Raw genomic sequence first — 144,179 nt, 5'->3', positions numbered from 1 at the left:
ATTAATGGGTGAAAATTATTAAAATATAATGATTGAATATTAGGAAAAATGTTCAAGAAGAACATACCTTCAACAGGGAAGATTTTTGCCTTGTGGTGGGTTTTTCTTTATGGAAGGTGTTTAAGCAGAAGTTTCAAAAAAGTTGCTGAAGACTCAAGATTAGTGAAGAGAGATTTAACAGCTATATAAAACTTCTATTCAGTTGCACATGGATACACTGGAATGTGAAGGTCATACAATGGATCATAAAGATTCTGCAAGGATAAGGAAGTAGTTGTGCTTCTTAACCCTCCTTGCCTCTCCACGCAAATCCAAAAATGACCCATACTTTGGATCTCATCGATTCTGGCAGGCCATGCATGTTTTCTGGATTGCAATGTTTCTTCCCCTAAATAGTGTAGTGTCTGAGGTTTTCTTTCAGCCATACAAGATTTCCCTCAGCTAATGGAATTTTAAACTACAGCACTAGAATTATGAGTTACACGGGACTAGCATATTGAGAATTCTAAAGTATCTTGATTTAATGTTTAGCAACTGCCCATATGATGTAATGAAAATTCCAGTTGTATCTTTGATTTCTGAAAAATAGAATTGCAAAAATTTGAGAGCCGCAGCAAATTCAGAAATCTGGTAATTAAAATATATGCATTAGAATTTACTATCCATTTGACTGGCCAAACTGTTAAAATTAAATGTTACATATAGAAATGTAAAACTGGGAAAGAAAAATAAAGTTAGAAATAAGGAAGCAAGGAGTGCAGTAAACAAGAAATGAAGAATAAAGTTAACTGCTTTTCCAAAACTTTCTAATATTGTGCCTGCCGGAATGAAGACAGAGTGCCATTAATGATTTCTGCTTATAAGTAGTGATGGTGTTGTAGCTTTAGTCTTTTTCTCTGCCTGACACTGGCTATGGTAAATAACTTTTTCACATCCTAGAAGAGTCTTTCATTAAGGTAGTTGGCTTCTCTTTTTGTGTGAGTCAGCTGCTTCCAGGCATCAGTGATTACAAAAACATAGTAATCTAACAGGCCAATGTTAACATCCTTTTGGAGTTGCCCAGATGTAGAGTTTGGCATTAAATTCAAAAGCTTTCAACTTTCAGTCATTTTGAAGACAGATACATGAATACAAATAGCAAGCTGTTTAATTTCAGAGTACATATGGCCAAAAATAATTTGAACATTAAGCCAATCTTGTTTTGAGCTCAACCATACCACCCTCTATTTGTTTGCTAGCCATTGTCAGCCATTGCTGATTGATTGTTAGTATTCTGCATCCATTGATCTCACTATAAATGGTTTGCAAACCACTTTCCCAAGGCAGGAGGTATGGTGGGTGTCAGCATCTTCAATAAGAGCCGAGGAAATAAGGAATGCAGAGCTGAACAGGACACTGGAAAAGCAGACAGAGCACTTGGTCACCAGTGACAAGTGCTGGTAGATTACGGGCAACTATAAAAGTAATAGGGTTGCCTTCAGGAACAGGCACAGATATTTTCAGGGTGTGCTTTAAATAAGTATTATAACTATTTTTCTTTATTATTTTTATTATTATCCAAAATAGTGTGCTATTTACCCTTGATTATTCCAAATAGTTATGCCACTGTAATATATATTATATGATCAAAATAATCATATGATGATTATGGGTGAATTGTGTAATTATAAATATAATACTTTATAACAGGGGTCCTCAACCCCCCAGGCTGCAGCCTATTACCAGGCTGCAGCCCACTTGGAACCAGGCTGGGGAACATGCACACAGGTACATGGCTTCACTTATGTGCACACCTACCATGCGCAGTGTTGAGCCCCGTGGGCCCGACATTCAGCAAGGGGGGGAGGAAGAGCCTCGCATCAGCTCCTTTCCCTGCTTCCGGATTGACCGGGGTTCTGGATGTGTTGGAGGGTGTTGCTGGGCCGCTAACCATGTTGCCACCTCCCTGCCCAGCACCACCAATGCCACCAAACTCCCCGCAGGCCCCACCGACCGTCAGTTTTCTTTGGAGACGTTGGTGGGTTTTGCCGCTGCCACCACTGGCCACCACAAGCTTCCTGCTGGTTCCACTGCCTGCCAGCTGGCCCAGGAAATGCTGGTGGGTGCCGCTGAGTGGTCGGCAGTGCTGCTGCCTCATTGCACGCCACCGCTGATGCAGCTGGTTGCCTCGGACTCTCTGCCAGCCCCACCGCTTTCCAGCTGGCAGCACGACGCTCAGGAGGGCCGACGTCACCATGGCAAGCTTCCAGGACCTGGATTGCCTTGGCAGAGGCCTGGAGATGGAAGTAGCAGTGGAACCGAATACAGTGGGGTATAGATATCCTCATCTACACCATCAACATGGAAGAACACATCACCTTGGTGAGACAACTGCTGAGAAAGTTGTTGCAGGCCAGGTTATATGTGAAACTACCTAAATGTGAGTTCCATAGGACTCGGTTGGACCACTTGGGGTACAGAATATCCCAGGCAGGGGTGGAGATGGACCCCAACAAGGTCAAGGCCATCCTGGAATGGCAGGCAACTACAAAGTTTTTGGGGGTTTGCTAACTTTTACTGGCAGTTTATCCCATCCTTTGTCACAATAGCCTTGCCCCTTACAGACCTCCTGCGCACGTGACAAGCAGCAATGAAGCCTTGTCCTGGGCAGCCACTGGCATGGTCTACAGCATCCCAATGGTCCTTTGAGGCTTTGAAGGCCTTATTTGCCAGAGAACTCATTCTGCTTCACCCAGATGCTGAACTACCATTTGTGGTGCAGGTGGATGCCAGCGACATTGCAGTAGGAGCCGTCCTTCTCCAATGAAACAGTCACAGCTCCCTGCAACCCTGTGCCTATACATCAAGGAAACTAACGAACACCGAACGTGCATGGACAATCTGGGAAAAGGAGGCTTTTACTGTACACTGGGTGCTCGAGACGTAGCGACATCTCCTGGAGGGGGCTAGAAAACCGTTTGAGGTGTGGACAAACCATAAAAACCTGGAGGTGCTACAAACGCCAAGACGTCTGTCCCCAAAACACATCAGATGAGCTCAATACTTTCGACGATTCCATTTTACTCTGAAATATGTGCCAGGGGGAAAGAACTTCCTGGCCAATGCCCTCTCATGACTGCCACAATACCAAAGTAAGAAGGAGGAGGTGGTGCAAGTGATTATGCCCCCTTACCAACAAGATGTGACAGGAGCAGTATCCCGCATTGTTATGGGGGATTTGACACATGAGTTACAGAAAGCACTCCAGGATGATACCTGGTTGAAAGACCATCCAAATGTTCTGATGAGACAGAATGATCTGGCCTGGCATGGGGATAAAATCTACGTCCCACAAACAATGAGGCAAGGTGTACTTCATCAGTGTCATGACACCAAACAGGCGAGCCACTTTGGGTTATTAAAAACTTTACACCTGGCACGATGGCAGTTTTGGTGGCTGCAAATGAAAGCAGAGATCGAGGACTACGTCCAAGAGTGTCACACTTGTGCCACCGCAAAACCCCATACAGGGAAGCCATTGGGATTACTACAATCTTTAGCAGACCCCACCAGGCCCTGGCAGGACATTGCAATGGATTTCATTGTCAAATTACCAGAGAGTAGAGGCTACAATGTGATCTGGACAGTAATTGATCTCTTCTCTAAACAGGCACACTTTGTGCCCTGTAATGGACTGCCATCTGCCAGGTGGTTAGCCTGGATGTTTATAACCCACATTTATTGCCTACATAGAGAACCCCAAAGAATCATCTCGGACCGGGGGGTACAGTTCACAGCTCACTTCTGGTGTGACTTTGTTCAATTTATCGGATCATCCCAGTTTGGCATACCATCCGAGCACCAACGGGGCAGCAGAGTGAGTGAATGCCATGGTAGAGCAGTATCTGAGATGTTATGTGTCATATCAACAATCCAACTGGGTGGACCTGTTGGCGTTCGCAAAGGTGGCACATAACGCAGTGCACAGTAGCACTGGGTTTTCCCCATTCAGGGTGGTATTTGGTCGTGAGTTCATTCCCATCCCTGAGTATGTTCAGGGGGATCCCTTACCTTACCAACCTAGGGAGTGGATGACACAGGTGGGGGATGTGTTGGATACAGTGAAAAAAGTCCTAGCAAAGGCTGCAGAAACAACCAAACAGCAGGCGGATAAAAAGAGGAGACCCCTTAAGTGGGGGACTTCTTACCATGTAAGAAGCTAGGGCCGAAGTTCCTAGGACACTTTAAAGTGATACAAGTCATCAACCCTGTAACCGTACAGCTCCGGTTGCCAAGGTATCTGGGGAAAATACATCCTGTCTTTCATAGCAGCCTGCTGAAGCCGGTTGGGGAATCGTCCTGTGAATCCATAGAGGGGGGCCCATGGCCCGTAAGGGGCAATCACTTTGAGGTCCAGGAAATCCTTGACTCTTAGGTGTGGAGGGGGAGGTTGCAGTACCTCATTTTGTGGAAGGGGTATCTCATTATGGAGGCATCATGGGTGAAGGAGGTGGACGTCCATGCACCTTGTTTGGTTCAGGCATTTCATTGCCAGCATCCAGGGAAGCTGGATGGGGGAATGGCCGAACCATCCAGTTGGATGGACATGTGTTCAGCCATACCCTCTTGTCTTCCAGGTGGAGCCCTGGTAGGGGGAGCCGCATGTCAAGCCCCATGGGCCCAACATTCAGTGAGGGGGGAGGAAGAGCCTTGCGTCGGCTCCTTTCCCTGCCTCCGGATTGATCAGGGTTCTGGATGCATTGGCGGGCATCGCTGGGCCACTAACCATGTTGCCACCTACCTGCCCAGCACTGCCAATGCCACCGCGCTCCCCATAGGCCCCACCGACCATCAGCTGTCTTTGGAGATGTCGGTGGGTTTCACCGCTGCTGCTGCTGGCCACCACAAGCTTCCTGCTGGTTCCACCACCTGCCAGCTGGCCCAGGAAATGCTGGTGGGTGCCGCTGAGCTGCTGGAATTCCCTGCTGGGTCTACTGCCTGCCAGCTGGCCCAGGAAATGCTGGTGGGTGCTGCTGAGCCGTCGGTAGTGCTGCCGCCTCCTTGCACGCCACCGCTGATGCAGCTGGTTGCCTCGGACTCTCTGCCAGCCCCACCGTTTTCCAACTGGCAGCACGATGCTCAGGAGGGCCACCGTCGCCGTGGTGAGCTTCCAGGACCTGGATTGCCTCGGCAGAGGCCTGGGGGCAGATGTAGCAGCGGAGCCGAATATGGTGGGGTCAATCATCTGGGCTTCTGGGTGGATTTGCATGGACTGCTTACCTGAATTCCAGCAGACTGTTGGATGTAGGGGGAGGGACTGGTGGACACACGGAGGATGGTGAGTAAATAGAGCAGCAAAGGGGACTGCAAGGGGAAGGAGGGATTATAATGGGTTGTGGGCGGATGCTAGTTTGTGACCTGTGGGCGGGGCCCTGTTTCTTCTGGCTATGTAAGCATTGGGAGCAATTACCTCCCAACGCTGACTTTGCTTTTGTGCTTTTGAGCTGAATAAAGCCTCTTTTGTTTGTCACATGTTCCTGTTTGGAGACTACTGCTTGCATCCTACAAAGGACGTGTTATAACACACATAAGAATTCTCTCTCACCCCCTTCGCTGTGCCACCAAGCCAGAAAATTGAGGACTGCTGCTTCATAATGTACAGTTTCATCATTGCCTAAAGAATGAGAGAATACAGAATAAACTCTTCTAGAAAATCTTGAAAATGTTCATAGATTATCTTTCTACTACTTACTCAGACAATACAGATATAAAACTCTCTGACTGATTGATTCTCTCATTCACACACATTTTTAAATAATACTCTATAATATAATTCATTATTATATCAGATCATAATTCATATCACAATTGATCAAATATCTGCTCCATATCCTGAATAAAGCATAGAACCTGTTTCTGTGAATCTCACTGGTAAGACTTTTCCAAAATTTAAAAATCACTCGATTTGGCACAGCTTTCTTTTCTTCAAGGTTTGTACTTGGCTTAAGGCTCTCTTAGATATGAAACAGCACAACTAGGTAGGAATTTGCATTGCATACTAGGTAGATTAAAATTGTTGGTTCTGTCAACATGAAAGTGCAACTGGTTCTTTAAGCCCATTGTTGTTTAATTCTGGTAGCTTTTCTCCCTTTCTTCCCATGATTTAATGAACTTTCTTGCTCTGTGGTTCTTTGACTACTGTAGAAGCTTGTTTGTTGATATAACTGGTGTGTTTATCCTAAGAAGCAAGAGCTTTCAGCTTACCTCCCAGAGTTTTAACCTACTGTGCTTGACTCATGAATTGGGGATCTCCTGGGTTTAGCCACTGTGATCCATTGCAAAGGATTCACTATGTCCACCACAAGTGTAATCATTATGTGTGCTTCTGTCCAGTTTTGGGGCTTTGCTAAATGGGAATACAATAAATAAATACAATAAATCTCCACAGAATCCTAACCCCCATGAGGGACTCAGTTTATTGAAATTAAATAAACTCATGTTGTAAACCGCAAACCATATTATAGATAATCTTTCTTGTTACTTTACATAAATAACACAGCCCTACAGTAGTCATCACCGCATTAGTTTTACAACTGAACTGGAATTAACAGTTCAGGGTTGAATTTTTAAAGCCTACACATCAGTTTGAGTAAGTTAAGTATTATGGTGAGAAACTGCTTAATTTCTCTGTAAAAGAGGAAAGTGTGGAAGAAGGTGTATCTTGTCATGTGGTCTACATATTTGACTGACTAATTTGGACAGGAACTTGAATGGTCCCAGCTCACCCACTAAGTACTTGTCCTCCTACATTATCCAGGCCTCTCCTGAGCTTTCAGCCAATTCCTTTAAGTTGGCCACTTATTTTCCTTTGTCATAGGCTATCATTCCTTTCTTACTTCCTCTTGCCTTCCCCTCATGTTCCATCCTCTCATTTGTCTTCTGATAAGTTTTTGTTTCTTTTCCTTTAGTATTATTCCAACTCTTTCTCCTCTTCTCTTTCTCTCTTGCCTCTTGTCTTTCTGATAGTCTCTTTCTTTCACTTCTCAAAGCTCACAATAAATAAATATATTTTTAAATAGTGCCTTCCTGTCTGCTTCTATCAATTGATAAATTGCCTTCAAACATTTATTGAATCTTAGCAACAATTTCCTTCAGGACAATCTAATTTTGTCTTTCAGACTTTCAATAAACACCCATTGCCATTTGTAAACAGTTTACCCTTCTGCTGGTCTTCCTCTTCTTCACTATCCTTCCACCATTCTCAATATTAGCGCATTCTCAAGAGACCTGAGTATTTGCATAATATGTCTTAAGTAGGATAATTCAGCCTAATCATTTGTGCCTTCAGTGAGAATTCTGTTTGTAAACCCAGTTTAAATACTAATGTTCACTTTTAAGCCTCAGAAATCTTGAAGGATAGCTGCCTCTAGAAAAACTGATTAACTACAATATAGGTCAGACATGTCAAACACAAGGCCCGGGGGCCGGATCCGGCCTGCAAAGTGGTTTCATGTGGCCCGCGAAGCCATCCTGGAAACAGTGAGGGAACGGCCCCCACTGCCTTGGCCCTGGCCCAGAGACCCTTCTTCTGCCAGAGACCCTCAGATCTGTCCCACTCCTGCCCAGGCCCCCATAGGCATCCTTGATGCGAACGATGTAGAGCTGGCCATGCCCACCCAGTAGGCCATACGCACTCTAGCCACACCCACCCAGTAGGCCACACCCACCCTGGCCATACCCACCCAGCCCCCTGAGGGCAACTGCAATGCTGATGCGGCCCTCAATGAAATTGAGTTTGACACCCCAAATTGAGTTTGATATAGGTGAAGGAATCAGTGACCACTCATTAGTCCCAGCTAGCATGGCCAAAGATCACAGAGATTTGGAACTATAGTCTAAAATATTTGGGGGAGCTAAAGGTTTCCCTGCTCTTTTGTTACTGTACTCTTCAGAGGCTTAATGCAAGAGCTCCCACTATCTCAGGAATGACTGAGAATCAGTTTACCAAAAACTGTACATAGAACACATTGATTTTCATCAGTTTTAATGTTCTGGCACAGACGTTTCATTTTCTCTTTGCATAGTTATCTCATTTGTTTTATGGCTGCTTTTATATTACTGAATTGTTTTGTCATCCTGCAGTGTTTTATTGTATTTTTATGACTACATGTTTTATTTAAGATCACCTTAAAATTTGTTATATTGAAAAGAAGGAAAAAAAATTATCAAATTAAATTGCTTAAATAATAGTAAGGATATTTTACTTCTAGGGACAAAGATGGGAGACAAAGTGGTGCTTTGTGCAGTATGATGCAGAGGACTTTATGCATTATGATACAAGGAGCGATAACTCCCTCTCTTCCTGCAAGGGTAGCTAGCTTCAGCTGGCTTGTCCTCCTCACCTGTGCTGTCTCACCTAGGGCAATAAATAAATAAATAAAGGCAATAAATGCTAGTTTGTCTTTCCCCTAAACAGGGAAAGCACAGTACAGGAGCCATTCCATGGAAAGTAAAGTGGTAGGGGGCAACGGACTGCTAATTCATCCTGTATAAAGGCTTTCTCCTTCTAAGAGGAACAAGACTAACACCTTCCCATGTTCTGAATGAATACATGGATGATACAGGGTAGGCCTTTGCTGAGAAGTCTATGCTTTTAGTCAATTAAACCCCACTGCTGACCTAATCTGGACTGAGATGATGGGACATAAATCTGAGCCCAAGGGCTTGCTCCACTTTTCCATCTAGAATAGCATCGAATTAGGACATACAGTTTGTCTATTTTGCTCCAGGGGATTTATTGATGCTTCTACTTAAATCTGAAACTCAGTAGTCTATGACCATAATAAGAATGTGATTTAATTTGATTTGATGATTAGTACTATAAAGAGCAACATTTCCAAAGGCTGTACTGTCGAATTTAATGTAAATTTCAAATTAATATGCTATTTCAGAACAACAATGTGATAAGCTATGTTGTTAAACGCACTTAATAAACTGCATTGAGTTCCACTTATATAACACCTAATCACATATTTAATATAACATATAAAACAAATGATGTTACTTTAGAAGCTTTTGTTTTAAAGCCAACAGCACCTCATGGTGTACCATGGAATTATGAAATATTGGAAGAAGGGAACATAGTGGCATTTCACCAATATCTGATTATTCAAGCACCACATTGTTGTATATTCTTAATATAAAATTAAAATACACAGTCAGTGGCATGGACTTTTCTGATTTACAGATATACTGAAGTCAAATCATATCTAGTTTCAATTCATATTCAGAAATGAATAACATCACAACATTATGAACTCAATACATTTTATATTCTCAAAAGTGCCAAATTCAGCAACATTTCAGTGGCTTATCCAAAAGCAGTTAAAACTTTGCACACATTTCAAACTGTTAGGGTGGTTTTTTCCCCTCTTTCGAGCCAAGGAAGTGTCAGAATATTTGATTATAAGAACCCATTATATAGTTATGTTTTTGTTCATATATGATATGAATCAAATTAGTTAGGACTGGAACAAAGTGAGAAATATCCTGACAGTTAGAACAATTAACCAGTGGAACCACCTGCCTCCAGATGTTGTGAATGCTTCAGGTTTTTAAGAAGACAATACAGTTTCCTGTCTGAGCAGGGGGTTGGACTAGAGGTCCCTTTGAACTTTATTATTGTTGTTGTTGTTATTTTCAGAGCTAAGAACTTCAGAAATAGCCTGAATCTGACAATATCTAGATCCACAGTGAAAATTAGAAAAAAAGGGATTTTATTCTCCCATAACCAAACATGGTAAAATGACACTTCATGTTTATGTTTGTTTTTCAGCAGAATGTGATAAAATTTGTAGATAACCTAAACATGTAGGCAGAAACATGACAATTTTTACTGTAAGCAATGTGGTAATTTATAAGCAATGTATCAATGCTGCTAACATTGGGTGTTATTGCTTTGACAACCGTGGAAATGCATTCATTTTTCTCTTTCACTTTTACAGCTGATAGATGCTGGGAGGGGGGATGTTGATGAGAGTCCAGTTAGTCATAACAACAATTTCAAGTTGTGGGAATTCAAGGTTCCTGAGCCCAGAGCTGATAATGATTTTGTGGGCTGGAGAGCTGTGGAGAGAGCCTGCGTTTCAAGCTAATTGGGGAATGTGATTTATGACAGTTGGAGGAGGGAATTGTGCTTTGCTACTTTGTGCCAAGGGGAGAGGAATTCAGTTTTTGGCTTCAACTATGTAAGTCCCGATATTATGCTTCTCAAATAAAAGTTTCTTTAAGGTAAACAATGCCTCAAACTTTTTTTGAAGAGTTTCATCTGTCAGAACCATGACACAATGTTTCTTTAAACTGTTATGTATTGAAATACCACTAACTTTGTCCTTCAGATTATGCTGAAATTTGCAATGATGAGGATGCCATTTTGGAAGCAGCAATACCATCCAATTCCAAAGTGGTGCCTTCTTCTGTGATGCCATGAGGCATCTTCTATATAGGGAAGATTATGTGGCACATTGGCTGATTTTCTTTCATAAAGGCAATTAGCGAAGATCACTTTTCTAAAAGAGCACCCACCCAATGCTATGCATAGCTTTTTACAAACGCCACCTCATGCCATTCTGGAAGCAACCTCCATTCTCACTGTCCAAAGGGGGTAATTTTCCAAATATATGATTTTGAAAATCACACCCTTCTGAGAGATTGTATGAAAGGTACCCACCTCAAGAATGGCCTAAGGCAGCCTCTGTAAAATAGCATCAGCCAAGTGCTGTTTTGTTGAGCAAGACATAATGAGGCAGGGAGGAAGCCCAAGGGGTATCAGTAGGATGGGAAGCAATGCAAAAGTTGCCTCAGGAGGTAGGAAAGGCCCTAAGAGGCTCAGCACAGAACACATATGAATTGAGGAGGTGCTACAGTATGGGTCTTGGCCTGCACCAGGCCTCCCAGGCCCTCCCCCAACTCCCTGAAACACCCAATGATCTGCTTAATGACTTCGGTAGTCATTTAATGACTATAACAGGAAGAGCCAGGACTGTGGTCATTAAGCAAGACAATTACGTGGACAACTTGGGTAAACGCTGTAACAATTTAGGACTATATTTTTGGGCTCAATTGTGTATTCCAAAATTAGGCTAGATGTTTAATAATATTTATTATGTGCACATTTTAATTCAGCCAAGATAAAAATAGTTCAAGGGGCTCAAGGGCAAGACAGTAAAAAACAATGCTTGCATTAGATCATAACTAATCACAAGGCTTGAGGAAAAGAATATCCCTCTCAACTTTGAAAATACACAGCCCATCAAGTCAGATTCCTTCCTGCACAAAGGAAGTCACACACAGGTACCCTGGCCTGGCAGAATGGAAACATATGGCAGGTCTCTCATGAACAAAGCCAAAGTGTAATTCTGGCTTTTGCAACTGGTTAGAGTGAGTTCAGCTAAATTAGATATTAATACCTTGGAGACTGGAATTAAAATGAAGCAAGTTTAGAAACCATCTGTCCACCCTGAGAAATGAATTCCATTCCAAATTTCCCCACTTTACCTAAAAATTCAAGATATTGCCAAATCCAATGCCTGTAAGATTCAATTAAAACACAGCAGTTGAAAAACATAGCTCACATGTTAAGAAAGTAAAACTTCAAAATACTTCTAAATATCTAACACGTTCAGGAACACCCTGTGCAGCTTATGCTAAGTAAAATAGTGATATTTTGTCAACAGTGTTGAACAAGTTGTCAGTGCTATTATATGAAACTAAAACAAAATTCCAGTGTTGGTAATAAACCAAATATACTTCAAATTTATAAGTGTATATAGTACTATAATAAGATGAAACACCTAGAAAAATACCTAAATATACAAATGCAATAAAACCTATTTATATCTTCAGGTTAGAAAACATTGTATTAATTTAGAATTAGAGAGGCAATAAATTGTACAATGCCACTACCTCGACAATGCAAATGGCAGACATTTTAACTTTTTCCCTCCTGAATTGTTAATTATGGGGAGTATTGAAGCAAAATGGCTGCCTTACAGTCTTGTGGATGTGTGCATTCATTTCTCCCTTTAACATTTGATATCTTCAGCATGTTGCAAAAAAACGATGTTATGATTGTCAAGCAAACAGAAGTTATTATATATTCAATATTTGAATCAAGGCCACACACAGAGAGACAGACAAAAAAAAAATATAAGTTTCACATAAAAATATTAGAAACATTGTTTTCCCCTCTATAAAGTGCAAAGATGTTTCCTTTAACAAATAATCTAATTATCTGCCATATTGTGTAGGAGGAATTAAAAGATATGTTTTTTGGGGCGGAAGTGTTTACATCTCATTTGCCTAATATGCTATGACCAATAAATGCTCTTTCTTTTGCTTTGATGATATTTTTGTCAGTGCTGCTAACATCGAATGTTATTGCTTGGCAAGAGATGAAGAAGTAGCTATTTCATATGTTAAACTTGTGTATTGCTTTAAGACTTGTGTATTGTTTTAGTTTAAAATTGGGGGGAGGGAAGAGTAGGAATGCACTTTCAAGGCCATTTGTCTCTCTAAAGAAGATAAGATTTTGGCGGTTCTTCTAATGGAAGGGAAACTGATTCTTTAAATTAATTGGAGAATATGATTAATGACAAAATTAGAAAGGTGAAGAATTGTGTTTTAATATATTGTGCAAGGGGCAGATATTTCAGATTCCAGCTTCCTTCGAGCAAGCATTTGCTGGTGTATTAGGCTAATAAAGGACTTTTAAGGTAAACAATGCCTCAGAGTCACTTGAAAAGCCCATATGTCGAAAACTTGACATCAAGCTGGAGTCCACCCTACTTTTTAAACTAATTAGGGAGTCCAGACCTCCTGTCACTGTCTCCAAGCTTCGGAGGCAGTCAGGCAAAGAGTTGGGGGAAGATCCCATAATGGAGGGAATAAAATTGCCTGAAGCCAGCTCCCCGGCACCTGCAGCCACCCCAGTGGGGGAAGGGCCAGCGAAGAAGCCAGCAAGGAAAGAGTTTCAGCAATCCTCCCAGCTGGGAGCTAGACCCAAACAACCAGAAGAGTGGATTAAGCCCAGCAGAGACTCCAGGAGCCTCGGAGCAGCCAGGCCAGCTGAGATTGAATACTCGGGTGAGTGGAAAATCCTGTCTGCAGATTAGACTGCTTGCCAGACCCAGGAGTCCCCTGCCAAGCTCTCCAGACCCATAGAGACAGAGGACCCCAGCCTGGGACCTCTGCAGCAATGGGAGTTTGGGGAGCCCCCACAAGTGAAAGGCCAACAACCTCTGAGCTTGCCCCAGCTAATAGAAGCCTTGCAACAGCTGGGGGTGGTGCAGAAGCCTGGAGATCAGGAGCTGGTGAGAGGACAACAGCAAGGGTGGCAGCAGCAGGACCCAGATGTGCAACCCCTGAACATACAGCAGGGCCAGAGAGGCCAGCAGCAGGGGGGCTGGCAGCCATTAAATCAGCAACCAGAGTGGGGCCAGCAGCCACTGGACACACAACAACAGCAGTGGGGGCCCTGGCAGCCGGTGAATCAACAACCAGGAGGGGGCCAGCAGCAGTGGGGGCCCTAGCAACAGTTGATCCAACAACCAAGGGGGGGACAGCACCAATGGGGGCCCCAGCAAGCAATGATGAACCCACCCTTCAGAACAACCTTTGATGGGGATCCAGAGAAACTGATTTTTTTCCTCAACCAAGTACGTTCTCACTTGAATTGCTGGGGTCACTCTTACCCGGACCCAGGTGTGATGGTCAATGTGATTGCATCCAACCTAGAGCAAGAAGCATCTGAATGGTGGAACAATACCTTAGATGCTACGTCTCTTACCAACAAACAAACTGGACCGACCTCCTCCCTTTTGCAGAAGTGTCTTACAATAATTCAGTACATAGCAGCACCAGCTACACTCCTTTCCGTGTAGCCACCAGGAAAGAATTAAACCCCATACTGGAATACCCTCAGTTACCCTCTGCTTCCCAGACTCTTGATCATTGAATGAGGGGTTGGGAAGAAGTTTGGAAAAATACAAAGGTGGCCTTAAAAAAGACTTTTGAGACCTACAAAAAGCAAGCTGACAAAAAGAGAGCTCCCCAAAGAACATTCCAAATTGGGGAAAAGGTTTATTTGTCGACTAAATACTTACGCCTTAAACTACCCAATAAGAAATTGGGACCGAAATTCTTGGAGCCTTTCCCCATTGTGAAAATCATCAACCCGGTCACAGTAAAATTGAAACTACCCAGACTTTTGGGGAAAATTCACCCGGTGTTCCATTGTAGCTTGCTGAAACCTTTTCGAACCTCCACTTTAAGACCTCCCACTAAGAAAGCACCTGGACCCCTCGTGGTAGCAGGTCAAACCCATTATGAAGTGAAATGTATTCTTGACTCTAGAATCTTTAAGGGAAAATTGCAATACCTAGTACAGTGGAAGGGATACCCATTGTCTGAAGCCACTTGGGTGAAATCTACTTATGTGAAAGCTGACAGACTTATCAAAAGGTTTTATGAGAAACACCCCCAACAAACCAAAAGCCAATTCCTAACTTGTGTGTTGTTTACATTACAGGATCTGTCCTTTTTCTAAGGGAGCCCGGATGTCAACGCTGCTAACATCAAATATTATTGCTTGACAAGAGATAAAGAAGTAGCTATTTCATATGTTAAACTTGTGTATTACTTTAAGACTTGTGTATTGTTTTAGTTTAAAATTGGGGGGAAGGAAGAGTAGGAATGCACTTTCAAGGCCATTTGTCTCTCTAAAGAAGATAAGATTTTGGTGGTTTTTCTAACAGAAGGGAAACTGATTCTTCAAACTTGGCCCTTTCATGACTTGTGGACTTCAACTCCCATGCCTGGCTGAGGAATTCTTGGAGTTGAAGTCCACAAGTCATAAAAGGGCCAAGTTTGAAGACCCCCTGAATTAAGGCATGCAACGAAAATGTTGGTATTGCCCTAAAAATAAATTTTTTTAAAAAACACCTCAGAGGGTGTTTGTGTGTATCAGTAGAAATCTCAAAAGCTTTTGTTAAAATAGTATTGACACCTGTTGACTTCTAATAACAAATGTTTTGTGCTTTGGGCATAAATAATTCTCATAACCATGCTTTTGGATTGTCTCATTAGGGAAAAAAGCAACACATTCTGAATCAATCTGTTTACAGTTTATAGTTTAGATGCAGCATAGCTTATTATTGTTTAATGTGACATAAGGACATAATATAAAAAAGTGGGGTGGGGGAAGATCCCATTATGTCTTGGTTTGCTTCATCAAGATTTATAGTATGAATGTTCCACTAGATTTTCAGTTCTCATTACTTTTAATATTGAGGTTTTCTTTAATATCTTCTTATAATTGCCCTGGATTTTGTACATGTATTCAGTATTACTGAAATATACACATACACATATACATAATAAAAATTAAATAAATACAAATGTATTAAAATATAATTTATATTGGTGATTACTTATTTGTATCATATTTGTTTTCATATCTGTTTAAGGTACGGGCAATAGTTCACATTTTAAATTATCTTCACTATGTGAAATTATGCTCACGTGTCCCCCCAAAAACAACATCATGTTATCTCCCATGAGATTATCTCCCATAAAGCTCCCGTGTTATCTCTCCTTCTTTCACCAGTAAACAAGTTCTATCATAGTCTTATCCAGTGCTTTTTTTGTCATAGAATGCTCAGAATGGAGTTCCGGCACCTTTTTTGGATGGAACCTTGTAGGGTAGGCAAGGCGGGTTGTATAACATGTGTGAGTTCCAGCACCTTTTTCTTTTACAAAAAAAGCACTGGTCTTATCCAATCTGCTACCTTATAAAACATTGTATTTCAATCTGTAATAACCAATATCAAAATAGCATTCTAACATATGTAGAAGCAGGGACATTTGAAGGACATGTCAAAAATATCAAGGTGTAACCATGCTTGTACAATCAAAATACTGCCTTGTTTACACATGTTGCAGTTAAGGCATGTGTGAAAGAGAGGCAATGTTCAATCATCCAGTTGAGAATGCCATCTGGTTTTTTTTTACATCACTTACAGATACCTCTGTCTGGCAAACACCAAACTGGAGTAGAAGATTGTTTTATATATATTTCCCTCTTAAAATATAAACCCTTAAATAATTTAAGACAAAAATAATATATTTAAGGTGATGACAGCAAGATAGGAGACATAAGGCTTTTGTATCTAAAGTCCAAGCTTTAAATTGCTCTAATTCTGCCATTCTTTGTAAGAATCATCTGAATTTTGTCCACCTTGTTCCTCATTGGGTAAATATATTGTGCTAAATTTTAGGATAAGAAAAACAAGTTGGTGTTATCATTCCTGGGGATTTCAGACTTCCTTAGAGAAGATATATTCCCTTTCGAAAATTCAAGAAGTTAACTGTGAAAGATTTATATGCTCTGAAGAGAAACCAATGGATTCTAAAATCTTATGCCAAATTAAACTGCTATGCCAACAGTTGTCTATGTTAACAGTTAAAGAAATAGAAACCAAACTAAATTATGTGAAATGAAAAGGTTTTGAATTTGCAAATAAACCAAGAAGATGGCTGGCATATAAATTAAGAAAGGAAAGAAAAAAGAAAATGATAGAGAAAAATCAAGAAGGCAACATGGTAATAAATGACAATGACCTCATTAAAAAAATCTTTTTATGATTTCTACTTCAATCTTTCCAAGAAATAGACATGCAAAAATGGACAATTATTTACAAAGACAACATTTACCTAAACTTTCACAAGCTCAACAACTTTTGAACAAAAAATAAGTTCTGAACTTTGGAAATACATCCCTTTCTTGTTCTGCATTAGGGTTTATGTCTGATCTTGTACTGAAACCTATGTGCCATTTTCCAGGCCAGTTGGCTCAGAATTTGCTATCCTAGATGTCTTTGTGGTAGGATCTGCTTGGAGGACAAATTTTTAAAGGCGGTTAAGCACTCAGAGGAAAGCAAGCTGCACAGCTACATTATCAGATAATTGCATCACAGGAGAGCTAAGAGTTCAGCTGAGCCATTTGTACAATAGCATAATTGCTCTAAGGCTTAATCCAACCTGACCATTTCCCCAAGAAAGATTTAGCAGCAGTTTTATTTCAGAGAAATAAGGAAAAAGAGTTCTTTAAGCATTTCTACTAATACTATTAGGTAATTCAGGAATCATCATAAGAAGATTAACTTCCTGATGTTATGGATTGGCTTAAACTCTGACCAAATAAATAGGAATCTGCATCTACAGTTTGGAGCATAGATATCACTGCATTGTATTTAGTAGCTTCTACAATTGAACTACACACTAGACTCTAACTTTGTACAACTGTGTCCCTTCAGTTTCATGTCATTCATCATTTTATTTAAGTCTGAAGGCAAGATCTGTCTCAGATGTTATTCATTCTGAATGCACTTAAAGATAAAAGGTTGTAGTGTTCCTGTTCAGTTTACAATATAACAGTCTTCAGAATGATGTATCTATGTTGCCCCATGCCAGCAACAATAAAATCAACTGGATTGTTCACCCAGAATTGGGTTCAGATGGTGGTTAAGCCCATTAATGTTTGTTTTGTGTGTGGGTTTGTGTGTGTGTGTGTTAAGGGATCAGTCTTCTGGTTATCTGTATTCTTTTTTCTTTCATATATTTTGTTTTAAAAATTTTTTTTACTGTAAACTGCCCAGAGTCAGTCTGGAGTCAGATGTCTTTAAAATTGAAATGTTAAATTAAATTGAATTAAAATATCTAACTAATGCATAATTCACCTTTGTATTCCATTTTGGGGGACATGTGAAAGAACTTTGGAGTGTGAATCAGGAAGCGGCATAATGGGGCAATGTAATATTTCTACTCACTTTGATATCTGTTAACACGCAGTTCTCCTGCAGTATTGACAATAGTATGGAAATGGTTTGTCACTGCTTTCTTCTAAGATGTTTTTCAACTTTTCAGCCATGAAGTCCCCAATGGTGTCTTATTCAAATAGTAACCAAATCTAATCCTGTTGAGATCAATGAGATGCTACTGCCTGCAGATATACTACCATTGTTATTATTATTTCTTCATTTTTATCACAGATGGGCATCCATCAGATTTCAGAGGAAGTGAAAGGATGTGACAGGTGAGGCAAGTGGTCAAAGACATATTATGTACCGTATTTTTCGGACCATAAGACGCACCTGACCATAAGACGCACCCAGTTTTTAGAGCAGGAAAACAAGAAAAAATATATTCTGAACCAAATAGTACCGGTATACTAGGAAGGAAAGAGGGGAGAGAGAGAAGGAAGGAAGGAAGGAGGGAGGGAGGAAGGAAGAAAGAGAGAGAGAGAGAGAGAAAGAAAGAAAGAAAGAAAGAAAGAAAGAAAGAAAGAAAGAAAGAAAGAAAGAAAGAAAGAAAGGAGAGAAAGAAGGAAGGAAGGAAGGAAGAAGGAAGGAAGGAAGAAAGAAAGGAGGGACGATGGAGGGAGCAAGGAAGAGAGAGAGAGAGAAATAAAGAAGGAAGGAAGGAAGGAAGGGAGAAGGAAAGAAGAAAGAGAGAAGGAAGGAAGGAAGAGAAGGAAGCAAGAAAGAAAGAAAGAAAGAAAGAAAGAAAGAAAGAAAGAAAGAAAGAAAGAAAGAAAGAAAGAAAGAAAGAAAGAAAAAGAAAGAAAGAAAGAAAGAAAGAAAGAAAGAAAGAAAGAAAGAAAGAAAGAAAGAAAGAGTTAGAAAGAAAGAAAAAAACGAAGGAAGGTAGGTAGGTACCGGTAGTTTCTTTACCCTGGATAGGTTTTCTAAGATGCCAAAGCAATTTCAAACAATTAGCAGTCTTATCTTGCAAATGGGAAATCACTTCCAATAAACTTCACAGAGAAACCTGCAGGGACAACTCCTCACGGCTTTGCTGGGGCAAGTCGCCTATGAGGTTTAGTTTAGCAAAAACTATTTCTTTAGCAGCGAGGTAAAAGAAAGAAAATATGCGGCCACAGGGAGGGGGAGACAGTCAGAAGGCATGGCAGGCACATCCGTATTTCCTCCCCTGCCGACCAATCACAGGGGCGGGGCAGAGAATTCCATGTCTTCATTCAATCACGTCTCTCCAATGGAGATGATGGACTGTGTTGACTGAACGGGAGACAAGTGTTTTCACTTACCTTCGGACCATAAGACGCACCTCGTTTTTCCACCCACTTTTGGGAGGGGAAAAGTGCGTCTTATGGTCCGAAAAATACGGTATATAAGTACTGGTAGGATTTCCTAGTCTATATGCAGGAAAAAAGGTTTTTAAAATGATGTTAAGTTTAAATTAGTACAATTTTCCTACTTCAAAATAGTGAAGAATCATACCTTTTCTTTTTGAAAATAATAGCAAAAAGGGCTGTGAGAAATGCAAAAAGGATCTGATAGCTGAAAGTTATCTTGGATTTGTATAGGTTCTGTACTAGTCAATGATCTGGATTTTGAAACAAAGTATTTCCATTGAACTAATCAAATTTGCCCTAAAATTCATAAACTCTGCAGTCTTGTAGATCTCAGTCAAAGAGAGACATTTTTACTGATACCGCTTTTCAACAGCCAAGTTTTTTGTCTCTTCTGTGCAGAAGACATAGTAAATGGCTCATTGCTTTGTGAAGAAAATGTCTGTTCATTTCAGTAGTATTTCAGATTACCCAAGGAATTGGTTTGCTAAGTGAGAAAGATGATTTGGAAAGTGTTACCCGGATAGTTCTATGGTAAGAAGCCACTGACCTGGTTTCCTTTCCTTTCTTTTAGAAGATAGATTTTAAAGGCATTTTAAAGTTATGAGAATATAATTTCTCTAGCACCATAATATGCTGAGTCTATTCATTCTATCATGGTATGTTTCCACCAAACAATACTATTTCTAAGATAAAAATAGTATCTGACTTGTTGATAAGATTGTTAAATCTGGCACCTAAACAATCATAAGAGATTGCAGGAAACATTTGAAGCTGCAAACTCACATGGCTTAAACTTATTGCATTTAATTTAAGTAAATTAGGACATTACTTCCAAATTGGAAATACAAAAGACATCAGGATATAGCAGTCCTTTTACTTTAAAGCCAGACACTGCTTCAGACTGATTTTTAAAAACAAGCGTGAGTCAAAAGCAAAGTTTTACTCCCGTGTACTAATAGCCTATTCTTTAAGTGCTGATCCTTATGTCGTCAAAATAGCACCATTGGGACGTATTAACAGGCATGCCACGAATTGCTGGAGAACAAAAAGAAGAAGAAAAGTTTAGGAAGCAAAAAGCCCTAAGGGACAAAAATAATCAAAAACTCAAAGTGAAGATTGTGTTCTGTTGATAAAAAATGTGAGAAATCTGTGAAGCTAGAAGACAGAAACCTGTAGGCCAGGTTAGATGAAAAGCAGAATCTCAAAAACAGCATGACTGATTGAGTGCAATTGAGCAAGAATACTTCACATAACATCTTGTTATATACCACTTGTACCAATTCAGGGCTTATTAGTACTATCCAGTTACTCATTGCCAGAAGGGGCTAGCAACCATTTTTGGTGAGCAGAAAGTGACAGTATTATCTTCTATTAGTTCTCTAGATGTTTGTTATTTAGATTCATACCCCCATTTATTTTTTTACAACTCAAGGGGATATACATTATTCTCCATCCTATTTTCTTCACAAGAGCAATCCTGTGAGATGGGTTGAAGTGAAAGAGAGTGATTGGCCAAAAGGCCCTAACCAACTTTTATGCCTTAGATTGTACTTATGTTCTCCTGGTTTCTGGTATGATACTTTAGTTACTACAGTATATCAAAATGCCTCTATTTATTGTCAAATTCAATGCATTTTTCTGCTTCTTCCCAATTTTCTAAGATGTTTTAGAGCTACATTTTACTTTGAACTATACTAGCTAAACTAGTATAATATTGATAACATTTAGTTTGTTGGTTTGAAACCCATCCAGGAATGTTGTTGTGATTGTTGCTATAATCATTATTTATTGCACCTCCTACTTTTTCCTGATTTCTTTATTTTTGTTTCTTTATTTTTTGAAGATAGGTAACATACCATTTCATGGGGAGAGAGATTCCAATAACTTGAGACATAAGGACTTCACTGATCACTCCCAAAGTGTTCATAGGTTATTTTGTATTTGGGAGCTGAGGATAAAACATTTAGAAAAAGAAAAATAATGAAAGGTTACTTTAGGTAAAGGTAAAGGTTCCCCCGCACATGCGTGCTAGTCATTTCCAACTCTAGGGGCCGATGCTTATCTCCGTTTCAAAGCCGAAGAGCCAGCGCTTGTCCGAAGACGTCTCTGTGGTCATGTGGCCAGCATGACTAGATGCCAAAGGTGCACGGAACGCTGTTACCTTCCCACTGTAGTGGTCCCTATTTTTCTACTTGCATTTTACGTGCTTTCGAACTGCTAGGTTGGCAGAAGCTGGGACGAGTAACAGGCACTCACTCTGTTACGTGGCACTCAGGATTCGACCCGCCAAACTGCCGACCTTCTGATCAACAAGCTCAGCATCCTAACCCACTGACCCACCGCGTCCCTCCATTATTGTATATCTATTATTAAATATAGGACTATAAAAAAATTAACAAAAGTTTGTTGTGCTTGCACACATGTACATTTCAATATATTCTTTGAATATATAATTTACAGAATTGGTTAGAGGTTGGGAGCATTAAAATCAAATTAATAAAATTAATTAACTTTGTGGACATGGCCATGTGTGTATAGCAGTTGTACACAATTATGTACATATACAAACACATACAGACATAACTGTATCTGTTTCCATGAAAACCTACCCAAAAAAACTGAAAAGGTGGGGACAGAAAGTAGGAATGCACAACAGCAAAGAAATTGTCCAATGGGAACATATCCCAAGATCAATGTTTCTCAACCTTGGCTGGCTGGGGAATTCTGGGAGTTGACATCTGTCCATCTTAAAGTTGCCAAGGTTGAGAAATTCTGTCCTAGGTAGTCCAGTGTCCCCAGACAGAATTTTCTTAAACCAGCTTACATTTAGACAAATTGAGCACAGGGCAGGTACAGCTTAAATGATAAATGCGAAAATGTCATTAGAACAAAGTATGTGGGTTATTACTATTCAAAATCTACTATTAAACTAGTTAACTAGATTTATCAAAAAGCAAATGCAATTGTCTTAATACCAAATGCATACAAGTGGGTACTCTCACCATTATATATAGGTAGTGAAAAAAAAAGATAAAATAACTTTTTTGATATTTATTTTACAGCTGTTTACATTTGTTCCAAGTCAGGGAATATACCAAGCTACAGAAGAACTGTATTTTGTATCTCAAAATCAATTACTTTCTTAAGCCTGGTGTTTTTAATTCACCTCAGCAATTACATCAGGGTTAAAGCAGGATCAGGACCATTTGCCTGGCTATCAAAATTATAATTGTTTGGCGTTCAATCAGTTCTAACCTTTCAAGGATTTTTTTATAAAAAAATATAGACAAGAAGAAAAGTATTATATTTTTTTCCTGTGAAGCATCACAACTAATTTGAACAACAATATTGTTAAATTATTAATGGATACCCTGATGTGGTGTCCTAATAAATGTATTAGATTATTACCCATTACCAAGCCAATAATCCAACACAAATGTCAGGGGAAGCAAAATAACTCTATTGTTCTTTGGGAGTCCAAAAAGTCAAGATGGCAGCCACAATCATGCAATCAAAGACCCAATCTTTAAAAAAAAGTGTGTGTTGCACTTGTGACAAGATTAAGGTAAAGCTTTGATCATAATCTTGACTTGACATTTTTACTCCCCCTGAGGAGTACTGAGGAGTACTCATGTAGCACAAGATCATGAAAATCGTGAGTCGGGATTTAAATCATCTTTTTAAGAAGATGCTGTAACATCTCTTCAATGCCCTGCTTGCCATGTCCATGATAACTCTGTAGATATCTTCATTTGTTTTTGCCCACCAAATCTTAATGAAGCCTCCAGGCTTCTTTCAGAATAAATCAATTTTGTTTGAAATCTCAAGGAAGGGCTGCGGCGTTCTCTATTGTGTATATGTGAAGGCCCAGTAACAAACATGGTTTGTTTTTTCATTCTTTGCCCAAACAAACATGTCTGAGATTGCACAATACATTTGAGAAGACAACTGCTATTTCAGAGCTATTGTTCTTGTGACCCATTTTCATCCTCAATTTACCAGGCATAAAGAACTCTCAATGTTAACTTTGTCCACTATCATTAACAATGCCTCATAATGTTAATTAATACTGCAAGAGACTAAATTGTAGACTTGTTTTTTGCCCATTGGGAATTTGTTGTGCAAGTATGTCAAGCAACATCTGGTACAAATAGAGAAATAATGAATTCATTAATGAAAGCTACCTCTAAGCTAAAGTTTTGTAGCTAAATGATTACCATTATTTCATATTTAAGATGGCCTTCTTCTCCTCTGTAGCCTCTTTTAGGTAATGATTTTTAGCTATGAATACTGCATGTAGTTCTGCAGTTAATAATTTATACGTATGGAACATGGCACATGCTGTGCCCTTCTCAGATTCAAATGGACTGTCTAATTGCTGGGTTTAGAATAACAGCAGCTTGCACAGCTTCCTATTTCATTTCTAACTAAAACTGATCTGTAAAAATCCCTTTCTTTTCTTTTCCTTTCTTTTCCTTTCTTTCTTCCCCTCCCCTCCCCTCCCCTTCACATCCCTTTTCTTTCCTTTCCTTTCTTTTTCTCCCCTCCCCTTTCGTTCCTTGTCTATATTATAAAAAAGAACATTAGGTTCTCTTATACTGTTATATCAATATACTACCGTAAAATATTGATCAAGATGGAACAGAAATAGAGATGAGAGAGATAGATGAGACAATGTATCTAAATTGAGATGATTACAGTAAAATAACATTACTAATATATATTTTAGATTTTTATTTTTAATAATATTCATAATATTTATTTAGCATTGCCTCATGATTTATGGCTGCTTTCTTCATTAGATTTAGACACAATAAAAAGCAGGGGTGTTAAACTGCCGGCCCACAGGCCAGTTGCATCATGCAGAGGCCGCGCCCACCCCAGCTCTGGCAAAGCAAAAAAAAGTTGCAATATGTCGCAACACGTCACATGACGCAGTGAGTTTGACACCTGTGCTCTAGGGGGTGTCTAGAAGAGAAAATTGACAATCCTAACACACAGCGTGAATTGGGTTGGATAATGCATGGACCGGCCATGTTCTAAAAAATGACTCATGGTTCTAAGCTTTTCTGAAGCTTAATTGGAATGTAGGGTTGCTAATGATTTAAGTCTCCATCTTCATGATTAAATCTTTACCTCTATCTATACTGTGAGTTTTAATAGATCAATGAGTGCCATTTCGCACATTTAAGCTCTTTAGAGTGCATGTCTATGTCTGGGTCTGTGTGTGCAGATATCTATACGTCAACTTTGGCTCCTGGCAATAGTCTAGATTAGTCCCTGGGGAGGTCTTTGAAAGTTTTTTTGCTACTAAAGTCTTCCTAGGGCTGAAAGGGCAAGACTGGCTTTGTGTCTAAAGTGGGACTAGAATAGAATGGAATGGAATGGAATGGAATGGAATAGAATAGAATAGAATAGAATAGAATAGAATAGAATAGAATAGAATAGAATAGAATAGAATAGAATAGAATAGAATAGAATAGAATAGAATAGAATAGAATAGAATAGAATAGAATAGAATAGAATAGAATAGAATAGAATAGAATAGCAGAGTTGGAAGGGACCTTGGAAGTCTTTTAGTTCAACTCTCTGCTCAGGCAGGAAACACTATACCATTTCAGACAAATTATTGTCCAGTCTCTTCTTAAAAACTTCCAGTGTAGGAACATTCACAACTTCTGGAGGAAAGTTGTTCCACTGGTTAATTGTTCTAAGTGTCAGGAAATTTCTTTTTAGTTCTAGGTTGCTTCTCTCTTTGATTAGTTTCCATCCATTGCTTCTTGTCCTGCCCTCAGGTGCTTTGGATAATAGCTTGACTCCCTCTTCTTTGTGGCAACCCCTGAGATATTGGTACACTGCTATCATGTCACCACTAGTCCTTTTCTTCGTTAAACTAGACGTTCCCAGTTCCAGCAACCGTTCTTTATATGTTTTAGCCTCCAGTCCCTTGATCATTTTTGTTGTTCTTCTTTGCACTCTTTCTAGAATCTCAACATGTTTTTTACATTGTGGTGACCAAAGCTGGATGCAGTATTCCAAGTGTGGCCTTACCAAGGCATTGTAAAATGGTATTAACACTTCACGTGATCTTGAGTCTATCCCTCTGTTAATGCAGCCTAACACTGTGTTGGCTTTTTTGGCAGCTGCAGTACACTGCTGGCTCATATTTAAGTGATTGTCCACTAGGATTCTGAGATCCCTCTCACATTTACTACTATTGAGCAAGGTACCCCCTATACTATATCTGTACATTTGGTTTTTCTTGCCTAAATGTAGAACCTTACTTTTTTCACCATTGAATTTCATTTTGTTAGATAGCACCCAATGTTCGAGTCTGTCAAGATCCTTCTGTATCTTAAGCCTATCTTCTAGAGTGTTAACTATTCCTGCCAGCTTGATATCATCTGCAAATTTGATGAGTTACCCATCTATCCCCTCATTCAAATCATGTTGAAGAGTACTGAGCCTAAAACAGAGCTGTGGGGTACCCCACTTACATACTTCCCTCCATATAGATGCAGTTCCATTGAAGACTACATATTGAGTGCAGTTGATCAACCAGTTACAATTTCATCTGGCAGTGATGGCTGTGACTAGAACTCACAATCTTGTGGTATCTATATTGGTTCCTTCACCACCATACCAAAACTGGCTCTAGCTCTCTAAATCAGGTCCAAATACAGTTGCAGGCTGTCTGTCTTCTGGGGACTTCGTTCTATATGCAAAGAACTAAGCCTACAAAGGGAGAGGTCTTTTTCATATATATATACAAGTTTTATTGATTTTTTAATATTTACATATACATGTATTTGTGAAGCAATATGGTGGCTGGGTAGTCAATGTAAGAAATAGCAAATTGTTTGTAAATAGTTCAGGTTGCATCAACAAGGATTCCCTCTCTGATTCCCTTAGTTATCACATAGTCAAAATAATCAAGTTAATACACTGCTAGTTGTGACCTAGTCAATTAACAAAATTTTCAATATATTTTCACTAAAACATATCAATATCCTTTTTTAAAGTTTTACCTAATTGAAACAAAATACTCTAAAGTAGCCTATAAATATACAAAAGAAAGCTTAATTTTTGGGTAACCCACAATTCCCTATTTCAATAAAGAATAATTCTCTTGTCTACAAAACTTACATTGTTCATTACAAAACATTCTTATGTTTTACCAGTAAAATCTAGTTTTCATCTTAACAAATCACCAATTATTAGGAAAATATTTTTTGTCTTAAACGTTCAACAATTATTAACATACTATCTTTTCTTATAAAATTCTAAGTTCTATAGAATAGTTCAAAATTATCTTTTAGAAGCTTAATTTTGTTTTCCTTTAAAGATCTAAAACCTAAATATAAAATCAGTTTATATTTTTTTAAAGATTCCCCTTAGTCAATCAAAAGAGATTTTTTAAGCTCTGTCCTTACAAATCCCCCAAAAAAGAGACAAGTCTAATTTTTTAAATCTAGCTCTCGCCTTCCTTTTGTGCCAATCAGGCTTCCATCTTAGTGCCTTTAAATTCTTAAATGTGTCTCCCTTTCTTCCTCCACCTCTTATTTGAATCTGAGGAGACCATTCAAATGACAGTTTTGCAAAGCATGTGTCCCCTTTATAGTCATTGAAATGTTGCCTTAATAGCTCAGTTTTTGATGTTTGATGTAATATAAAATTGTCATTAATTCAGTCTGATCTTTTTCTTCTTCCATTTCCATCTGGCTTAGGTAGAAAGTAGTGGCTGATGTTGTTATTGTTTGATTAGCTGAATCCTCAATGTACTGTATTTGAAGGTCTTTGATATCTTTGCTCTTAATGTTGCTTTCTTCAGGTATTGTTGTTTTTTGAGTTGTAAGTTTTGTAGTTGAAGTTAGAGTTTGGACTTCAAGGTTCTCTGTAGGCTGCATTTGTTGCTCTTTGAAGTCTCCTATTCTGATGTTAGTTTCCACTTCTTCTATTTGTTTTTGGATTGTCAGTTCATCATTTAAGGTCAAAGTTTGATTTGGTGGCTTTGAGTTGTCAGGTTTATAATGCAGTTTGGATTTAATTTGCTCGGTTATTGCCAAGATTGTGTCCAATATCAGTTTGTAATTAAGTGGTGGGATATAGTCATCCATTTCATTGGTATTTACAGCTAAATCTTCCATGGAGGCTATTTTAATAGGAGTCAATAATTTTCCACCTCCAATGTTCCTAAAAGTTGTTTAGTGCCAGGTGTTCCCACACTTATCTTTGAAGATAGTGTCAAGGACAGCTCTGTTATTCAGTCAGCTCTCACAATAAGCAAAAGGTTTACTTGGTATTCCAGGTTTAGCCACAAGATGTCATCAATAGCATATAGAATAAGTTGTGAAGTTCTTTTTTTCCAAATTAATATAAAGCTTTTGTATAATTAGTCCATTCTTTTTTCCTTAATTCACATCTTAAACAGAAAATAGGGTAGTAGATCCCCACCCAAAATAGAAGCTTTTTAATAAGTAGAAATAAGATTGCTTAATTTCTTTGCTTAATCAGTTGGTTTTTTTTTTCTTCTTCGATGCTTTAAGGCTTAAAATGTTTTTCCCCAAGTATACAAATGCCGTTTTTTCAAAACAAAAAAAAGGGGGGGAGGAAATTTTTGGGAAAAGTCCCACAGGAAGGCAGATAGGGTGATAAGAAAGATAAGGTCTCACCCGGGTCCTCCAGATTGCTTTGTTGTGCTAGATGGTGCTTTTGGCTTTTGGCAGGGAACAGCTTAATGATTGGCCAAAGGAGCTGCTCCGGATTCAAGTGGAGGGCTGCCGCCCTTTCACGATCACAGGGAGGGCCTCCTTGCGGTGGTCGCCCCTCCAGGGTGACTTTCGACCCTTTTCAGAGTTCTCCAATGAAGAAGGATCGGACGGCAGGAGAAAGCTCTTCCTGCACATCCGAATGTGCCACATGCACAAACTGGAAGCCTCGGGAGAGGTCTTTTTCTATAGGTAGATGGTCCTTGATGAATTGAAGGACATTTCTTTTTTCCTGTAATATTAATTTGAGTGGGCAAATATCAACAGATCTCAGATATGAAAACTGAAGATTGATTGTGCTGAATTAAGACATCTTTCAGCTAAACAAACTGACATTCATCATGTCTAAAAATGTTGGACTTCAGACTTTCTCGACTGAGAAACATTTCTTTTCTCTCCTCCGAAATGTTTTACCTTGTAGCCAAATAAAATCTGAAATTATACTGTTTCCATGATTCTGATTACAACTGGTTCCCTTGTTTCCATAGATTTCATTATTCCATTCTGATTTTTTCAATGTTTGGCACTTTTTGCATTCTCTTTCTCTGCTTCATATCGGTCCTTTCATCTTTTTTATTTTCTGTCACGGTTTTTCAGATCTCACTGTTATTTCTCTCATATTTTGGTTTTCTTGTTGTCTTTTGTCAAACATACAACTTTGTAACTGAGGTTACATTCATTTTTTTTTTACTTTTTGTGTCTGTCTTCACTGTGGTCAGGAAATTGCAAAAAGCCTTGCTTTCTTATGTGTTGATTTTGTGTCTCATTTTGTGATTTTTCTGCAAAAATGCTCTGATTTATAAATGTCATATCTATATTATAGCAGTAGTGCATCTTTTTTTTAAACTCCTAGCTCGCTACTGCAAAGATAAAAAAGATTTACAACGTTCCACATTAGATGTCTACAAAGAAATTTCCTTTCCAAGAAAGGTTCAAGTAAGATTTCTTAAACATTGCTGTTTTTCATTAAAAGTCCCACTTTTTCTTTTAACAAAAAGCAAACAATCTTTATTTTCAGAAGTTAACATTGGTAATTGCATCTTTTTTTTCATACCAACTGTGCACAGAGAAGGTTATATGGTAGAAGCCTTTAGCCCTGTACAGGATATTCGTCAAACTGATCCTTCAGCAATTTTTAAGACTTGCTCAGAATTATTTTAATGGTATGCAGGGAATTAGAAGAGATCCCAAACTGATTTCTCGTGGGCTATCTTTTTTTCCTTCTGTATCGTGATTCATCTGAGTGCCATTTGATATCTACAGCAGCTTGAAATTGTTATTACAATAGTAAAAGAATGCGTTTTTTCCTGTTAAGTATAACTGGTATTGCTATATGAAAGTTACAGTGAAATGCACTGTGGGCTAGCATAGCCACTAGGGGACACCCTTATTCCAGAAATAAAGAGGCGGGGGGATGGCACTTTTTATTTATTTTTTTGTTTGTGACCACACTCTTTCTGTATGTATGTTTGTTTCTTTGGATCCTTGCCCTTTTACCAAGCCTGCTATGCCTGTCTAAGTTACCAGGTAGAATACCACTAAAAGCTAGTAATTGAATCAATAACAAGTGCATTATAGAACTCACTCTGCTAGCAATAGAATCCAAATGAGCCCACTGCTCAAAGGATAAACATCCTTTACACTGACTTCTGGCTTCTTAGTAGCCATGCATGTGTGTGCGCACATGCGCACGTGTGTGTGTGTGTTTGTGTGTCTTCATCCATTTATAGCTCTCTGTTTCTAGCCTGATGCCTTAACTACTACACCAAACTGAATCTCTGTAGTACCCTTTCCATAAAGGTTTGTCTGATTCCTTCTCTTAACAATTTGGACACCAGAGTTTCATCATTTTCTCAGGGCTTACAAAACTCTTTGAGCCACTGTTTGTAGTTTTGTGTTGCATGTTTGTAAGACAGTTGCTCTCACTCTCTCCTTCTCCTGAAAATATTTATGCTGGAAAAATTAATCCTCCAATTGTTTTGTGATATTTTACTTTAAATGATATTTTATCTTTCCGTCTTATAGGCTACCCAGAGAACAAGATGTCTTTGCATAAATATAGTAATAAAATAAAATAATGTTCTACTGAATTTCTGCCTGATTTAAAGATGCAAAAGTTGTACAAATGCAAATCCTATTTTTGTCTCCAGTATTATTTGCTCATAAATCCCCTTCCATAAAGCTGGATAATCTCAGTGACATCTGCAGAATGATTTATTTCTTTTCTTATTTCTTTCTGCAAGAATCTGTTAAAGTTTCATTGCTTCTTTGCACACTATGGTTTATGTCTAAAGTTAACTTTATTAAGTATTCTTACAAAATACTTATTTTTAGGATTTGAGGGACTACATTTCAGCTAGTGTATGAGAAGCTAGAAAAATACTACGGCCCAAAGGAGGAACTGGAGAGGATGTAGAAAGTAAAGGGGAAAATGATCCCAGTGGTGGTAGGAGGACTCAGGGTTGGGATTCTGTCAGGCTCAAGCCCAAAGACAACCCAGTGGAATCCAATTGAGTCTGATCTTTTGTTTGCTTTTACCTAATGATAGTGCTTTTTTGTTTAAAAAAAATGCTGTAACTCACACACATCATACAACCCACCTTGCCAACCCTACAAGGTTTATCTTTGCAGTTGGAAAAAAAAACCTTCAATTTTTAGTGTATCTAAAAGACTAGGGTTTTGTTCAAGGTAAGTTAGTAATATTAATGTTACCATGCACTGTGTGGCTTTAAATTACAAGAAGACATTTTATTAATCTTTTGGGATATTTACCACTGGCATACCCATTTAGTTTAATGAGTGGAAATGTCAGCTTTCTATGTAGAATGAAATTGGCCCAATAAAACAAAATTTGGTTGCTTGTAAAAGATTGAATTATTTTTAAGACGTTGTCAAACAAGGTGGAAAAAATTACATTTGGAGTTTAATATAGATATTGACTTGAAACAAATTAAAGTTGAAATTTTGTCAGCGAACAGATTACTTTTAATTTACCTTTAAGTTAAACCCAATTTAATAAATAGATCTGATTAAACCTCATACTGTAGGTCTACCGTTACATCTGACCAATACATAATTAATATATATTAATAATAATAATACCGCCAATCACAAGACATTAGCTTTATTCTTATTCTTCCCCTCTGCAGTTTGAATATGAAGTATAAAAGACTAAAAAGAAATTTTCGTAGACATTCCAGTCTTTGAACTAACCAAGAAACCGAAACAGCAAAGTTTCATTGTTGGGAAAGCTTCCACGCCAGCCGCCTTTCTTTCCTCTTGCTTCACCTCTTTTTAACTCACACCCCACCTTCTGTAAGGGAAGGCAAAAGGCTCACTTACTCTCTCGTGAAAGATGGCCTCCATGTTTATTCCGGGGAGAGGGCGGGAGGCAGAAGTGAGGCCTGCTGGGTTGGGCCTGCCCGGGCCTGGCCTGGGGACAGGGAGGTGTGGGGGGTGCTTCTCGTAGCTGAGGAGAAAAGGGGTCCTTTCAGAGAAAATGTGGGGAGAACCTTTATGTCCCATGGGGCTCGGCCTAGGAGGGGTCTATTCCCTCTGCCTGGGGAGAAGGACCGGCCGAGATGAGAGGGCAGCAGGGGGAGGGGGAAGCCAGGCAATGCTTGGCAGAGCTCTGAGGGAAGGAACCGGGCCTCCCTCTCAAGGCCAGGGGGTCTGTCAAGCTGGAGAAGGCAGTGGGAGCCTGGCAGTATTGTTAGAGACCACCACCAATTAGCGACCCCAACTCGGCACATCCCTGTGTGCTTCCATATGCCTGCAGCTGCTTTGGGGCATTTTCTGCGCTGGCATATCCAAGGAGCCTGAGAGACTTTGGCTAAACTCCTTCAGGGTTAGGCCTTGGGGGCTTTCACTTCAGCACTGGTCCTTGAGGGTATGGACCTTCAGATGGGCTCTTCCCAGAAGAGTGGAGTCTGGGAGCCTGCAGTTCATCAGAAAAGGACTGGAGGGTAGCGGTCCTGGGCCACTCACAGCTGAGACTCCTGAACACCCACTTGGGATTTAGCAGCTATGACAGCTGACATTTCTGCGTTCCTGTGGCATTTCAGAGAGTCAGGCCAGGATGAGATTTCTCTAGGAGGAAACTGAACTACAGTTAACTGCAGCCTTTGGAAAAAGAACTAAATGCAGTGGGGGCAAATTGTCTGTGGGAATGAAGTAGTTGGGAGAATCCAAGAACATGGTGATGAATGGCCAGAGAAATAGAAGCAGGTTATCTAATAACCACCATCAAAACCAGTCCAAATTACAGCATTCTGGAAAAAAAATCCAAAGACGCAAAAATGGAGTTAAGAGACGTCCAGCAGGTGTATGTATATGTTAATGTGCTAGGATGATCTCAAGTTACCATATTTGTTAATTTTTAAAAGGCTGTATTTGCCAAGTATATTTTCTTATGTGTCTCCCACTGTCACCATCGGCTTCTACACCACATGGTTTGACCCAGCCAATCAAGCCACGCTATGGATGTGGTGTTCTGGCACCTCATGTCTCCTCCTAGAGGAGGCAGACAGCACTGGAGGGGACCCCGCTCATACTGTACTGCCAGCGGGGCATTTTCAAAAGCAAATGAGGATAGGAAGGGCAACAATAGGAAAAAAAAACGCAACTCTGGAAAATCCGTCGAAAAATGTGCTAGAACACCATTCTGGTGCAATCTATGACAAAAAAAAGTCCTGCCTAATGGACAGAATGTTGCAAAAGTAAAGTTATAACTAAACATAGTCTAATAGTTATATCCTGAAAGATTATAATGGGTGGCTACCCTGAACCTCTTCCCCTACTCCCCACTCCCCTCCACCTTATCCAGTTTGGGACTGTGCAGTCTCTTAATTTGCACTACCCTCTGGAATGTATTGCCTCCTCCCTTGGAAAGCTCTGTGCTGCTAAGATTCCCCTGTCTTTTCCACTGCTTCTCCAGGTACACACTCCAAAACTGACAGTGGTTCCAAAAGAACCCAGGAACGACATCAGAGCACTCAGTTCAGAAGATTGCAGTGTCAGGAACAACTAAGATACTGTGCAGAACTCTCAAATCCCCAAGCCTCCCAACCCAAGACTGAAGGAGATACACATCATCCACAGAAGTGAGAAAGATTTTTTTTTATAGAGAGAGAGAAAGAGATGTACATACACATGCTTTCTTGATTTAGATTTTAGTATGAAAACTAGGACAACTTTTGTTCCCAGACAAATCAACAACCATACACTGCAATTCCCATTGCCAGAAAAGGACCCCCTTTTCTGGGAGAGAGCATAATGCATACTTCCACCCAGTGCTTTTTTTGCAAAAGAAAAAGGTGCCGGAACTCACACATGTTATACAACCCGCCTTGCCTACGCGACAAGGTTCCATCCAAAAAAGGTGCCGGAACTCCGTTCTGAGCGTTCAATGAGGAAAAAAACCCTGCTTCCACCCAAATACAGCATTTGTTGGTGACTGTTCATGTTCTATTTGTCAGCCCAAAACCAAACTGACTTACTTCCAGTTGCAAGTATCATGCCATGGTGCTTCATGAAGGCACTTCAAAGGATCCCTTTACTTGAAACTTCATCAAGGCAAAGCATCCTTCAAAAATCTACTACCATATTTAAACCACTTGGTTTTATTTTGACAAATTATTCTGAAGTTAACTGAAAAGCACAGAAAATTATTTTCTATTACAAAAATCATTATATTATAGAACGACATTTTATTTGCTCTTAAGAAGGTGTCCCTGGGTTATTTCCAGAAAAAAATTGCCTGTTTATAACTCTTTTTCATTCTGGGTGAAATCACTAGATTCTGGTCAATGTAAGATCTTGAAAAAAATCTGTTACTTGTTGATAGGGACAATAAAAGGAATCTTTTGTTATTTATAAATTCCCCAAAGAAAAATATAACTGTAATATCAACTGGTCATGAATAATTGGTTGGATCCACAGTCACTAATGGGATTTAAATGGCTTCCAAATGTATTGTTGTGATTCAGGGTCAGCCTGTGGGTTCGGCAGTTGGGTCGGACAACTCAGAGGAGGAGGGGGGTGTTGAAGACCTTGCTGAGGGAGTTGAAGATCTTGCTGATGAGAGCCCTCAGCCAGGCCCCTCCCACTTGGTCACCACGGAGACCCAGCTGTGTGAGCCTGACAGCGTGGATGAAGATGACCCACAGCTGGCCCTGTTCAAGGATGCCCGACGCAGGAGGCAGTCAATTAGGAGTAAACAGAGGAAGGCAATGGGGCTCCTCAGAAGGAGGCAGAGAGAAGCCACGCCCTGAACTCTATATAAGGGGAATATGTGGGAGGGCTGGTTTGCTGAAGGCAACCGCTTGGATAGTTCCTGTTTCTTAAAGCTCCTGTTTCTTGGTTCGTGTCTTGTTTGTTTTTGTAGCTATAAATTTGGCAGGCGTAATTCCAGCCTCTTGCCTTCTTGTAAAAGGGGTTGTCCCTGCCTTTTCTGCAGGGCCAGTAGCAGGCTGGTACAGAACATGTATCTTTTAATATCTTCAATGTGTACACAGTTTTCAGATTTTGGTCATCTGAAACAGCACTTGGACAATATCTTTATCTAGGTAAAGGTAAAGGTAAAGGTTCCCCTGCACATGCATGCTAGTCATTTCCAACTCTAGGGGCCGGTGCTCATCTCCATTTCAAAGCCGAAGAGCCAGCGCTTGTCCGAGGATGTCTCCGTGGTCATGTGGCCGGCATGACTAGACGCCAAAGGCGCATGGAACACCTTCCCACTGTAGTGGTCCCTATTTTTCTACTTGCATTTTTACGTGCCTTTGAACTGCTAGGTTGGCAGAAGCTGGGACAAGTAACAGGCGCTCACTCTGTTACGCGACACTCAGGATTTGACCCGTCAAACTGCCGACCTTCTGATCAACAAGCTCAGCGTCCTAACCCACTGAGCCACCGCGTCCCTTTTATCTTTATCTAGTAGATATTAAATACAGGTAGTCCTCAAATTACGACCACAATTGAGTCCAACATTTCTGTTGCTAAGTGAAACAGTTGTTAAGTGAGTTTTTCCCCTTTTCACTACCATTCTTGTCACAGTTGTTAAGTGAATCTGGCTTCCACATTGACTTTGTTTGTCATAAGATTGCAAAAGGTAATCTCATGATTCCAAGACACTGCAACCATTATAAATATGAGTTAATTGCCAAAAGTCTGAGTTTTGATCATATGGAGATGCTGCCAGATTATAAGTGTAAAATGGTCAAAAGTCACTTTTTTCAGTGCTGTTGTAACTTCAGACAGTCTGTAAGTGAACTGTTGTAAGTTGAGGACTACCTATATGTTTAAATCTTTTTTTTTTTTGCCCACATAGGCAACAAGATTTGGAAAAGAAGTGAAATTTGCTCATTGATGTTAGGGGAAATGGAAGAGGGAAAAACAGATGCATAGTGATTGCTGGATCACAGATCTGGGCTGAAAAAAATATGAATTAGAATTTGCCTATCTCTTTGCTGCCTTCTATGGTCATCCAAATTTGCAAGATCAAGTGTGTGTGGTAGTGCATATACACTATATCATCATTTACCCCTGTTCTGGTTATAAGTGAGAAGTTTGCTCATAATGAAATACTTTACCGAAACTAACCATGCGTATCTTATGTTACATTTCCAAAAACAACAGAATGAATCACAACAATGCAGTGTAAAGAGGCAGAACATCTGGACAAAATCTAAAATAATTTTGATCAAGGCTGCTCACAGCTGAAGATTTTGTTGCACAATCATCCTGACTTAGTCACATATATTTACAAGCCAAACAATGAGGCAAAACATTGGACATCTGATGGATATCAGTGGATGCTATATATTGAAGAAAGACACCATAGGGCAGTGTTATTCTAGTCTAGCCTGTCTGCCTCTGAATTTATTATTTCCATAAATTCTACAGATTTGAGGGACAGTATTTAATGTTTCTGTTACACAAATATATGCTATCAAGAAAACAAATGAAAATGCTAGACAATTGGTTTACAAATCATTACTAGTAACATACCGGTATGTGGTAATAATTAAATACTTCAGTTCAAAAGTATTGAAATCCTTTGAAAATAACTAACTTTACATTCAGGCCACTTCAGATTTCATTGTGCAGAAAATTCAAATTATCCAGAAGCATTCTTAAATGAATGTTGTTAAGTAATATACTTGGACTGCAGATTTTATTACCCACTATTACTTAACATTAGTACTTTGCATATGGTTAGGGAAGTTGTTTTGCACTTTCACAAAAATCAATTTACTTTATGCATTTAGCAGGTTCTCAGAGAAATCCTCTTTTTCCCCAAGCGGCTAATCATTGCAAATCAATTGAAATAAGCATACTATCCTTTAACTGTACAAATCTATGAATATCTTTTATGGCTTCAGTACTCAACATACATAGAATTCAATGAGGTTTACTTCTGAATTTAAATATATAGTGTAGCACTTTAAGAGACCTACATTGTCTTTACATTTGGGTTAGGCCAGTAGCAGGGATGTAAATAACAAAACTTAATTTAATACCTTATTTTGTTTTTTGTGTAGTGCATAAGGGAAACAAGGATATGTGCTGAGCTTCATCCTTTCCATATCATTTCTAACCTCCGTAGGCTCTTCCTCAACTATCACCAAACAGCAGTCAAATTTCAGTAGTAAATTAGATGAAGGGTGTGGGTATATTGGCAGGATTATTCCAGTCTTGCCAATAGTTCATCTCTAACAATCTCTACGGAACATCAATTATGAGTGAGTGAAGAACCAACTTGATGTTCTGGCAATTCATACAGGAATATGTAAGCTTCTATTTATATTGCCATTTGCCTACTTTGTCCTGAGAAAGGATAGGTTTTTGAGTGCCTTTCACTCATTAGCCATTAGCCCAGGATCCGTATTTGTTTAAGAAAGTAAAATCAGTGTTTTCTAAATGTAAGTCTCCATCCCTAGTGGTATCAGCAAAGTAGAAGAAGGCACCACGATAAGCCAGTTTCTATATGTGTGTGATTTGAATTGAACACACTAATTTAATACAATTTAATATTCATGGAGTAGCTAATTTATTACTAGTATTAACTTTTTCCCATTAATTATATCATCGGTACAATTATAAATGCCAAAATACAGCTCACTTTCCCAAGGTATCTAATTTAGGAAAACAAATAATGGTGAATGCCTTAAAAAGTTTTTCTTGCAATCAGTTATCCCTTTTATAGTGCCACTCCAGTGAAAAAAGGAACAAGACCACATCTAAGCATGAGAAGGCTGTAAAGAGCAACATCAAAAGAGCACCACGTAGCTGGGAAGTAGCTATTTTCATATCCCCTAAGGTTGCCATAATGGGAATACAAAAAGGCAGCTTGTAATACGGATACACCAGGAATCACCAGGAGAGGTGTTAAAAGTAAACCCTTGCTATAATGCTGGAGTTATCATGTTGATTGAGGATATCATTGCTGTAGAGAGCCATGACAGTAGCATTGCAAAAACTATGCAGAATTGGTAACAAAAACAAAAGTATGATTAAGCAATGTGTTAGAAAGAAGCTCAGACTGGTTCCACCATCATTCTGTGTTGTATATGTAAACAGTAATAATACTTCATTAACAGATTGTAAAAACTAGGAAAGCCGCCTGACAGAAAAAACACGCGGGAACTTTGACAGCTGTCAAAGTTCCCCGCACAGCGCAGGCGCCACCACTGACAGCTCGCGGCTGTCAAACACCGGACCAGGCGGAAGCCTGAGCTGTCAAAGTTCCCCGCACAGCGCAGGCGCAACCACTGACAGCTCGCGGCTGTCAAAACACCAAACCATGCGGAAGCCGGAGCTGTCAACAGAAGACGACGCGGATTGGTCCCGGTTTGACGCGGCGCCAAAATGAACACTCCTGATTGGCCCTCGCTGCCAGCTGCCGGCTATAAAAGCCGGACAAGTTATTCTATGTTTGCCTTGTACTAAATAAACCCTGTTGTTAACTAGCCTGTCGTCCCGAGTGGTCCTTAGGCTACTTCACTGGCGACGAGGATGGGATCGCTCCGGAGCTGAAGTCACGGCCGAGGAAGAGAGTTCCCGGCAAGAGCTGTCACGGGAAGTTTTAACTTCCAAAGGAGCAACCCAGGACCGGACGACATGGCAAACTTCGGGCGTGTGAGGGAATTTGATACCCGCCATCCCGAGAGATGGCAATCACACTTAGGCCAGGTCGAGGGATTCCTCCTCGTCAGTAAAATCACTGACGACAGAGCAAAGGCCGCCGCTCTTCTATACATCAGCGGACCTCCAGTGTATGATGCAGCCGTTGGCCTGTTCAGCCCGGTGCCCATCACAGAAGTCTCCTACGCGGACCTGGTGGACCAGCTGAACAAGTACTATGTGCCGGCTCGCTCAGAACTGTACTGGCGGGTCCAATTCGCCCAAAAGAAACAGCGGCCGGACGAGCCCGCCAACGAGTTCATCGCCGGGGTCAGACACGCCGCACGGAACTGCTGTTTCCCCGACCTGGAGGACCGCATCAGAGACCAGGTGGTGATCGGTCTGAGGGACGAGAAGCTGCAGAAGAAGCTAACATCCAAAACCGACATGAGCCTGGCAAAGCTGACCAGAGAAATAATGGCCTACGAGCACAGCCACAAGAAGAAGCCGACAACCTCGACCCCAGAGAGCCCAGCGACCATCTTCCAAGAGAGCGCAACCTTCAGCGACAGCGAAGAGTCGGTGGATTTCACCGACGGAGAAGCCCTGCAGCGCAGAATGGAACGCAGGCAACCAAGGAGAGGTGACACTTCAGACCGCCGTAGGTCCAGGAACCCCCCTCCGCCGCCGCCATGTTACGAGCAACGGGCCGCCTGTGCCAGCTGCGGGGGCAACCATGCCCGGGGAAGCTGCCGATTCAGAAACGCTAAATGCCACAATTGCGGAAAGACCGGCCACATCAAGCCGGTGTGCCGCAGCAAGGGCCGTGACAACGTCCATGATCTGGAGGCAAACTCCCCAGGTAGGCCAGCTACCCAGGCCAGCAGAGGAAAACCGCCAGGGCCCCTGGTAGAGACAATTGACAGGGTAAACAGCCTAAGCGCAAAGGTTAAGGTCTGGGTAAAAATGCAGGGGGTACCCTGCCACATGGAGGTGGATTCAGGGTCAGCAGTCTCCTTAATTTCATTAAAAACGTATCAGGAGATCTGTCGGCAAGGCAAGGGACAAATTCCCCTGAGGCAAACCCAAGTACACCTAGCTGACTTCCAGAAAACCCCCATTCCTCTGGAAGGGAGGGCTAAGGTCATAGTGCAGTACAAGGGGTTCAAGGGTCCCTTAGAGGTTTTAGTTACGCCAGGGAACCGCACCAACTTGATAGGGTTAAACTGGTTCGGGCCGCTAGGGATCGCCATAACGGGGGTAAACACAATTCAATCACCCAGCCTAGAAGCCGTTTGCAACAAATATGCAGACGTCTTCGATGGCACTTTAGGAAAATACACTGGACCCCCCATCTCCTTACAGTTAAACCCAGCAATCCAACCAATTAAGATAAGAGCTAGGAGAGTACCCTTTGCCCTAAAAGAAAAAATAGAAAACGAACTTGATCACCTCATAGGCCTCGGGGTGCTTGAACCAACGGAGGGGGGGACCTGGGAGACCCCTATTGTCACCCCAATTAAACCTAATGGAGAAGTGAGAGTCTGCGCAGACTATAAAGCGACAGTCAACCTAGCCCTCAGCCCCCACGCTTACCCGGTGCCAGCGGTAAGGGACGTATTTGCTTCCATCCGTTCTGGCGCCATTTTTGCCAAACTCGATCTCATGCAGGCGTATTTACAACTGCCTGTCACTGAGGACACCGCGGAAGCCCAGACAATTGTCACCCACCGCGGTGCCTTTAAAGTAAAGAGACTCCAATTCGGCATATCGGCGGCCCCAGGTATATTTCAGGGTATCATGGAGAAGACCCTGAAGGGAATACCCGGGGTCTGCCCCTATTTCGACGATGTTCTCATCGCCGGAGAAAACGAAGCAAACTTAGCTGACAGGCTGTCAGCTGTGCTGAGCCGGCTCAGAGAAGCCGGCCTCAAACTTAAGCGAGAAAAGTGCTCTATTGGAGTCACATCCACTGAATTCCTAGGGTACAAAATAGACGGCCAGGGCATCCACCCCACCACAGAGAAGCTAAGGGCTATTCAAACTGCACCCAGCCCAAGGAATAAACAAGAGCTTCAAGCTTTTTTAGGGTTATTAAACTTCTACCATGCCTTCATCCCCCATAAAGCCACTATCGCGGAGCCCCTGCATAGGCTCCTGGACAAGGGTACTGTTTGGTCCTGGACCAAGATACATGAGAATAGTTTCCAATCATTAAAACAGATTATCTGTCACAGCTCAACTATCACCCTATTCAGAGAAGATACCCCAATATGCATCGCTTGCGATGCCTCTCCCTATGGAATCGGGGCTGTATTAAGTCATCTATTCAAGGACGGTACACAAAGACCCATAGCCTTCTATTCACGCACTCTGACCAAAGCAGAAAGAAATTACGCACAAATAGACAGGGAAGCCCTAGCAATAGTTGCAGGGGTCAAAAAATTTCATGACTACCTTTATGGGAGGCCATTTACTATATTTACTGATCACAAACCCCTGCTGGGCATATTCACTTGGAATAAAACTACACCACAAATTCTCTCTCCGAGAATATTACGGTGGTCCACATTCTTAGCAGCCTATTCCTATCAACTAATACATAAACCAGGAAAAGAATTAGGACACGCAGACTGCCTCAGCAGACTGCCCATGCAAAACAAGGACTCTGACCCAGCCCCAGCTGGTCTGATTTTAGCAATCTCCCAACTTCCAGATTGCCCCCTGACTGCAAACATTATAGCCAACAATTCAGCCAAAGACAAAATACTTACCAGAATCCTCAAATGGGCCACAACAGGGTGGCCAGCTCAAAACCCACAACCCCAATTCCAACCATATTTTAACAGGAAAAATGAGATCTCCACCCATAGGGGATGCCTGCTGTGGGGAAATAGGGTCATCATACCAGAGAAAAACATAGACCAAACATTACACATTTTACATGAAGGACACCCAGGCATTGTAAAGATGAAAGCGATGGCTAGAAGTTATGTATGGTGGCCAGGCATTGATAAACAAATAGAAAAATACGTGGGAGGGTGCTATACCTGTCAGGCGACCCGAAACGAGCCACCCCAAGCACCGATCCACAAATGGGAAACTACAAGGAACCCTTGGTCACGTATACATTTAGATTTTGCAGGACCTATCCAGGGCCAAAGTTTCTTAATTGTAGTGGACAGCTATTCTAAATGGCTAGAAGTCACTCCCCTTAGAAAAACAACGTCCGAATCCACTATTCAAGCCTTAAGAAAAATATTCGCCACACATGGCCTTCCAGACACCATAGTTTCAGACAACGGACCTCAATTCACCTCTCGTGAATTTCAGATGTTCGCTATGAAGAATTGTATTAGGCTGGTAACGTCGGCGCCGTTCCACCCATCGTCGAACGGGATGGCTGAAATTATGGTACGGTCCACAAAAGAAGCCTTGAAAAAATTCGTTAAAGGGAATTGGCAGAGGCGTCTCAGCCAGTTCCTCTTGTCACAACACACAACCCCATGCACAACAACGGGCAAATCACCAGCGGAATTGAGATGGGGGAGGAGGCTAATAACACGACTCGATAGACTGCACCCTGACACATACCCAGAAGAAAAAGAGCACCCCTACCCAACCCGCACACTCAACCCAGGACAATTGATATGGGCACGGTCATACACGGATAAAAACAAGTGGGTCCAAGGGACGGTACTAAAACAAACCAGACCCATTTCATACCTTATTGCCACACAAGCACACGGCAACATACGCCGCCATATTGACCAACTCAGACCCAGACAACCACCACACAACTCTGAGCACCCAAAGCATTCCGAGCTACAACCCCCCCCTGGAAATACTTCCTATGCCAAACCAGGAAGAAGAACAGCAGGGGAACGAACTACCAGAACCAGACAATCCCCCACCCCTTCGCCGCTCCAACAGGAATCGAAGAGCCCCCACCTACCTAAGAGACTATCAGTGGGCAGGTTCCAACGTCCAAGAGGGAGGAAACGCACCAGGGGAGGGGTAAGGGGTGTGTTGTATATGTAAACAGTAATAATACTTCATTAACAGATTGTAAAAACTAGGAAAGCCGCCTGACAGAAAAAACACGCGGGAACTTTGACAGCTGTCAAAGTTCCCCGCACAGCGCAGGCGCCACCACTGACAGCTCGCGGCTGTCAAACACCGGACCAGGCGGAAGCCTGAGCTGTCAAAGTTCCCCGCACAGCGCAGGCGCAACCACTGACAGCTCGCGGCTGTCAAAACACCAAACCATGCAGAAGCCGGAGCTGTCAACAGAAGACGACGCGGATTGGTCCCGGTTTGACGCGGCGCCAAAATGAACACTCCTGATTGGCCCTCGCTGCCAGCTGCCGGCTATAAAAGCCGGACAAGTTATTCTATGTTTGCCTTGTACTAAATAAACCCTGTTGTTAACTAGCCTGTCGTCCCGAGTGGTCCTTAGGCTACTTCACATTCAGTGAGGTATAAGAGAGAGGCAAGTTAAAAAAAACATTTTGAATATTATGTTACTTACACCCTATGCTGCATATTGGCTGTTGAATTATGGGAGTTGAAATCCACACATCTTAAAGTTAAAGTTGAGAAAGACTGGCCTGTCTCAATAAAATATAGTCCAATAAGAATTGTGGATCCTGTTTCCTGATGTGGCCTACCTCAAAGGACTGACCTATGAAACATCAGATCTGGAAACAAACCAACAAATACAGGGAAATATGATAGCAATTGATGCAAAACTGAATTAGAGGAGCATCACCAGTTTGTTTTTAGATGGTGCCAACATAACCAGAAGTCAAGCCAGAGTGTATTTGATTTATATGAGCATATCTTTATTGCTGAACTTACATAAGTAACATTTTATTTTGACAAAAATAATATCTTTATTTTAATTCTATTCTACTTCTGTGCCTCTTATTCTTATTTCCTAATCCCCAAACTTATTTCTATTCTCCCCTTTATAACCACAGAGTGGTCCAGAAGATGTCATTTGTGCGCTGGGTTTCACTCTTTTTCCCCCAATACCAGTTTTGAGTTTGGGAACACAATAAGCTGCCTGTGAAACAACCAGTTACACAATCTCTGCAAAATGGATGCCTGTCTCATTTAATGCTGCTGAATTCACTACAGCTGGTCCATTAGTTTTCACTTTCAGCCTTTTCTCATGGCAGCATTTTGTTGTCAATGTGATTTCTCTCTGTGCAATTTCCTTTTATGGCTGCATCTACTGGATGAGTCAGTGACACACTTCAGCTCTGCTATGCTGTTGAGTTTAGAACAGAACAGAACAGAACAGAATAGAATAGAGCTGGAAGGGACTGAGGAGGTCCTCTAGTCCAGCCCCCCACTCAAGCAGGAGAACCTATACCATCTCAGACAAGTGACTGTCCAGTCTCTTCTTAAAAATCTCCAGTGATGGATTTCTGAAGGCAAGCTGTTCCACTGGTTAATTTTCTATCCATTCTTTTACTGTCACGGAGTTGTTTTTCCTTCAGTCAAGCTCCCTGCAGCCTCTCCAATTTTGTTCTCCTGAACCTCCAGTGCTTCACTTATTCCTCACTATCTCAGGCCATCTTCTTTCCTAGGCTCAGTTATCCTTTCTTTACTCTTTCTTCTATCGAAAGCAAAGGTCTCTAAATATATGAGCATCTGGTAGCCCAAGCAGCATTCATTCCATCTCATAGGGCTCCTTAGCCACTGGCTGGGAGATGGAGAAAGTTAAGATATTCAAAATACTTCTAGCTTGTTGGGATAACTTATTGAAAACAAAGGAAGAACTTGCACCTTCCCGAATCTCTCTGTTGGCTTCCAAAGAAGTGCAATAACCGAAGGGGAGGTGGGTTGTTTCTCTCTCATCTTTCATAGAAAAACTCTTTGAGAAGGAAGAGTTCCTCTCCTAATTTTGCCTTGCAATTTTCTTTCCATAGTAAGATGTTCATAATTTATTAGATAATTTCAAGAAGGTTTTGAAATAAAAGGGAATCTGGTTTCTCAAAAGTTATGAAGGAGGAAGGATATCTTCTGTTCAAAGCACGATAGGCTGCCGGACACAAGAAAGACATTGGGCTCCTTATCCCTGTTCATTATACTGAAAGAGTTGAGCTAGGATGAATGAACATTCTTTCTGATGAAAGATTAGAAAAGCTTAAGAAAACAATGCTTATCGTTTTCTTGAAGTGAGCTGCTATGAACAGAGAATTATAAGGAATTGTTTATAAGGAATTGTTTCGCAGACTAGATTGATCAAAAGAACAAGAAGAGGAGATTTGTTAAAATTACCTTCATATAAAAAAAAACCTAAGCTTTTTTTTATAAGTCCAGATGGTATTTTAAAGTGTTCTTCTTTAGGGATAACCTATTAATTAAAAGAAAAAATGGTTGCGCAAATATAAGGAAAGAAAAACAACTATGAAAGAGATGTTTGTTCATAACCAAATACCTGAAAATTGCATACTGATATTCCTACTGATGCAATTATCAAGTCAAAAGGCTAAACTATGTACAGTGAAAGTCTTTGTTATTTCCAGTATATAAGCAATAATGTTTAATATCTTTTTCTGCTATACATATATGGTATGTAAATAATGTTTGTTCTTTAAAAGAAAACTATCAAAGCGGTCAAAGCTGTTTATATGTCACAGCAAGCAAAAATTGTCATTAATGGTGATTTAACTAATTCATGTGAAATTCAAAAGGGTACGAGACAAGTATGTCCCTTGTCTCCTTTGTTATTTATTTTGGTGTTGGAAGTTTTAAACAGAGATATCTGGCAAGATGAGAAAATAACAGGTATAAGTATCAAAAGGGAAGATTATAAATTGAGTACATTTGCTGATTATTTAGTGATATTCTTGCAAGATCCAGAAAACAATATAAAATATCTGATGAGGAAATTAGGAGATTTTAGCAGATTTTAAAATAAATAAAGAGAAAATAATGTTGATTAAGAATATGACCTCACAGGATGGTGTTATATTGACTAAAAAGTCTGGTTTTAGGGTTGAAAAAAAATGAAGTATTTGGGGGTTATATTGACAAACTCTAACACAAAACTGTTTCAAAATAATTATGTGCCTCTCTGGAATGATATTAACAAGGACTTATTTAGATGGTATACAGTACATTAATCACTATTGGATAAAATTTCTGTAATTAAGATGAATGTCTTACTAAAGATAATAATAATAATAATAATAATAATAATAATAATAATAAGAAGAAGAAGAAGAAGAAGAAGAAGAAGAAGAGGAGGAGGAGGAGGAAGAGGAAGAGGAAGAGGAAGAAGAAGAAGAAGAAGAAGAAGAAGAAGAAGAAGAAGAAGAAGAAGAAGAAGAAGAAGAAGAAGAAGAAGAAGAAGAAGAAGAAGAAGAAGTTGGAAGGGACCTTGGAGGTCATCTAGTCCAACCCCCTGCTCAGGCAGGAAACTCTATACCATTTCAGGCAAATGGCTGTCCAGTCTCTTTTTAAAAACTTCCAGTGTTGGAGCATTCACCACTTCTGGAGGCCAAGATGTTCCACTGGTTAATTGTTCTAACTGTCAGGAAGTTTCTCCTTAGTTCTAGTTTGCTTCTCTCCTTGACTAGTTTCCATCCATTGCTTCTTGTCCTGCTTTCAGGTGCTTTGGAGAATAGCTTGACTCCCTCTTCTTTGTGACAGCATGCTATTTTTTTGTTTCAGATGTTACCAATACTTGCAACTGATACTCCCTTTAAATGGCAGAGGGATGTTAGGACGCTGAGCTTGTCGATCAGAAGGTCGGCAGTTTGGCGGGTCGAATCCCGAGTGCCGCGTAACAGAGTGAGCGCCTGTTACTCGTCCCAGCTTCTGCCAACCTAGCAGTTCGAAAGCACATAAAAATGCAAGTAGAAAAATAGGGACCACTACGGTGGGAAGGTAACAGCGTTCCGTGCACCTTTGGCGTCTAGTCATGCCAGCCACATGACCACGGAGACGTCCTCGGACAAGCGCTGGCTCTTCGGCTTTGAAACGGAGATGAGCACCGGCCCCTAGAGTCGGAAACGACTAGCACGCATGTGCGGGGGAACCTTTACCTTTACCTTTTATGGCAAAAGAAAAAACCAACAATTAGATATAAACTACTGCAAGATGTTAAGGAGAGAGGGGGGTTGGGTTTACCAGATTTGAAACTATATTTTGATGCTTGTTGTTAGGTCTGGCTAAAAGAGTGGGTGAACCTCCAGAATAAGAGGCTACTTGATTTAAAAGGTCATGAATTAAGATTTGGATGACACGGTTATTTATGGTATGATAAGGTTAAAGTAAATGTTGATTTTAAGAATCACTTCATTAGATGTGCCTTTCTAAGAGTTTGGAATAAATATAAAACAAGGTGCTCTCTATGAGGATATCTCTTTGGGTGTCCCCCCAGGAAGCTTCTTTTAGAAAAGAAATAATGGCAAAGCCAGAGTGATGGGCTTATGATAAAATAACAACTTTTGATTATGATGATCCTATCCTCAAGACTAAGGAAGAAGCTACAGTCAGAAGGATATGTCTGCCACCGGTTTACATTTTATAACTGAAAGAAAGATTTAAATTAGACAAAAAGAGCTATGGGTTTGACTGTTAAAAATGAATTGGAAATCCTATTCTATGGTAGTGATGAAAACATTATTGCTAAGGTCTACAAAACATTATTGAATTTGAATTTGGAAAGTGAATATGTAAAGCATTGTATGATTCAGTGGGCAAGGAATTTTGGATACAATGTAAAGCTTGAACAATGGAAGAATAAGGGAATGAAAGGTTTGAAATTAACATTAAATTATAATTTAAAGGAAAAAATTTATAAGAGGATGTATCATTGATATTTAACACCAGATAAGTTATTCAGAATGTATAAAGGTATTTCAAATGAATGTTGGAAATGAAAATGTAAAGAAGGGATGTTTTATCATTTATGGTGGACCATGTGATAAAGCAAAGAAATATTGGAGTAGGATTTGTATTCTAATACAGAAGATTCTCAACATGAATATAAAGATAAAACCAGAAACCTTTCTCTTCGATTTAATGGAAAATTTGGAAAAAAATATTTGGAACTTTGATGTTATATATGTTGACGGCAGCAAGATTATTTTATGCACAAAAATGGAAGGATGCTTTAATCCCCACAATGGACGAATGGTTGCAAAAGCTGATAGAGTTAGCAGAGATGGGTAAATTGATTGCTTTGATTAAAAAAAAATCATAAGTACTTTTGTTTCTACTTGGAAAGTGCTTCTTGACTTTGTGCTTGAGGTGGGGGGAAAAATGAAACACTGATTTTGGGTTTTACTGATTAGATACATCTGTTATTATAGAAATTGCTAGTTTATACTAGTAAAAAGTTGAGGTTCAATGTTTCTTCTTATTCTGCTGCACCAAAGGAAGTCAGAAGACAATCTTTCTTTTTCACTTCTTCTCTATACTTTTCCCTTTTCCCTCCCCTATTTTTCCTATTATTTGCTTTTGTATTTTGTATTTTATACTATACTATAATTTTATACTATAAACCAATTAAAAATGAAAAAACTGTATCAAAGGTCTAAGAGTCAATATTTTTTCCAAGTAACAGCAAAGCATTTTCTATCTTGCAATATAATTTTACCCTTGAAAAGAAAAAAAAAACTGAGTTTCCTGGCAGTGTGAAAAGCCAAGTTATTACAGCAAAAGTTCATTGTTTCTTTCCCTGACACTGTTTCTTTTTCCTAGATACTGTATGGACTTTGTTTCTTTTTAATTACAGACAAAATCAAGAAGAGTGACATATCACCAAACATGGATTTGTACATAACATCCTTTGTTCCCCTTCCTCATTTTAAATTTGACTCTTTTTTTTCTGGGCTAGTACAACAATCCATTATTCAAGAACAAATCATGATTGGCAATTATTTTTATATTTTCCTCTCCTTTTAAAGCAGAGCTTTTCAGCTCATCAATTCCTTCATGAAGTTTCAGGTTGTCCATCAATTCCAAACATTTATTATCTATTTATTATGTATTTATTTATAAATTGTATTGGCCGCCCATTTTATCATAAGGTAACTCTGGGTGGCTTATAATTACATATAACTGTAAAAAGGAAATAATGTAATAAATACTACTTTACCTAACTGTACAATGAATAATGTTATTAACAACAACAGTGATCCCTTGGATATTCCCATCAACCCTTGAGTATTTCTCCACCCATCGATTCTGAATATTGCTGGACAACAATGTAATTTAAGGTAGCCAGATTTTTGATAACAGCCTAGCAAGAAAGTCCTATAAGGCCACTATGATAATTGTTCTCAGGAAAAATTAATCAGATCCATTCCAAATAGGATGTCATCTATGAAGGCCCTACAGAGCTGAATGAGACAAGTCTAGCCAGGAAGTGGAGCCAATTATCATGGAAGAGTTGAACCCTGATCTTGTTAGTCCTGAGAAAATGAACAGGATCCTTGATGGAGTAAGTTCAGCCACTTGCATTTTAGATCCATGCCCCTCTTGGTTGTTTAAGGTCTCCTAAAAGGTGATGTGTAGGTGAATCAATGTGATTATGAATGCATCCTTGAGACGGGAGATGGTCCATCACTTCTTCAAAAAGTCATTAGTAGATCCATCAGAACTGGTCATTTTTTCCCCAACCCTCTTTTTTTCCCTGCTGTGCATGTGTCCAGACCCACCCCAATTTTTTTTCTTTTGCCTCTAGTTTTATCCAGCAGTTTATGTATATATAAAAAAGCAACTGATTGTAGGCCTCACTAAATCATGGTAATAGTTTATGGGAACTGAGGCAAGATGTTTGTGGATCACCTTTCCAATACACTAGAAAATATTAAGCCATGCATGTCATTCATGATCTAGTCCCAAGGGAGGAGGAGAAAAAAACTAAATGTTGACAGTAAAATTAAAATCCTTGTGATTTGCATTTAAAAGAGTTGGCCTCAATTTCATGGATGTGAGTACCATTTTAACTTTTTTATTGCCTTCTATGGAAGTCTCTCATCTAGTTCATAAAGCCACAGAAGGGTTGTACCCTTTCCAAGATCAGATTGCAGAAACTGTACTCAACATTCAAATGGTTGTTTTGAAGTTTCAAGAAGCAAATCCAGACAGTCACTTTGGAATCATTTGTACAGCTGCAAGATTGTTGTATACTGCAAGATTCTCAGGTTAAGACTGGAATTTTCTCGGTGTATATGTAAATAAAGCAACTGGTACCCAACAGCCAAGCATCTGACTTACCAAATGCTTCCTTACTACTTTTTATATTTAAAAAAATTGTTCTACAGATACTGGGCAATATAATTCAAGGATGAAAATAATAATAATAATAATAATAATAATAATAATAATAATAATAATAATAATAATAGTAATAATAATAATAATAATAATAATAATTATTATTATTATTATTATTATTTTATTTATATACCGCCCTTCTCCCAAAGGACTCAGGGCGGTGAACAGGGCAAATATATAAAAAATACAACACTTTAAGAAGTTGTACAATACAATTGGAAGATGAAACAAGCTACTTACATGTTAAGAACAGGAATGAGAAAAGAAGGTAACCAAAAATATACCAAAATATCTTAAAAGATAGAAGAAACAACTTTCAATTTTAATTTTGTGTAATATTAAGGTTTAAGTGCTCACTTAGATTTGAAGCTTGAGATATTCTCACTGTATCTCTCAAACTATTCTGTCACAGATTTGCTGAAAGGATATAAATAGCTGACTTTTACACTGCTTGCAGGAAGATTGGTATAATACTAATTTAACTTTATCTCTACCATAGTGTGCATTCTCCACTTAATCTGTTTATATTTTGCTTAACTTCCAAAGGATTTGTGAATTCCAAACAATGAGAATACAGAGAGATTAGCTTGTGACTGATTACATGTTTTCAAACATGTTTTACATGTTTTTACAAAACATGTAAAAACATTACATGTTTTTCCCCCCATTACTGTTCTGCTCTGGAAAACCTTTGAATAATTAAAAACAGGGCACATAGCCTACTATCTGATAAGAGAGATGATTAAATTAAGACTAGGTTTTTTTCCTACTCTAAGACTGAATATAAGCTGAAAACTACAATATGCTATACTTTTTTCATATTTATATTGATTATTTTTATGGGAACAACCTCAAAAAGAGCAATGCCACAAGAATCCACTATATTTTTAACACAGGTAAATCTAATGAAACTTTATATCAAGAATGAATGAAAACACACACACACTTCCAACCTCCCAAGTTTACTTCCCCAACAATCCTGTTAGGAAAATTAGATTGATGGCCTATATAATGAGTCCAGGGTCACTTAGGGGGGCTTCATAGCTTGAACTAGCATCTGAACTAGCATTTAATCAATATGTCCCACTGATTCTGAAGTCAAAGTTATTTATTTTGTTAATTTTACTTATCCAAAAGCAAGCATTAGCTTGGAGTACATTGGGCTTCTTTTACTAAAAAATAATAATAATGGAGGCGGAGTAAGGGGAATTTAACATCTAAATAAATCAGGACTGATTCAATTTGCACTGCCCCATTCCGTTAGCTCAGCTTTCAGTGTGTAGTATGGACTACTGGAATAATGTTATCAAAACTGCTCATATATGAATGTGACCTCATGCTTAGAAGTAGAATAAATCAGGTATCATCACTTATTGTTGTTTAAATTTCTTTTAGATCAGTGCTCACAAGGCCAGGTTCCCAACACCATTTCCACTCAATGTGTATTGGAGAAGCTCTTTAAGAGATTAAACTCTTATTTCACTGTGAAATAATATTACCGAGCAACTTGTTTTTGAGGTATTCTTTTGTGGGCATCATCTGATTGTCTGGGATTGTCTGTCAGGAACTGTATGTCTGAGCTCATGCCATCAGTCATAGTATCTAGCCACCTTGTCTTCTTGTGACATAATCATTTTTATATACATTGAGCAGCACCCTTCTTTCCTTCCTTCCTTCCATCCTTCCATCTACAGTAAATGATTCCTTAAGGTTTCCTTTGAAATATACCGTTAGTCTTGGCAACTTATTTGCAGTTCATGTTTTTCCCAGAAATTTTAATTCAAATTTTTATTTCTTCTCATCCAGCATTGCTCATAATACATTATTAAAATACATTAAAAAAATGAGATAGTATGTAGGCTTTCCCACCATCAAACCGTTTAGCTATTTACATCATTTTAATTTATGTTCCCTAACCACTATGTAAATTCTTCAATAAGGATATAGGATGTTTATGAGGGCCATCCATAATTGGTTGCAATCTACAGAGTCAAGGGGTTTAGAATTATCCGTCACAAATGTATGGATTTATTTTAACTCTGGATGCATTTTACAGAATAGTTATTCAAAAAAGTGTGATACGTATCTGGGTTAAAATGTGTTTACATGAGCTGTACAGCAATAAAATGTACATTGAAGAATAGGAAAGGTGCATTCTGCATCCAGAAAGTCAGATTAAAAGATCTGTGTATATATTTTACATAATATTGTTGAAAATCTATGTTGTAGCACTTCATAGTGACAAAGTTTTTCTTAGGATTAGAGATACCGTCACATACTGTTTCCATTTCTAAGCCTCCACAAAACCCGTCTGCAGCTAAAGGAAGGATACGTTTGCTCCATTTTTAAAATCATCTTAGCTTCCCTGGAGGTTAGTAGAAAAATAGGGCTATATTTGGCTGACAGCAGATCTGTTCTGTAATTTTCAATTCTCTTTCAAGCAGTTTTTCAAACTCTACAAACAAACTGTAGTTGTTAATTAAGGTCCATGCCAACCTAAACAATATTGAGCTGTGAGTAGGCAGGAGCAAATTAACACCCTGGTTCTAATTGATTTAAGAGCTTAGTTGTGATCAGTTCAGTATATAAACAGAGACTGCAGCTAGGCTGAGGCTGGTAAAGCAGACAAAGGCAAGGGGGTTCATCAGAGAATTCTTGACTATGGTCTGAAGCAACATCTTTTGAAAACCATAGTTGGAAGAATTCATAGGAACATGTCCAACAGAGCAATTGAATTAAAAGCAGGGAGCAATTGATACAGTAGAGAACAAGGAAAGTGTGGTGTGAAATGGGTCAATACAGGTCAGAAAGCTGAGTGTTGTTTCCAGCGAGAACTCCAGGTTTGATTGATTAGTGGAGTAAATGACATTTCTTCTTAAGAAATCACACACTGCTTTCTTTCTCTGATTTTTTAAACTGCTATCTTTTTCTAGCGTTCAGTATTAATCAAGACAGATTGCACACTTTGATGAAGAGAATCATATTGCTTTTGCTGAGAGAACTCTGTCAAAGCAAATCTCAGTTGTCTTGTTCTGGCTTTAAACTAATGCCCAGAAAAACAACAATCATTTATATATTGGGATGATAGTTAGTTATAAACCCTTAGATTTGGTGCATTCTATTTTATTTAAACCAGTAAGTTTTCTTATTGTAAGATGCAAATATATGCACAAGATACTTTTGCAAGAACATAGTTCCTATTTGTCAGTGGACAGCTAGTATTGGCATAAATGAGTTCAGATAATATTAATAAGAGAATGTGGTCAATGGATATATCAAAATAAGATTAAAACATACCATACATGCTCCTCCATACTGCTAAGGCAGGATTGCTCTGTGAAACCTTAAAAACCAGCTAATCTAAATGCCATAACTTTTTTCAGGATTATGGGCCCTGGACATTCACCCCATAATAAATCAATTAGTACTTTGTTGTTTGCTATGTGATTGCATCACAGCCTTCCTGCATCCATGGTGCTGTATTCCAAAAGCAACGGTGAAAGCATTGTTCTTCTTTAAACTGGCACAACTACATTTCATATGATTCAATAAAAAACAGGTCAGGCTCCAGGCAAATATTTCATAAGAATGCTGTATCTCATAATGCAGATTGGTAATAGGTGGATTAAGAGGAAAAAATCTGATTTTTCTAGCTGCAGAAAATGCTTAGCTTTAGGACTAAGTTTGTGCCCATTAGGTAGCCAGATACCTACATTATACTACCAAATAGCAAGAAAATGTAAGCAACATGCATTTTATGTGGAAAATATTCTTCATCTTTTTTTAAAATATAAGCAGATTCTCTTTCCTTCTTTAGTTGGGATGAAGATGCAGTTGGAAGGGAACATGAAGCATATCTACTCCAACACTCAGTAATGTGCAAGCAAACCAATGAAACCATGCTCAGAAAGTGGCTGTTCGGATTCTTCTTCAAAACTTCCAGATATGGAGAAACAAGTGTTGTACAGGTCTTACCATCAGAAAGTTTATCCCTGTATTTAAATAAAATCAAAGAAGTTGTAATTTCTAATCACCATTTCTCATCTTAGTTTATATAGCAATAGAATATAATTCCAAACCATATTACTTAAGGAACTCTTGTAGGGTATCTGAACCCTATTATCATTTTTCTCTTCACTCTTTTTTTCCTGAGACCAAACTTCCCAGATTCCTTCAGCTTGTCCCCATAGGGCATGTCATCAAACCCCTGTATTATTTTTGTCACCTTCCTCTGAACCTGTTCTAACCTATCAATATCTTTCTAGAAATATGATGCCTAGAATGCAAAAAGCTCTTGATCTGTTTGGAACACTCAGTTTTCACCAGATGAGACATATATTATTAAAAATTAAACCCAAAAGGCACATATATTTTTCTTCTGTGATCACAACTTAAATATTCTGAGGAATATAAAAGGAAACTCAAATGAGAATGTTCTATAAATAGCATAAAATGTACATTTTATTTCAATGTTCATTCTTTCACTGCTACTGGGAAATGTAATTCCTATTCATTTACTACTTATGAAGTGTAGAACAATTGGAAACAAGCTAAATAGAAACAACCCATTGAAGCATGAAGCATTGGTTTACAATATGCAAACCAATTTTGGTAAAGCTTTAACAGAATATAAATGCTGAATGAAAATTATTTAAGTGTCCAGGGCAGTAAGTACGGTAGAAGCCTTTTCATATCATACTGTAGGGATGAAAGTTTCAGATTCAGCAGCATTCATAAATCCTTGGGTTAATGGAGAGGTAAAGCTAATGATGTTGACAAGCACCTAAGCTTTCATTGTATTTCACTAGGCTTATTTCACACTTATTTCTACAGAAACAAGGCAATTCCATCCTTGTGGCTCTTAACTTTATTCTAATAAAATCCCATAAAGTTTTGCTTAATGAGTTAAGATACAGAAGTTATAGACTTTACTACTAGCTTTAGTCATACCTATGGCACATGCGGCATTTTCTGCTGATAGTAAAGTCAGTACCAGTCAATTTTAGTACAATGTATCAAAACTGAACCAAGGTATGTCCATGCTATTCTCTGCAAATTAGGATTTCTAATCTAGTCACTATTTGCAAAAGAATATACAATCATTGAAAAAGTAAGTACATTCCATTTAATGTTTTGACTTCTTCAACATACTTCAGAAATTTGATCTTCATGCCAACAATATTGATAGATAAAAGTGATCTATAGAACAGAACAGAAAAGAAAAGAATTCTTTATTGGACAAGTGTGATTGGGTACACAAGGAATTTGTCTCTAGTGTATAAGCTCTCAGGATACATACAAGCGACAAGTGATAAATCATGATCATAATCATAAAATACAATAATTATAAATCATAAGATACAACATTCTATTCTATTCTAATATTGTATTACATTACATTACATTACATTATATTCACCATTTACATTTTGCAGGCAGGCAGGCAGGACCAAATCAAAGCCTGCATCCAAATCCCATGGAAATCTCATGGGATGATATAAAATGAACCGTGCAAGAAACTCCTCAAACATTGCACAAATGAAAAAAAAATCTGAAAATTTCTCCCAGTCACCAGAAATGGGTAGCTAATTATAAGAAATATCTACTTAAGGTTATTTCAGCGAAAGGAGACAATCCCAGCATTACAGGCAAGGGAATACTTAAGTTTTCTAAAATGACATTTCTGTTATTTTTTCTTGATTAACTGATTGCAAAGTAATTTTTCATAGGTTTATTTTTGTTCAGTTACATCACTTTTTCATTTATATCAGGGGTGTCAAACTCAATTTCATTGAGGGCCGCATCAGCATTGCGGTTGCCCTCAGGGGGCCGGGTGGGCATGGCTAGAGTGTGTATGGCCTACTGGGTGGGCGTGGCCAGCTCTACATCGTTCGCATCAAGGGTGCCTATGGGGGCCTGGGCAGGAGTGGGACAGATCTGAGGGTCTCTGGCAGAAGGAGGGTCTCTGGGCCAGGGCCAAGGCAGTGGGGGCCGTTCCCTCACTTTTTCCAGGATGGCTTCACGGGCCACATGAAACCACCTCATGGGCCAGATCCGGCCCCCGGGCCTTGTGTTTGACATGTCTGATTTATATAGTATTTGAATAGAGGTAAAATATTGGTATGTCCATGTGTGTTAAAAGAGGGGGGGAATTACATGGAGAGTACTTAGTGTACTTTTTCACATGATTGTATATGGAGTGATTTGAGACATACTGAGAGAGAAAAAGCATTCAATGAAGCAACATGTGATATAAGAAAGGACAGAAACGTATGGAGAACAGTGAAAAGTATCACACTGAAATTTGCTAGTGCATTTCTGTTTCCTTTCATTTTTTAATCTCAGATCTTTAATTTCTTTTCATATTACTTATATTTCTACATTTTGAACTCTGCATAACTTAACCGCTGCTTCCTCTGACAGCATGGTGGTGATGCATATATCAACACACATCATAAAATTCTATAAATTTGCAATTCTGTCTATACTTTCCATAGAATTGCTTATTCATTACATACAATTTAAATTCAATTCATATTTTTTTAAAAAATGAGATACAGATAATATTATTTTCTGTCCTGTTAAAAGTTACAGTTTGGTGACAATTGAGGCTATCCCCAAGGTTTGGTGGGATCATGTAAGTCTCCAGCCTCATTTAATACCTCTGTTCTAGAATTTCCTGTGTTTTGGCTTTTAGAGTACCACCTGTGTCTGCAATTTTCAGTTCCTAGTGTTTCCAGTTCAGCAATGTCATATATATAGTCTTTTAGTGCCAAATAACACACTTCGTATTATTTTCCAAGCAAAGTGGCCTCCATGACAGAGTTTAACGTTTTTCTCCCTCAATGTTATTTTTCTGAATATATTTCATAGAAGTAAAAAGAAACTCTACTCAAAATTGTGAATCAAAATTAATAACAAACAACAAAATAAAATGTAAATTCACTTGCATTTTTCAATGAACAGTTTCTCTTTTATTCTTCTATATGAAAACTGTTGATAAATTGGGCCAGCAGACAGTGTATGCGGAAGAGCAGGCAGCTGACTGGAAGCGTACCTGTTCTATGTCCAGAAATTTTCAATTTATATTTATATTTATATTAAATTTTTATACCGCCCTTCTCCCGAAGGACTCAGGGCGGTGTACAGGGCAATAAATATTAAAAAGCAAAGTACAAAAGTTAAAAAACAATTAAATAATTTATGCCCGATCTATACAATAGTTAAAACCATATTAAAAACCCAACCCCAAACCCATCAGACCAGACCAGTTTCATCTGAAACTCTGAAAAAGAGTTGCTTTCAATCAGATCTAAATTTCTGATATTTTTAAAGAAATACTCATGCTTCTCTACGCAAATAGAATTTTGGTTATATCTAAACGGCATCTTACAGCAATTAGCCACTGATTTTCCCAAAACTTGGCCAGCCTTGATCTTCCTGCCATACTCTCTAATCTTACCTGTACAGTAGACCTTCATTTGAAAATTAATATTGATAAATTGGGCCAGCAGACAGTGTATGCGGAAGAGCAGGCAGCTGACTGGAAGCGTACCTGTTCTGACTGGAAGCGTACAGTAGACCTTCATTTGAAAATACAGTAGACCTTCATTTGAAAATACAGTAGACCTTCATTTGAAAATACAGTAGACCTTCATTTGAAAATTAAAATTGATAAATTGGGCCAGCAGACAGTGTATGCGGAAGAGCAGGCAGCTGACTGGAAGCGTACCTGTTCTATGTCCAGAAATTTTCAATTTATATTTATATTTATATTAAATTTTTATACCGCCCTTCTCCCGAAGGACTCAGGGCGGTGTACAGGGCAATAAATATTAAAAAGCAAAGTACAAAAGTTAAAAAACAATTAAATAATTTATGCCCGATCTATACAATAGTTAAAACCATATTAAAAACCCAACCCCAAACCCATCAGACCAGACCAGTTTCATCTGAAACTCTGAAAAAGAGTTGCTTTCAATCAGATCTAAATTTCTGATATTTTTTAAAGAAATACTCATGCTTCTCTACGCAAATAGAATTTTGGTTATATCTAAACGGCATCTTACAGCAATTAGCCACTGATTTTCCCAAAACTTGGCCAGCCTTGATCTTCCTGCCATACTCTCTAATCTTACCTGTACAGTAGACCTTCATTTGAAAATTAATATAGTTTTTGCACTATTTTTTCTAAACAAATATCCTCATACCATTTCCTGTCTCTCAGAAGACTTTCTCTCCCCCCACCCCGCCCATCCAGTTTGGGAACTCTAGTCAAATGCCTACTAGATTAATTGATCTCATATGACTGGAAAATAACTATTGTTACTGTTCTATTATATGTTTGATAGCTGATTGACCTTAGTCATGAAAGTAAAGTAAACAAGGAGTTAGCTAAAACAGGCCGTACTTTGCAAGTAGCAAGTAAGAACATTTACAAAAGTCAGAAGACATACAGTAGATTATAATTTTATGATAATAATTGTACAATCATGTTCACTTCAAAATAAGAGTAAAATGTATGGGAAACTGCTGTGAAGCTTTGTAATCCTAGACAGACTTGCACAAAAAGGTCACACTTGAAATAGGAAACTGGGGAGAAGCTGCAGTTTCAATCACTTAAGTATCCTTCTAGCTAACTGATACAGAAGCAAGATATCAATGTAAAGTTTGAGGCAACCATATCAAATACTTTAGCAGGATTTAATGTTGCTGCGGATGTCCATTTCTTTTTCCTTTTTTAAGAATTACTCTATCTTAAAAAAAATTTAAAAAAATAATTACATTTAAATTTTCTATCTTTGGCTTTATGCATAGAAAGAAACATCAAGCTTTACTGAATGATGAATAATTCCAAAACAAAAAACCCCCAGTATCTTTATTATAATTAAAATTCAGCAAATTGTGAACAAGGCTTTATGTTTGCTTCAGTCCTCCATCAATATGGATGTTAAGCAAGATAGAGAGGAAGAAATCTAATCTGATGTTGGCAGTTAATTTTTTGATTCTCATTTTGTACTATGCCATGGTTGATTTGAATTGAACTGAATCTACTGTATAAACCATATCTCAGTGTTGTGTATATGGATTCATGCAACATAGTATAAATCAAACATGTCACCTGATGGTTTCCTTCTCTGTTTGAGTTTAGCTATTCTGATTATGAACGTGTTTGAAAAACTAACTGTAATCGTTGTGCACTAACTGGCAGATTTCTAATTGGCAGATTTCTAACTACATCGACAACCAAGTCAAAAAAGCCACCCTTAAATCTCCCGCTTTCCATGTTCTCACTTCTTCTGCAACCAGACCAGACTCTCAACCTGACTCCAGATTCTTGCTTCTCATACTACTAGAGGTCCATCTTAAGTCTAGCACCATATCTGAATACATGGGCAGAAAACAGGGCCAGTGGTCCTGCAGCTGCACAGGGCCCCCAGCAAACAGGTAATGGAGCAAAGGTACAAGAGTGACCTGGCTGTGCACATCTTATATGTGCTTCAGGACTGTGAGGCTACAGGTCCACCCACATATTAATCCAGATCCCTGGGCAAGCAGTGGAAGGGATTTTTTTTTTTGGGGGGGGGGGAGAATAGTAGATCTACTCAACAGCTAATATAACTGTGGGTTAGCAGACAGACACATGGAAGGGAAGAGTTCAAGAATTTTACTGCCCTATTCCTCCTCCTTTTGTCAATGCAAAGGACTATAGTCTTTCCTAAAACAGACTCCTCCAGCTCATTCAACAAGAATCCATCTGCAATGTTAATCTCTAGGCCTGAATGAGGCACCCAAAGCTGGTCTTGTATTACTCCTAGATCCTTTAAACTGATCAGGCAGGGAAGGCAAATTGTGCCTTACACAAGTTTTTTTTTTTTGTCTCCAGGCTGCAAACTTTGAAACCCTAGTATTGCAGGCTATTTCTGCCAGTCTTTTAAAAAAAAAAGGTGGGGGGGAGGTGTCAGGCCTGGGAAGAAGACCAGGTGCGATTTGGCGAACTTTCCTGCGCGGAGAACCCAGCGCTCCTGGCAAGCTGGCCGGAGACTCCCGAAAAGCAGCTCGCACAGCTTTCCCATCGCCACCTCGGGGAAAAGGAAAGGGCCGGGGCTGCCTCGCTAGCGGGTAAGTCAAGAAGTTGGTGAGGCGGGGCTCCGGCAGCCGCGCGCCGAAACAGGCAGGCTGGCAACCTGGGGAGTTCCAGCCCGTCACATTTCGCCGCGGGAGGCGAGCGCTCCGCAACATAAACCTCCTCCTGCTCGGGGGGGGGGGTTGGCTGGGAGGGAGCCTCCGCCGCGCTCTCCCTGCCTTTCCTTCACAGGGCGCCCACTAGGGCGGGCGTGTGAGAACCCGGTCCTTGGTCGCCGGTCCAAGTTCCTGCCGAACTGCTCCTAGGATGAGGTAAAGCTGGTGGCTGCTTTGAGCTTGGCCAACGTCGTTTTGCCAAGAACCCGGCAATCTGGGGGCTGAAGGTTTCTCGAAGGACCTGGGGTGGTTCGACGTGGGAGCGACGGACCCTTTCGCTTTCGCTCTGCTTGGCATGGCAATGCCGGTTCCTCTTCTACGCTTACCTACACTACTTCTTCTTCTTCTTCTTCTTCTTCTTCTTCTTCTTCTTCTTCTTCTTCTTCTTCTTCTTCTTCTTCTTCTTCTTCTTCTTCTTCTTCTTCTTCTTCTTCTTCTTCTTCTTCTTCTTCTTCTTCTTCTTCTTCTTCTTCTTCTTCTTCTTCTATGGTTTGTGTGTGTTTTTCAGTCAGCTTTTTGACTCCGGGAGACTGCCAGGACAAGTCCTTGCAGTTTTCTTGGCAAGATTTCAGAACTAGGTTGCTATTGCCCGAGCTTCTTAAGGCAGAGCGAGGGTGTCTGGCCCAAGCTGGCTTCGTGCCTTGAGGCAAACACTAGAACTCGTGGTTTTTTTGTTTTTTTTTTGGTGTTTTAACCACTAGACCAAACTGGCTCTCACTTTTTCCCGCGCTAATTCTAACTTTCTGAATGTGAGGTGGCTACCTTCCCTCCCTCGGTTTTGCGCCGCGAGTGCTGTTGGACCTGCAGCTCGATCTCTTCTTGCGCTTTTTCTGCCAAAAAAGGGACTAATCCGAGAGCGGTGATGATCCTCGGCGGGGAGTTCCGGCTGCACATTGCACCTCTCGTCCCCACTTTCCCCCCCTCCCCCGCTCTGTCATTGCACAGTATCGAAATAATAACTTTGAACGACTTTATAGGGTTACCCGAGTTGCTCAAGCAACGTCTGCGAAGCGTTTTAAATGCTGGAAACCTGCTAGATAAATTCTCTATTTCACCGTGAAAGTTTAAATATTAAGAAATGCTGGGTTCGTTGTTATTGACCAAACTTTCCCTCAGGTGCCTTGAAATTGTATCAGTTTCTCTACTCTGCGGCAGCAAAAGCTTCCCACAAGCTTTCCTTCTGTAGCCAATTCAATAGTATTCTTTATTATTTTATTTTCCCTTTCATGGCGTTATCTTTTCCTCAGACACCTCCACCTCCTCACCCCAAGAACCCCCAGGTCATCCTTGCCTGCATCCATTAAGAAGTTGTAGTTTCTTCATAATTGTAAAAAAAGTTTTCGTAGCCAAGTAAACCTCTTTTTTACTGCTTTAAAGCAAAACAAAAAACTACCCAACCCTTGGTTAAAACCTGGAATTTTTGATCTCACGGTGACTTTTAATGCATTTATAGTGGGTGCTTTCTTTTCCTATTATAAGTATGTGCTTAACACTCATTATTTTACTCTAACAGAATGCAATGATGGTACTATTGCCAGAAATTCCTAAATGGAAGATTTCTTTAAATTTAAGAAAGAGAAGTTAAGCAAAGTTTAGAACAGCTTCCTCTAAAGTAGGACTTTCTCCTCATACCACCAGTGACCTGGAGGCATTGACAGAAAAACTGGAGGGCCCGCACTTCTAGATATTTGAGCTAAATGAAATATTCTTTGTGGAATGATCACTTTGTCCATTTTCCAGAAAACTTTTTGTGCAATAGACTGAAACAGCTTCAGACCAAAATAGGATTAAAACTAGATAGTCATAAAAACAATGGCTTTTGTAAAGCTCGCTCACCGTGCAAAGATAGAAACTGGAAAAAAGCTTTCTTGAGGAATTGAAATATTTGTATTCTATGTAAAAGTAAACTATTTTTGAACATACTGTAAGCCAGTTGCTTGACACTGGCTTTGTTTTTTGTTTCTTTTATACTCACCTGTCTTGGTAACCTGGTTGATCTCCGTGGAATTCATTTATAAATTGTGTGTTGCCCTTCAGAGTTGCCCGAAAATTACTTTTCGGAGAGATACTTAATGCAGCAGAAATGTGAAACTCAAAAAACTTTGATGACTTGAAAAAGTTATTATTGTACATCCCAAAGATGCTTTTATTTTTCAAATGGCAACTACACTTTCTTGATTTTTCTTGAGACATTTCACTTTACCTCTGAAGAGTTTCTTCATTTCTAACTGGCTGATGGGGAAGGAAGGATTTGTACCCTGTTCAAACAATTTCCAGGTCCCTTTTCTAAGCTGGGATATTGCAAGCAAATAAAACTCAAAGGCAGGTTGCTGGTGGAAAGGAGACAATCCATTTATCCCCTCAAAGCAAAGAGGTTTGCTCCTGAGGGTAACTGCAGAAAAAATGGGGGTAGAGAAAGTTTGTGAGCCTGGGGGGTAAATGGTGTGTAGTGCTGGTTGTAGTGTGATACTGCCAAAAGGTCAATCTTAATTTTCTTCCTCATGTCAGTTGACTTACCTTTTGTTATGTAGATGGTGCTTGGGCAACCTATTTTTGGGTGTGGGGCAGTGTGACTAAACAGGTTCTTTGTCTGGTTAACTGCTCTTGCCAAGGTACTTAGATTTGGTACTTGGTTCTGCTATTGTTAATTGATAGCTTAGCAGAAGTGCAATTTAGCAATCTATTGTTACAAGGTATTTCCCATAGTTTCCAGTCTCACTGGATCATGGATTTGTGTTAAAAGTTAAAGAGATAGCTGAGACAGTGAGAGAAATAAAATTAATTTAGAATAAAGACTCTCCTGTGATTATTATTGATTATTAAAATAACATTCTTCCCCCAACTCTTTTCAGTCAGCCAGTCATTAACACTTTAAGAGTTGTTGAAACCACCTGGGGATTTATCTGTGTCTCAGAGTACCTGAATCAAGACTGCAAACTAGTGTGGAACTGTGTTGGGACTGCTGAAAGGACTGCATTGTTAACAGGAGATAGGTGGTGTGGTATTTCCCACACCCACCCCTGGACACCACTTATCTCCTGTTTACAATGCAATCCTTGAAACTGCTTATCTTCCGCTTGCAATGCAGTCCTTTTAGCAGTACCAACACAAGTTCCACATTCATCTGCACTCTGATTCAGATACTCTAAGGACATAGATTAATACCCAGGTGGTTTCAATGACTCTCAAAGTGTTAATGACTGGCTGACTGAAAAGATTATAAATCCTTCCTTTCCAACCAGTCAATTAGAACAGAAGAAGCTTCTTGGAGGAGAAGTGAAATGTTTTCAATGTTTGGGGAAAAATATACAACTTTGGGACAACCATGACCTGGATGACTGAGAATCCTTGTAGGCATTTATTATTGTATTTATTTTAATAAATACGACAAAGTGGCCTTTCTCTCTTAGCAATGTCCCTTCTGTTCCTTGTCATTTACTTTCTCTGCCATACACTCTTGATAGCATTAAGGAGACATGCATTACAGAGACCTGGACTTATTTCTTGCACAGGTATTTTGAAATTATCCTAAGACCTAAGGGCAGTGTGGTATTCTAGGACTACAGATCACCCATTTTGGATTATAAACCAAGAGAGATACAATGTAAATCTGATCAGTGGGTCTAATAGCAATAGCATTTGGACTTATAAACTGCTGCGCAGTGCTTTATTGTGCTCTCTGAACAGTGTACACATGTCAGCATATTGCCTCCAACAATCTGGGTCCTCATTTCCCTCAACAATCTGGGTCAAACCTTGAGCCAGTCAGGATCAAATTCCTGGCTGTGGGCAGAGTTAGCCTGCAATACTGCATTCTAATCACTTCACCATCATGACTGCTTCTTCATAGAAAGTCTAGCAAAGTATCTTTCAGACAATGAATACTACTACTCGGGTGAATTATAGTATTATCCAGCCATTACTGTCTTAAATCCTGTCTTAATTTATCACAGGATTCTAAATTAGTAATGTGAAATGTTTCTTTTTCTCTCATTCAAGGTCATAATAATCGAATGTTATTGCTTGACAGCCAGTGCTTTAATCCCTACTTGCACTACTCCCGGGTTTTAAGAACAAAAATTCAATTTGTATGAGTTCAGCTGGATATATGAAGACTCCTTCAAGGGAGATGTGCATAGAGCAGACAAGAACATTGGATATGGAACTAGAAATTGATCAAGTTCCACTTCCTCTCATGTTTTGTTTGAACATGCCATAAGAAAACTTTTGGAAAAGAGTTTATACTCAGAGAGTGTAAATTAAACTAAAGCTTTCTTTTGTAGCTTAAATCCAAAAATTCATATGACAAAGAGAACAATTATAGGTATCTTAAATTTTACTCACATCTGTTGCAGTTGGAAACATTTACAAAAGCCTATTATGAGCATGTTGTAAGCTAAAGGAAGTAGCTTTCTAGTACAAAGTGGAAAGCAGTTGGTGTTCATTCATAAAAAGAAATGTAAACAGCATTGTTTAAATATTACATATGTTAATAGTGGAGAAGGGAAACGGGGGTATTCAGTTCTGGCTGCAAACTAGAATTTTTGCTCCCTAATTCCATTTGTTCAGCAATGGGAAACTCAATGGGACTGAACATGTGGGGTTATCCTAAACATTCTTCCAGCGAGATGGCTACCTTCTGAAGCAGACTGGGAGGGAGAAAGTCATTCGTGTATTGTTGGTTTTAATCTAAAAAAGAGGGGGGGGGACAAGAAACAAGCCCTTTGTCCAGTGGTGGGATTCAGCCAGTTTGCACCACTTCGGCAGAACTGGTAGCTAATTTTTTGTTGCCCAGGCCCAGAACAGACTTCTGGAAGCGGCATCCACACAGAGAACCAATTGTTCCCATATTTGAATCCCACCACTGCCTTTGTCCCCTGGTATTATCAAATCTACCTTATATTTTCTTAACTGATTCCTCCGGCCCAGCACCATTGTCTAACAAATTGAAAAGAGGAAAAGAATTGTTTGTTATGAAAAATTAAATTAGAAGAACAAAGAGAAATAAAATGGTAACAAAACTTGTTCTAAGTCAGACATGTCAAACACAAGGCCCGGGGGCCAGATCTGGCCTGTGAAGTGGTTTCATGCGGCCCGCAAAGCCATCCTGGAAACAGTGAGGGAACAGCCCCCACTGCCTTGGCCCTGGCCCAGAGACCCTCCTTCTACCAGAGACCCTCAGATCCATCCCACTCCTGCCCAGGCCCCCATAGGCACCCTTGATGCGAACGATGTAGAGCTGGCCACGCCTACCCAGTAGGCCACACCCACTCTAGCCACACGCACCCAGTAGGCCACACCCACCCAGCCCCGAGGGCAACCGCAATGCTGATGCAGCCCTCAACGAAATTGAGTTTGACACCCCTGTTCTAAGTAATTCAGTATTTGTTTGTTTTGGTAAAACAATAATATTTGAATAAGGAAAAAATATATGAAAAGCCTGTCATTTTGGGGGGGACTGTGCTGTTTGTTATCAAATTCCTTCTTATTAGATTTGTCTAAAATGGTTTTCAATTTTCTCACAATTTTAAGAGAGCCAGTTTGGTGTATTGGCTAAGTCTCTGGGCTAGAGACCTAGGTGGAGTCCCACCTTAGGTCTGAAACTAGCTAGGTGACCTTGAACTAGTCACTTTCACCTAGAAAGCAGGTAATGGCAAACCACTTACAAAATCTTGCCAAGAACACTGCAGGGACTTGTCTAAGCAGATGCCAGAAGTCAAGACCGACAAAGGCACCAAAAATAAATAATGCTGTTTCTGGGTGTAACAGGTTCAGGCAGTTCATAGGAACATAAATAATTCAAAATTATTAAATAAGTTATTTTAAAAGTCAGTAAATGACATTGTTTTCAAAAGTTGTCAGTAATTAATAATTTGGTATTTTATTTCTAAGAGTTGCTTCTGAATAATTATGTATTTTAGCCAATATTCTTTTTTATTTTTGCTATTGGCAGAATACATCTAAAATGTAAGAGAGACTATTCTGGATATCTGTTTAAAAAATAATAATAGGAGCAGATAGCAGGCTGGGGTGCTTAATCTTTTCATTATGACAATTTTACAGATGTGTTCTTTTCCCCATGTTTCTTTGCACATTTTCCAGCCAGCAGCAGTTTGAGTAAATAAAAATGGGAATGGGAATGGGAAAACATAAGAAGTTATTTTTCCATAATAGTAAAATTGGCCCTAAGTCAAAGACATCAAAATCAGGGATTACCTGAGACCTCTCCAATATTGTCTTAAAGTATTTGGAACTATAGTTCTGGGATTTTAACCTAGCTAAAAATTTAAAAATGTATCCTGAATCCAGTCTGTTCAGCTCTGATATATTGGTATGGGGGAAAACCTTTGCAATTTAGGATTTTTGGATGTTCAGCAGTACATTCAAGTACTACCAAAATCTTTCTGCAGCATCTGTATTCAGAAGCTTTCTTTGCCGACATTGCATCCCAAAGTATTAGAACCCCATGTTTTGCTTGGAAGACCACTCAGCTGCTCAAGAAAAAAAAATGGCAAATATAAGCTAGAGCAGCATCCAAGACAAATTGGAATGCAGGGAGAAACAGCCAGTGGCGTAGCGTGGGGGGTGCAGGGGGGGCCGGCCGCACCGGGTGCAACATCTGGGGGGGGCGCTCGGCGACGAATTCCTAATTTGCATTTAGAGGTGCAGATTGGCACACGCAACTTTCCTTTTCAATCTGGATCCTAGTTTTTGGTCTTGGGGCTTTGCATGAAGGGTGACGGTCCTTTGCTGTTCCCGCTTGGAGCACTTTAGCATTGCTCGGCGGCGCCCCAGTCGCCCCCTCCCCACAGCGCTTCAGCGGAGGAGTTAAGCGCAGAGTTTTTGCGCCTAGAGAGGAGAAAGGGGGGCTGGGAATCCAGCTTCCTGCCCCTCCATCTCCCCTTCCTGGTCTCTGGACGCCTCTTATGCCAGGGCTGCGGAGGTTCCCCTGGCGGGGGAGGGGCACCAGGTGGGCAAGGAGGCTCCGAGAGGGGGAGGGCAATCAGGAGGGGGGAATCCCCGGGGGGGAAGGGGAGGAGGGATTCCTGTGGTGGGGGAGGGGCGCCAGGTGGGCAAGGATGCCGCAAGAGGGGGAGGGAATAGGAGGGGCGGGAAGGGGAGGAGGGATTCCTGTGAGAGCCAGGTGGGTTTCCCCCAGTTGCGCCCCCTCCCCTTCCGAGTCTCCGCCTTTCCTCGCGAGTTTTTCTGCTCCGTGGGAAGCGCTGCGCCTTCGCTTCCCCTCCTCCTGGGTTGCGGCTTCCACGAACGGCTCTCCGATCCCCTTCAGATCCTTCCCCCAAGACCCCCTCCTGCCCCGCAGCCCCACCTCTTGGCGCAGCCCGGCTCCCCGCCTGGGAGATCCTGGTGTTTCCCGGAAGGTTGGGCACCCCCGTTCCCATGTTCGGAGGAAATAAAATAATTTTAGGTCAAGTGACAGGTCTGGGAGCTCTAATTGCCTCCACTTCTCTGAGATCGTTCTCAAAACAACTCAAATGCAACTGATTGATGTTGAAAGGACAGTGGGAGATCCAGGGAAGAAAGGAGGAATTTGTTTTATGACTTTTACAAGCAAAATGTTAGAACTGGATTTCCCACTTCTGTACCCACATGGCTTTTCAGTACCGTATTCTCTTGGAGGAAAAAATAAACCCAGGAGTTTCTCTTGTTGACTATCAGAGTGGGGCAGTTGACAGATACAGAAATGAGCAGGCACTGTGTAACTTACTGTAAATAAGAAGCTGTTTGAGGCTTTATAGAAGTAAAATAGAATATAGATTATTAACAAAGTGCTTTGACATTTTAACTTTGCTGTTGGTTCACCTGTTAACTACTTTGCCTCTCTATCTACCAAGTAGATTAAGGTCAAATTGGTTGTAAATAGAAGTAGAACTTCAGAAATTTTGGGCCTACTTCGTAAGGGAAGGAAAGTAATATTGCTCCAATATATTTATGAATATTCAAGTGGAGGGGAATAATATATGTAAATCTGGTTTTGTCTTATTGATGCACATATTTTCCTTCTATTTGAATGTTCTGTATATCCTCCGCTGCGCCGCCCGCCTCCTGGCACGGCCTCTGGTCCCGGCGCTTCTGCCGCACGTGAGGGAGGGGATGCCGGACCTTCCCCCTTTTCCCGGAGGAGGCGTGGGTGGGGGGTGCGGCGGACGCCCAAGATGCGGGGCACCCTGCGGCAGACTCGAGTGCTAAAATCCACGGGTTAGGGGGCGCAAATTACTTGCCTTGCCCCGGGTGCTGACAACCCACGCTACGCCACTGGAAACAGCACAACTTTATTTCCTACTTTAATTGTTTCTTTTAGCCAAGGAATGATAATATACCCATGAGCCACATAGCACATATCACAGCCTTGTTCCCATGGCAGTCAGGGAATTAAAAAAAAATTTAACTTGGGAGGAAGATTAAAAATATATTTCTAGTTACAGATATGACCACTTTCCATTTGAGCTACACTGGTTACCAGGTGTAATTCAAGATGTTGGTTGTCACGAGAAAAGTTTAGATTATGGCCTGGTTACTATGGATCATATTTCTCCTGTTGTTTTAACCTAATAAATAAGGTCTTGAAGAATTGGTGTGCTCTGGCTCCAGCTGTCAAGCAATGACATCATGTGGGACATAGGATCCATTCATTCTCAGTTGCTGTGTTTGCCCCATGGAACAGCATCTCTCTGAGGCCCATATGGCTGCAAATCCAGTAGTAGAATTTGATAAAGCTATAAAAATGATAAGTCAATTTTTTCAGTGCCGTTGTAACTTTGAACAGTCACTAAAGAAACTGTTATAAGTCAAGGGCTACCTGTGTTGATATAATACTGTACGATACTGATACAATATTGAAGATATGATTTTGATTTTAAATGCTATGAATCGTAATGTTTATTTTGACACAAAACTACAGCCTTTGGTGGTCTATTCTACAAGCACATTGGTAAAGATGCCCTAATCTATATCCAAGAATTAAAATTTCATTTGATATGGCACTTATATTGACATAGATTTACACTACATTATGTTATTGGCCCTTGTCTGATGACCCTTTACTAAATATTCTGCTTCAAAATATATTTTTTCTATTCTGATATTATTGACCTACATTCAGTCTTCTGATTGTAAGATATGGAATTTGTAAGCTAAAATAACATACATAGACTGAACATTAAAATAGTACAGCTATTTAAAAATAAATAAAATACCATACTTAAGCTTCATTTTAGTTCTCTGCTTCAAAGCATGGTTTTTGCTGTCCTCTTAGAGTATGCAAAAGTGATCACTTTTGTTGCTACCATACCAATGCATTTCACAGAATAAAAAGAAAAACGTGATACCTAATCTTTGTACTGCAATCGTGCGCATAATTGCTTAGAAGTAAGCTCCACTGATCACAAATGAGGTATTTTTGCAGAAGCATGCATAAAATTGGTCCTTCTATGTTTTGTAAAACCATTTGTTTTAGCTAAACTAAGTTTGCCTATAATTGCCACAATTAAATGAAAATTATTGTTTTAGCTGGTGGCTTTTAGATTTTTGTCTTAGTACTACTTTCTGCTCTATTGGTTTTATATTGTGCCAAAGGTTATAGGCTAAATCAAAGTATGTCAATATTAACATTGTTAATAATACAGTACTTTTCTTCTGTATATTAAAGTGTTACAGGAAAGCCTTTCTTCCTGCATTCATTATTTCAACTCATACATATCGTCTAAATAGCCAGTCTTCTCTAATGAGATGATGTAGGAAAATAAAGAGAACAAATTCCAAAGATTACCATGCTTTGGGCAAGCTGTTCTTTATTTTGTGTATGCTTAATACAGGTGCCTTCTCAACTTATGACTGTTTAGTGACTGTTTGAAGTTACAACAGCACTGAAAAAAAGTGAATAATGGCCATTTTCATATGCAGCATTTCTATGGTCACGTGATCAAAATTCAGGCATTTGGCAACTTGGCAACATATTTATGATGGTTACAGTTTCCCAGGGTCATGTGATCACCTTTGGCAACCTTTTGAGAAGTAAAGTCAATGGGGAAGCCAGATTCACATAACCATGTTACTTATTTAACAATTGCAGTGATTCACTGAACAGCTGTGGCAAGAAAGGTCTTAAAGTGGAGTAAAACTCACTTAACTGTCTCTTTACCCCCCGTGGATAGGGCTCGCAACTTGGGAGTCCTCCTAGATTCACGGCTTACTCTAGAAGATCACATAGTAGCCGTGACTAGGGGGGCTTTCGCTCAGGTTCGCCTGGTGCGGCAGCTGCGGCCCTATCTGGACCGGGATGCCCTGTGTACGGTCACTCATGCGCTCGTGACCTCTTGTCTGGACTACTGCAATGCTCTTTACATGGGGCTTCCCTTGAAGACCACTCAGAGGCTCCAACTGGTACAGAATGCGGCCGCGAGAGTTGTCTTGGGAGTTTCCCGGTACTCCCATGTTACACCTTTGCTCCGCGAGCTGCATTGGCTACCAGTTGTCTTCCGGGTGAGGTTCAAGGTCTTGGAGATGGTTTTTAAGTCCTTACATGGCATGGGTCCGGAATACCTCGGGGACCACCTGCTGCCGGCGTCGACTCCCCTCCGCCCTGTGCGTTCCCACAGAGAGGGCCTCCTCAGGGTGCCTCCAGTCAGAGAATGCCAGCTGGTGGCCCCCAGGGGGAGGGCCTTCTCTGTGGGCGCCCCGGCTTTATGGAACCAACTGCTGGTTGAGCTCCGGATGGCACCAGATCTTCGCTCCTTCCGGCGCGGGTTAAAGACCCATCTATTCGAACAAGCTGGCCTGGCCTGATGGGGGAATGTTAGGGTTTTAATGTTTTTATATTTTGATTGTTTTAATTGGGCAATAATTTAATTCTTTTTTAACTTTTGTATTTCTATTTATATGCCCTGTTCACCGCCCTGAGTCCTTCGGGAGAAGGGCAGTATAAAAATTCAATAAAACTAAACTAAACTAAACTAAACTTAGCAACAGAAATTTTGGGCTCAATGCTTATATGCTTAATAGAAATAATAATACCTTAACTATAGGGCTTTGTTTGCATGCTGAATTTTTAAATGAATTTTGTCAATGGTAAACTATCTTGAGATGAGGTGATTGGTTATTGATCAATTTATTCAGAAAAAAAATCAGTGTTTTCTATAGAAGGGTTTCATGCAACATACAAAATCCATGTCTTCAGCCTCAGGAACCACCCTAACTATACTGCTGAATTTCAGCTTCCTGTCCCTTTGAAGTACAAAACATATGGAAATTGTAATTTATACCTAAAATAGGTTTAATAATTAATAAAAAAACCCTAATGATTCTCTAAAGATTAAAATTAGAAAATTCTAGCTCTGTCTACTTTGCATTCATGCATAGGGTAAATCCCTGACTGATTGAACTGGAGACAATAGACATCTGAGGATTTGTGGCACAGAACGTGATATAATTTAGTCTATTTCTAAGCAGGATTCATAAGAATTCATAAAAGAATTCATACAGAGTGTTCTAATAGAAGAGTCAACCCCTGCTATGTTTGACACAGAAAGCAATGATCTATCTTGGTGTCATAGTCATGGATTTAATGAGGCTTATCAGCGCAGGCTGTAGATCAGAAATCATTGCATTAACTGCTCAGATTAATCAAGATGACACTTACTGAAATCTTATATAGAATAACAGATGCAAAACTGCATCTAATGTGCAGATAGTTTGAGCCCGAAGTGTACAACTTTTAATTAAAATTTAACACAATAGAATTTCAAATATCAGATATTTTAATTAGGATTACTGACAAACTTTTAAAATGGAAATTGCCCTAAATTCATCACTATGTCAAAATGACATAGTACTTTACAATAGCTGTGTGTAGTAAAATCTGAATTACTTCAGCGAACACTTTTGCTTGTTGATCTGAAAATGCTTAAGACTTTTTTTTAATTGAAAAGTTTTACAATACATTTTTTAACAAAGCAAAACCCCTCCCCACCCCCTCCCCTCTCCCCAACCCTCCCCAACACCTCCCTCCCTCCCCCTCCCCCCTCCCCGACTTCCCAGAGCTCAATACAGGGTATAAAAATACAAACAATCATAGTCTACCTTATGCAAACAACAATAAACTATTAAATCTATCACACTTTAACTCTTATAAACTACAACTACAAGCAATATAAATATCACATCAGTACTTATTCAAATGCTAGGTGAAACTTTTTAGTCCCATATTTATTCTGGATATAATCAATCCATCTTCTCCACTCCACAATATACTGTATCTCTGTTGCGATTGGTCTTTCAAATACGCTGAAATCTTTGCCATTTCCGCCATGCTTAAAACTTGACTGTCTCTTGCCAACAAATGTTCTATCAAGAGTATCATGTCCTGAGAACAATACTCTTTGTATTGTTCTTCTGGTGGCGCATTTTGGCAAGAGAACTGGAGAACACCACCAAAACTTAGCAAAGTTGCAAAGTAGCAACAGAGACGGGCAAGCCATAAACTTGCTCTAAAAATGAAAAATTAATAAAGTGGTAAAATGATCACCATGTTTTATAAAAACCTTACTTTGAAATGCCAAAAAATCCTACATATAAAAAAGCAAATCATAAAACAGATGGTTTATTTTCTATACATTTGTTGCTGACTATAATTCAACATGCCAAACTATTTTTTTACTATTGAAGTTGGTAGAGAAAGCTGCTCTGCATGAGGACCATTTAACAATATTCCATATCTTGTGAAACAATGGCTTAGATGTAGAAATATATTTTAGTGACACGTTTCTTAATTTTCAAAGAAGTTTGCCATGCAGTAAAGAGAAAATCAAGAAAATTGCTTTTAAAAAAGTCCAAAGGGCCATTCAGGACTAACTGCATACTCTTTTAGATCTTGTCTATTATGTAAGAAAATACAAATTAAAGTTCAGAAGCCATTAAATTAAAGGGTGAAATTTAGCTGACAATAATTTCCTTCAAAATCCAAAAGATTGTCAGGGCAAAGAACATCATTGATGTTGCTTTAGCTTCACAAATCTACTCAAGGATCCTAGTATTTCTAAGCTTTAGGGCCTCTTATGTCAAGGATAATGTCCATCATTTTAAATACTATGGTTAAGGATGGTATGAATTCTATGCATACTTGGGACTAGAAGTTGAGAAAAACTGTCTTAGAAAGAGAAAATAAAGTTCATCTTTACCAAGCTCTTTAGATATTAGGTAATTGTCACAGAATTTTTCAGACAAGATTCTTAAAATGAAACGTGAGGAATTTCTGTACAAAATAAGGTGCCATTTCTTATGTCTAATAGATTTCATGTGCACCATTTAATTATCATGCAGTCTTTTCTGTGTATTTTTACTACTGCTTAATTTATTGATCAATTTCTAATTTGATTTATTTTATTTTATTTAAATTATACTTATTCTTTACATCAGAAGCAGGCGGCAAGTAATATGTCAGCAGCTGAAACTCTTTAATCTGGCTTCTGGAGGGCCTCAGGAATTTGTCTATTACTGTCATGCCACTGAAAAATGCAGAAGATATTTTTTTCTATCTTTTAAAAATTAATATTTAATAGTGAAAATTAGATTCAGAAGGGGCAAACCCTTCTGATCCCCACCCTTCCAGACTTCCCAAAATACCTTAAAATGCCCTTAAGGAAGGCCTTATTTTTTTTCTTACTTATATTTTTATAAATTTGTCAAGGTGGCAAACATACCTAATATTCCTTCCACATCCTATTTTTCCCACAAAAACAACCCTGTTCAAATGGGTTGCACTGAGAGAGAGTGACTGGCCCAGTCACCCAGCCAACTTTCATGGCTAAGGCAGGACTAGAATTCATTGTCTCCCGCTTTCTAGCTTGGTGTCTTAACTACTAGATCAAACTGGCTCTTTTGGATAAAAGTTTGGGAATTGAGATTTTTAATGCTGAGAATGAGACTGGTTCGATACCCAGAAGGGTCCACTTCCATCCTTAATTTTAAAATAAAACTGGGGGAAAATTTTTCATTGTTGTGAAATTTTACCCGCATTATCTCAAGGTGCTGGGAAGGTGTGAATGAACAACTGGAAACTGTATTAAGTTGACAGGCCTGATAATAACGTTGCTTAATAAAGTGCAAAAGTAAAATTATGTAAAGCTGTTATTTTTGTAGATTGTATTGGTCTCATGTAGTCTTAATGAAATGATACTCAAGAAATAATCTTATAACTCAGGGGTGTCAAACTCGCAATGTCATGTGCTGTGTTGCGACATAATGTGACTTTTTTTCCATTGCCAGCAACGGGGTAGGCACGGTTTCAGCATGACACATCCGGCCCACAGGCCAGCAGTTTGAAAACCCTGTTCATAGGCCTGTCTCAATAGAGATTTCTCTGTCAGGATGTCAAACAAAATATAAAATACTTTGAAATGATTGTTTTCAAATATTTACTTTATTTTTTTTATTTTTGTCTTAATCTACCAGAAAGTTCTTTAAATAATGTTACTATTATACTCTGCTTCCTGAAGGGACTATGAAGTTTAATATTTCCTCTGTAGTATAGTCAACTGTATTATAATGTGCTGAGTTTGAAAGCAGATTGTAGTCTTACTTTTTTTTGCAGCCTACAGACCATTTTTGCGTTGCTTTTTGTCAGCTATAACATCCTGCTGTGTTTGAGTGGCAGAAGAAAGGAATTAAAATTAATGATTTCCTTCTGATGCTCTGAGTTTGCAAGTAAGGTAATTCTTCAGAAAGCTTTCGGCTTGAGCATGTTTTACTTAAACCCACTGGTAAGAAGCTGGCTGTTAAGGTTTGTCTTAACTGGTGTGTGTGAAATTGGCAAATAGATTAACATATACTGTGCATTGTATAGTTTTTTTATAAGAGTTGCTTTTAGGTTTACGTATGGCATATAAAAGTATAATTCAGAATGAATAACTTGTATTAGCTTCCTCTGTTAGTAGATTTATTCATCATTTTGTTTTGAGAAAAGAAGAACTAGAAAGTTGAATAATTATTGACTTATGGAAGAGTTTTGATTAAAGTTTTTTGCTCATTTTTCCATTATATTTATGCCCTTCTGAATATTCTTCCTGCTGATTCAAATGATAGCTCTACGTCAGTCTAGTGAACATTTTATCTTACCTGCAGGCTGTATCTTGGTATTGGAAGTATATGAAAATAACACATTTGTGGTACTACAAATTAAACATGATTGAACTGGAACAGATTTCCTTTCCTTTGAAATATGTATTTCTGAAAAATGGCAAGTTGTTGGATGCAAAGCTGTTGTTTGGTACATTAAAAATGATAAATAATTCATATATTTTTTTAAAAAAAATCTGCCTTTGTTTTGTATGTTATCCAAGCATGCATGAGCAAGCAATATAAACTATTGGAGCATTGTAGATTAATATAATTCTGTGGTTCATAAATCTAAGCAATCACCCATTAGTATGATTTTGATTCAATTTCTTTTGACCTTAAGTTCCTTAAGTCTAGCTCCCTAACACTGCTAGGAATATGAGAACAGCTGCCTATGTTGTGAATCTTGAGACAGAGATCATAAAGTTGTTTTAAATTCTAATGCTGATTACAGAAGATGATTAAAATATAATTATTTGTGCATAAAAGTTATAAGAGAAATGGAAAATAATAGAAAATCAATTGTTTTATTGTATCTTTCCAGATCATATTTTTATAGGAAAACAAGAGGAAGAAAAAAATATGCAGAATCTCTGAAAAGTGAGCTATGCCCTCTTCTGAAGTTGCTGAAAAAGTAGGGCCATGAATCTGAAACTAACCTATGTAACTGTACTGGTGTTTGGAGTAGCAGGTCTAATTGTATTGACATATCTGCAAACCTGCATTGAAGATCAACATACAGGTAAAATAAATAATACTGATATTAAGAACTTTCTTATTTAAGTTATAAATATCTGGAAATTTCTTCCACAGGGTGAAAAAAGGCATCTAGCTTTGACATTGAGGGAGGCTGTATTGTTTTTTTAAAAAAAGATCTGGAAATACGTACATGCTTGAGTTTCAAGAAAGTTGAATTTAGTAAGCTCAGAGAAAAATGCTAAACTGTTTTCTAGAACGAAAATATGTATCAAAAGAGAAAAGAATCCATAAAAAATAATGAATCATTGAAGATACAATAACTATTCCAAGAAAAATAGGCATCTAAAGTGATTGCATCAAAAATGGGAATGGAACAATCAAGAGATGTTTAAGAAATTAATTGAAGGAAGATCATTAAGCATAAGTATCGCTTGCAATCTATGTGTCCATAAAGCAGATTCAATATATTCTGGGATTAACAATTGCTACACATCCTAGGAGAAGACTCATTTGGTTTAAGAAGCTGAAGACAGGTTTGTGCACCTGTGTGCAGCGAGGTATCTTTTTGCCTTTGAATTGAAAGCAGACATAAACTTCAGTGGGAGTTAAACAGGGCGATTTGCCAAAATAGACTCAGGTCAACAGCATTAATTAATTAACTGATGCTATCCATCAATTCTTACTTGATGATTTGCATAAATTAATATTCCCCCCTCAATACTGTGTATTATGAAATCTCATTTTATTGGGATATACTGGAAACATATTCAACTTATACAGAAAAAATAACAAGGCTTCATAGATCAATAAAGGAGACAATATATAATAATAGACCCAATTTGTAATTATCAGTTATGGAAGACCTGAATCTAGTCTTAATCTCCAGAATGTAATACTTTTTTGTTCACCTTAATAATTCTTGTTCTTTCTTTCTTTTTTTAAAAAAACATTTTTCTTACATTTCTGTTTTGGTGGCTTGAATGTCATAGTAGAGATCCTTAGAAACATATACATCCATATTGTACATCCATTCAACATAAGACTGCGGCAAGTACATCTGTGATTATATATATATTAGCTCATATTAAATAACATGGACTTTTGAGAAAATCTAAATGACATCCTAAAATCTGTTCAGAAATTTAATTCCCTTTCAGAGTTGAGGAAATATTTACTTTTCAGCAGCATTCAGAGTGGATTGAAGTGATGAACAGAGTATTGTAGCGTAAGCCCCTCTTTTGACCACAAATATGCAGTGGATGCTATTGGTACATTATCTCAAAATGATTGTAGAAAGAGGATGAAAGCCAGTGTAGACCTTTTATTATTCCAAATGATTATTGTATCTCTGTTTAATTATCTATAACTAAAAATTCATACACAGTTGAATTTCAAAGAAGCCCAATTGAATAAGTCATTTGAAATGAAATCTCTTGATTAATTAATAGTTTTGGGATTACATGATCATTAACTATATAATTAGAAAGAAGACAATGTCTATATCTTTTGCATAACTAAAATAGAAGGTTTTAAAAAGGAAGCTGGATGGAAAGCTAAAGGGCAAACTAGGAAAAAATCTCAGTAAAAGTAGCATTTAGTAAGTCACTTACTTTGCCAATTCATATGTTTGTAATTGTAAGAATGCTTAGGCTATGCCTCCTAGTAGTAAAACATTGCACGTTGAACAGTGACACTGTTGCCAATTATTACTGTATTTTCCGGCGTATAAGACGACTTTTTAACCCATGAAAATCTTCTCAAAAGTTGGGGGGTCATCTTATACGCCCAGTCGTCTTATATGCCGGAAAAAAAACATAAATCAGTCGAGCGTCCCCGTTCTTGCAAAGCAACTTCAAGCCTCCTTAGTCCAGTCCCCCCTCCAACGTGACTCTCCCTTCCCACCCCCAAGAGCCTCTAAGCCCCTTCCCCTCCCCCTTGCAAATGCCAGACCCCGGGAGTGGCAGGAAGCCCCTCACCCTCACCCAAGGGGCATCTGAGCATAAGCAGAGCGCGCCCTGCTACCCGCTATCTCTCCCGGCAGACACCCGCATCCGGCCTCGCAACCAGCTGCAGAAGCCCGCGCCCGGCTTTCCTTCCCCCCACCCGCACCTGGCTACCGGTTCCTGGGCCCCGGCCCTAGCCGTGGGCCAGCTCGCCAGCAACTAGGCCGATGGACTCCCGGCCGCCAGATGCTGCACTTTTGGAGACGCTCCCCGGCGGGTCGGGGAGGGAGCACCCGCCCGCCGCCAGGCCGTTCCAAGAACTTCCGGGGACTTCCGGCGGGCTGGGGAAGAGCGTGCCTGCCAGCCCGTTCCAGGAACTTCCGGGGACTTCCGGCGGGCCTGGCGGCCCTCTCGCCCGCAGACCACGCAGCGGCCCTTGCCAGCCGGCCTCGGCATGGCCGCCCCAAGCCCAGCTGGCTGACTGTCTCCTGGGTGGGGCTTGGCTCCAGACACGCAGCTGCTCCGTCTGCAAATGTGCTCTCAAATGGGTGAGTGGAAGGAAAAGCCCCTTTGGGCTTCAAAAGGGAGGCTTTGCACCATCTGCATCAGACGGGGCTGAATCGGGCTTGTGTCGGACACTTGGCAACTGGCATGTAAGTATTTTCTGGCGTATAAGACGAAAAATCTTGAAAATCTTCTCAAAAGTCGGGGGTCGTCTTATACGCCGAGTCGTCTTATACGCCGGAAAATACGGTAAGAGTATACTGAACTACAATATTTCTTTCTTACTTCTGATCCTTACTAGCCTTTCTTCAGTCAAAGAAATAACTTACAGTTTAAAATGTAGATCAGGGGTTCCCATCCCCCCAGTCTGTGGTCCAGTGCTGGGCTGTGGTCCTTTGGGAACAGGTCCGTGCAAGGAGCGGGTGAGAGTACAAAAGCATGACGTTCCAGTTGCACAAGCGGGGGGCACACATATGAAACCATCCCCTCTACTCTCCAAAGCCACCACTATTACCACTGCTGGTCCATGAAGCTGGAAAGATTGGGACCACTGGTGCAGATGATGCTGTTTATATACTAAAAGTAGGAATAGCTTCACAATCTCATATAATCTCAGTAAAGTTATTCTGTTTCAATAGTGGAAACTTATCTTAATAACTGGGCACTGTTCAGCCAGTGAGACTTTTGCTCAGAGCAGTGAAAGGACAATGCAATAGACAAATGCCACATTCTATGATATTTGCTCCAACATCTAAACTTGTATGATTAACAGCCATTTCAGTTCTTGCTGGTTTGTGGCTTTTGGGGGTTGTGCTATGATACATCTATCTTACCTATGTATTTAATTAAAATATATTCATATTATGATGGCTTCATATAGTTATCTGAGCAGTGAATATAATTGCAGCTGGCTAAATGGAAAACAGTAAACATAAGCTTGTTGCACATTGCAGTTTCCCTGAAAGAGGCTGTTCATATTTCTAGCTGATAAAAATAATATACCACATTAGGAGAATTAACTTTTGCTGGGAGTGACAAAACTTCAGATCAACCCCTTCAAAGACAATCCATTTTCAGCAAATCATTAAGGAATTTTTTTTACTCATTTTTTAAAAAGGGGAGTAAAATTGTCAAATCATTAACTTCCTAAAGATTTTTGTTGTGAGACAGCGGCAGTCAAGAAATGCGAACAGTCAAAAGCTCTTTCTCTCTGTTATACCTTACTCAGAATTATGTTTACATCTGTACATTCAAATTATAGTACCCTGAGTGAAGAGGTTTGAGTTGGTTGATTAGTTGATTTTTACCATATAAGATAATGTTAACGTTATGGTTCTGAAGGGTATGGTATAGACCTAGTCTATGCTACATTGTGTAATAAGATTTTTTTTCTGAAACAAGTCAATTAATAACCATACATACAACAACAAAATACAGAATGCTCCAACAATACCAAGGATCTTTATTATTATTTTAGACTTCCACAAATATTATTTTTAATTTTTTTGCTCAGATATGCAGCATTGTATATTTGATTGTCATTTGACATCAGTTGCAGATTGAATAAAATTAAATTGAACTTTATTTGGCCAAGACACACAAAAAATTTGTCTCTGGTACTGAAGCACTCAGCACATAAAATATATTATGTCAGCCAGAATTTGAAATACACTTACTGGTTGATTTCCAAGGTTCCTGGAAGTATTCTTCAATTATAATACTTTCACACAAAAAAATTGTTCACTTCAGCTTGAAAAATATGCCATTAAACTCCCTGTTTCATATAGGTTGTTCTTAAAGTGACTATAAAGAAAATAGTTTATGGAATGAATACATTTATGTTTATATATTTATAAATATATAAAATATATTTATATATAAAATATATAAAATATATTTATCGACATAGGGATTGCCACTGCCATTTAATCCAAAGTGATGAAATTGATTTGATAACAGTAAATATGGGCAAAATTAGTTAAGGTGCTGGTCTAGGACCATGAAAACCCAGTCCTTCCTTACTTGGAACTTGGAAGTGGCTACATGATGTTGGACCAGTCATTCACTCCCAGTCCTAGACAAGGAAGTCAAAAAACATCAGTCTACCAACCAACCCTGTACCAACCAGCCCTGTAACAGGATAGTAGATGATGCTTTATAATCTTAAGTGAAGAGGACTTTATTCTTCACTGGATTGATTTGGGCTGATAATAATATATCAATGCATATTGCAATAATGAAATTGACCAGTTCTATGAAGCCCTCCAGCACCTTATAGAACTAACACCAAAAAATGATGTCCTTATCATCATGGGGGTTTGGAATGCTAAAGTAGGAAGCCAAAAGATAACTGGAATAACAGGCAAATTTGGCCTTGGAGTACAACATGAAGCAGGGCACAGGCTGATAGAATTTTGTCAAGAGAATACGATGGTCATAGCAAACACTCTTTTCCAACAACCCAAGAGACGGCTCTACACATGGACATAACCAGATGGTCAACACAGAAATCAGATTGTCTATGTGCTCTGCAGCCAAAGATGGAGAAGCTCTATACAGTCAGTAAAAAAAGACCAGGAGCTGACTGTGGCTCAGACCATGAGCTTCTTGTTGCAAAGTTTAGACTTAAACTGAAGAAAGTAGGGAAAAGCACTAGGCCACTCAGGTATGAATTAAATTATATCCCTGTTGAATATACAGTAGAGGTGACAAATAGATTTTAGGAATTAGATCTGATAGACAGAGTGCCTGAAGAACTATGGACAGAGGTTCGCAACATTGTACAACAGGTAGCAACCAAAACTATCCCAAAGAAAAAGAAATGCAAGAAAGCAAAATGGCTGTCTGAGGAAGCTTTGCAAATAGCTGAGGAAAGGAGGGAAGCAAAAGGCAAGGGAGAAAAAGAAAGATACGCCCAACTGAATGCAGAATTCCAGAGAATAGCTAGAAGAGATAAGAGTGCCTTCTTAAATGAACAGTGCAAAGAAATAGAAGAAAACAATAAAATAGGTAGGACCAGAGATCTTTTCAAGAAAATTGGAGAGATGAAGGGAACGTTTAATGCAAAAATGGGCATGATAAAGGACCAAAATGGCAGGGACCTAACAGAGGCAGAAGAGATTAAGAAGAGGTGGCAAAATTACACAGAAGAACTATACAAGAATGAGCTTAACGTCCCTGATAATCACGATGAGGTGGTCACTGACCTCGAGCCAGACATCCTAGAATGTGAAGTGAAGTGGGCCTTAGAAAAACTGAGCAACAACAAAGCTAGTGGAGGTGACAGTATTCCAGCTGAGCTATTTAAAATCTTAAAAGACGATGCAGTAAAAGTGCTACACTCAATTTGCCAGCAAATTTGGAAAACTCAACAGTGGCCACAGGATTGGAAAAGATCAGTTTACATTCCAATTCCAAAGAAAGGCAGTGCCAAAGAATGTTCAAACTATCACACCATTGCACTCATTTCTCATGCTAGTAAAGTTATGCTTAAAATCCTACAAGCTAGACTCCAGCAGTATGTGGATCAAGAACTACCAGAAGTACAGGCAGGATTTCGAAGAGGCAGAGGAACTAGAGATCAAATTGCCAACATACGCTGGATCATGGAGAAAGCTAGAGAGTTCCAGAAAAACATCTACTTCTGCTTCATTGACTAAGGCAAAGCCTTAGATTGTGTGGATCATAACAAACTGTGGCAAGTTCTTAAAGAGATGGGCATACCAGACCATCTTATTTGTCTCTTGAGAAACCTATATGTGGGCCAAGAAGCAACAGTGAGAACTGGACACGGAACCACTGATTGGTTCAAAATTGGGAAAGGAGTCCAGCAAGACTGTATATTGTCACCCTGCCTATTTAACTTATATGCAGAGCACATCATGAGAAAGGCAGGGCTAGATGAATCAAAAGTTGGAATTAAGATTGCCGGAAGAAATATCAACAACCTAAGATACGCAGATGATACCACTCTAATGGCAGAAAGTGAAGAAGAACTAAAGAGCCTCTTGTTGCGGGTGAAGCAGGAGAGTGCAAAACTTGGGTTGAAACTTAACATTAAGAAAACCAAGATCATGGCATCTGGCCCTCTCAGTTCCTGGCAAATAGATGGGGAAGAAATGGAGGTAGTGACAGATTTTATTTTCCTGGGTTCCAAGATCACTGCAGATGGGGACTGTAGCCAAGAAATTAAAAGATGCTTGCTCCCGGGGAGGAAAGCCATGACAAATCTCGACAGCACACTAAAAAGCAAAGACATCACCCTGTCAACAAAAGTGCGTATAGTCAAGGCTATGGTCTTCCCAGTTGCAATGTATGGCAGTGAAAGCTGGACAATAAAAAAGGCTGAGCGCCAAAGAATTGAGGCCTTTGAACTGTGGTGCTGGAGAAGACTCCTGAGAGTCCCTTGGACTGCAAGGCAATCAAACTGGTCAGTCCTAGAGGAGATCAACCCTGACTGCTCTTTAGAAGGCCAGATCCTGAAGCTAAAACTCAAATACTTTGGCCACCTAATGAGAAGGAAGGACTCAGTGGAGAAGAGCCTAATGCTGGAAAAGGTTGAGGGCAAGAGAAGAATGGGATGACAGAGAATGAGGTTGCTGGATGGAGTCACTGAAGCAGTAGGCGTGAGCTTAAAGGGACTCCAGAAGATGGTAGAGGACAGGAAGGCCTGGAGGAATGTTGTCCATGGGGTCGCAATGGGTAGGGCACAACTTCACAACTAACAACAACAATCTGTTCTGAACCAGCCCTCTTCTCGCACCCCTAATCAAAAGAAGAGTCTGGAAAGCGTCCAAGACCAAAAGGCTTCTGCCAAGTTTTAATTACACTGTTACAAAAATACAAGAGCTTGACTTCTCAAACGGAAAAGTTGCTTTCAGCAACCAGCCCCTCCCCAAACACTTCTTTTATAGAGAGCTCAGGGCGTGGTCTCCCTGTGCCTCCTCCCGAGGAGTCCCATAGCCTTTCTTTGTTTGTCCCTGCTCGTCTGCCTCCTGCGTCGGGCGTCCTTGAACAGGGCCAGCTGTGGGTCATCATCCTCCGCACTCTCGGGCTCACACAGCTGAGAAGAGGTTCCCGGCTGAGGACTCTGCAAAGCCTCCAAATCATCATCAGCCGGTTCGTTTCCCTCCTCCCCCACATCTGAGTCCTCCGATACATCGGACCCGGCTGTCGGACCCACAGGCTGGCCCTGAGTCACAACACTATCCCGCACCGCAGGGCCCTTCCCCCGGGTCTGCCGATCCGGATGCGGTCGGGATGGGAACTGTTCGTGAAAAGCAGTCACCAACGCAGGGGCATGAACGGCGGTCGCGTCTTCCCATGTGAAGTCCTCCGGCCCGTACCCTTTCCACTCGATCAGGTACTGGAAGCGACCTTTCAGCCAGCGGGAATCCCTGATGCTGGCGACCTCGTACTCGGGGGGGCTGTCACCATCACGAGGTCCTGATGGGGGAGGTTCCGCTTGGCGAAGTGGACAAGCCGGTTGTTCGGGGACCAACAAGGACCGATGGAAGACGGGGTGTACGCGCAGGGAACGTGGCAGAGTTAAACGATAGGCGACCGGGTTGATGACGGCCTCGACTGGGAACGGTCCAAGGTAACGGTGGTCCAGCTTCCTCGCCGGCCGAGTGGATGGTAGGTTCCTGGTGGACAACCAGACCCGATCCCCCACTGATAATGGAGGCGTATCCCTTCTCGACCGATCGGCGAACCTCTTGTAGTCGGCCTTGGCCTTCTCCAGCTGCCGTCGCACCAACCGATGGATCGCCTGTAACTCCGCCATGAATTCGTTCGCTGCCGGCTCCGGTGAGTCCACGGGAGAAAGGGGGAAAAACCGAGGGTGATAACCCACATTGGCCAAGAACGGTGTCATCTGCGTGGAGGTGTGCTGCGAGTTGTTAAAGGCAAACTCGGCTATGGCCAAATAGTCCACCCAATTGTCCTGCTGCAGGTTAACGTAGCAGCGCAGATACTGCTCCAAAATGCCGATGACCTTCTCGGTACCCCCGTCGGTCTGAGGATGATGCGCGGACGAGAGGCAAACCTTAATGTCCAACGCCCGCATCAACTCCTGCCAGAAGCGGGCTGTAAACTGGGCCCCCCTATCGGAGACGACTCTATCGGGAAGGCCGTGCAGCCGGAACACCTGTTGGATGAACATGCGACTAGTGGCGCGAGCTGACGGTAAGCCGCGACAGGGGATGAAGTGCGCCATCTTGGTCAACATGTCCACCACCACAAACACTGTCGTGAAGCCGGAGGATGGGGGTAGATCCGTCAGAAAGTCCATGGACACAGCCCCCCAGGGTCTCTTGGGCGTTGGCAAAGGCTGCAGTAAACCAGGCGGGGCCCCTGTCGCTGACTTGGCCTGCCTGCATGGGACGCAGGAGGTGACATAAGACTGGACATCGTGTCGGACTCGGGGCCACCAGAATGTACGGGAGACCAGGTTCAGAGTCTTGAACAGGCCAAAATGCCCCGCAGCCGGGTTATCATGACATTGGCTGAGGACGAGTCCCCTGAGTGGCCCTCCTGGAACATAGAGCCGGTCACGATAATAAAGGAGTCCATCCGTGACCGACCAAGGCGAATCTGGCCCCACCTCTTCCTTCCGCTGAGCCACCCACGCCTCCTGCTGCTGCGCCTCCCGGATCCGAGCCCGTATATCCACCGGCTCCCGCACCGCAGCAAAAGACTCGACGGGGATCACGGTCCTGGGCGGAAGCTTGTCTTCCACTCGGGTGTACTCGGGCTTCCTGGACAGAGCATCCGCTCTCTGGTTGTGCCCGCTTGGTATGTACCGCACCCGGAAGTCAAACCTCGCAAAGAAGAGGGACCACCGGATCTGGCGTTGGTTCAAATTCCGAGCGGTCTGCAGGCTTTCCAGATTCTTGTGGTCCGTCCGGACCTCGATTTGATGCCGCGCCCCCTCCAGATGATGCCTCCAAGCCTCGAACGCCGCCTTGATGGCCAGCAGCTCCTTCTCCCAGATGGTATAGTTGCGCTCCGAGGGATTCAATTTCCGTGAGTGATACGCGCAAGGGAAAAGGGTACCGTTGGGCGTCGCTGCCTGGAGTAACACGGCCCCAATGGCAATGTCGGAGGCGTCCGCCTCCACGACAAATGGCCGTTGCGGGTCAGGATGCTTCAAGATGGGCTCCTTCATGAAGGCGTCCTTCAAAGCTTGGAACGCCTGTTGTTCGGGGGCGTTCCACTGGAACCGAGTCTTCTTCTGCAGGAGCCGGGTGAGGGGGGCTGTCAAGGCAGCAAAGCCAGGGATGAATGTCCGATAGTAGTTGGCAAATCCAAGAAGTCGCTGAATATCCTTCACGCGACGCGGGGGTTGCCAACTCTGCAACGACTCAACTTTACTCGGTTCCATGGCGATGCCCTCAGGAGAAATGCGGTGACCCAAGAAATCAATGGTCACCTGGTAGAACTGGCACTTCTCCAACTTGGCAAACAGCCGATGTTTCCGGAGGCGCTGCAGGACCTGACGGAGATGCTGATGATGCGCTTCACGCGACGGGGAGTAAATCAGGATGTCGTCCAGGTAAATCACAACAAACTGGTCCAACAGATCCCGAAAGATGTCATTCATAAAATGCTGAAACACAGCGGGGGCGTTGGTCAGGCCAAACGGCATCACCGTGTACTCGAAATGTCCATAGCGAGTACCAAACGCCGTCTTCCACTCATCACCCGGCCGAACCCTGACGAGGTTGTAAGCTCCACGCAGGTCCAGTTTCGTGAAGATCTTAGCCTCCCGGAGTCGGTCCAAGAGCTCGGGGATGAGGGGCAGCGGGTAGCGGTTACGCACCGTGATAGCGTTGAGTTTCCGGTAGTCACAGCAAAGCCGTAACTCGCCCGACTTCTTTTTGACGAAGAGCACGGGCGCAGACACTGGCGAGGACGAGGGCCGGATGAAACCACGAGCCAAGTTCTTTGTCAGGAAGTCCCGCAATGCAGCCAACTCGGGCTCCGACATGGAGTACAAACGCCCCACTGGGAGAGGCGCATCAGGGACTAGGTCAATGGAGCAGTCGTAGGGCCTGTGCGGGGGTAATTGGTCCGCCTCTGACTCGCTGAACACGTCAGCAAAGTCGGACAGTTCGGGAGGCAAGGAAACCCCTGGGGATCCCTCCACCTGGCCGGCACAGATATGGCGGGTGTGGTCCACGCACTGCAAACTTGGGAAGGTGACCAAGTTCTGAGACCAATAGATCTGTGGATCATGCGCCCGGAGCCACGCCAGTCCCAAGACCACGGGGAAGTGCAGATCCGAAGTGACATAGAACTGAATGGCCTCCACATGGGTACTGATGGCCATACACACGGGTTGCGTGGCGGCCGTGATAGGCCCGGACAGGAGCACTCGACCATCGATGGTCTCCACAAGCATGGGCGGATCCACTGGACACTGGGGAACAGCCCATTTGGCCACAAAGGCCGAATCCATAAAGTTAGTGGTAGCCCCAGAGTCAATCAAGGCATGGACCGGAATCCCCTCTGGCTTGCCAGGGAGGATCAGTCGTGCCTCCAAAATCAAATGCCGCGGAGGTTCACAGGCACCGTCGGAACGGCGTCGCTCGGCGTGATCGTTGTGGGTCGCCCGATCTGTCACACCGTCTAGATCGGGCTCGGGCCGTTTCCCGATAGCAAAGCAGGGGACTTTCTCGGGGCAGGCTTGGTCACTGACGCCCGCTGACGCTTCTTCGGGCAAGAAGCAGCCAAATGTCCAGGGTCCCCACAGTAAAAACACAACCCCTCCGATCGTCGTCTGTCCATTTCCGTCACCGATAGACGGGACCTGGCGGCACCCAGCTCCATTGGCTCCTCCCTCTGGACTGGGGGCTCACGCACAACAGGGGCGGCAGGGGTCTGTGGGGTGGCACGGCGACTCTTACGCTGCTGCAGCCGGGCATCGATCCGCAGACAAAGATGGATCAGCCCATTCAGGTCTGAGGGAATGTCCACGCGAGCCAGCTCATCCAACATCTCCTCTGACAAGCCATCCTGAAAGGCATCCACGAGCGCAGCCTCATTCCAGGCGGAATCCTGGCTAAGCAGCCGGAAATCGCTGATATAGGCCTGTAGAGGGCGCTGACCCTGCCTCAAAGCTTTCAGGCGTCGGGTGGCCGTCTGCGCCTTAATCGGGTCCTCGTACATGAGGCGCATATGGTCACAAAACCCCCCAAAGTTATCCAACAAAGGGCTAGGCTGTGCCAACAGAGGCGTGCCCCAACGAGCTGCATCTCCCGACAGAAGGCTCAACACAAATCCCACCTTATCTCGGTCAGTGGGGAAATCAGCTGCTCTCACGCTGATATAAAGCTGGCATTGTCCCAGGAAGGCAGGAAACAGTTCTGGATTACCAGCAAATTTATCCGGCATAGCTATCTGACATTTCCTCCTGGGTGGGGGGGCAGCATGTACCTGAGCCTGCAGTTGTGCCACCTGAGTGGCCAGCAAGGTGAGTTGCTGGTTGAGCTGGGCATGCTCGGCAAGAAGCTGCTCCATCGTAGTATTAAGGGGTGGGTGGCTGAAAGCAAACTGTTCTGAACCAGCCCTCTTCTCGCACCCCTAATCAAAAGAAGAGTCTGGAAAGCGTCCAAGACCAAAAGGCTTCTGCCAAGTTTTAATTACACTGTTACAAAAATACAAGAGCTTGACTTCTCAAACGGAAAAGTTGCTTTCAGCAACCAGCCCCTCCCCAAACACTTCTTTTATAGAGAGCTCAGGGCGTGGTCTCCCTGTGCCTCCTCCCGAGGAGTCCCATAGCCTTTCTTTGTTTGTCCCTGCTCGTCTGCCTCCTGCGTCGGGCGTCCTTGAACAGGGCCAGCTGTGGGTCATCATCCTCCGCACTCTCGGGCTCACACAGCTGAGAAGAGGTTCCCGGCTGAGGACTCTGCAAAGCCTCCAAATCATCATCAGCCGGTTCGTTTCCCTCCTCCCCCACATCTGAGTCCTCCGATACATCGGACCCGGCTGTCGGACCCACAGGCTGGCCCTGAGTCACAACACAATCTATTTAAGACATGTCAAACACAAGGCCCGGGGGCCAGATCCGGCCCGCGAAGTGGTTTCATGCGGCCCGTGAAGCCATCCTGGAAACAGTGAGGGAACGGCCCCCACTGCCTTGGCCCTGTCCCAGAGACCCTCCTTCTGCCAGAGACCCTCAGATCTGTCCCACTCCTGCCCAGGCCCCCATAGACACCCTTGATGCGAACGATGTAGAGCTGGCCATGCCCACCCAGTAGGCCATACACATTCTAGCCACGCCCACCCAGTAGGCCACGCCTACCCAGGCCATACCTACCCAGCCCCCTGAGGGCAACCGCAATGCTTATGCGGCCCTCAATGAAATTGAGTTTGACACCCCTGATCTATTTCATATACATATACATACATATAGGTAAAGGTAAAGGTTCCCCCGCACATGTGTGCTAGTCGTTTTCCAACTCTAGAGGCTGTTGCTCATCTCCTTTTCAAAGCCGAAGAGCCAGCGCTTGTCCGAGGACATTTCCATGGTTATGTGGCCGGCATGACTAGATGCCAAGGGCGCACGGAACGCTGTTACCTTCCCACCGTAGTGGTCCCTATTTTTCTACTTGCATTTTTACATGCTTTTGAACTGCTAGGTTGGCAGAAGCTGGGACGAGAAACAGGCGCTCACTCTGTTACACGGCACTTGGGATTCGACCCGCCAAACTGCTGACCTTCTGATCGACAAGCTCAGCGTCCTAACCCACTGAGCCACCGCGTCCCTTCATACATACATATACACATACATATAATATACATAATATGCTCCTACCAGAGGTTATGCATGAGCACAATCAATTTTCAGTCCCAAATCCTGGCCTAAATCCCAATAGACCAAAAGAGTCTGGATAATCATCCATGGTCCTCTTGTTACCATGCAACCATACTCTCACCATCTTTCCCAAAAAGGAATATTGGAAACTGGATGAAGTGTCCAGCTTAGTTGGGTTGAGTGATGGTTCTTTGAGGAGGGGTCATATTACCACCTCTTTAAGAGTCAGCAGACCACTCCCTCTTTCAAGAAGGATTTAACTATCAAACCCTAATCAAAAATCCCCTTCCACACAGCCTTAATAAGGCAGAAAAGGCATATATATATAATACATGTGCCCAAATTAGCAGGTAAGAGGATCCTATCCCCTTTCTTAAACTCTTCCCAGGTCATCTTGCAAAATGTCGACCCCACCACCTCTGCTGGTTCTGCTTTAGAACTGGAGTCCAAAGTAAGGTGAATGCGAGTGACTTTGTCCACCAGATGTGCAGCATATTCTTCACAATGAGTTTATAAGAGAACTTTGGTATTGTTCCCTCCATGGAAGGACTAAGAGATAGTCACTGGGTGACTATTGGTGGGTGCAATAAGGATAGAAAAATAGTTGTATTTCACTGCCACTTATTTCCACAAGGTAGACCATAATAGCAGCTCTAGCTCATATCTGGTCATGTAGCTTAACTTGTTAACTTCTAAACTTTCTTTTCTGTGTCTCTCCTATCTCAGCCTCTTGCTTCCTCCATTTTGTTGTCTGCTGGAAGCAGAGATATGAATGTGGCCATATTGGTATGTGGGGGTTTTTCTGTGTGAAAGAGAGCTGTTGTTACATGCAGCTAATTACATGGAATAGCTAGACTAAATGTCTGCTGAGACATTCCCCTTCTATATTTTTACAAGTCCCGCCCCCCTTCTCTCTTTTTCTCTTTGCTCTTCTGACGTGATCTTCCTTTTGATTAAATATGATAGTAGTTTTGATACTAATTTAAGCAAGAAACTAATTCATGTTTATAGAAATGGAGAGGGTGGTTCTTGTATTATGTTTTTGCTACATTTTGTATTTTTAAAATTTCTTATTTTTGTGTGTTATGATCTGGATCCATTCTTAACTTCTCCATTAATCAAAACTAAACTTCGTAATTTCTATTACTTATTGCATTACTTATCTTCTTGTGGCATATTTTATTTCTCTTTAAATCACTTCTATTATGTGTTTGTACCATTTTTTCTTTGTGTAACAATATATAATTATTTGATTTTATTTTAATCTTAAAAACTTCATTTTCATCTCCCCTTCAACTCTCTTCTTCCTTTTTTCTTTTTACAGATGGTTAAACTAGGGACAAGGATCTTTGTATTTTTTTAAAAAAAAACACCCTGCACCGTAGTAGATTAGAAGTAGTTTAATAAAAGTATCATGAGAACATGAAGGTTGTGAGAATATGACTTTCATTTCATTTAAGAATGACTGCTGAGGCAGACCAAAGGTCCAATTTAGGCCAAGTTTATTTTTTCAAACAGCAAGCTCTGCAGTCAGATGTCAGAGAAACCATATTATAAGCTGATCGTAATGCCAGAGATATTGTCTGCTTGTGGGTAGAAAAACTATTGCTATTCCTCAGAGCTTTGATGCTGGAGTCAAATGAGATCATTGCATTATCTGTCCTTTCCCACAATGTGCCTTATTATGTAAACAAGCCTTTCATTTTTAAAACTGGAAGGGAGGACACACCCACAAGTTTATTTACTTCCATCCTGAGGATCCATTTTTATTTCTTGTTCCTTCATTTTGCTTTTCCTGGGTGGATATAAGGTTAGGAATGTGAAGAAGGAGAATGGTAGGATAAGAGAATTTTTTTTGCTGCTGAAAATGTTGGTATCCTACAGCTTGAATTAGTTTGGGCTTCTTGTAAAAATATTCATCTACTCAATATATTATGGGGTAGCCTAAATGCATCTTTCATGTACTTTCTTCCATCCATAAGAAATATTGCATTTCAATAAAGCCCCTTCTGTAATTCTTTGAATTTGTGTTCAAAGGATAAATAGTGCACAGGGAAAGCTCATATTAGATTGGAATGATTACTAGTAATAATTTATATGTTGTATGTTATGGCCCAATAGTATATAAATGTTTTCTATTGGAAACAAAGATAGATGAAATATCTCTATCTTCTTCAGAGTCTGAGTTGCATGTGATCATAGTATCCAGAAAAATAACGATTCACATTTTCAAGTCCTTTCCATGATGATGCAGACCATGATCAGCACATGAGGTCATGTTAGACAAGGAAACATAACCAAAATCAGTCTTCGCTGAAAGATTGTAGAACTGTAATGGCACTTTTGATCTGGAAATAGATTGCCAGGTACTTCTGTTAAACATTTAGCTAAAATATTCAGATCTTAATATCTCCTATCCTTAGTTATGTAAGAAGAAATGTTTTGTTGACTAATAGAGAATTCATCATCATTTTTCTCAGATAACATTTGATGAGCTACAGGTACTTTATTACAAAAAATAGCAGGCTATATAAATAATCATGGTTAGATTTAGTTTCATTTGTGTGTTTAGTCCCAAAGATCTGGAAGATCTCTAAGTTGGAAACAAATAACTCATAGTCTTTGGATATCTGGAGAATTCTTAGCTTATCAGGGGAATTACTTGCAGTCAACAAGGTTTATCCAAAGATAAGATATCTTCCACTTCTTCTATTGACATACTTTATCTTGTATGGTTGGCATTTGATCCAAATTGCTTTAAACATGATGTGAAAAAGTTATTTCATATGAAAGATTACCTGAAATATCCATTCAGGCTGATTTTAATAGGAGCAACATCCAAATAACAAATTCAGTGAAGGGCTGAAATGACAATGACAAATGATAATGAATAGCCTGAATTGGGGAAAGATAATTTTGTGCCATAAAGTTCATCCTTAAGTCCAAGTTTTAAATGAACAATTAGACCCTTCATTAGTGTGATAAATGAGGAAGCAAACACTGTGTTTAACACCTGTCTAAAAGGGGAAGGAAAACATAATAGCAAGAAACCTGCAAAACTTAAATATGAAAAGACATTAACATGGGATTAGTTTCAGAAAACACATTTATAATGGTATAAAATGTAAATATAACATATGAATATCAACATGTTTACAGTATTTTAGATTTATTTGCACGACAACAGAATTATCTTACTAGTTAGAACCAAAATGCAGAGCCATCTGCCCGAAAGTGGCCATTTGAGAGACAACATTTCTGCATAAACAGGATTTTCCTGCCATTTAGATGATAGCAACAGCACTTGTGTGAGTGTACGTACTTAAAGGTTAAGCTTATTTCTAATCATTCTTTTTACAGTATTGCTTTTCTAAAGTATTTTGATGCCTGTTGTACCTTTAATGTATTTGCTGCATTTTAGGCTATCATGGTTGGAAAGTCTAGTAAATCACACAAATAGTGCATATACCATATTTTCCAACGTATAAGATGACTTTTTAACCCATGAAAATCATCTCAAAAGTTGGGGGGGTCGTCTTATATGCCCAGTCGTCTTATATGCCAGAAAATAGTACATAAATCAATCGAGCGCCCCCATTCTTGCAAAGCAACTTCAAGCCTCCTTAGTCCAGTCCCCCCTCCAACATGACTCTCCCTTCCCACCCCCAAGAGCCTCTCAGCCCGTTCCCCTCGCCCTTGCAAATGCCAGACCCCGGGAACTCTTGCGTCTATTCCAAAGGGTGGGTGGAAGGAAAAGCCCCTTTCGGCTCTGGCTTGGCTGCAAGTCAGCGAGCCCGGGAAGGCACGCCCTCCCCTCTCACTGTGGAGGAAGCAGGGCAGGCTGGCGTCTGGCGGGAGCCGGCAGGGCAGTCCTGCACACGCACGCGCTCCCCAGCTCCTAAGGAGTCCTCGGGGAGCCGTGGCAGGCGCCTCATGCTCTTCCCTCTTGAGGTGGCATCGGCGGAGCTGTCCGGCGTCGGGTGGGAGCCGGCAGGGCAGTCCTGCACACGCGCGCGCTCCCCGGCTGCTAAGGAGTGCTCAGGGAGCCGTGGCAGGCACCTCATGCCCTTCCCTCTCGAGGCAGCACCGGCAAAGCCGTCCGGCGTCGGGCGGGAGCTGGCAGGGCAGTCCTGTGCATGCGCGCGCTCCCCGGCTGTTAAGGAGTCCTCAGGGAGCCGTGGCAGGCACCTCACGCCCTTCCCTCTCGAGGCAGCACCGGCGGAGCCGTCCGGCGTCGGGTGGAAACCGGCAGGGCTTTGCATCATCTGCATCAGACGGGTCTGAATCAGGCTCGTGTCGGACACTTGGCAACTGGCATGTAAGTATTTTCCGGCGTATAAGACGAAAAATCTTGAAAATCTTCTCAAAAGTCGGGGGTCGTCTTATACGCCCAGTCGTCTTATATGCTGGAAAATACGGTAGTAAGTGCTAGAAGGATAGAACAGAACTGTTTACGTAAAAAAAAGCATTGATAAATTGCGTAATTGGAAGCCTCAGTGCTATGTAAGTGCAAATAGCTTGAGTAAAAGCTATGAATTCAAAATGTCTTTTGAGCTCTTATAAGCTATGATAATCGGGATTGATTGCTATTAAAATAATGCCAGATTAAATACATTTCTGTAAGACTTCCCATTTTGAAATGCATGTATTTATTGAGCATATATTATATGCTCAATTAACACATGAAGTGTTAATACCACTTTACAATGCCTTGGTAAGGCCACATTTGGAATTCTGCATCCAGTTTTGGTCACCACGATCTAAAAAAGATATTGAGATTCTAGAACAGGGGTGTCAAACTGCCGGCCCATGGGCCAGATGTGTCATACCGAAACTTCACCCACCCCATTGCTGGCAATGGAAAAAAAAGTTGTGATACATGTGACTTGTGCGTTTGACACCCCTACTCTAGAAAGAGTACAGAGAAGAGTAACAAAGATGATCAGGGGACTGGAGGCTAAAACATATAAGGAACGTTTGCTGGAATTGGGTATGTCTAATCTAATGAAGAGAAAGACAAGGGGTGACATGATAGCAGTGTTCCAATATCTCAGGGGCTGCCACAAAGAAGAGGGAGTCAAGCTATTCTCCAAAGCACCTGAAGGCAGGACAAGAAACAACAGATGGAAACTAACCAAAGAGAAAACCAACCTAGAACTAAGGAGAAATTTCCTGACAGTTAGAACAGTTAATCAGTGGAACAACCTGCCTCCAGAAGCTATGAATGCTCCAACACTGGAAGTTTTTAAAAAGAGACTGGACAGCCACTTGTCAGAAATGGTACAGGGTTTCTTGCCTGAGTAGGAAATGTAATATAATGTAATATATACATGTTAAAAAAATAAGAAACTTTTATTCTTATAATTAAAATGAAGCCATTGGAGATGAATAAATTGACCCACCATACAGATGATTATTTAATAATTGAAAATATCTGTTAAAGGAATTAATGTTCACTTCCTCTTTCTCCCCATCTCTATCCCTCTCTTTATGTTGTAGTAAGAACACCAGCAGTAGCAGGATGAATTCACTTTTCCTGGTTGTCTTGAATATTGGATTAGTAGATATAATTGTCTTTTCAAAACAGACAAGTTACACATTTCTTTAATACAATTCTAAATATCAGTAACATTACTACTTGTCCAATTTCTCAAACTAATTTTCTTAACAATCTGCCATGCTAGTTGGTTGGTTGGCTTATTTGTTTATCTGTCTGTCTCTCTATTAAATTTATATGCTACCCATTTCATCAAGGCAACTCTAGGCAATTTACGATCCAGCAATTAAAAACATTGATATAAAATATTAAATCATTAATTTAATCACTAATAGGGACATTAAAATTGCTATAATATTACTTTATGTAACTTCTCAAAAATAGTCAAGATCCAAAATTTCAGGGCATAATTTAACATACATTAACATTCTTAACATTAAAAGGATTCTGAATTAAATCTACCTATGTACATTAAAATATTTTAAAATGTTGGCAGTATTTCACAAGATGAAGTCATAAGAGTTAATGACTGCTCACTTTTTTTACATAGCTAACAAAGAAAATCTAAAGTTCACCCTCTCAAATAAATTATAGTGTCTGGTAAATCCAAATCAAATCTTGATGGGTCACTTTTAATCTTAACCCTATTGGGAAAAAAACATTTTTAAGACCTACAACCATTAAAGTTCCATTATCAGCTGTTCTAATTCTTTAATCCATTAGCCATGAATGTCCTTATTGTCCACTTTTATAATATTCTTTATTTTTTGATACAAAATGGGCTTAGCTTCAGACATCAATTCCCTCAAACATAATAGCAGTTCAGATTTCTTAGACAAATACAAAGAACTTGGTCCATATCCAGCCATTAAAATATGCTTGTGTTGATTATGTTGTTACTGCTACAAATTTTGGAAACAAATTTCTATTTGAAATACTGTAGAAAATATTTGAAATAAAATTATTTAATACAGTAATTACAAAAAAGATTTAATATCCTGAATCCCTATCAATATGTTGAATCATCGATGTAAAAACTGGCAATGAAGTAGACCAGGGCTTTTCAACCTTTTCACCCATTGTACCACTTTTAGGATAAGGCAATATCCGAGTACCACCATTTGCCAAGCAAGGTGTCAAAAACTTGACCAAAAAAAGAGGAAAAAATGATAAAGTACAGGTAGTCCCCAACTTACAACAATTCGCTTAGTGACTGTTTGAAGTTACAGCGGCACTGAAAAAGTGACTTATGACCATTTTTCACTTATGACTATTGCAGCATCCCCAGGGTCATGTGATTTACATTAGGATGCTTGGCAACTGTTTCATACTTATGACGTTCAGTGTCCCAGAGTCATGTGATCACCTTTTGCAACTTTTTGACAAGCGAACTCAATAGCTGGGGGTGGGGGGGCATGGCCAGCTCATCACTCAGGTTGCAGGGTGCCTGTGTGGGGGGGAATCCATGGGTCTCTGATGGAGGGGGTTGGGACTGGGGTGGGTGCCTTCCTTCCCTCCCTCTCTCTCTCCCATTGTCCCTTCCTTTCTTCTTTCCTTCCTTCCTTCCCTCCCTCTTTGTCCCTTCCTCCTTTCCATTGTCCCTCCCTCCCTCTCATTGTCCCTCCCTCCCTCCCTTCCCTCTTTGTCCCTCCTTTCCTTCCTTCCCTCTCTCCCTTCCCTCTTTGTTCCTTCCTTCCATCCTTCCCGTCCCTCTTTGTCCTTCCTTCCTTCTCTCCCTCCCTCCCTCCTTTCATTCCTTCCTTCCCTCTTTGTCCCTTCCTTCCTTCCTTCCTTCCCTCCCTCCCTCCCATTGTTCTCCGCTACGATGCCCAGACCCCAGCCTGGTTTTGGCAGGCAACGGAGGATTCTCACCACATGAAGCGACTGGGGGTGAAAAGAACTGGCGACATCATGGCCCTGCCTGTGCATGCGCAGAGGCAGAGGAGAGCGCATGCTTGAAGGTGGCCATGCATGCACCCCTCCTTTGCCCGGGGTTGCTGCTTGACCTGCCACGGCTAGGCGTCGCTGGCAGCTTTGTGCCTGCTGCTGGGGCAGTGGGCAGGCAAGGGGGTCTTCTCCAGGGGTGTGGGAGAAAGACACATTCTCCAACCGAATCTTCCATCACCTTCTCTGGGCTAGGCTGCAATCTCACCTGCTGCTTCTGTGCCTCCTCCTTCCTCCTCCCCCCCTTGTAGAAAAAAAGGAGAAAACAGGCAGTCGAGGTTTTTCCCATCCCAGATGCTGTCTTTGCAAGAGAGGCAGAAGTGATCGCCCTTTTTGCAAGCAGGAAATCTTGCACCGGAATTGCAGCTGGGTATTTTCCCCCCTCACACGGACACACACTTTCCCTGGCTTATTGTATGGCATCTGAGGTTTCCTTCCTTGTGAGGAGACCCACAAGATTTCCTGCTTGCAAAAGGAGCATCTGGGATGGGGAAACCCCCTGCCCCACTGCTTGCCTTCTCCTTTTTTTCTGCAAGGGAGGGGAAAGGAGGAAGTGAAGAAGCAGTGGGCAAGATTTGCAGCCCAGCCCAGAGAAGGGGAAGGCAGAGCTGATTGGAGAATGCGTCTCTCTCCCTCCCCCCAGAGGGAGAAGTCCCTCTTGCCTGCCCACCGCCCCGGCAGCACCATGCAAAGCTGCCAGCCATGCAACACGCCTAGCTGCTTGCTATGTGAAGCCCCAGGATCAGCGGGCTACCCAGGCAGCACCTGTCAAGCCCCATGGGCCTGACACTCAAAGAAGGGGAGGAATCCAGCACCAGACCATCACCTCCCTGTCCATTCTCTTCCAGCTCTCCTGGATGCTTCTTTTTCACGTGCGAGCTCAAGGAAACTTTCCTAGACTAGATTCCGCCAGTAGTTTCAAACAAGTAACCTAGTCCAAAAAAATATTTCACAAAGTTTCCCCACATTTTTCCAGCCACACACCAAAATTTGCTGCAGTTCGGGCTCAACTCATGAAGCCGAAGCAAAGACAGAAGGTTTCCCAATCGCCATTTGCCGCAATGGGTGTCCTAACCGCTACAAACCATTAAATCTATCTGTTAATAGTGGAATCAAATGGGTTTTTTTCGCCTCCCATTTCTGCATGTTCTCTGTTTGATTTTAGTAATTAGGCAATGGATTGTTCACAGGAAGAAAAGGAAAACTTACTAGTTCCTGGTATTAATTTTGCCATAAACTCTGGCATTTTCTCTGCATCCAAAAGATGGTACGGGGGGAGGGCAGTGCAGCGGAGCTAGGGGGCTTCCTGGAACATTATTTCCCAATTCCTTACTCCTCTCTTTCCACACACCTCCTGCTGCTTCTACCCCCACCCACCCTCCGGTTTTTAGGAAGCGACCAAAAGGCTGCTAAGACCGTCCAGAAAAGCCAAAATGTATGATCCAGCGCAGAACCAAGGTGGAAGGGAGGAAAGATAAACTCTCTGTGTGTGTGTACACAAACACACATGCCCTCACCCACAAAGCGCAACACCAGCCCAAGAACTGCCAGAGCCCCGGTCCTTTCCCACTTCCTCCGCTCCCCCCAGCCAAACTCTTCCACTGACTTTCAGACAAATTACAGCCCTGCATCTCGCCAGGCTCGCCGCATGCAAAGCAGGCAGGAGACACGGTGGTATTTCACCTTCTCAGACACATCGCATAAATCCTTTGGACCCTGGCTCCTGGCAATCTCAGTAGCTCGCTTTCTGCAAGCGAGTGAGCTGTGCAGGAGTGTGTAATTGGGTTAATCAGTGCAGCTCAGCTGTAGTTGCACAGGCTGATCCCGCACTCCTGCCCAGTTAACTTACTTTGACAAAGCAAGCAGAAAACAAGAAAGTGAGCTGTGCAGGAGTGTGTGATCAGGTTTCTGTGAAACACTGGGGGGGAGGGAGTCAGGCAGGCGCATTTTTCCCTCCACACCCATGTTCTGATAGCTTCGCCTGACGTGCATCAGCAAAACAAACGTGGGCCTTGATTCCCACCTGCTACTGCAGGATAAGTCCTCTGGGAGGGTGTGCACCATCTGGCCAGTTTGCTTTCCCCTCTGTAAAGCCAGGCACCTTGGGAAGAGGAGAGGGGGGAAAGTCTTGAGGCCCGGGAGGCAACGTGAGGGCTGTGAGGGGTATCACAAGCTCACGTGGGGAAGGAGAGAAAAATAAGATGGAAGAGAGTGAGGCCACAACACAGAGAAAAGGGAAAAGAAGGAGGGGGCATTTGTGAGGTTGGCGCTCAGGGCCACGACACGAGTGGTCTCAAACACCTACCTGCCATGGGAGTGGTTGGCTCTCTCCCCTTCAGGCTCATGCTTACTTGTGAAGTAAGAAGATAGGGGGAAGGATGACACGGATCCCACACGAGAAGAGGTCAATCTGGATGCTACACAATGAGTCCCTGGGGAGGGCAGGGCCTTGCTCTGCACCTGTGCTCTTTGCGCGCCTGCGTTCTTTGCCGCCAAGCAGTATGTTTTCCGGCAGCAAGTGAGCTGGGAAGGAGTGGAGCGGGGGAAGGTGGGGGGAGGAAGGCAATGCTGTGTACCACCAGCCAGGTGATCATGTACCACCAGTGGTACACGTACTGTTGGTTGAAAAGCCCTGAAGTAGACTACCTGGCAAAATATTAGGATATGAAGATAATTTATAATCAAAACTCACAAAAGTAATACCAGTAATGTCAGGAGTAAGGATTATAAGATTAAATCAAAAAGCAAAGCGGAAAGTGAGCAAACCTGATAGGTATCAAATTGTAAATCAAGCATATCTGAAATCAGTAACTTGTGCAGTTTTGCCCAATTCAGAATAATAATGTGAATGATAATTTAACGAAGTTCAAGAACACGATGTTAGAAGTATTAAGGATAACAGATGTCATGGCTGTTTTCTCATTTTTTCTTCTACCTGAGCCCCACCAAAGGCCTTTTCTACCATGGTTGTTAAGTGAATCACTGTAGATGTTAAGTAAATCGCACACTTGTTAAGTGAATCCAGATTTCCCCCATTGACTTTGTTGTCAGAAGCCAGCTGGAAAGGTGGCAAATGGTGATGACATGACTCCAGGATGCTGCAATCGTTGTAAATATATAACAGTTGCCAAGTGGCCAAATTTTGACCATGTCTCCATGGGGATGCTGCAACAGTCATAAGGACCAGTAGTAAGTAGCTTTTTTTTTCAGCACCACTATTACTTTGAACAGTTGCTAAAAGAATGGATGTAAGCAAAATTCACCTGTAGTGAACTTACCATCATAATGTATGTATGTATAATTTAGAGAGAGAAATATATTAGACTTTCTATTTTTAGAATATTCTTTATTTACTGCCAGAATTTATTAAGTATTTTAGGAAGGAAGGAAGGAAGGAAGGAAGGAAGGAAGGAAGGAAGGAAGGAAGGAAGGAAGGAAGGAAGGAAGGAAGGAAGGAAGGAAAGAAGGAAGGAAGGAAGGAAGGAAGGAAGGAAGGAAGGAAGGAAATATGGATACTTGACAATAACTTCACAAAGTTATTTATGAATCTATAACTTTTTCCTTCTGAGGTTTCTGTTGTAACTTTGAAAGTTAAAGAAAATAGTAAAATGTCATTCGTTTTCTGTCTTTGTTTTCAATAACCTGTGATATTTTAACATTGATCTAACAATATACAGTTTATTTACTTCCATTATGTTTCCTTTTAGATTTAAGAACAATCATTAAAGGTTCAGGGGGAAGAGAAGTTGGTACATCAAAATATCTGCTATTTCTATTGTTTATAAGTCCAAACACCATTCTATAATTTCCTCAAACATAGCTTCCCAAAGTGTAACTACTCCCCTTGCTGGCATATCAAAGTCATGACAAAAATTATTATCGTTTAAAGAATTTCATCTCACAAAACATAAAAATATGCAGTTGCAACAAAAAGTGAAAAACCTAAATATTTGAAATAAAATATTTGTAAAAAAATGTGTAGTCATAAGATAATCTCGTGATACTCTGTACTGCAGTACAACAAAACACAATGAATAGAAAATACATTTTTATAAAAAAATACCATTTGTGCAAGACATTTCTCTTTTTGTTTAAAAGTAATTAAAAATGTAAGCACATATTTTGTCAAATGCAGTATGAAGATGAATTCATTTTAAATTTGGATGAAAATTGTAGTTTGCCTGATTCAATTTAAATATCAAATTATAGTTTATGACAGTCTAGGAAATTAGGGGGCAATTCAATTTTTTTTATTTTGAGACAACCAAAGGAACATTAACTAAAATATTAAATATGTTTCTGTGGAAAGTTTTTATTGTATTGGATCCTAATATGGCATCCATAAGAAGAAGAACATTTTAATGCTAGAACTTGTCAGTCTCAACTCCATTTTCACCCCTATTTACCAAAAGCACTCCTTTAGCCCTAAGAATGGGTTTAGGCTGGGAATGTCAAAGTGCTATAATGGTATTGGATAAACAGAATTTCCCCTACATTTCTTTAAATCAATTGTTTATAAACCACTTTCCTGCAAAGAAAATTTAGTATACAGTACGAAGACTCGTAAGATTGGATTACAATAAACAGTAATAGACATTACTATAAGCTATGTTTTCTGCCTAACATAGAAGATACATTTCCTCAACTTTTTATACAATTTGAGAAAAAAAATAAAAACTCACACCAGTTATCTTAAGGAAAGGTATTTCAGTTTATCAAATGATCAGCTTTGAATTTTAATTGTTTGAAAAGTTCTCTGCAGTTTCACCTCTGAATTGAAGAAAGTGTGTTCTTAATGAATCATCTCTGAAAGGACTTTCATGTTTAATAGTTAAACAAGAACAAGTAAGAACAGTCTTACTTGCACCAACAATATGATTAAATTACTTAAATCAAAAAGAGCAATGACAATCCAGAGAGCTTTGAATAATTATCACCAAAGGTTGTTCATAACCAGCAATATGATTCAACTAGGGCAGGGGTGCCAAACTCACAATGTCATGTGACATATCATGACTTTTTTCCCATTGCCGGCAATGGTGTGGATGCGGTTTCACCATGACGCATCTGGCTCGTGGGCCGGCAGTTTGACATCTCTGAACTAAGCCAATCTGTTCCTTGGCTGCATTCTTCCTGATTATATGCAATTACAAACGCTTTGTGTATTTTGAGAAGACATAGCCAAATCCCTCTTAAGCATGTGTAGTCAATTTAACTTTTCTTTAGTGTTATTTAAGAAGAGTTTTGAGCTTTTAACATCTGTTTTGTATTATTGCAAGATTAAGTATTAGAGAAGCTATTCATTAGGTTTATGCATGTGTGACATTTGGTCATCATCAGCAAACAGGGAGCCTCCCAATATTTACAGTTGTAAATCAGGTAATTGTGAGTGGTTTCCTCCACTGAGTTCTGGTCTACATGTCACAGCTCACAGGGCTAGTCTTATCATAGCAAATTGATGGGAAATGGCAGCAAAATAGTGAAGGAGAAAAGTTTATGCCATATGGTCTTTCTTGCGCTCCTAAACTAATCTGCTGTCTCAAAATCCAGAGAAGAATGGTCCCACTATTAGTGCAGAAGTACATTAATTAATACAGATTGAGAACCAGCTGGATTTTTCTTTTTTCTCTTTAGTTTAACTGATCATCATATGATCTTATTTTATCACTAGAGGGCACTTCAACACACAAAATCATGTTTGTCGCTAGAAAATAGCATATCTATTTCATAGAATAAGTTCTATTTCCATGTACCAAAGCTTCTAAAAATGATGCTTTTGTGCTATTTTAGTCTTAAGGTACACAGTGACTGTTTTTCACCTGATCAGTGTGATATATTAATTATAGTGCAAGTTAAACACTTCAAATACTCTTGTTTGTTTCTATGAAGAACTCTGCTCTATTCACTGAGCAGCCTATTTTAAAAATACAGGTAGGCCTTGACTTACAACAGTTCATTTAGTGACTATTCAAAGTTACAGTGGCACTGAAAATTGTGACTTATGATGGTTTTTCACAGTTATGACCTTTGCAGAATCCTCAAGATCAAAATTCAGTTGCTTGGCAACTGGTTCATATGTATGACCATTGCTGTGTCCCAGGGTCATGTGATCCCCTTTTGCGATCTTCTCACAAGCAAAGTCAACGGGGAAGCTAGGTTCACTTAACAATCAGGTTACTTAACAACTGTAGCAAGAAAAGTTGTAAAATGGGGCAAAACTCACTTAACAAATGTCTCACTTAACAACAGAAATTTTGGGGTCAATTTAATAATTTAATTTAATAATTTAATTTGTATACCGCCCTTCTCCCGAAGGACTCAGGGCGGTGAACAGGGCAATACACAATAAAAATAGAATACAAAAATTAAAAAGCCATTAAACATTATGCCCATAAAATTAATACATATTAAAATTAAAACTATTTATAAAAACCCAGCCCCATCCCATCAGACCAGGCCAGCTTGTTCGAAAAAGAAAGTTTTGAGATCACGCCGGAAGGAGCGAAGGTCGGGGGCCATCCGGAGCTCAACCGGTAAGCGGTTCCAAAGGTCTGGCGTGCCCACAGAGAACGCTCTCCCCCTGGGGGTCACCAATTGGCATTCTTTGATCGGCGGCACCCTGAGGAGGCCCTCTCTGTGGGAGCGCACTGGACGGAGGGAAGTTGACGTCATACGTCGAGGATTACCTGTATAATAAATATGTACAACCTCTCGCTTATAATAGTGGCCCCATTTTGACAGCATCAAAAGTTAGCATTGGGAATTCCAGGGAAGAAATGGCAAATTGAAGATAGTGGCAATGCAAGGAAAAGCTAGCAAGTAGACCAGCTTTTTGTAATTTCTCTCTGGACAAGCAGAGCACTTGATATTGCCCACAAATGCTCCAGACATTTGCTCCTCCTGAACAAACTGCAAGACAGTAGCCTCCAGCAGTTTAGAGTTCTTGTAGATAAGGCAATTGCCATCTTGCAACCATGGTTGCCTTTAAGGATATTAGGTTCACATACTTCTTTTTCTTTTTCTAATCATGTTAAGAAATTGCTTGTTAACTGTTTTTTCAGCTAGTTTTATAGGATAACGTGAGTTTCCTTCAATCTTTAGTGAAAGAAGTTTTAAATTTAGGATTTTTCCTGAAATAAATAGCAAAAAGTTGCTTAAAAGTTTGATTTTAGAAAGTTACAAATGATCAAAACCAATTTGAAATAAAATTTTGCAATTAATTATGAAGAATCCATGCCACGGGAAAATTCTTTTGTTTTGAATACTTTAAAAAACATAATAAGGTAAGACTTTAAAAATTGGACACTATCATGGACTAGAGCTGTCAAACTGCCGGCCCGTGGGCCGGAGCGTCACGGAGAAACCGCGCCCATCCCATTTTTGGCAATGGGAAAAAGTTCCGATACGTCGCGCGACGTCACATGACGTCGCGAGTTTGACATGCCTGGACTACAGCAAATTAAAGATACAATTAAAAGAGAAAAACACCCAAACTGAACAGAATGAAGGAATATATTTTAACACTGGACATAAAAGGATATATTGGAACAAGGAACCCAAAAGTTAATTAATTAATCTTAATTAAGAATGCCTGAATAGATAGACTCTATTTAAATGTTATGGAAGAGGAGACATTTCTAAAACTCTGTTTTCACTTTGTCATTATGGACTACTAGATTAATGAGGGAAAAATTGAATTCCAACAACTGTAAAATAAGGCTGCAGCATAACAAAATTGACAAAAGTGAAGGGGATCTGAATACTTTCTAAATGTACTGTGTGGGTGTGTGTGGGTGTATCCCACCTTTATCATTTTTTATAAATAACTCAGAACAGTGAAATACCTAATACACCTTCCTTCTGTTTTAACCACAGTACACCTGTGAGGTGGGTTGAGCTGAGAAAAAATGACTGACCTAAAGTCCCCTAGCCAGCTTTCATGCCTAAGGCAAGACTAGAACTCACAGACTCCTGGTTTATAGCCTAGTGCAGGGGTAGGCAACCTCGGCTCTTTTATGACTCATGGACTTCAACTCCCAGAATTCCTGAGTCAGCTATGCTATGCTGACTCAGTGTCTGGACAGTCTCGATGAAGGGCCCAATTATTGGGACCCTGAGAGATGGCCGGGTAAGACCAGGGGCTCTCGATATAAATTTAATAAGAGGCCCCTGGTTAACTTTTTAGTCAAATTTTTTAGGGGGTTGGGGAGGGGGGTGGGGGGTAGTGGTTGTCTGGCTGTGGGGGGTGGCCATACAACCGTGTTGCAGGCCAGGCCTGGGTCTGATGGCGTTCGGGGGGAGTGGGTTGTGGTTACATCTGGGGTTCTGGAGCGGGTTGTGGGATTACCGATTCCCATGACACTGGGGTATGGCAGCAGGCGTATGGACAGAGGGCCGTATCGTTACCGGGAGGGCCGTCTCCGCTGTTTGCGAGCGGTGAGGTGCTCCGACCCTCTGGTTCTTCCCCGAGGTGCCGGGAGCGAGGATGTGCAGCCTCCTGAGCTCCGGCTGGTGTACCTGAATGCCAGGTCCGTGGTTAATAAGGCTCCCCTTGTGCGGGATCTGGTGGAGGGTGAGCATGCGGACCTGGCTTGTATCACCGAGACCTGGTTGGGTCCAGAGGGTGGGGTCCCTTTGGTTGACCTTTGCCCACCAGGTTTCCGAGCGTTACACCGGCCTCGGGCTCAAGGTAGGGGCGGGGGAGTGGCGGTTGTTATTAGGGAGACCTTATGTCCGCGGGAGACCACCGTTCCTCAGATAGTCGGGTGTGAGTCTCTCTTTTTGAGGCTTGGTTCGGGGGCACAGTTGGGCTTGCTGCTGGTGTACGTTTCGCCTAGTCACACAGCGGCAGCCCTGCCTGTGCTACTCGATGTCCTCTCCGGTTTGGTGATTGAGTTCCCCAAACTTCTAGTTTTGGGTGACTTCAATCTACCATCCCTGGGAGGGTCATCTGAGTTAGCCCGGGAGTTCATGGCTTCCATGACGGCCATGGACCTGACGCAGGTAATTTCTGAACCAACTCATGAGGGACGACCAGACGGTGGTTGGATGATCTTGGTGGGGGCTCTCCATTTATTATGCCCCTGTCATGGACCGATCATCACCTCCTGCGGCTGGTCTTCCGTCTTGCCACCCCCCACCGTGGGGATGCGGAACCAACTAGATGGTACCGCCCCAGACGCTTAATGGACCCTCTCGGGTTCCAGGCAGCGCTGGGATCCCCACCTGCCTCCGTCGCTCACAGCTCGGCGGATGCCTTAGTGGAAGCCTGGGAAAGGGCAGCCACTGAGGCACTGGACCGAGTTGTACCCCTGCGGCCCCTGACCCGGTGCAGATCCCATCGAGCTCCATGGTTCTCCGCGGAGCTCCGGGAGATGAAGCGTCAGAAACGGGGCCTAGAGAGCTGCTGGAGGTCCAGCCGATCCGAATCCGACCGGTTGCGGTTAAGAACCTATATTAGGTCTTATCTCGCAGCGATGAGGGCAGCGAGGTGCAATTACTTCTCTGCCCTCATCGCGTGCACAGATAATCGCCCGGCCGCCCTGTTTAGGGTGACTCGCTCCCTCCTTAATCAGGAGGTGAGGGAGGATCCCTTGCAGGGTCGTGCCGAGGAGTTTGGTCAACATCTGTCGGATAAAATCGCTCGGATTCGGACCGGTTTGGACTCCAGCTGGGCAGAGTCTGACGATCAGGACACGGGCGGTCTTGTCAATGTTATCTGGGAGGAGTTTGATTCTGTGACCCCTGATGAAGTGGACAGGATTATGGGGAGGTTGAGCTCCACCACATGTTTATTGGATCCGTGCCCTTCCTGGCTGGTTTATGCAGCCAGGGAGAGGACACGAGGCTGGTTCCAGGCGGTGATATCTGCTTCTTTGAGTGAGGGTAATTTCCCCACCGTCTTGAAGGAGGCGGTGGTGAGACCTCTCCTCAAGAAGCCTGCCTTGGACCCAGCTGTCTTGAACAACTTTCGTCCAGTCTCCAACCTTCGCTTTCTTGCGAAGGTTGTTGAGAGTGTGGTGGTGCATCAGCTCCCTCTGGTCCTGGATGAAGCGGATTATCTGGACCCGTACCAATCGGGTTTCAGGCCCGGGTACAGCATGGAGACGGCATTGGTCGCTCTGGTGAATGATCTCTGGAGGGCCTGGGATAGGGGATATTCCTCTGTCCTGGTCCTATTAGACCTCTCGGCGGCTTTCGATACCATCGACCATGGTATCCTGCTGCGGCGTCTCAGGGGATTGGGAGTGGGAGGCACAGTTCTTCGGTGGTTCTCCTCCTATCTCCTGGGACGTTCACAGTCGGTGTTGGCAGGGGGGCAGAGATCGGCCCCTAGGTCTCTCGTTTGTGGAGTTCCTCAGGGTTCGGTTCTCTCGCCTCTCCTGTTCAACATCTACATGAAACCGCTGGGTGAGATCATTCGTGGTTTTGGAGTTGGGTATCATCATTATGCTGATGATACCCAACTTTTCATTTCGACCCCAAACCACCCCAGTGATGCCCTCGCTGTGATGTCCCGTTGCCTGGAGGCGGTTCGGGTCTGGATGGGGAGGAACAGACTTCAACTCAACCCTGACAAGACTGAGTGGCTGTACATTCCGGCATCCCAGGACATTCAAAACGTTCCATCACTTTCTATGGGGGGTGAGTCTTTACCCCCCGTAGATAGGGCTCGCAACTTGGGAGTCCTCCTTGATGCACGGCTCACCTTAGAAGATCATGTAGTAGCCGTGACCAGGGGGGCTTTCGCACAGGTTCGCCTGGTGCGGCAGTTGCAGCCCTATCTAGACCGGGATGCCCTGTGTACGGTCACTCATGCGCTCGTGACCTCTCGTCTTGACTATTGCAATGCTCTCTACATGGGGCTTCCCTTGAAGACCACTCAGAGGCTCCAACTGGTACAGAATGCGGCCGCGAGAGTTGTCTTGGGAGTTTCCCGGTACTCCCATGTTACACCTTTGCTCCGCGAGCTGCATTGGTTACCAGTTGTCTTCCGGGTGAGGTTCAAGGTCTTAGTGATGGTTTTTAAGTCCTTACATGGCATGGGTCCGGAATACCTCGGGGACCACCTGCTGCCGGCATCAACTCCCCTCCGCCCCGTGCGTTCCCACAGAGAGGGCCTCCTCAGGGTGCCTCCAGTCAGAGAATGTCGGCTGGTGGCCCCCAGGGGGAGGGCCTTCTCTGTGGGCGCTCCGGCTTTGTGGAACCAGCTGCCGGTTGAGCTCCGGATGGCACCGGATCTCCGCTCCTTCCGTCGCGGGTTAAAGACCCATTTATTTGAACAAGCTGGCCTGGCCTGATGGGGAATCACTTAGGGTTTTAATATTTATATATATTTTTATTGTTTTTATTGTGGGCAATAATTTAATTCTTTTTTAATTTTTGTATTTTTGTAGTTTTAAGATATGCCCTGTTCACCGCCCTGAGTCCTTCGGGAGAAGGGAGGTATAAAAATTTAATAAATAATAAATAATAATAATAATATTACCTTGGTGCAATATATGAAGAAATATCCTGTATTGCATATATGTGTATAATTCTTAATTGTAAACATTTGACATAGAATTGTGGGCACTTTCACAGCACTGAATGTGAAGTACTTACCAAGTCCTTGTTTTTATCCGCTACCGTAATATTTTCAAATTAAATCTCCATAATATTTCTGAAATTCTGCATGTATTATAGTATTATTGGCATAACTGCAAAGCTGTTCTTACATTTATTACTAGATTGCATCAACTGCTACTAACATGTTGTAGGGCAAATGGCCAAAATTCATTTTCCTCTTATTCTGCCCTGTGGGCCGACTACTTAAATTATGAGAAGAAGAAAGATTCCTCGGTGGCTGATTGTTCTTTGCCAATTGGCTGCTGCTGCCAGTTACAATAGGTAAATAAAGCATATTGGGATTTGAATGCTTTTTATTGTAGCGTTGGATCAGGCAGTTAGTGTAAATGTTAATTTAGTAAGATTTGAGTCCATGCTGAGACACAGCTGAAGCAATGTCTGTGTTAATTGTTCTTATCTAATTTTGTTGGCTATTTGCCAACAAAATGTTACCCTAACAATGTTTCTTAATTAATCAAATGTATAATCTGTTCTTGCAAAAGTTAATTTAAAATTATTCATATATTTTGAATATTCCTATATAACTGATGATGATGTTATCCATTCAGTCATGTCTGACTCTTGGCGATTCTGTAGGCCAGCTCTCTCCACATCGTCCAATCTTGCACTACTTCTTGGAGTTGTTCTATCCTCTGGCTGGTGTCAACTTTGTTGGTGTCCAGCCTCCGTGTTCTTTGGGGGCCTAGTTTCCTTTTATTGCTAACTCTTCCAAACATAATTGCTTTCTTCAGCGAATTCAGTTTTGTGATTTTCCTATATAACTACTAAATAAGAGCCTTGGTGGAGCAGTGGGCTAATGCCTCCTTAAGTAACACCAGCTGCCTGCAATTAGTGCAGGTTCGAGTCCCACCAGGCTCAAGGTTGATTCAGCCTTCCATCCTTCCGAGGTAGGTAAAATGAGGACCCAGATTGTTGGGGGCAATAAGTTGACTTTGTAAAAAATGCCGCGGGGGGAGCGCTAATAAGCAGGCATATACATAGAATGAAGGCTATTGCTAAGCACATTGATTTGTGCTTCTTAGATTGTAAGCCGCCCTGAGTCTTCGGAGAAGGGTGGGATATAAATGGGATTAAATAATAATAATAATAAAATAAAATAAAATTAAGATTGCTATTTGGCACGTAATTCTAGGATATACTTATTACATTTCTTTGTCTTACTTTTAAGTAAGTATATTGCATTCTCTGTTTTATCAATGAAATAAAAGTCGCCTTGGTTAAGAAAGCTGCCCCCTCCAAAAAATGTAACAAATCTTTCTATTGTTTCCTTGTCTGTTTCCCTCTTTAATGTGTTTACAGATGTTGTGCAGTACTGGTTCTAGCCTCTTTTTGCAGCCCACTGTAACTCTTCGTTGAGGTCCTGTCTGAGAGTTTTGCCTTTCTTGGCATTGCGTTTGACACCCCTGTGATAAGGATTCTGGAGGCTAAATGGTAGGATGAACAGCTAAAAACTAGGTCTGTTTATGGTTAGGGATGACACAATTGTCTTCCAATATTTGAAGGGGAAGAGGGAGTCAGTTTATTTTCTGTAGCACTTGAGGGCAGGACAAGAAGCAATGGATGGAAGTCTATCAGAGGGAAATGCAACCTGAAACTAAGGAGGAATTTCCTGACAGTGAGAATAATTATTCAATGGAACAACTTACTTTTCAGAGTTATGGGTGGTCCAACACGACTTTTTCAAGAAAAGACTGGACAACCATTTATCAGGGAAGGTATAAGAATTATTGCCTTGGGCAGGTGATTGACATAGAAGTCCTCCAATATCCCCTCTAGGTTTATGATTCTATGATTCCTAACTATAAAAGCAGCACTGTTTCTTTTCTGTTTTCATGTCCTGAGTAATAAATGGTGTAATCTTCTGACTAAAAGTGTTCAATCCCAATCCATTTCAATTCACTGATCCTAATTGAAGCCATTTCATTTCACCTTTTGTTCTATTGAACCTTCCAACGTTCGTGGTTTTCACAAAACCTACGGTAATTCTATCTTTGTAGCTTCTAATTTTATTTTCCTGTATGATGACATCAGCAATAGACATCCCAAAGGCTTTAATCTGACCATGTCATAAACACAATTAGTACTCTGAAAGACCTTCGGCTGTTCCTCAGTAGCATGAGTGCCATCTGACCTGAGGGGCCCATCATCTTGCACTATGTCATCAATCATTTTATATTTTCTATCCATGTGGTTTTATTAGTAAAAATATAGAAGTGGTTTACTATTGCCTTCTCCCACACAGTACATATTGATGTCTTTGCCATTGTCACTAAAATGCTTATCTGCCTCCAGCATCTTCCTATATCAGCGCTGCCCAATATAAATGACTGCTTGCTTTAGCTGGGCAGCTGGAATGACCTTCACGCCTTGTGTGTCCCAGCCCGGATTATATACCCTCCCACCATTCTTATCCCTCCCTCTCAGGAATACTCCTCCCATCACAATGATATACCATGGCAGGACTTGGGGGAGAAAAATCTGATAACGGTTTATTTCTTTATTTTAACCATGATTAAAATACAATCCTGAATGGTAAGATTGTGCATCAAAAATATTTTTGTGAAGTTTTTCAGCATAGCACGTCTCTGTTCTTCTTTAAAGTAATGTGATATTCTTAGCATTCTATGCAATCCTGGGGGTGGGATTCTCTCTGGAGAACCATTAACTTTAACTAATAGTTTCCTTAAAGTCCCCTTAAAAGCCTGAAAAAATCAGGTTACTTCAATAAACATCAGAGAGGTACTCACTCATACAACATCCAAAGAATTTCATCCACGTCATTTTCAGAGAATATCGCAGTGATAATAAATATTCCACAGAATTTTATATCCTGAATTGTCCAAAAAGTATATTTTCAAGAAATATAAATCGCCTGAAATGGCAGAAAAGTAATGCAATGACCAGTACAAAAAACTCAGAATCATAATCCGAATAGCAAATCCAGCAACATATAATTTTAGGATCATTTAGATTTATAAAATTGGTTTTCTCCCCCAGGCAATACTGTGTCATAGAATCATAGTAACATGTCACAATTAGTGAAGATGTTTCTTTTCTTTTTTAGTCTTGGGAGTTAGTTATTTTTGAAATCCAAAGGGAAACAGTGTTTAAAGTGTTTAAAACAAGCCGATGTAAACATCTGAATGACAAAGTTTAATAAAGAAAGAAGGCTGTTTATCAAGGTAACTGAAGTCATCATATTGGAGATGAATAATTAATACTGCTCATTTCTTTTTATCTTCTGTGCATAAGAATAAGTGCCACATGGGCAAAAAAAAATGTTTTTTTATTTCTCCCGGTATAGAGAAATGGTATGTATGGAAATTGATGAACAAAATTTTTTTCAGCGTGAGATATATGAAAAAATAGTTTCATTCTGACGTACTCAGCTAAGAAGAGTAACTGCTGATTTTGAAAAGTTAGTATCTTAGTTTTTTAAAAAAATGAGACTAAACATCATAATTGCCTTTTTTTAAAATCCATGGTTTGCAAAACTTAAGTCAGTCATAGAATTTGAGTCTTGTGAATAGGCTTCTTAAAATTGGCCTTCTTAAAATTGCTTTTCAATCTTATTCTCTTTTTTTAACGCATTGGTCTCAGAATCGTTTTTTCAAACTCTTTAGTCATGTTTATCACATGCTTTTGATTGCAAAAATTGCATGCTTAAATCCAGGCCTAGGCTGAAACATTTTGCTACTCCAGATAGAGAATCATCAAATAAAGGATTTGTCTCATTCAAATGGTGTTGCCTTCTTGTTACATTTGAGTCACGACCACAAGGGAGAAAATTCCACTAGCCTAAGTATTATAGCATTAAACATACAACAGTAACAAAACAAAAAATTCACTTAAAAATAGCAAATTAAATTCCAAATCTTATGTTGTGAAAAGTCTACAAAAATCCTGATCAATATCTCAACATTCATTTTCCAAGGTTCAGGGAACTCAGCTACTAAGTATATAAGAATTTGCCTACTGTAAACAAGCATGTTCAGACATTTTAATGTTTCTTCACCTTTTCTTTGAGGCCAGGAGTCTATAGTGACTCATGCATAATGGGAAATATTAATTCCAGCAAAGCAAGAAACTAGTTTAATAACAATATTAAAGACAATAGAAAAGGGAGAATATTATTTAAATCCGTTAAGATTAATGCGCTACGTGGTATATGTCCTTTTCAAACAAAAATTGCAACTAGCCTGCCACATTGTGAAGCACTTCTATAATCTATTAGAAAATTTCATTTTGCTTTGACTATTCGTATAAGAATTAAAGGATAACCTTGTTGTTGTTGTTGCTGTTTCCAAGGATTTGCAGATGGCCGTGGGCATAATACAGACTTTTCTCTGCCATTTGAATAGTTTTTTTTAATGCTGTTAAAATGCTTATTCAAAAGATTTTCCCGAAGGTGCTTTTTCAGAAGACAACTGGACTTTCTTTTTTATCTTTGAAAACATTTCACTTCTCATCCCAGAATCTTCTTTAGCTCTGAGAGCACCTTTGGAAAAACAAGTCACCATCTGGATGAGTGAGAATCTCCATAGACACTTATTCAAAAGATGCTATTGTAAAGTTGTTTTCATATTGACTCAGGCCATTTGTTGGGATATCTAAAAGTTCTAATCCTCACTCTTTTCAACACAGCCTGAATGTGAAAATAACTCCCAGGTAGATCTAGTAGAAACTTCAGGCTATCAGACTCTCTGCATATGCTCATCAGATACAGATTCAGAAATGTGCTTGCTGCAAAAAATACCTGAGACTAAAAGGCAATAAAAGTGAACTTTTTAAAAATAAAACATTCCTGTATTATTGGGTCCACTGTTTTAAGAAGTTAGTTTATAGATAGACCCATGCAAAAGCAACAATTCCTATGGCTTCTCTGAACTCACTACACATCCCTACCAAGTCAGATAGTTTTTCTGAATTCTGATTCCTGCCTTGTAACTTGATTTTTGTCTTTTGCTTTTCAACATGATTTTGCTTTAGAAATAAGTTGCATTTATAGTCCGTCTTTCAGTTTCACAACTTCATGACAGTTTATGATTGACAACACTGTGGAATGGGACTGCATTTAAAATGAGTGCTTTGCCCCTGGTTTATGGTAGCAGAATGAGATTGTAAAGAAAAGATTGCACAATTTACTGCAAAAAATGGCACATATTATTTCATTTGAGCTTTTTCATTACATTATGCAAACTGAACAAATTCCTCTGTTTTTGAAAGGCACTCCATCAAACTATATGATGTGTTCTTAGTCTGGCTGATAATGCTGGGAATTGAAGTTTGTACATCTTAAAGTTGCCAAGGTTGAGAAACATTGTGCTAATCAGCAACACTGGAGAAGAAAAATGTGAGCATCCTAAACTAATTGCTTTCTTGAAGTAATTGTTTCCGGTGGCAATTCATATTATAATTTCTCTACTTTCATATGAAAAGCAAACTTGCTTTACTTGTGACCTTCCTGTATATGGCTCTGAACTTCAAAATATAAAAGAATACCACCATGATCGCCTGCATTTGCAAAACTGATGTTTCCACTCATGGATGACCTTTAGCAAGGTATTTGCTATGAATGCAGCTGAGTCTGTGTTTCAAAATGCAGAATGCAGTTTTGCAAAACATTGGTAACATTAACTCCTTGCAGCAGTTGATTTGCTGAAAGTCTTTGTGTAGTGTTGGCACAGTGATTCAGATTTATGTATTAAGAATTAATTTAAAAGTTATGCCTGGAATTGGCTTGTTTCCATTTTCTAGGTATTTGTATTTCAAAACAAATGAAATGCCTTGGATGATGCTTCTTTTATTGTATATTAATAAAACTCAGAGGCATGGTAGAAATTAAAATGTGTTTACAGCTTTTTTTCACTGAGCTTGTTCTTTCAGTATTTTAATCTCTGCTTGCCACCTTAATCAGGGAAACTATTTGCGTTCAGTTGTACTTTTCTTACAAATGCAATTTACCAATCTGTTCAATAAAATCTCCACTCCATTTTGAGTCCTTGTTTATCCCTTTTAGAAGATTCAACCATTGGTTTTACGTATTATGGCTGAATTCCTCACTAGCCTGTGCAAGTTTGTCAAATTAAGGATTTATCCAAGTAATTAGTCAAATTTTATTCCAGCTAGATATTAGTCTTTGCAGGATGATCCCAAAGCCTGTAATCAAAGTGATACAGACAGACATATAGTTAGCCCATGTTTAAGAACTACAATTTTTTCATTTCCACTCTATCGAGTGTTAATCGGCATTGTATTGTTTTGACTGCTGATTCTTTCACTAAGATATTTTATCCTAAAATGTAGACACTATCCATCTTTTAAGTTTAAGAGAATATTTTGATATTCAGATGATAAGCCCCTTTTATCAGATTTTTCCTGCTACTCATGCTCCTACAACTGTTTTATTGGCACAGTAGTATTCTGGAAAAGGAATTACATTCCTGTAATATTAAATACACAGATAAAAAGTATTTTTCTGTAATTGCATTGGCTTGCTGTGTATCATACTTCATTGCTGCTGAAATTAAGTATAGAGATCTTAAGGAGGACTTTTCTGAGATGAGGCTAGAAAGATGCCATTAAAATTACATAAATATGTTATAATAATGCCAAACTGAAATGCCAACTTCCAAATAATTATGTTACTTTATGAAATGATAAAAACTATTAATAAAGGGGGTACATAGCAGAAGAAAAGGGAAAATGGCACTACTGCCTAATAACCATTGGTTACCAGTTGTCTTCCGGGTGAGATTCAAGGTCCTGGTAATGGTCTTTAAGGCCCTACATGGCATGGGTCCGCAGTACCTCAGGGATCACCTGCTGCCGGCGTCAACTTCCCTCCGCCCTGTGCGTTCCCACAGAGAGGGCCTCCTCAGGGTGCCTCCGGTCACAGAATGTCGGCTGGTGACCCCCAGGGGGAGGGCCTTCTCTGTGGGCGCTCCGGCTTTATGGAACCAGCTGCCGGTCGAGCTCCAGATGGCACCGGACCTTCGCTCCTTCCGACGTGGCCTGAAGACCCATTTATTTGAACAAGCTGGCCTGGCCTGATGGGGGATGTTAGGGTTTTTAATGGGGTTTTTATACTGTTATTGTTCTTATCTGGGCGATTATTTAATTCTTTTAATTTTTGTATTCTCTATTTATATGTGCCCTGTTCACCGCCCTGAGTCCCTCGGGAGAAGGGCGGTATACAAATATAAATAATAATAATAATAATAATAATAATAATAATAATAATAATAATAATAATAATAATAATAATAATAATAACAACCAGAGAGGTGATCCTTTGCCTCATTCTAGTTATACACTGTTTATTAATTAGAACAGGATAGGCATGAAGATATTTACTTGCCATATATGTCCATTGAAGGAAATGAAGTTTAGATAGATGACATTCACATCTGGGTCTATATTTGCTTCATTATCCATTTTGCAGCACCATAGACTGTTACTTTAAAGACAATGACTGTTCATAGATCAGTGTAAGAGAATGTCTCTACGTATATAACAAGTGCATGATTTGATGTCCCACATTACACCACTATATGAATGATAGTAAAAGTCTTGCAATTGGCTTGTTTGGGTATGAAAGTTGTCTTCACTCTCTTTCTCTCTTTTCCCTTTATAATGAGAGCAATAGGAAGGATATCAGGCAGGAGCTTTTGATGCATTACTTGGCTCTGGAATTCATCATACTTACTTTGAGATTCTCCCAGTTGTATCAGCCAAGGGAGAGTAACCTGGCATGTTGAAACAATAGTGTTCTTAGCTGAGAAGAGCAACTGCTGTGAAAAAAAACAGGAAGACACATGTGTGAGAATTTATCTAATATTTTCTCCGTGCCTTTTTCTGATGGATAGTTTTTGGTAGACAAAATGAAACTTTTAAATTAGTGAGAGTAGTTGCTTTTTTATTGACATGGAAAAACTGATTTATCATTCCCAAAATGTCAAATTTCATCTTACATGTTATAAATTATGAAATACTCTTTTCAGTGCTCTCAAATTCTGTCCTTCTAACTTGTGATTACTGATCACTTTTGGGAGTACACAGTAAAAATTGTTCAATTTAGGATTTTGCCCTGCTGAATTAAAAAAAAAGGAATTAATGTAATTGTTGGCTTATGGTTGAAATCTAATTTCAATTTTCCTTATTTTATTCACAAAGGCATTAGTGAATATGTACTCCAAATATCTATTCATGGGAAAGCCCCTTTGGCAGTCTAATAAGAACATCTTATTTTGTTCTAGATTGTAGTACTTGTAATGACTTCATTAGTCAGAAACTGAACATGCACACATGGGTCAGCACAAGATATTTGGCTGCATTCACTCTTGCAAACTTTAGTTGGCAGAAATTGAAAGAAAAGTTTGTGTTGCTGTTGTTCATGAAATAGCTACCTATAATGAATATTTAGCAGTGCCGCTTAAAACAATGCACCATTTTTTGATTGCTGAAAAAATCCTTCCAGCTGAAATTCTCTGTCAAATGCAGGTTGTCTTTCTTGGTTGGCAGCCCAGAAGGAAAGGGAGGGGCAGGAGCTTGTACACTCGCATGTGCACATGTGAACAGGGTCGCGCACATGCGCTGCAAACGGGGCCATGAGCAGGTGCATGGTGCAAGCGGGCCTTTAGCACATGTGCAATATTCGTGGTGACACTAATGCCTGTAACCCTCATGGTGACACTAGCAGCTGTGCAAACCTCACAGCTACCTTTGCAGTGACACTAGCACCCATGTGACCTTCACGGTGACGTTAGTGCCTGTGTGACCCTCGCGTGAACCTCATGACAATGGCACTAGCACCCATGCAACCCTCATGGCAATGCTAGCATGAATGGAGGGAAGTGTGTGTACACACGTGTGTTCACTGGCCAGCCACTCATGTGGCCCAGTGGCCAATAAGCCACAAACCAGTAGTAGGCCACACCCCACAGGTTGGAGACTTCTGGTCTATGGTAAAGATTGTGAGTACTTGTAGACCTCAATGTACAACCATTCATTTATCAACTGTTCAAAATTACAACAGTGTTGGAAAAAATGATTTATGACCAGTTCTTAAACCTGACCATCCCCATGCTCATGTGATCAAAATTATGGCACTTAGCTCCTGAATACATTTACAACCTTCCCAACAAGCAAAGTCCATGGGGAAGCTGGATTTGCTTAATGTCCATGTGATTCACTTAACAAATGCAGTCATTTGCTTAACAATCCTGGCAATATGGTCATAAAGTAGTGCATGGCTCATTTAACTTAGTAAAGAAATTCTTATCCCAATTGTGGTTGTAAGTTGATGTCTTTAACGTGTGTCACTGGAGCAACATACTGTATGTAAATATGGTGAATTAGGAAGAGCTGATTTGTGTGATCAAGAATAAAAGGATATCTTGTGACAGCAACCAACAAGTTTTACATGAGCTGATTAAGGACAATCAGCAGATCACTAAAATGGAAATTGCTGTCCGGCTTGGAATCTCATAGGAACATATGGATTACGTTACTGATGTTCTTCAACAGTAGAAGATTTGTGCAAGATGAATTCCTTGCATGTTGACAGCAAAGATTAGACTTGAAATTTCAAGAGTTGAAATTTGCTTGCAATTATCTTGACAAGAATGAAGATGAGGAATCCTTAACATAGTGACACCAACACAACATGGACTGATTATTATTACCCAAAACTAAACAACTGGTTCATGCAATATCATGACAAAATTTCACCCATGGAGAAAGATTTCAAAATTAGATATTAGCATGTAAACTAATGTTTACAATTTTGGGGGATGTTATTCGCATGGATTTCCTTGCAATTGGCACTATTATCAACTCACAACACTGTATTGCAACACTTTGAAACAATTAAGCAAAGTTTGAAAGAACCAGAAGGAATTTTTAATGCAACATGACAGCGCTAGGCTTTATACCTAATAAGCCACCCATCAAGCAATTGTGAAATCTTACCCCATCTATCATGCAGTTCAGACTTGGCACCAAGTGACTTCTACTTTTTGGCCAAAATTGAAAGAGTACCTTCACAGGCATCTATTTAACTGAAATGAAGAGATAAAAACCAATGTCAGGAACTGGTTGAAAAGACAATAAATAGAGTTCTTTTGTGATGCCTTTAAGAAACTTATCCATCCTTGGCAGGTGATTATATGGGTAAGTCAATACAGGTAATATAAGAGCTCATTTCAAGAATTATTTTTCTGTTTCATTTATTAAAATATGCTATTTAAGCTAAGTTATGGAAGTGGAGGTAATACTCTTCATTCATACCTCACAGAAAGTTTCCACAGGAGGAAGATTTGTTTGAAGTTTATATTGATTTACAATAAATTACAAAGTGGTAATATTAAAGCACTATAACTATGAAACAGATTTAGTAATATGACAAGTCATAAGTAGATAATTATTTAGGTTAAGAAGGTATATTGATATTAGCACTAATAGCTTCACATCAGTAAACTTGCAAATACAAATACAGTTTCTAGATCAGCCTTGTTGTGAAATGATAGTGTATTGTCACAGTCATGGATCTTACAGAAATAATTTCCAAGGAATAAATTGTTTTTGTCCTTCAAGGCCTTATGCCAGTGGACTTTTTATCAAAACCTAATTGTATAGTTACAGCATTTCTTTGTTGGTTTGATGTAAATATTATAAAGTTGATCATCTAATTTGCATTTGTAGGCATCCTGTCAAAACAACAAAATGGGAGACCCATAAACATACAAACTCAATTTTCCCTCTTGGCTGTCTTTTGAAACTCATTGATGTCACTTCCTTCCTAAGTCAGCAAGTGAATTTTTCTTTAATTCTTAGTCCCAGCTGTCTATGTTGTCAACACGAAGTTATTAAAATTCCTTTAAAGTGAATAAAAATAGCCTAAAAACAAATGTAGTGGGAAGCAGGAAAGCATCAGTATTCAAAGTCCACAAACCTTTGAGCAAAATAGAGTTGAAAAAAGTAGTGATTGAAAACATTGGTCTTTCCTCGCATCTTGTACATCATTAAAGGTTGTTTAAAATACGTTTGCCATAATCTTTTATTACCCCCCAAAAGAGAGTGCCTTATCTGGTTAAAAAAAGTAGCCTCAAGATGTGAATTTTCACAATGATGTTCTCAGTGAACTCTATTGCCTACTGAAAGTCTGCCTGAATAATGTTGATTTTCTTTCTCAAAGCAGGAAAAAAAACATTTCTGCAAAACAAAATGCTACACTATTATGCAGAAAGTAATTACCATAAAGAGGCAATCCTCTGTCATAGCCTAAAGCAATAAGTAATCTTGATTTTGTTTTATTTTTTAGGAAGATTATTATTTTAGGAGATCATTAGGCAAGTTACTTTCTTACTTGTAACAGTTAATACTTTTTATCCCATCCCATCAACTTACTTGATTTTGAACATAAATATTTATTTTATTTTTATTATATTTTTTAAAAGCTCAAGATGACTAAGATTTCTTCCTCATTTATCTTCTGGGTGGCATGGTAGATGATGATTGTCTCCATTTAGTTTTCTGCCTGAATGGAGAATGTACATTTAAGGCTGATTCTATATAATTTTATATATATTGAAAAGGTAGATACAGCCCTGTAAACACTAGCAGATAAAGGAACCAATTCATTTAATAAGAAGTTGACATTCCCCTTTCCACAGTCTGCTCCACTTCTGAGTTATGGTATTATTCACCCATGTCTAAGTCATCAGAGACTGATACGAAATTTGCTATTCCCATTGTCAATTCCTATCTTGCTTCTATTCCCAACAATTGCCACTTCACCTGACCTTTCTCCAGAGTATCAATGATAAAGCCTAACAGATATTAAGGCAGGGGTGTCAAACTGCCGGCTGGTTGCAACATGCAGAGGCTGTGACCACCCCAGCTTCGGCAATGCAAAAAAAGTTGCGATACATTACGACACGTCACGTGACATGGCGACTTTGACACCCGTGCCTTAAGGTTACCTTTAACTAGTAGCAGAATAAAGAGTAAGACCCTGCTTTAACATTAGAACAGCTATTAATGACTTGAGCCTGGATCAATGTATTAAGTGGATACCATGCTGTTATGCAAGTTAAAAATTGTTTCTTGATTTGTACTGGCTTTTGCTGATTCAAAATGCTTCTAGAAATCGTAGGAAAGTTGGTGAGCACTGATAAATGGACACTTTTTATTCTAACTAGTTGTTCCACGATGTATTTAACAAGGTGGGAATGGATTGCCTTTGTTCTATAACCATGAATACACAGCAAAATAAAGATCTCTCTCCTGATCAGCCTAAATATATTCAGAATAAAAATATTAAAAACCTAAAAGAATCTTTATGAGGGGGTGTTAGCAGCTTAAGATCTGAGTACAATGCCTTGAATGAAACAAAGGAAACACAACATTTTTATTAAATACTCTGTTCTATAGCTTACGTGAATCAAATTAATTCATTTGTTATCATGCAGAGAAAGTTGCATTTTTGCAAAGATGATGGCAAATCTTCAACGTTCAGTGTTTGAACAGAAACAAAAAGAATATTCATTTGATGATTTAACACTACCTCATATAGTTCCACACCCGTCCTGTGAGCTCCACAAATTATGACACCATCAAGCTGCAAAGGGAATTTGATCCAGAAATTGTGATTGATGAGTTTGAGTAAAAATTTCCACAAACAATATGAAAACTTTTTAGTAATGAAGATAACATTGTGAACATGAAAAGTAGGGCATGTGCCCTTTTGTTTTCTTAATTTTGATTTCTTTTATATCATTTTAAATTATTTATTTATTTATTTATTTTATTTTTGGGACTTATATGCCGCCCTATCTCCCAAAGGACTCAGGGCGGCTTACAACAATAAAAAACAACAATACAAAAATTAAAAACGAATTAAATAACAGCCCCAAAATAAATTAACTACAATTAAAAATTAAAACATATTTAAAAACCCATCATCAATCCAGGTCAGCCTGATGGAAGAGAAAAGTTTTGAGGTCGCGGCGAAAGGACCGGAGGTCTGGGGCCATCCGAAGCTCAAAGGGAAGCTGGTTCCAAAGGGCTGGTGCTCCCACAGAGAAGGCCCTCCCCCTGGGGGTCGCCAGCCAACATTGTCTGGCCGACGGCACCCTAAGGAGGCCCTCTCTGTGTGAGCGCACTGGGCGATGGGAAGTCGTCCCCGGTAGCAGACGGTCCTGCAAGTATCCCGGGCCCAAGCCATGTAGGGCTTTAAAGGTAAGTACCAGCACCTTAAATCTCGCCCGGAAGACAACTGGTAGCCAATGCAGCTCACGCAGGAGGGGTGTAATATGGGAGTATCGGGATGCTCCCATCACTACCCGCGCGGCTGCATTCTGCACCAGCTGAAGCCTCCAGGTGGTCTTCAAGGGCAGCCCCATGTAGAGAGCATTGCAGTAATCTATCCGAGAGGTAACGAGTGCATGAGTGACCGTACGTAGGGCATCTCGGTACAGATAGGGACGCAACTGGCGCACCAGGCGAACCTGGGCAAATGCCCCCCTGGCCACGACTCCTATATGATCTTCAAAACTGAGTCGTGAGTCCAGGAGGACGCCTAAATTGCGCGCCCTATCAACAGGAGGCAACACCTCTCCTCCCATAACCAAAGATGGAACCTCTTGGACAAGTCGAGATGCCGGTACGTAAAGCCACTCAGTCTTGGCCGGGTTGAGCTGGAGCCTGTTCTTCCCCATCCAAATCCGTACTGCTTCCAGGCAACGGGACATCACGTCGAGGGCATCACTGGCTTGGTTCGGGGTGGAGATAAAGAGCTGGGTATCATCGGCATATTGATGATACCTCACCCCAAAACCACGGATGATCTCACCCAGCGGCTTCATATAGATGTTGAACAGGAGGGGCGAGAGCACCGACCCCTGAGGCACCCCACAATTAAGGGGCCTAGGGGTTGACCTCTGCCCTCCTGTCAACACCGTCTGCGAATGGCCTGAGAGGTAGGAGGAGAACCACCGTAAAACCGTGCCTCCCACTCCCAACCCCGCAAGATGTCGCAGCAAGATACCATGGTCGATGGTATCAAAAGCCGCTGAGAGATCTAAAAGGACCAGGACAGAGGAATAACCCCTGTCTCGGGCCTGCCAGAGATCATCCACCAGTGCGACCAATGCCGTCTCCATGCTGTACCCGGGCCTGAAACCCGATTGGTATGGATCTAGATACTCAGTTTCCTCCAGGACCAAAGGGAGCTGCCGTGCTACCACGCTCTCAACCTTCGGAAGAAAGCGAAGGTTGGAGACAGGACAAAAGTTGTTTAAAATAGCTGGATCCAAGGCAGGTTTCTTGAGGAGGGGCCTTACCACCGCCTCCTTCAAGGCGGCAGGGAAGCACCCCTCACTCAGGGAAGCATTTATAACTGCCAGGAGCCAGCCTCGTGTAACCTCCCAGGCCGCATAAACCAGCCAGGAGGGACACGGGTCCAACAAACACGTGGCGGCACTTAATTTCCCCATGATCCTGTCCACTTCATCCGGAGTCACAGGATCAAACTCCTCCCAGATAATATCGGCCAAACCCAAATTATACAACTATTAGGATGATATTGAAGCAATTCTAGCCTTTTACGATCTTCATTTTTTTTCTAAGTGAATCTACTGGATTTTCCTTATTTTGGAAGTATAAGATGCTTTTGTAGAGGTGCAAACTCTATCATATTTAATAAGTTAGGTAGTGTAGATTGGTTCCAGTGGTCATACATTCATTCTTTAATTGTTTATTTGTTAAAAGCTACATTCTTTTTTTGTAATAGTTAAATTGTGTGTTGGATTTTACACTTACACAATTGCAATATAAATATGACTATTATAGGACTAATAATCTGTTCTCCTAATTAACTCTTTAGTAAGGCAGATTTTGCCAGATGCAAAAAAAAAAAGGTCCACATGTGAAGGTTCAATTAACTGACTTTTTGCTGAAGTCTATGCAAAGGAATCATTTCAGACTAACAGCACCTGGTTAGATCTAGATAAGGGTCAACAGCAACCAAGTGGGGGGGGAGGTTAGACATAATTCACTTGTGGCAACATAACACTTCTAAACTGATGCCTTGTTTAACTCTTTATGGCTCTGCCAGTCCTTCTCCTACAATTATATAACAAAAATGTTCCCAGAATTCATTTTGGATCATGTACCCTGGAAGTAAATTGACCAAGAAACCCAATATTTAGGCATAGTGAGACTGAAAAAGTTTCTGTATTTGAAACATCCACTACTAAAATAAATAAAATGATTAAAATTAGGCCCTGTATTTATGTGTGAAAGATTAATTTGCTATGTTGTAAAATATGAACTGTAAAATGCAAACTATTTAACATTATAATGGTGTATTTCTGTTAGACCTGTTGTGAGGTATTTTTGATGATGGCTATCTTATAGAATCAAGAGATGAAGAGATCGAACCAGAAATAGTTCACCTACTGTAAATGGGACAAATCATTATTCTAACGGCACCTAAAAGCCAACAGGAATGATTCAAACATTTCTAAAAGCTGGTGGGTTTTCTTTCCCTTGACCTTGTTTTGAAACTGATATGGCCACTTTCTCTGAAATAAAAACTTTTTTCTTTCTTTCAGGGACTGAAGAAAAAATGCAACAGCAGATGATTAATCAGGCATGTTGACCATTTTTAGATATATTTCAGTTGCACAGTTAATAAAATCTATGCATTGTGCATTTTTACATGAGAAGAAATAACGCAAGATTCTGCATCTAGATATTTATGGTTTATCTTATAAACAAATACATGAATGAAGGCCTCTAGGCAACCAAACAGGTAGCAGAAATCCAGCATTAAGATGATCATTTTTATGTTGCAAAAGCACCTGTTTATTTATTCTTTAATAGCTGTCCAGCAGAATTTTGTGTTTGGGGGACTACTCCAAAATAGATTGTTAAAACCATGGATTCATGCTGTGACTCTTTTACTGGAAGTACTCCAAGATCCGCAGCCTTGGATGGAGATTGAAATAGACGCTCTGGCTGTTTTACTAGACGTAGCCAGGAATAAGTTAACCATACAAATCCATGCAATGAATGGATTTTGTAATGTGTACATAATAGGGCTAATTTTAATCCTGGAAACTATGCTTAATGTGAAATGTACCAACTAGTTATTGAGAGGATAACCAATTATGAAGATAATAGCCTCTCCTGAAGGAACCATTCTTGCTGGTCCCTGAATCAAATTTAAGGCAATCGTTATGATGCAGACCAGAAACTGGGAAGTTCTAGTCCCACCTTAGGCATGAAAGCCATTTGGGTAACTTTGGCCCAGTCACTCTCAGCCCAAAGCACCTCACAAGGTTATTGTTGTGGGGAAAATAGGAGGAGGAAGAGGTTCACTGCCTTGAGTTACTTACAATGATAAAAAAGGCAGGAAATTAATAAATAATATAGAACACCTATGGTAGATGACTTAGGAACTAATGACACATCTGGTTCCTAATACATCTGGAGAAGGCTATATCTGTCTGTGGTCTCTTACATCAGGATACAAAACCATCGTAATACAAATGGCCTCTTGTGTATTTCTTTCCCTGATCCAATGCAGTACATTTAAGAAATTGAACCAGATTAAGATAAACTAAGCATCCAAATCTTCAGTTAAACTGTTGCTGTTCATCTTACCAAACTGCTCAGATATTCTCATGTATCCTAGATTTTAAGCTGCTTATAGTTATTAGCATGCTGGAGTTTTTGTTTTGTTTTTATTGAATGTTTATGCTTTGTTGGTTTTATTTATTACAAATAAATATAATGGTCATCATTGGGGGGTGTCTGTATTTTTAATGTTAAAAATCAAGTTTTAAAAACTATTTTAAAAAATTAAATCCTTTTAAGATGACTATACAAGTTCCCTGTGAAATGTGACTTCAGAATCAAAAAAAAATCTATATTATAAACAAAAATGCAAACGATAGAAAACTCTTCAAAACTGATTACAGGTAGTCTCTAATTTACAACCTGTCACTTAGCAACCATTTGAAGTTATGTTGTAAACTACCTAGTTCCAAATTTCCAATAGCTATCCATTCCCCCCCCCCCACATTCACGTGGCCACATTTTGGGTGCTTGCTTAACAATTGTGGTGGTTGCTTAATGACTGTGGTGGTTGGTTTATGACATGACATTTGCTTAACAACAACCACCAAAAATGTTGTAAAACTAGGTCCAGTCACATGCTGATCTGCTTTATGACTATTCAGTTCTACCTGTACCACAAGAAATAGATAAAGGAATTATTAAGAATTAATTAAGCTAATGCTCAGTATATCTTTGATGAGAAATTAACCATATATAACAAAGTACATGAAATTATTTTAATGTTAGTAAGGAATTAAATCTCTGAATTAAGTGAGGAAGGAAGGAAGGAAGGAAGGAAGGAAGGAAGGAAGGAAGGAAGGAAGGAAGGAAGTAAGTTAGTTCACCAAGTTCCTAGTGTATGTTTGGTTTGATCATGAAGCCTGAATGAACCATATTTGCTTATATAATTGTATTTTTCTTAACTGTGGTTGTCTCTGACATGAAAAGCATTTAAGGAGAGACTAGTGGTGAAATTGTTAGACTGAATAATTTTCATATAAGGTTCCATCCTTTTACCAAGTTTTGTCTTACAATGTGTTCTTAAATTTTTTTGTCCTTTCTTATTGCTAAACCATAAGTACCGTATCTATAAAGCCCAGAGATCAATATAAGATGGTCGTCTATATAAATGTTTTAAATAAATAAATTAAATAAATAGCTCCTTGACATTCTACTATCGGGGATCTTATCTATCTTTTTAACCATGACAAACAGTTTGCTCTCTTAATTATTTAGATAGTTTTGTACATATTTTCAACCATCTATTAATATCATCATTAATTTATGCTATACAGTTTTAAAGATTCCAATCTAACAAAAGATATTTTCCTAGTGATAATTATCTGCAAATATTTCAACAATCCTATTTTTATATTTCTACTGTATACAACTTGTTACTTATTCAAAAAAACCCATTAAATTTATTTTGATTTCTGGTATATCCAGAACATTTACAACCTCAACATTAGATAATATAGATAATATAGAACAGGGGTGTCAAACTGCCGGCCCGTAGGCCAGACGTGTCACAATGAAACCACACTCATGTGACATCGCAAGTTTGACATGTCTGATATAGAATATCATTAATGTATCTGAAGGTGTTGAAATTGGAAAAAAATGTTCTCTCATCCTCCTTGCCCATGTTTGTTAGAAATGTCCTTTGAAATAAACCAATACAAAGCAAAATATACTGCTCAAAAAAAGGGAACACAAGATAAGACATCCTACTATTAAACACAGTACATTGTGTTGTTTAAGTGTTCCCTTTATTTTTTTGAGCAGTATATATTTCATACCCTGGTCACTTTTGTCCCTCTTTGGAAAATAAAGGCTTTACTCTTTATCATTTTCTTCTGTTTTAACAGAATTTTGGAAGCTATTCTACTGAGGAATCTGAAAAACCAAATGAAAATTGGATTGTAGGAAAGTATTTTCACAAAGACAGTAAAGCTTTGATTGAGAGTGAAGATTCTCAGGAGCCGTATCTTTTTGGGGGAACAGAAGATTCTTTGACCACTAATTTTTCTGAAGACCCACAGAAGGTTCTTAAACAGCTCAAAGAAATGAATTTTTCATCCACTAAGCATTATCAAAATAAATTATTTCATAGGAACAATAACTGGAAAACCACCGATGAGGTACAAGACAGACGGAAATTTTTTCTTCGTGATATTTGCCAAAAATATGTTAATGGAAACAGAACCCAGACACCTCTTGTGCACATGGTCTCTAGAATATACGTAGAAGATAAATACAAACTCTTGTATTGTGAAGTTCCTAAAGCAGGCTGTTCCAACTGGAAAAGGGTTCTGATGATACTTGGTGGTCTCGCAAAATCTGCTGCTAATATTTCTCATGACAGTGTACACTACGGAGATCATTTGAAGAAATTAGATAGTTATAATATAAAAGAGATACATAAGCGTTTAAAAACATATACCAAAATTATATTTGTCCGTGATCCAATGGAAAGATTGGTGTCTGCTTTTCGGGATAAGTTTGAACATCCAAACAATTATTACCATCCTATATTTGGGAAGGCTATTATTAAGAAATACAGACCCAATGCAGATAAAGAGGCATTGACTACTGGCTCAGGAGTGCAATTTAAAGAGTTTATACAATATCTATTAGATCCCTATAGGCCATTAGGCATGGATACGCATTGGGAGCAAATTAACAAACTTTGTTATCCTTGCGATATCAATTATAATTTCATTGGCAAATTTGAAACTCTGGAAAAAGACGCCAATTATTTTTTGAAACTAATAAATGCTCCAGATGAGCTCCTATTTCCTCATTTCAAAGACAGACACTCCACTGACAAAAGAACCAATTCAGAAGTTGTAATGAAATACTTGGCAGAAATTCCTGCCACAAAGAGGCTGCAAGTTTACAACTTTTATTACCTGGATTATTTAATGTTTAACTATACTGTACCATATGAGACATTCCAATTTGATGTATAATCATCAAGGCATAATCCGGTTTACCTATAACTTATGAGAAAAAATACAATTTCTTAAATGGAGATGCTTGGATTTGCTAAAATTTTCATAAATGTAAGTGCCTAGCATTTAGGAGGCAACATATTGCACTGTGATGTTTGGGAGAAAAATAATTTAATATTAGAAAATTTTAGAATATAATGCAATATAATTAACACAAGTGGCATTAAAACAATTGTGTTTTATTGTATTTATTCAATTGCTGGAAATGCATTTTTCTACATTTCAGGGAACAGCAGTTAAAAGCTGGATTTGTGTTTTATTATCAATCAAATAAGGAAATATTAGAGAAAAGTCAATATGTGTGTTCTCAGAGAAATGTATGCAATGGTCCAATATTAGCTTATCTACTTGAAAAGCTCATTTCTGTCTGGACAGATGGTGCTTAGAAATAATATATACTGCAACCACGGATTTTTCTAAAACCATAAATATTTTGATTTTTAAAAAAGAGCCAGAACTGCAGATAAAAACACACTAAAAATAAAAATAAATAGTAAATTGTTTACTAGAGCAGGAATCCCAACCCCTGGGCCATGGCATGCCAGAAACTGGGCCACACAAACAAGCGAAGTCCCATCCGGGGGCTGCAGCCAGCATGTGAAACCACGCCCCCTCTGGTCCACGGAAAAACCCTCCACGGAACTGGTCCCTGGTGCCCAAAAGGTTTGGGGCCACTGTACTAGATAATAAAATACCTAACTTCAGTACTGTAATATCAAATATAAGACATATTATTTCAACAAACAATTCTTTATTGTATAACTACATAGTAATTTTTACAACAATTTGAACGTGTCTTTATATACATCTTTAATTACACCTTTAAATGCACCTTTGTTAACACACCTTTAAATATTAAATATATCTTTAATTACACCTTTAACATTTGTTTCATATATAAATTCTCCATTTTTTATTGTACTTCCCTTGTTTGACATTGGTTACTCCAATTATGTTGTTCTACAGTATTATTTACTAATATCCATTTCGTTGTCTCCACAGTTCTTCGGCATCCTTGTGTTTATTGCTGTAGGATCAAATAATTTTGCTTCAATTTGTTTAGTATGCATTTCAAGCATGTTTAACTCTTCTTAAATTAATGTTTCATAATAAATTGTCCTATATTTCATGAATGAAGGCAAATATACATCTCCCAGGATAATGTTGCAGGATCCAATGTGGGTCAGTCACCAGGACCATAAGTTTAGTTTTCCAAGCTTTTGGACTTGTGCTGGAGCCCATCCTCACTTCATTCTCACCAGAATCTGCTTTGAGCACATACTCTGGTGAGAAAGAAGTTCCCTGAGGATGGACTGATCCAGATTCGACTTAGGGTGGACAGTCCAGGAGTCAAGCAATCATTTACAATGCTGGGGACATGGGATTCAAGAATGATACCTCAACCTAAATAAGATTGATGACTGCTCCATGCCAGATTGCAAGATAAATGAGGAGGGGAAATGCTGAATACAAATTTCAGGCCACACTGCAGTGTCTATGACCTAAAAAACAAACCTTTTTCTGTATAGGATTTACATACTTTGTTTTGAAGAATCTGCCAGAGGGTTCTTTCAGTACATTGTAGAACTATTGATCTACTTATTTTGCAACATGTATAGCCTGCTATAGTCTAAACAGTCTCTGATAAAAAGGTAAGAAAATAAAGAAAAGATAATACATTAAAGTTCACGCATGGGTAATAAAAATCAGTAAAAAAAAGTCTTAACACACCATAATGTTCAGTTAAATTTACCTAAGGGCCAAATGACCACTGGAATAATACTGCTTTGGCTATCTTTTGAAATGCCTTTAGAAGGAGGTTGTACCTCCAAGGAAAGACACCTCATAATGGGGCTAGCATGTCGCCTGGCCCATCCCACATGAATCTTCTGAAAATAGATAACCAACCAGAAAAATTTGATTTGAGCAGCGTATCCTCTTGAGCCATGAAGAACATTGAAGGTAATAATCAACAGTTTGAATTGAGCCACCGAGCCAAATTCAACTAAGGAGGTAACTTCAAAATTATTGTTATTCCTACATGACTGGATTGATCCATGAGTTGTCCAGCTGCAATTAAGTGTAACTAACCTGCTACAGCTTCCATGTGATCTCCAATTGCCACCATGCATAGGGAACATTGCAAGGATTGTAATCAGGGAACAAGTTACAAGTCAACAATCTTGCTTGACCCGGGAAAGTTTAAAATTAGTTCACTAGCCATATCTGAGTGAAGGTTCCAAAAGGCTTCCTTTTACCCCTTCTTCAGCCTTCTCCATCTCAGCAGGGAGGAGGGGAGGGATGGTGGAACTGTTCTTTTTCTTACCAGTTACCAATACTCTTCCTCAAGCCTGCCTAATGTTCTGGGGATCCAGGGTTAGTTTTTGGAGCCATCAATCCTCAACAGCTGCCAGAACTGTTCTCCAAACAGCAGCTGGGTTTCTGCAGCAGTAATTCACCACAGTTCCTTGAGTCACTCAGTTCTCATTCTACTGTGCTTGGCATGTTCTATTACTGACTGGTCTGCTCAATCCAGCTAGACTAAAGTGTTCCTTACCTGTATAAAATGAAGCCAAAGGTACAACTGTAGCCTCTGCCTTCTTGGTGCATTTTCTGATTTTGAAGCCATCATCAAATTTCAGTGGTGATTTCTAAACTAGTGGAAAAATGAACAGCTCTGAATGAGATATTACATAATTTTATTCACTGTTTTATATAAATTTGCAAATTGATGAAATTAATCATTGCAAATGCTCTTCATGCCTAATAACTTTACAGGTTGTATAGCAAATAAAGGTTGCTTAAGGTATTCACTTCAGATAATAATGGCTGCTTCACTTGGATGCTTATTTCCAAAATCATGTCAATTTTATCCTAAAGGAGCACTTTTTCTGATGATGCTCATATTCTCTCCATGAAAGAAGTTTGTTTGGACTTCAGGTTTTAAAGAAAAAACAATAGAGGCAATTTCTTTTTTTTTCTGTTTGAAGTATTTTTCTCTCTCCTTGTTCCTTCTGCCTTGAGATTTCTGGATGGGGATCATCTATCTCTTGCAAGAAGTCTAAATGGATCCTTTGCAATGAAAGGATGAAAATAACCTTACAATCTAATGTGACATAAAGGCTGCAGGTTGTCCAAGGTGATTCACACTCCTATAAGAATATTCTCCCCTTCATGGATTACTGCCTTGTCGTGGCGAAGGGGCTTGCGTAATTCAATGAAGCTATGGGCTATGCCGTGCAGGGCCACCCAAGACGGACAGGTCATAGCAGAGAGTTCTGACAAAACGTGATCCACTGGAGAAGGAAATGGCAACCCACTCCAGTATCTTTGCCATGAAAACCCTATGGACAGTACCAAAAGGCAAAACGATATGACGCTGGAAGATGAGCCCCTCAGGTCGGAAGGCGTCCAACATGCTACTGGGGAAGAGCAGAGGGCTAGTACTAGTAGCGCCAGAAAGAATGAAGCGACTGGGCCAAAGCCGAAAGGACGCTCAGCTGTGGATATGTCTGGTGGTGAAAGGAAAGTCCGATGCTGTAAAGATTTTTTCTCCATAGGAACCTGGAATGTAAGATCCATGAATCAAGGAAAGCTGGACGTGGTCAAACAAGAGATGACAAGACTAAACATTGACATCTTAGGTATCAGCGAACTAAAATGGACAGGAATGGGTGAATTTAATTCAGATGACCATCAGGTATACTACTGTGGGCAAGAATCCCTCAGAAGAAATGGAGTAGCCTTCATAGTCAATAAAAGAGTAGGAAAAGCAATACTGGGATACAATCCTCAAAATGACAGAATGATCTCAGTTCGAATCCAAGGCAAACCATTCAATATCACAGTAGTCCAAGTCTATGCCCCAACCACCAGTGCTGAAGAGGAAGAAATTGACCGGTTCTATGAAGCCCTACAGCACCTTATAGAACTAACACCCAGAAATGATGTCCTTATCATCATGGGGGATTGGAATGCTAAAGTAGGAAGCCAAAAGATAACTGGAATAACAGGCAAGTTTGGCCTTGGAGTACAAAATGAAGCAGGGCACAGGCTGATAGAATTTTGTCAACAGAATACGATGGTCATAGCAAACACTCTTTTCCAACAACCCAAGAGACGGCTTTACACATGGACATCACCAGACGGTCAACACAGAAATCAGATTGACTATATGCTCTGCAGCCAAAGATGGAGAAGCTCTATACAGTCAGTAAAAACAAGACCAGGAGCTGACTGTGGCTCAGACCATGAGCTTCTCCTTGCAAAGTTTAGGCTTAAATTAAAGAAAGTAGGGAAAAGCGCTAGGCCAGTCAGGTATGAATTAAATCATATTCCTGTTGAATATACAGTAGAGGTGACAAATAGATTTAAGGAATTAGATCTGATAGACAGAGTGCCTGAAGAACTATGGACAGAGGTTCGCAACATTGTACAACAGGTAGCAACCAAAACCATCCCAAAGAAAAAGAAATGCAAGAAAGCAAAATGGCTGTCTGAGGAAGCTTTGCAAATAGCTGAGGAAAGGAGGGAAGCGAAAGGCAAGGGAGAAAAAGAAAGATATGCCCAATTGAATGCAGAATTCCAAAGAATAGCTAGAAGAGATAAGAATGCCTTCTTAAATGAACAATGCAAAGAAATAGAAGAAAACAATAGAATAGGGAGGACCAGAGATCTTTTCAAGAAAATTGGAGAGATGAAAGGAACGTTTCATGCAAAAATGGGCATGATAAAGGACCAAAATGGCAGGGACCTAACAGAGGCAGAAGAGATTAAGAAGAGGTGGCAAAATTACACAGAAGAATTATACAAGAATGAGCTTAACATCCCTGATAATCACAATGAGGTGGTCACTGACCTCGAGCCAGACATCCTAGAATGTGAAGTGAAGTGGGCCTTAGAAAAGCTGAGCAACAACAAAGCTAGTGGAGGTGACAGTATTCCAGCTGAGCTATTCAAAATCTTAAAAGACGATGCAGTAAAAGTGCTACACTCAATTTGCCAGCAAATTTGGAAAACTCAACAGTGGCCACAGGATTGGAAAAGATCAGTTTACATTCCAATTCCAAAGAAAGGCAGTGCCAAAGAATGTTCAAACTATCGCACCATTGCACTCATTTCTCATGCTAGTAAAGTTATGCTTAAAATTCTACAAGCTAGACTCCAGCAGTATGTGGATCGAGAACTACCAGAAGTACAGGCAGGATTTCGAAGAGGCAGAGGAACTAGAGATCAAATTGCTAACATACGCTGGATCATGGAGAAAGCTAGAGAGTTCCAGAAAAACATCTACTTCTGCTTCATTGACTATGCTAAAGCCTTTGATTGTGTGGATCATAACAAACTGTGGCAAGTCCTTAAAGAGATGGGCATACCAGACCATCTTATTTGTCTCTTGAGAAATCTATATGCGGGCCAAGAAGCAACAGTGAGAACTGGACACGGAACCACTGATTGGTTCAAAATTGGGAAAGGAGTCCGGCAAGGCTGTATACTGTCGCCTTGCCTATTTAACTTATATGCAGAGCACATCATGAGAAAGGCAGGGCTAGATGAATCAAAAGTTGGAATTAAGATTGCCGGAAGAAACATCAACAACCTAAGATATGCAGATGATACCACTCTAATGGCAGAAAGTGAAGAAGAACTAAAGAGCCTGGTGTTGCGGGTGAAGAAGGAGAGTGCAAAACTTGGGTTGAAACTAAACATTAAGAAAACCAAGATCATGGCATCTGGCCCTCTCAATTCCTGGCAAATAGATGGGGAAGAAATGGAGGTAGTGACAGATTTTATTTTCCTTGGCTCCAAGATCACTGCAGATGGGGACTGTAGCCAAGAAATTAAAAGACGCTTGCTCCTTGGGAGGAAAGCCATGGCAAATCTAGACAGCACACTAAAAAGCAGAGACATCACCCTGTCAACAAAAATCCGTATAGTCAAGGCTATGGTCTTCCCAGTTGCAATGTATGGCAGTGAAAGCTGGACCATAAGAAAGGCTGAGCGCCAAAGAATTGAAGCCTTTGAACTATGGTGCTGGAGAAGACTCCTGCGAGTTCCTTGGACTGCAAGGCGATCAAACCGGTCAGTCCTAGAGGAGATCAACCCTGACTGCTCTTTAGAAGGCCAGATCCTGAAGCTAAAACTCAAATACTTTGGCCACCTAATGAGAAGGAAGGACTCACTGGAGAAGAGCCTAATGCTGGGAAAGATTGAGGGCAATAGAAGAAGGGGACGACAGAGAATGAGGTGGCTGGATGGAGTCACTGAAGCAGTAGGCGTGAGCTTAGATGGACTCCAGAAGATGGTAGAGGACAGGAAGGCCTGGAGGAACATTGTCCATAGGGTCGCGATGGGTCGGACACGACTTCGCAACTAACAACAACAAAGAATATTCTGTATTAGTTTTCTGACATTACAAGAGTTTTCAGAAATGTGAAGAAGTTCTGTTTAATATCGCTTGGCTTCAATTTGCAACTCCTGAAAGATTTCAAGTGACTTATCTTAGCTAGAACATGATGGCCAACAGGGATACTGATAAAGGTGAACACAATAAGAACTTCAGAAGAAGCTTTAAATTTCTTTAAATCTGTGTGAATTTTTTACTCAATACAGCTGGTTTGAGAAATTTTTACTCAACATTCATCTTCATCAACAACTATGACCATAAGCCAGTGATACTCTGCTTGAAGAAAATTCAGCATTCTTCTTTGAAATATGAATAAATATGAGGCTTATCACATCACAGGGCTGAAATATTTACAGCAAAGTTCAATTGCTTTATGCTCCTGCTCTGTGCAGAAGTAAGTTTTATTTAGGTCAGTTCAGAAAAATAAATGTTGGCACAGATCTCGTGGCAATAAATGCATTTCACAAAACATGTTCTGGGACTGGCTTTCTTTTTATGTTCCCTATTTAAATTCCCCCTTTTGTAATTCCTCTTTGTTCATTTCCTCTTCTTTCAAGTTTATTCTTTGCTCCCTACGTTCTTGGCAGCAAGTTTTTTAAGCAGACCAGATTTCCAACTCAAGGGAATGCAGATCTGAATAACAATGATTTGGGATGAAGATAGCCTGAGATTCCATGGAGTTCTACTGTTCTCAAAATTGTTTCAGATAAAGTATCCTCTCTGCACTTGCTTATTATTAAAGAATAACCAAGTTGGTGCAAAGGATAGATCTATTTTATAAAATGTATTTTACCAAATAAAAAATTTAGGAAGAATGTCTAAATCATTTCAATTTTTAAATATGATGATTATCTCCAACTGGTATCACAATAGAAGAAAGACAACATTTATATCACTTTTGTGTCATTCTCAAATAAAGAAAATTTGATTGAATTTGGATGAGTTTTAAGTTCATTAATTGAGAAGAATACCTTATACTTATACAAAACATAGCAAACTGGTGATTAGGCCAGACTTTTAAAAGTTAGATATCTACTTTAAATCTGTTTATTTATGAAGAAGATGAATGGTCCATATTAAAAATATTAGGCTTTCTTAAAAATGCATTTCAACATAAACTAATACTGAAGAACTTAGGAACTGCCAAGTCAGTCAAATTTAAGAAGAGAAACATGTTTGTAAAACATTTCCTATGCATTTCCCATTTCCCTAGTTTTAAGACCTGAGAATGTACGTGCAGAAGCCTAACGCAAAGCAGCTACCAATTCACTTTCAGTTCTGTTTTGCTTCCAGATTTTTTTTTGCCAAAGAAAATAAAATCTTCCAGAGTACATTCACACCAAACTACCCATTTTCTTTCTGCCAAAATTGTTCTGCTGGCTGAGTCGTGTTGGTATGCTGAATGAGGGGAGTTGAGCACCTGTCACTCAGAATCAGCAGATCATTCTTGGATGTTCTGTTTGTATTTATTAGATGATAACTAAATGTACTGGCTTAGAAAGAAAAAATAAGTGGATCTCACAGAACTAAATTATTTTGCCCTAGTTAGTGGCAATGAAAAATCTCATCCCTCTGATAAGAATGTCAGTGTTTTAAGTTTCATTCACTACTACTTACTATAGTAGGAAAATAAAAATAAAATTAAAGAATAGGAATATTTCCCCCACTTCAATATTAAAAGTATCCTAAATAAAACATGGACATGATGAGTCAAGCTTTTCCAGCTATTTTGACTCTTAACTTCCATAGTCAACTTGCTTTAAATGGAGGTCTAACACATTTGGAGAGCATTAGGGTTAAAATTAGTGGAATGAATTGTGGTTTCATTTACTTCGTTAAGTAGTTTTTTAAGTACTTCCTAACAGAAATGAGGCTAAGTAAACATTGTCAGAAAAACCTTAAATGCCATTGAAAAATATTTGAGGCTCCTTGGTCGTTCACTAATTCCTAGGCTTGTTTCTGATAATAGTCGAGATGTTCTCCATTTAAAAACAAAAACCAGAAGTGCTAGTAAAGAAAAGGACAGAAGTCTTTAGGTGTTTTGCATCTTTGACAAGAAGTTGAGCTTATGTGCTACCCTAAGCCTTTGTTTATTAATTTATAATTTCTTGAATAAACAAAATAGACAAACTAGAAACAAAAATTAAAATAAGCAAGAAAATGATAAAAGAACACCTATCTGACGATGAATATAAATCACCAGATTTATAAATCCCAGAGTTCTGAAGGAGCTGGCAGATGTTATCTCAGAACCATTGTACCATATCTTTCAAAAATCCTGGAGCACCAGGGAAGTATATGATGATTAGAAAAGGGCTGATGTGATTCCCATCTTCAAGAAAGGAAAAAAATACCCAGGAAACTACAGACCAATCAGTTTAACGTCAATACCTGGGAAGATCCTAGAAAAGATAATAAAAAAACAGATCTGTGAACAACTAGAAGCAAACAAAGTTATAACTAGTAGCTAGCACGGGTTTGTCAAAAACAGATCATGCCAAACCAAACTTATTTCATTCTTTGATAAAGTGACTAAATAGTAGACCAGCGAAACACAGTGGACATAGTATACTTAGACTTCAGTAAGGCATTTGACAAAGTAGACCACAACCTGCTGCTTAGTAAGCTAGAAAAAAGTGGGATAGACAACAACACTATCAGATGGATCTGTAGCTGGCTGACAAACCGTACTCAGTGAGTAGTCCTCAATGGTACTACATCCACATGGAGAGAAGTAAGGCTCCGTCTTAGGCCCAGTACTCTTCAATATCTTCATTAAGGACTTAGATGTGGGAATAGAAGGGGAACTCATCAGATTTGCAGATGACATTCAGCTGGCAGGAATAGCCAACCCCCCAGAAGACAAGCTCAGGATCCAAAAAGATCTTGACAAACTTGAACAATCAGCCCTATCCAACAAAATGAGTTTTAATGTGGAGAAAGCAAAGTTTTACATTTAGGCAGGAAAAAAAATCAAAGGTTTAAGTACAGATTAGGCAAGACCTGGCTCAAAAACAGCAACTGTGAAAGAGACCTTGGAGTCCTAGTGAACGATCACTTGACTATGAGCCAGCAGTGTGCAGCAGCAGCCAAAAAAGCTAATACAATGTATAAACAGAGGTATAGAATCAAGATCACGTAAAGTATTAGTACCACTTTATAAAACCCTAGTAACACCACACCTGGAATGTTGCAACCAATTTTGGTCACCATACTATAAAAAAGATGTTGAGAGTTTGGAAAAAGTTCAGAGAAGACCACCTAAAACGATCAAAGGCCTGGAGACTAAAACATATGAAGAACTTTGGTTTGGCTAATCTAAAGAAAAGAAGAAATAGGGGTGACATGATAGCAGTATTCCAGTATTTGAGGGGCTGCCACAAACAAGAGGGGGTCAAACTATTCTCCAAAGCACCAGAGGGCAAGACAAAAAACAATGGTTGGAAATTGATCAAAGAGAGAAGTAACCTGGAATTAAGGAGAAAGTTCCTAACAGCAAGTGGAACAGCTTGCTTTCAGAAATCGTGGGTGCTCCATCACTGGAGATTTTTAAAAAGAGACTGTACAGTCACTTGTCTGAAATGGTATAGTTCTCCTGCTTGAGCAGGGGGCTGGACTAGAAGATCTCCAAGGTCCTTTCCAGCTCCTATTTCAGTCATGGCGAACCTTTTAGAGACCGAGTGCCCAAATCGCAACCAAAAACCCACTTATTTATCGCAAAGTGCCAGGGGTGCATCAGCATTGTGGTACCCTCAGGGGAGGCAGGGAGGCACCTCTGAGTGCTGCCTCTGGCACGCTAAAACCAGGGTTGCAAAAATTTGCTACCATGCTGCAAGGCGCAAAAATGGCTGCCACCGCAATGCAAGGTGCAGATACAAGGCGCTGCACCACGCACGAATGGGGCAGGGCTAGTATCATGCAGACACTAGCCCCGCCCCATTTGCAGCGTGTGCATGCTCACGGCCCCATGCATGCATGCACGCATATAAAATGCTTCCCCCTCCCTTTTCTTCCAGTCCACCAATCGACAATGGTTAGTCGGCCACTTTGCCTCCATTGGGCTGGGTGGGGCTCCTGCTCTGGGCGGCAGTGATGGCCTGATGTACCTGCTGTTGGCAATGGTGGCATGCATGCCAACAGAGAGGGCTCTGAGTGCCGCCTCTGGCATGCGTGCCATAGGTTCACCACCTCTGTCCTATTCTATTCTATTCCAGTGATGGCGAACCTTTTAGAGACTGAGTGCCCAAAAACCACCCTGCCCCCACCCCACCCACCTGCCCCCACCCTGCTCCGCCCTCACCCTGCCCGCCCTTAGGGCCATCCATGGCCTGCCACAGATCACCCAGGCGGCCCTGCAGCGCCATGGTGGCCACACCCTCCACCATGTGCTTGGCTACACTGCTCACCAGGGGTGACTCTCCTCTGGGGGGGATGCTGGTGAGGAGGGAGCTGCGGGGGGAGGCGGGGCTTCAGCGGTAGTGTGCATGCCCACAGAGGGGGCTCCAAGTGCTGCCTCTGGCACTCATGCCATAGTTTTGCCACCAATGTTCTGTTCTGTTCTATTCTATTCTATTCTATTCTATTCTATTCTATTCTATTCTATTCTATTCTATTCTATTCTATTCTATTCTATTCTATTCTATTCTATTCTATTCTATTCTATAGGCTACAATTTGCTAGATTCCCAAATGGCACAAAAGTGAAAATCAAATCAAGCACCAAATAATATGTGAAATCCACTTTGTTAGTAGATGAATGTTATCATCTATAACTCAATAGAAGTTGTGGGGAAGTTTGCACAATTTGAGTGGGTAAAGAGCCTTTCATCCTTGTTTCCCAGTATAGAACTCTCTTCTAACTCTTTTCTCAATCTTCTGAAAGGACCCTTGTAATCTCCATTACTTCTTCTACAACAGACCCAGGAGCTTCATGCCTTTTATTAACATTTTCCAGTATTTGGTCACTAGAAGCCACTATATGGAAGTTGGAGGGCAACAGTGGTGGTGGTTAGAGGGAAAGTCAAAGAAGGAAAAGGGACTTTAGGTCCCATGCGCTGAATTTAGGATGATTTTTTTCTTTCTTTTTTATATGATTTCAGAGACAAATTGTCCCACTCAAGCTAACTAAAGTAATTTTACTTTGCTTGGTCTTCGTGCTAACCTGTATAGTACAGATGATTTTGGGCAAGCTAACTGAATTAGTAAATAAGTAGTTTTTGTTTAACCTCAATTGAAGTAATAATAATCTCTCTAGGTAACTAACTAGGCAACCAACTAACTAACAGGAAAGTTTATATTCTGTGGAGCATTCATATTATATAACATTTTAGAGTTGAATCAGTATAATTATAAGTTCCTGGTAATTTCTTTGTCAAAACAGAATAGTGCCTGTGTCTGTCTGTCTGTCTGTCTGTCTGTCTGTCTCTCTCTCTCTCTCTCTCTCTGTGTGTGTATGTGTGTGTGTTTAGACAGAAGAAGGAAGAGGGGAGAAGAGAGAGAAACATATATATACATTTGCTTTCGTGCCTACAGTACTCCTTTGAATTTTCACTTCCAGTTTTAAAAGTTTCACAACTGGAGGCTTATGGATAATTGCTTCAATTATGCGTGTAGCTGAAAAGAATTTAATTTTGGATTTAATGGTAATAGAAACTCAACAGTAGTAGTGAAATAACAAATCTGAAGCTTCAGCTGGAGAGGAACTACACGTAGTGAATGACTGGCATGTGAAATCCAATGTTTCTCATCCTCTTAGTACAGATTTTCTTCAGACAACTTTCTTGCATCCCCAGGGATCTTAGCAACAGACTTCCTTACAATGTGAGTGTGTGAAAGCATTATTATAAAATTGTATAGGTTTTCTTTCTGTCATACTTTCACTACAAAATCATCTTCGTTTTCCCAACCTGGAGTTTGTCAACTGTATTGTACTACAATTCCAATCACCTCAAGCCACATACAAAAATATCTCAAAGTCCTTCTAGCAATTAAGCAGTAACAACAACAATGATGTCTGACTACAGAATGAGAATCTGTAGTCAATTTTTTTTTAAGAAAGAAATGTGTAAAATGGAAAGCAACATCTGGATTGCTTGCTGCTCTCTAGAACTGTCAGACAACATTTTAAGTACATATTGAAGAGATCTCTAATTTCCAATGCCTGTTACTTTAAAAAAAATAAAAATAATTTTGATTAATCAAATTCAAAAAAGACCCAGGAGGAGCTCCTCCATAACAGACAAAGAAGAGAACAACAAATGCAACATTGTCATTCCATGCATTGCAGAAATATCCAAAAATTTCAGGAGGATTTTTGTTGTGATTCAGTGTCAGCCTGTGGTCCCAGCAGCTGAGTCTGATGAATCTGAGGAGGAGAAGGAGGAGGGGTTTGGAGAGCATTTGGTGTCAGAGGGAGGCTCTGATGCACTGCAGGACTCTCAGCCTGGCCCCTCCAGTCATGTTCCTCATGAGACTCAGCTGTGTGAGCACGAGGTGTTGGACTTAGATGAATCACAACTGAATCTGTTCAGAGCCGCTAGAAGCAGAAGGCAATCCAGCAGAGCAGAGAAAATTAATGAGGCAACTCAGTGAGAGGAGGAGGAGGCAGTAAGAACCCACGCCTTGGGACTGATAATAAAAGGGGAAGGTGTGGGCAGGGCTGGTTTCTGAAGGCAACCGTTTGAAGACTTTCTGAAAGAGTCCTGGTCTGTTCTTGATACTTCTGTTTAACTCTTGTCTGTTGACTCTTGCTTGATATTTTGATTTATTTATTGAAGGAAATATTCTGCGGTTTTTTTGTTTCAACTGTAAATAAATTTGGTTGGGTTTTTCTAGCCTGTTGACTGTAAAAAGGAAAAAGGGGTTGTCCTTGACACACAAACAGGGCCGGTCATAGGCTGGAACAGAACATTTTTCAACCAACAGTATATACATGCACACCTTAAACCCCAAAATACACTAAGGCAGAAACCTGTCCACCCCAAGGATAAAAACCCAGACTCAAACTGAGCAATATGATATATACAGTACAAAGTAGTGAAACTTATAGATATCTGTGCATTGGAGAAACAAAATAAATACTTGCTTGGTGCAACACAGAAGGAAAAAAACACTAGGACAAGATTCAGCAGTCCATCTGCATTTGAAAGACAATGGCCACTCTTTTGAAGACAGCAAAGTCCACATTCTGGACAGAGGACAGCTGGTTTGAAAGAAAGGTCAAAGATGCCATCTACTTGGAATAGCCTTCTCTCAATAGAGGGAGAAGGATATGACACCACATATCTCCTGTTTACAACACAGTCCTTTCAGCAGTTCCAAGAAGGTTCCACACCCATTTGCACTATTCAGGTGACCCTGAAGACACAGGTAAACCTCCAAGTGGCCTCAATGACTCTCATAATTACTGCAAGCAACCAGATGACTGCAAAGAGTATAAATCCTTTTAGCCTCCATCATTCAGTTAGAATTGAAGAAGCTTCTTGGATGAAAAGGGAAACATCTTCAAGGAAAAACAAAGTCCAGTTGCCTTTGGAAAAAGCACCTTTGGAACAAATATGACCTAGACAACAGAATCTTCATAGACATCAGCCTGGAAGATTGTCGTATTAAAGGAATGTCCACAAAATGTCCCAGTACTCAGTATTTGTTTAGTATTTGATGCACTGCGATAGGAAGATAGCTCACCTAGGGACATTTGGCACTTATGTCTGGGTTCATATTCCCAACGGCACCAGAAGGACAGAAAAAGGCCAGGAAACTTAGGTTTGTGGGATATGAGCCAGGTTCCATCAAAATGCATTGAATATCAAATTTGATGAGTTTTGAAGCAATCGAGTACCGAGGTACCACTGTACTTGAAAAGATCTCCACTCTTTTTCAACAACGTATTCTATGTAATCAACCTGAGATACCTCTCATCTAGCACTGCATTATCAATAACTTTATATTTTCAAATTACAAATGACCAGGCTAAAATTAGCATGTATTGGACATATTATGTGATGACCTAGTTCTCTGGAAAAGGCTTTAATGTTGGTAAATCTGGAAGGAAAGAGACACAGAAAGCTAGTAGCAAGGTGGATGAACTCAGTTATAGTGGCAATGAGTGTACAGCTGGAAACCCTAAAGGACCAAGTTAGGAGTATGTTATGGAAACTATCTAATTCTTTGCTAGGAATCAAGACTAACTTGATAGCCCAATCAACAAAGATATTTTTAAGTGCCTAGTTCAAGAGAAAGGAATTCTGGCCAAATACCTGACATAAGAAGACAGCTGAATTTGCACTTATGCACCAATGCACAATTCCCGTTTTATTTACCACTGTTATTCCTTGCAGCAAATTATTATCTAATTATTTAAGTGAAAGTTAAGGAAACAAGCTGTCTTTTGTATTTTTCTATAAAAGCCAAAACAAACTCTAAAATGCTCTAATCAATTATGTTTCCTTTTCTACTTTCCCAGCACATGACTATCTTCTCTGGCAATATAGTCTGCATCTGTTGGAGAAGAATAGTCCTAGTAAACTGGATCGCAGCCAGCATCAATGGAGCAAACCCTTGACTTGTTTCTTGTGGGAGTTCTTGATATAAGTTTCAAGGGTTGAAGCATTTCTTAGGACTTAATGAACTGGCCAAAATTGGATTGAAATGTTCAAAGTCTGAAACTTGTACACTACTATGTAATCCAATCTGGAAAGACAAAATTAAAAAGAAAACCAGGTTTATGCTGGATATGTTTCAGAACAGGAAACAGAAGAGTATACATCTTTGTTCTGGGATATATTTGCAGGTTATGTTTGTTTTTATTAAAAAATAAGGATCTGTTTTTGTACTATTGGGGCCAATTTAGGGCAATGATGTCTGCTCCGTTTTCTAGTTAACCTTCAAAGAATCTTGAAAGTCTGATGCACAGTATGTGTTCCAATTCTTAAGACAGGTTGTTCATGGAAACCTTACTATAAGCAGCATGGGATAAGCATCAGGTGATCAACAAAGCCACAGGAGAACCTGTCTAATGGGTTTAATGTGCTTTCAGAGACGAGCCACGCTTTATTTTTCAACTTGCTTTTTGCAATTTTTAATGCCTAATTTGTATTAAAAGTTAGGTACAAAAGTTGCATATTTGCTGTTTATAGATGAAAGATGAAACCAGCTATAGGGAAAAAAAAACATCATGAGTAGGTTCACGCACAATCTACATGATAGGGCTTAGAACAGCCTATGGCTCCAGTTTAGTGGCATGTTTATCCCAGTTCCCATACATCAAATCACATCAACCTTTATTAGAGCCAAAGATCCAGCATAAGAAAGGTGGAATACAAAACCCCCCATAAAAAATAGAAAAAATCAAACCACATATAAAGCTAAAAAAAATACAAACACAGAAACATTTAAACAATCTAAAACAGGGGCGTCAAACTGTCGGCCCACAGGCCGGTTTCATCATACTAAAACCACGCCCACCCCAATGTATCAAAAAAGCTCCGATACGTTGCGCGACGTCACGTGACGTCGTGAGTTTGACATGTCTGATCTAAAAGGAGAGATAACAATAAAGGGACATAAAACATGGTAAATTGAATCTAATTAATACAAACCATACAAGAAAAACCTATAATAATGCTCTAGCACTCGTTAAAAATACTCTATAATAATACTCTAGTGCTCATTAAAACTGACTTGTGACACTGGTCATTTTCTGGCATATGTTAAGAGTTACAACACAGAACCTGGCAACATAGTATGTTGTAGCAAGGTTTATTTATTTATTTTATTTATTTTATTATATTTGTATACCGCCCTTCTCCCGAAGGACTCAGGGCGGTGAACAGGGCAATACATGTTAAAAAACAAGAATACAAAAGTTAAAAAAGGTTGGTATGAATGCATCAGGGAGGTGTAGAATTGTCCTGTAAGCTCTGGATATATACATGCAATAATGCTGAAATAAGCTATTATGAGTGTCTCTAAGCATTGAAGAAGCCCATAGTCTGTTGTTTCTGTACATCCAGAGTCACAGGGACATTGTGTCCCTGGCTGGGGAATCTTGGCCTATCAGCGATCAAGGAAAGCTGAGAGGAGAAGCAAGACAATTCAAAGATTGTTAAGTCTGCCATAAGGGAGGTAGAGTACCTGCCTTCTCCTCATACTTATAATCATGATTTATCACTTGTTGTTTGTATGTGCACTGAGAGCTTATGCACAGGAGACAAATTCCTTGTGTGTCCAATCACACTTAGCCAATAAAGAATTCTATTCTGCCCTTACCACCTGCAAGATTAGCAAAAATGCTTAAAAACATGTCTAGTAACTATTGGAAGTGCAATCAAAAACCAGGCACC

The 144,179-nt window shown here is 40.3% G+C and overlaps 1 protein-coding gene and 1 long non-coding RNA gene across 4 annotated transcripts in view; one reads left to right on the top strand and one right to left on the bottom strand.

Annotated features, from left to right (window-relative positions):
- Positions 1 to 42,679, bottom strand: part of LOC310637447 — a 71,514-nt gene extending 28,835 nt beyond the window's left edge. Inside the window, exon 1 of the long non-coding RNA XR_014491926.1 lies at positions 42,611 to 42,679. This is a non-coding gene — a long non-coding RNA (uncharacterized lncRNA). The remainder of the gene's footprint in view (positions 1 to 42,610) is intronic.
- Positions 42,680 to 59,599: 16,920 nt separating this feature from the next.
- On the top strand, positions 59,600 to 130,483 carry CHST9 (carbohydrate sulfotransferase 9). 3 transcript variants are annotated; one of them, XM_083357878.1, is made up of 5 exons: positions 75,302 to 75,499; positions 110,856 to 110,973; positions 113,018 to 113,144; positions 123,409 to 123,446; positions 126,286 to 130,483. In XM_083357878.1, the coding sequence occupies exons 4-5, from the start codon at positions 123,423 to 123,425 to the stop codon at positions 127,387 to 127,389; spliced, it is 1,128 nt and encodes a 375-aa protein (XP_083214004.1). In that variant the 5' UTR covers positions 75,302 to 75,499; positions 110,856 to 110,973; positions 113,018 to 113,144; positions 123,409 to 123,422; the 3' UTR covers positions 127,390 to 130,483. The 3 variants fall into 3 exon arrangements, with proteins under 3 accessions (XP_083214002.1, XP_083214004.1, XP_083214003.1); XM_083357876.1 differs by lacking the exons at positions 110,856 to 110,973; positions 113,018 to 113,144 and adding an exon at positions 59,600 to 59,784; XM_083357877.1 differs by lacking the exon at positions 110,856 to 110,973.
- Positions 130,484 to 144,179: the final 13,696 nt, after the last annotated feature.

This window comes from Vipera ursinii (genome assembly GCF_947247035.1).
Source record: "Vipera ursinii genome assembly, chromosome: 3".
In the NCBI taxonomy this organism is placed as follows: domain Eukaryota; kingdom Metazoa; phylum Chordata; class Lepidosauria; order Squamata; family Viperidae; genus Vipera; species Vipera ursinii.
Note: the sequence above shows the minus strand (reverse complement) of the source record. Positions and strands in the feature narration are given on the sequence as shown.

What these genes read in the sequence shown, in the direction of transcription:
- CHST9 (XM_083357876.1), top strand. Translation starts at nt 75,400, where the DNA reads ATGAATCTGAAACTAACCTATGTAACTGTACTGGTGTTTGGAGTAGCA. An exon ending in CATTGAAGATCAACATACAG is followed by an intron (nt 75,500 to 123,408) that starts GTAAAATAAATA and finishes TCTTTCTTTCAG; the next exon opens with GGACTGAAGAAAAAATGCAA. An exon ending in AACAGCAGATGATTAATCAG is followed by an intron (nt 123,447 to 126,285) that starts GCATGTTGACCA and finishes CTGTTTTAACAG; the next exon opens with AATTTTGGAAGCTATTCTAC.